Genomic DNA, 122,459 nt, shown 5'->3' on the forward strand with positions numbered 1-122,459 from the left:
CCCTCCTCTCCTCTGCACACACTATCTGTCCATCCAGCCTCCCTGATCCTGCATCTTCCTCTGTGGCAAACAAAGTGGTTGGGAACAGGAAAAATGGGGTAGGCTGTAATTCAACCATAAAGGCAGTGGAATGGTAGATATCTGCATCCTGGAAAAAGAAAAACAGACACCATGAGGAGAAAGAATTAGAGGGATTAAGCGGAAAGGAAGGGATGGGAGCGGGGTAAATTGTGTTGGAGAGAGGGGCGAAGGGGTTGGACTTTATGTCAGTGTTTAGTGAAGAGAAAGCAAGAAACGAGAACACCAGTGACGTCACAGTGGAATAAAGTGCACGGATCAGGAGCATTGTGACCGTGGAGCCTTGAACGTGATCGTCCAGAAAAAACAGACTGTAAGCACAACGTGATGGATGTGGGAGGCAGTGTGGTCATGTGTGTACACAGAGCGTGTACATGAGTGAGCAGTGCAGTGTGGAGCATGTTTCCATACAGATGGAAGTTTGTTTAGAATAGTGTGAGTGTGAGAAGTAAGTATGCAGATGGAGATGCAGATGTGGTGAATAGCACTCTGTGCTCTTCGGGGGTCTCTGGGATAAACTGGCAGTGTCAAGACGCTTTTGCCCTCCACATTTCTTCCACTCTCTCAATGTCAGCCAACACCCCCTACTGCATCTGGACTCACAACCTGCAGTGTGTGTATGTGTGTGTATGTGTGTGAGTGTGTGTGTGAACAGCAGAGGATGCAGTATCCATGACCACATATTGTATCATTATGGTTGATCTGTTTCTCTGAATGTGTATAAATGAATAAGCAAATTTTTCAGGCTCAAAGACCCTCAGGGCCTCAGACAGCCCTTGTTACACTGTCTCAACTGGCAGGTTGTATTATGTTATGAACATGAGTTGTGTTAAATTTCAGCCATATATTAATTTGATTGATTTGCATAACATTTTCTTTGTGTGTCGTGGTATTAAAGGTGCAATGTGTAAGTATTTCCTATTGTTACATAGTCAGCTGTTTACGTACCAGTCGAAGAAACGTTGCAGGTTCAGCATCAAACTTCATTCCTTTACTTGCCAGGAGCTGTCTTCAGCAGTGGAAAGCAACAGCATTGTTAACTTTCAGTTTATTCTTCTTTGCTGCTCAACTACCTCTTCATTCTACACTACAGTGACTCACTATTGCCTCTTGAGGTACAAAGTGGTATAATGAGGTTGGGCGGACCAGGAGTAGCTGGTTAGCATGCTAACTTCAGTAGATACCTTTGCAACACATTGCATAGAGGTCTTTGACATAATGTTATTCCTTCATATTCTGTTTGTAATTCTAGTTAAGTTTCAGATATTTTAAACTAAAATACTTACAAATGGCACCTTTAAAACATCTACTATTTAATTTTTATTTCCCTCATCCCACGCTCTATTGAGTCTGTGTCCTATTTAGCACGGCACTGTCCATTCGTCAGTCTACCAATTTGGTCCAACTTGAAATATCTCAACTACTAGGTGGAGTGCCATGAAATTTTGTACATACATTCACTGTCCCCAGATGATGAATCATTACTTTTTTTGGACCCTGACTTTTTCTGTGTCACTGTGAGGTTGACATTTAAATGTCTTGACAAGTACTGGATGGATCGCCATGACATTTGGTACATATATGTTCATGCTCTACATTCATGCTCCCCTTAGGATGAATTATAGTAACTCAGCTGTGTCAAGTGCAGCTTTGCAGAATGTCAGCATGACTGTAGAGTTTTTTGAATATCTGTGCATATTTCTGCACGTGTCATGTATACATTATTAAGTTACAGAATAAACTCAAACCAAGCCATTACCTAATCATAAGGTCTTGTTCTGTGGTGCGACCCAGCATCAAAATTTTACGAGCTCTGATTTTATATTGTGCTCACATAGTGCATATTCCTAAATAAAATTTTCTTTGATCAAATTACCACAAACACACCACAAACCTGGGGTCAGGTGGTATTCCAGCAAAGGAGTAATTGTTGGTTTCTGGTGCTCTAGGCAAAATATAATTAAGCTGCCATGTGTAGTCGGCTATGTGCTCTGTACTTGATTGATACTTGGAGGCGAAAGGGAGGGTATATACACAATGTACAGAGAGCAGGAGAAGGGGGTCATTAGGTGCCCATTAGCTCAGTCTTGCTGTGAGGTCGCCTACAGAGCAGGTTACTCTGGCCATGTGTGCCTACATGTCTCGATGCAGTGCAGACTTTTAACAGTCAGGAACAGCAGTGAGTAAAGAGAAACTGAGAGTGGAGTAGTGATAACCACCAGATGAGCTGCACCTATTTGTTTACACAGATCTCCCTGAACACCCGAACATCCCTCTGTAAAACCCAAAAGATGGACTGAGTGAGACACTGTTACACAAACTGGAAGAGAAAGATGAAAAGTTGTGGCTGGAAAAAGAAAAAAAAAAAAAAGAAAACACTGACAATGGAGGCCTATCAATTTCACTTTGTAAGTACGAGGAGTCAGACAAAGAGGAAGCCTGAGAAGAAAAACAAACCTTCCATCCAAGTGTTATAGTGAATGGAGGCAACATAAACAGTTTCTAAGCAAAGTAAATCCAAGTTGGAAATCATCTCTAGATGTTTCATCTAACTATGGAAGATGGATTTTAGCCTAAATGTGAACACACACATGAAAATCACACATTCATGCTACCTTAAAGGTGCTGTGTTTTCTATCAAAATGAGCATTTGTTTATGTCATATCAAGAAACCAGTGTTGTTTCCCTGTGGAAAAGACACTGTTCATATCCAAGGTGTGTGCTTGTGTGCTTGTGCATATGTGCACAGATGTATGCGCCGGTGCATGCACTCTCAGGAACACCTTTTTTCCGTGTACCTGCTTATAATGCACAGGTCTGCGTGCAGGAGGGCTCTGACGTCATAGTGTTAATGATGATTATGATGATGGTGTTTATTTATCTGTGGAGATGGAAAAAGGTAGATGGGGGTTGAATGAGTGCAGTGTCAGGGGCTGCAGAGAGCGGGGCGCGAGCCAGGAAGAGCGAAGGAGCCGGGGGGAAGAGGGAGAGCGGGGAAGAGGGGTGAATAGTTCTCTGTGTGGGGAACGAGAGAAAAGAGAGAGCCTCTTGTGGTATGTTTACATGTCAGTGTAGTTCCTCGTCTGATTGATCGGATCTGGGTGCTTGCGTGCCTGCGTGTGTGTGTGTGCTCGTGTCATCGAGTGGGTTTCCACATTGAAATACCAGGCTTCCCCATGCTATAATTTAAGTGTGACCATTATGTCTATTATGTACTAAGTGTCTAGCAATGATATGTTACTGTGTGTAATTTCATTTAGTAACTCATTGGACAGTGTAAGTAATGTCTGGCCTGCGCTAAGACAGGGATGTGTGTTAAAAGACTCGCTCCTGGTTATTCCACCATTGTGATTTATAAAGGCATGAACCTACAAACCAGCTCCATGTGGCAGGCACAGTAAATCTGATCTTGGCTGGATGCTGCATTGGACTGAGAAACACCAGTGGAGGTATATTTCATAAGAGAATGAGGCAAACCTGATGAGCTTAATGGAAATTAAAGGTAACCACAGGTAATAGCTCCACAATTACTCAGTTGTATTTACCCAACTGTGGTTTGCTTGTGTGCTTAATCCATGTTTTCCTGATCTGCACTGACCACTCAATCATCCGCTATAATAAATCTGCTTGATTGGACATATGTGTTGATACGAGGGTGTTATCAGGAAACAAGCCATCACCAGCAGACACCCTCTGCTCTGCTTTGAAGCACGGTTCAAATAATGTGGGAACAATTGCTGTGAGTCCTAAGCGCAGATTTGAGTGTTTCCTGAGTTTAAAGCCTGCTAAGGAGCTGGTTAAACCAGGCTGGTTCTCATTATTCGACAAGCAAAAAGTGTGTGTGTGTGTGGTGGGGGGGGGGGGGGTGGAGGATGGAGGGATCTCAGGAAGAAGGATTGAATGAGGATGGAGGATGGAAAGAGCCAAACAGAACAGCGAGATCACAAAATGGTCAAATTTTTTGTTGTTTTCTTGCCTTCAGGAAAGAATTGTTTGATCACGTAGTGGAAAATCTCTGACATGATAATAGAAGGCAGGAATTAAAGGAAAAATGATGAGGGTGATTAGAAAGGAAGCAGCCAGACACACAACAAACACACACACTGACATACACAAACAAACATGCGTACACAAAAGAGGGTGTTTAGGGAGATGGTGCTCATCTCCTGTTACAGTCAATGAAACATTAAGTGTGTCAGTCGCCATGGTGTATTTGTGAGGTGTCAGGTTAGTGCTCTTCGCAGAGAGGGGCCCTTCTCGTCTGTGGGGATGTTTTTCTGCATGTATGTGTGTGTGCGTGAAGTCATGCGCGTGCACGTGTGTGCACATCTACCTATTTCTGTTTGTTTAATGAAGCTCTCTCGTGTAAAATGAGTCTTAACACCTGATTGGGCTCCTGGGTGTCAACTTGACTAAGGGTGCTAATCTGATAGTCTGAACTTTGTTAGACCATGTCTAGACACACACATGGTAATTTGTTTGTGCTAAGCATAGCGATAACATCATAATCAGCTGTCAGCAGATAAAACACTTCAGCTTCATATCAAAGAAGTCTGGTGGTACCAGTGTGGGGAATATACTGTAGTGTGACTGTGTTTATGGCACTGTTCCCATAGATTCTCAAGGAGCGTGACCCTACAGTTCCCAGGGTGAAGAGACTGAACAGGCTATGGAAACCCAGCAACAGTTTGACCATTCATGCCATTAAAAAAAAAAAGATCACGGCATACCAGTTTTCTGCTCTTTCCCCTCCGGGACAGAGGTGTCACTTCAATTCAAGAGCTTGGGATCTTGGAAACAAACTGTTTTGTGTCCTGCCGAGTGGTAAAAACAGACATTGCATAAGTTGAGGGTCCTGGCAGCCCAACATGGTAGCGCGAGCTCTGTCTCTTCCTCCATCTGCTACTGCTCAGTCTGGGCTTCTGTGTTTATGATGACAAGGCTGTGACAGGGCAGTAATGACACTGAATCAACTGGCCAAATGGGATGGATGACAAGTTTCAGTGACTGACAGTGGATTAGCTGTTCTCTCTCCCACTTTCCTCCCACTGCAATGAGTCCTGTGAGGCAGTGAATATTATCTCTTTGAAGTTTGCCACGTTACACCTTTCGCAAGTAACTGAGGAGTCTTATATTAGGACCCATACATTGCTGTGCTGAAGACTGAGGTGAAGCCCTCACTACAATGTAAACCATCTCTGGGTGGCCCCTGTTCTTCCTAGCTCTTCAGCGGATGTCCTGAGTACAATAGGTCATGCAGCCTGGAGAGTAACACAAACAACCCAACCCAGCTCATAGGGTCATATGTTAGCCATCATGCAGGCAATTAGCCTAACTAATCCTTTAGTTATAAATACAAACCATGTCATTTGTCATCACATTGAAACATTTTCTCAAGACTGAGGACTATAGCAAAGCATGATGTCCAAATAAAACCAAGGGTCTTGATGAACTTTTTATGGAAGCTTATAGCATCAAATGGATGTGAACAAGGGTGTTGAGAGACTAAAAAGAGTTATATTTAGGATGCAGTGAGTTGTTTAGTGGGACAGAGAAGGGATTAGGGCTGAGTTCTGTATTATATTTCCATGGAAAATGAGCTGGTGATGCAGGGAGTTGAAAGGCGTCAGAGCTTGGACTTCATGATTGTCCTGACTCGCTGCCATTTAGTGTCACTCCACGCTTGGTTTCTCTCCAGCGTCTTTAATTCCACCTGCCTCCTGAAAGGACTCTCAAGCCCCCCACCCCCACCCCCCACCCTCCTCCCCTCCCTGGGTTTTTTCCCCCCCTGCGCCTTCTCTCCTTGAGCAAAATCCTGAAAACAGCTTTGGGGGAACACATAAACACATAGCTTGTCTGAGGATTCTTTCCACAATTTGGTGTAATCATTTAATGGTTGATATTTTAGTTCTGACACACAAGGAGAGTGTAGAAGAAATGTTTGTTGGCTTGTAGTTAGATGAAATGAGCCAGCACATCATGCGCTAAGTACCATGCAGAATCGGCGTGACTTTATCCTGCTAAAGTTAGTGTAGAAGCTGAGATTTGTGCTTATCCTGTGAACAGACTAGACTCTTAACACTAGAGCTTTTAACAGACGGCAACATATACTAAGTGCTTGGTAAAATTACAGCATGAGGTCATAGAAAAAACTGAAAATGAGCCCATATGTTGAGCGCAGCCTATCTTGATTTGGGCTCTGTGCATTGTTTTTCTAAGATTAGGCAATAGGATGAGAGGAAGCCATGGATAAGGCCGGTGGAGAAGCTTTGAAGTGGGTAAAGGGAAGGGGCTGGGCAGGTATGTGCACTTGAAGGGCTGCTGAAAGAAACATCAGGTCAGCAGCAGTGAAAGAATGTGAGAAAAAAATTAAGTACTGAACCCTGACCCAGAGAACCAATAACAACAGTGTTTTTCTTGAGGATATGAATGTTGAGAACCATATATTTCAAAAGCTGGGCTGTTTATCAGTTTGGGCAAAATACTGTATGTCATCATACCTGCTTGTGCCTGTTATTCCATCTTCATTCCTTCCTGATTCTCCCAGCTGCTCCATCACGATACCATCAAAAGCAGGATAAAAGAGGGGAATGAAAAGTCGAACTCTGAGCAGTTTTAATATCACTGCTTGAATTTTCAACTGAGAAATCCGCCCTGAGTGATAAAAAACCTAATGACAGTGCATCAGCTGAGAACACTAAAGTCAGAGACACAGGATGCTTACTGTTTCATTCCCTCTGGCTTTACCCAAAGACTGGGTTAACCGGAGCTATTCGAAGATGGCGAGATAAAAGAGAGGATGGAAGCTGGGTCATCACTAAGACTGCCTTTTCATATCTGGCTTTTGCACCGGGTCACATCAGGTATATCACTGATTAACCTGCCCTGATGCCAGATGTGTCCTCGTTGCTAGTTAAAATCACACCATTGTTCCTGTCTGCGGCACTCCCGGCTGATTTCACCAGGATTGAACAAGCCACAAATTCACCGCTGAAGGCACCAGACACATCCATCTGACAGGGGAAAGTCAGCATGCCCACTTCTTTTATTTTCTGCACATTCAATACAACGTTGTCTCAACATAATACGAGCACAGTCTGGCCCAGAACCTCAGACACCCACCTCAGATTTTGCTGGAACAATGGCATTTCTCTCCTAAGACTTTCAAATAGCTTTCAGGAACCAGGCGGCATTTACGAAAAGCAACACAGACAAGGATCCCACCAAGCTATTACAATGAATGGAGAAATATAATCAAAGCTGTGTTTTCTGGTGGATTTGCAGAGATCTGTTTTCATCAAAGCACTTTAGAGATGCTTCAGTGTACAAAAGTGGAGCGAGCAGTGCAGACATTCAAACCGGGGGGGGGGGGGTAAAAATCAGGAAATAACTCCAGATTATGAGACAGCAAAACAGGGAGTTACTCTGGTAAAATGCATTAGCCATTTCTTTTAACAGCTACTCCCAAGTATAAGTTATGGATGATGGAAGAAAGGAATTGGCTTTAGGATAATAAAAAAACATAAAATCTTAATGTCACATTTGTCATTTGGTGAGTTTTAGAGGGATTGCACATGTCTTTTAGTATGACATATTTACTCTCTTGGTAGCATGTGTCTGGCAACAGGTGGGAGATGGCCCCGGCCAGGTCGAGGAGATGATCGCTCACAGTGCGCACAGAGCTGACTCACTGGACGTGGAAGAGATTTATTAGATTAAACTACGTGACTGTCGCTGGGAAATATGCTTTGTTTTGGCAACCGAGAGTACACATTGTTTTTTGAACCGGTGAACACAGGGCTGGAAAGTGGGGGGTTGCAGAGTTGTCACGGTGCCAAGGCGCTCCAATTTCAGGGGAGCAGAGTTGTAATGACATCAGGGCAGTGTAATGCAGGTTGTCATGAGCGCAGCATGCTTGCCTTGATGTAATGTAACTCTGGCAGTACCCCCTGAACTCACAGCAAGGGCACAGCCGGTAAAACATTTAATAGCAGGGGAGATAGAGAGATCAAAAGGCAGAGAGAGCGAGAGAGGCTGAAAACGAGAGAGAACAGGAGAAATATTGGCAAGAATGAGAGACAGGTTTCAGACGGAACAAATAGCACATCAATAGCCAATCAATCATTGCTTTTACCTCTCCTTCCACCCATCCTTTCTTTCCTGTCTACATGTGGCCAAAGCGCTGCAGTGACCCGAAAGTGTTTTTCCCCGACGAGAGACAACATGTCAACGTTCTCAGAAGACTCAGCAAGCAGCCCAAGCCCACTAATTTATCATAAACATAAAACCAAACAGAAATAGCTCACAGGCTCCCCCCGCCTTCACTTTGCCAAGAGGCTTTCAGTCCTGGGAAGGAGGGGGTGGTGGGGTGGGGGAACTGTGTGAGGTAGTTAAGGGAAAGTGAGCAAGACAGACAGGTTCCTATTTAGACACAATGCAATAAAGCACCCCGCATGCATGCTAACCCTCCTTCCCCGTGCAACATTTAACCACACTGGACCACTGACAGGGCAGAATACCAGGGCAGGGCCATGTAAAGGGCTGGCTCGTGTAGCACAGGTGGAATCAGTTTCTCCACATGGAACTAGGAACACGGCTGGAGTAAAAGCATATGCAGATGTGCACACATATAGAAGAAATATTCATACATGTCATCATATAATACCAGTATGCACATGCACTTACACAACCAGCTATCACATGTCTTCTCCTGGGAATAAAATAGAATGCACTGCAGACTTACAAATTTCTTTTACAAGGCACAGGTTAAGCGCTGGACGCACATAAAACAAGCATGTGTGTTTCTTTTCAAATCCTCAACTATGTTTTGACTATGAGCTCAGAGCGGGGAGCCCCTGGTATCTATGGAGGGCTCAGAGTGGTATCAGGGTGGCCGTGTTAGTCAAGTCAGAGAGATTGTCCAACTGCATGACCCAGGTTCAAGCGCCATGTTGGCTTGCACTCTCAGATGAGGTGTCCTTGCGCAAGATAGTGCAACAGCAGAAGTTTAGGGGCTCTGTGCTCTGCAGGTGGACCAGCAATGAGTCCTAAAATGGGAATAGTTGAGCAACACAAAACAGAATCTGGAGAGGCAGGTGTTTTTTAATTAGGATCAGTGGAGGATCTCTTCACTTTTAGCAGCGTGATGATAGGCATGTTATGATCTCACTAGGTGGTATCCCTCTGATGTTAAAACCAACTCTGTAAAAAAAACCCAACATAATATTAAGTAGGCAGTTCCTGATAAACAGGCAGACAGGAGTCAGATGCTTTATTGGCTCCTTTCCTTTTGAAAGATAAGGTGTTGATGAAGTGTTTCAGCAGCTAACTGTGCTGTGAACTCCCTGGTTATCAATCTATTTCAGCTATAGATCATACTGTTCTTCCTCCCACTCCCAACCAAACCCTCACCATCATTCCCACCCTCCCGTTACCCTGGCCGTCCCCCTTTGTCCTCCAGCCACGTCCACTGCGCTCTCCCCTCTGCATTCCTCTGCGCGCCTTATCCACGGGGCTTCGACCTCTTTTCTACATCCATTTCTTCATCCAAGCATACATCATCACTAACCTCTCCCTACCTACCCATTCATAATTCTTCTCTGATTAGGTCTGTCACTGCCGAGGAAGACAGTGGAAATCCCTGTGTAGAGAAAGTCAAGAGGACACACAGAGAGCCCAAAACACACACAGCCAGGCCCAAGTAATGGAGAATTGTTGACCGGTGACGTAGCTTAATGTAGCTAAGCCATAGCTGTGGGGGGAAAAAAGCCCCATTAACAGAGAGCAGAGCTGGCTGACTGGATGCAGCTGTGCTTGGCAGAGCCCGATCAGAAGTGAGCTGATTGATTACGATCACCTGCACTGCACTGCACTGCACTGCTTAAGCAGAGCTGATCAACATGAGAGAGGAGAGTATGTTCGTATGTAGTGGAAATTACCAGTTGGATCTTGGATTACAGTGGACTAATGGTGTGTGTGTCAAAGAGTGACAGACAGAGAAAGAATGAGGGAGAGAGGACTCTGGAAGTGATCAGGGAGCAAGCTTGGGCAGAATTATGGACAATAATAAAAGCAGATTCAGATTAGCATTTATCTTGGAAAAGCGGATGAAAAATATTAAACATGGTGTTTCCAAGAGACATGAGAAGGAGAGGAATGAAGGAGGAGATGCAGGTGGGTGAGGAAGCAGAGCAGAGAAGCAGAGCAGAAAGAAAAGAAATCTAGATCTTAGTGAGTGCTACAAAGCTAACACACTGTCTGTTTGAGTCTACATGATATAGGAAAAGTCTAGCATTTGTTTGACAGTGTAACTATAAAGAAATGACATGAGATAATATCACAGAATGTCCCTTTGTCAACCTGATCTGTCACGTACGTTCACTCTTTGTATTTTAGAAATCAGACCGCAGGAATGTGCAGACATTTTTTTTTTTCCACTTCCATCTAGTAGCATCTGTCAGTACAGACGGTTTGGGATATATGTCTAGAAAAGGTTTGAGATATCAGCCTGTGTGTCAGCTTGCACCCCAATACAATAGAGGTGAGTAAAATTTTGCTTGTGATGCTCACAGAATCAAACAATCAAGAACAAGAAACAAGAAGAAAATGACAGCACCATGTCCTTTTAGGGACAAAAATCCATATTTGTTTACAACATGCTGGTTAATTACAACTTGTTAGAAAATCACAGCATGTGAACAATTTTCATAGGAACTATTTGTATGAAAACTGTTAGCACTGTCAAGAGTGAGTTCTGTTGATTATTTGTAATATCAGAGATACTGGATTACTGCAAGTGATCAAGTAACTGATGAAATTTCCAAATGTTATTTTTCAATGCTGAGCACCACAAGCAAAATTCCACTCATTGACTCAGAGATAGATATCTCTAAAACTGGGCACATGAAATCAAAACTTGTCTGCATGTTGTGAAAACGTTTTTTTGTAATTTAGGTGAACAGATCCTTTAAAGGCAGCTCTTGCAATAAAACATGCACAGCAGGTTGTGACTCCTTCACAGATTTATACAAGAAGTGAATGGTGGACCATAAAGGTCAAGTGGCCTGTGGTTTGTTGCAATATCTCCCTCTCTCCACAAACGTCTGACCATCTGCCTCGTGGCACAGCTCCAGCAGCGGAGGCTCAGAGGGGACAGAGTCGACTCTGGAGGGAGGGAGGAGGGAGGGGGGAAAGAGGGTGTAGCTCCCTCTACAGTGATGTGAGGTACGGTGAGGTAAACAGCCCAAGTGGGATGAGATGATGAGAAAAAGCTGGCCCGAGAGTGAGGAACCTCTTAAAGAAAGCATAACAAAAAAAAGATTGATTCTAAACGAAATAGAGCGAAGATGTTTATGAGCCAGATCTCTGTCTCTATAGAGTGAGTATCTGACCTGAATGGAGAAGGAGTAAAACGCTTAAAGACAGCCAATTGGCAGGGGCCAAGGTACACACGTAGTAATTCCCTGCACATTTCATGCACTGCACTCCGTATGATTGTGTATGATTATTGATTTCCTAGAACAACAACTCAGTCTAAAAAAGGAAGGAGTCTGTTCACAGAGGATTCCTCTGCTCAATATGCAAATGTTGAAACAGGGAACAGTCTGTAACTTTCCCACAGAACCAACACATGATAAATTGGCCAGTGCCATTACAATGGGATGTGCCCCGGTGACCACAGACCCTATTGGAGAAAGAGAAGCCGACTGGGATTATTTGTACAATATACAGTGAGCAGGAGGTCACTGCTGAATGATGTGCAATTATAACATCTGTCTGCTGCTCCGCCCTTCTGCGTCTGCTGGCTCAGACGACCAGGGCACTTTTTCCTCGGTACGTCTGTGTGGTCAGAAAAACTAGGAGAAAAAATAATGAATGGTTTGGTTTTTATCAGGTGAAATTATAATGAACGGTTTGGTTTTTAGGCTAAACAAGGATAATTTCAGCAGAGGGTGAAGCCAGAATCCTTCACGTTTGTCTTAGAAACACATACTCTGAGGCCAAGAGCTTGATTCCTAGAAATCACATGAAAAGAACAAAAATGTTCTTAATGTTCCCAATTATGTCAAACAATACGCTCGCCAGAGATTCTTGCATCCTCAATTTCCCTGCAGCTATTTTTTTATGGTGCAGTCAGTGCAGTAAGAACATGCATTATGTAGTGATCCAGAGTGGTTGGATATACCCTGCATTTTGTCCTTGTCAGCCAGCGTGTGTAACTGAGAACACATGGATGTAGTTGAGCACTTTTTGCTCCAAGTTAGTTATTGGCAGCTCTGGAAAGTGGTGTTGCCACCTGGTGATGAAATTTAAAACAGCAACTTGTCATCCAGTGCTGTAAATAATTCTCTGATGGAGCGTGAAATTGCAAAACAAACGGAAGGATCATTGAGCTTTTTCTTATTTGGAGCAAAATAATCTTTATCCCAAGCAGCAGGCCAGAACAGAGCTGCTTTTTTCTGGAGCAGAAGCAGAGAATCAAGATAAATCTTAAATTATCTTAGCAATAAGAAGTTTCTGTTTTATGGATGTATATACTCAGTTAGCAGTTTATTAGGTATACCTAGCTATACCTAATGCAATGTAATGCAAGAATCTTACAATAGAATCTCCTCTCATAAAAGTTATAATGTTCACTGTTTGTTGGAACTGTTTTAAAGAGATGTTGATTCAACTTAATGATCATCTTGGAAAATGTACTTTGTTGTGCTGTTTTCTATTTATTTACTTTGCTTTGAAACTCATCAGAGAAATATTTCAATCAAAACTTCCGTCCCAAAAGATCAGCTTAAGATAGATTTATTTCATTATTTATAACATTTATGTTATACAGTACATGTGCCCACCTCCAGACATGATAAAACCAGTCTTTTCACATCACGCTTTAAGAGCTCCTGCCTGGTTAGCTTTTAAGACAGCAGGGGTATATATCCTTTGACATGACCCACACTTGAGTGAAAAGATTATTATGGCACAAGCGTAAAGGTTCAGCTTTGACAGCAGCAACTCAATGTACACATTTTGTGATGATACAGTATAAATGAAAAAGCTACATCGCCATTTTAAAGTACAGTCAACATGATATGAATATACAGAACAGTTCAGTATATAATACCCAATCTAACAGAATGACAAGTTAAGGCATTAAATGAACATTGCACATTTTGGTTGACTGTGAAGGCTGTAACATAGTCCTAAGCTATAAAATAAATAATGATCCCCACTGGAATATGTTTTTTGCACAGAGTAGACACTGTATGCTCATCTCAAGATATTTCTGGTGTTTTGGTCGTGTTTCATAACAATTTGTCAGAGCACAGATTATCCTCTGAATGAGCCTGATGAACTCTGGAAACATAATCTATCCTTAATGTAGGCTTTAGGAGTGATAAAGAAATTTTATCAAAAGTAAACGGTTTCAGAAACAGGCCAATGAAGGTCGTTATTATATGGAACACAAGTGTTGATAAAGGGTCGTTTATACAGTGAACTGGTCAGTAAGCCGGGTGGGGGAGAAAAAAAAAGTTGTGATGTCAGTGATAAGACCTAACGCTATGGAAACAGACACGCATGGATATCCTTTTCTCATACTGTACACCTGCCCCACATACAGACACCTGTTCAAACCCACACGTCTGATGAGCGTGTGTGTGTGTGTGTGTGCGTGCGCGCGGGCACATGGTATCCTTGGTGGTGGTTTTTAGATCTCTGATATGAGTTGCCCTTTACTCTGGATGACCCTCATGACGGACTGGACCACCTCCGATGTGGTGCCCTGACCCCCGATATCAGCTGTGTGCAACTGAAAGAGAGAGAGAGAGAGAGAGAGAGAGAGAGAGAAAAAAAAAAAAATATGGATGATGGGCAGACCAGGTTTTTAAATGAGCTCAAGGACTGTAATTACTACCAGTTCCACACAATGTAAAATCAGATACTGTACAATGTAGCACTTTATAAGAGCTTTGTGAAGAGTGAAAGGACACAATGCTGCTTTGTGTCAGTGTATTGTGATGCCCTCTGGGAAGCATGCCAGACCTGCCACCAGAGTCTCTGAGTGTATGTCACACAAGAATGGCCTGTTAGATTTATGGCAAGGAAACAGGTGAGGGGAGGGCACCTATCAGTGATGGAAAACTTACCCTGGTTTCATTCATGGTGGTTAGGACGGCGTTCCGAATCAAACTCGCATAATCGTTAAGCCTGGAGACGTACAGGGGAATTATTTATTGGTATAGCACAGTGAAAACATCACATCTCAGATGAAACCACAGGAAGGAATCTACTGAGAGTATTTTATCTGGAAAAGCTTACTTAAGGTGGTCCAGCATCATGCAGCTGGCTAGCAGCATGGCAGTGGGGTTTGCAATGTTCCTGTCCGCGATACTCTTCCCTGTGTTCCTTGTGGCCTGAGAGAAGCAGCAAAATAGGGCAAGGAAAAGATGAAACTCTCAGTTACAATATATAAAGACAGACATGATTCATGCGTTATTTTATCCTTCAAAAACAGAGTAGACAGAGTGGCCTTCCAACCAGGAATTGCCAAACACTCACCGTTTCAAAGACAGCATAGTCACGACCATAATTGGCTCCGGGCACAAGGCCAGGCCCTCCCACCAGGCCTGCGCACACGTTGCTCACCACGTTCCCGTACAGATTGGGCATCACCATCACATCAAACTGCTGGGGCTTGGACACCAGCTAAAAAAACAGACAAACACAGTGGCAGGTAAATAAATTATATTTAGCCACACTGACAAACGTCTCCTTGAATGCATTAAAATGTTATCGACCATCACCTGCATGGTGGTGTTGTCCACAATCATGCTGTCAAATGTGATGTCTGGGTAACCAGAGGCCACTTCTCTGCAGCACTGCAGGAACAAGCCATCACCAGAGCTTCCTGTTGGGAGCAGAAAGGTCACACTCAACACTTCCAGCGCTAAGAAGCTCATGATATGATGTAAATCTGGAGGCAACTGGAGGTCAGGCAGCTATGGTCGGATGCATTTACCACAGAGTTACTCACATGATGTTGGCCTTGTGCACAGCAGTGACCCTGCGACGACCTTTCTCCCTGGCCAGTTGGAAGGCATAGTCAGCAATCCTGAGGGAATTGTTCCTGGTGATGATCTTAAGGCTCTCCACGACCCCTGATACACTCTAAAAAAAAAAAAAGGCAGTGAGGAGAATAACAAATAAATGACAACTAAAGTTCAAATATTGAACACTGCAAGAAATAAAAGTAGACTAGAAAGACTAGAGTGAATATACACTTCTAAACACTACATCTCTCTTCTTGTGAAGAGAATGTGTCCACACTAGGGCTGAAAAAAAAAAGAAAAAAAGATTTTCCTATTTATTGCGATATTTATTTAAATGATCCAATATTGATCCAAGATCAATCTTTGTATTTGTGCCTTTGCTCAGTAAGCATGTACATCTGTATTAAATGTCATGTGTATGCGGTGGTTACTTGTTATATGTGGTTCAGTCAGGGCTGCAAGTTGTTAAGAGTGTCTGCTTTGTGGATATCAACTTATTTTGAGTTAAAAGTAAACTAAAGGGTAGCTGTCAATATGAGCTGTCTTGAGTCCCAACAGTCTCAGTAAACTATGAGGTGAATAACAACAGTTTATGTGGACCTGCCACAGTTTACACAACTGTCTTGACTCAGGATTGTTTGCTGACTTTGGCTATCTCCTAGCAAATCTAGAGATTGTATTTACAAGATGGTAGAGGAAATAAAATTCTGAAATTGAAATAAAACTTTGTGTTTGTTGAGAAGATATTATCTCTGGCTATGAGATCTGAGGCTGTGGAAGTCGAGTGAATGGTGTGTGGATTCTGCTTTATTCAGTGTGTCGCTGCCAGGGAGCTAACACTTGGTAACAGCTGTCTGCAGATATCAGGCTGACATCTTGTCAACACAACTGTAGTGCAGATTAATTAGTGAGCTGACTTTCGGTTTCTGCCCTGTCTGTACTCAAGTGATAATTAAAGTGGATGTGCTGTACTTAGCTGAAGCATCTGCTACCGACAGTCCATGCATAGCAGGATGGCATTAATTTTTTTTAAATGTGCATAATGATGACACCCTTGTAAGCGGTGCAGGTGTTTCATTATTCTTGCTAATTTGTTTTGCACACAAAGACCTAAAATTTAAAAAAAAAAACAAAACAAAACAAAAACATAGGTAGCATGATTTACTCATTTTTCATTTACCAAGGAAAATAAATTCTTGGTCCACAGTTTGATAACAAGGAAATGTGTTTACAGTTTAGCCTATATAATTTACAATTTTATCTTCAAGGAAACAACAGGGTTGCTCACTTGTTGTGTTAAATGTAAAAGACATTGAAGTTCCCAGGATAAACTCTTAGGAGTGCTTTACAAAAATTCAATCTAGGCTTGTGCATCTTGTGTATCTAATGTCGATTTATTACATTTAACCAATATCAATCTCTTTAACAAGGGCAGTTTTGGTGCCAGTAATGATCAGGTATATCAGTGCAATACTTTATTCTGCCTGATGTTTTTTGCTTGGTAAATTGATGCTGTATTTTCAATAGTGTATAATACTATCAAACCTCCATTTCAGAGAGAACAAGATAAAGGAAAAAAGAGGGCTTCAAAAGGAGGGAATTCAGGCGTGTGTTTCAACAGACAGTAGAATTGATTGTGTTTCTATTCTGTCTGACCTCGTGCTCCAGACTGCTGTATTCTCCCTCTGTGTTCTCCCTGATGATCATGATGTCAATGTTCTTGTGGCGAGTCTGGACTCCAGGGAGGGACTGGCAGTGCATCACATTGGCAAACAGGTCTAAGCTTGTACTGTTCAAACACACATAGAGCAAGAGAGGGAGAAAAAGAGGGGGGAAAAATGGGTCAACTAACCCAACCAAATTAAGGAAGAAACTTGAGCTGTCTGACAAAAGACAGTCTTTATCAAGGGAACTGAATATTTGATTATAGCTCTTACCGAAGGAGATTATTTCTGGATTTGACAGATGGTGGCATGGTATGTTTGGTTTCTATGTTACCTATCAGGAGAGTTAAGCAATTTCACGGTTACATTATAGTGTCATGGTCTTACTATAAACAACATGCTTTGCACAGCTGTGTCCTGCTTCTCATGTTTCCATGCTCTGCTTGTAACACATGAAAAAAAAGGGGTTTGCTTACCTTTGAGGGCAACTCCATTACGGCGGATGGCAGTAATGGCATTATTGATATCATCCTCAGTTTCCACAGCAGAGTTGACGTGCACCACCTCAAAGTCCACCGGCACACAGCTGAACCTGCAGCAGGAAACCACACGATGGGGCAACCCTCACCCGTATGTTGGCAAGACTTTCGAATAAGATTTAGTTTAAGTCTAACCAACCTGAAAACCTCTCTGACATGAGTGAGCAGCTCTGGACCAATTCCATCTCCAGGTATGAGGGTCACAGTGTGTCTGCCTCCATACTTTGCAGGAGGGGGCTGTAAGCATTTTACACATCATTAATTGTATTAACTGTAAAGAACTTAAAGAAAAGCACTAGTGGTTTTACAACTTTAAGTCATAAACTAAAAATTACCTATATACATTCACATGATTGCTGATTTATTACCAAGTGTTTTAGGTCTAACCTACCTCACTTCTAAATTAATGCCAGTACAATATAAAAACCACCTTATGGAGACTTGACACTGACTTGAAATGGTCTCATCCATCACAGTAAGAATTTAGTCACTTTTATTTATCTTTTATATTGCATTTTTACATTCACAATCAAAATCCAGAGGGAAAAACATGGAGAATTTTGTTGTTATTTTGTATTAAACAATAGCTCTCCAGAGAGAGACAGAAGATATAGGAGAGAGATAAAATGGCACTAACAAACAGGAATTGTGATCCTTTATTGATACCCTACATGCCAACAGCCAATAATAACAATAAATGGTCAATATTTTTGTAATTAAACCAATATTACAATGGTACTACTCAGTTGTATATATCCATTATTTGTGATATAGTCTAGAATATCAGGGGGCAATGATAGTCCTGATTTGAGATCCCATGCAATCCAAAGTGATTAACATTTTGACATGTGATTTTCTATGTCCATACAGGTTCTGATGTACAGTACCATGCAAAAGTTTTAGACATTTTTAAATGTTTAGATTCTTATCCATCACTCTGATTTCTGATCACACCTGAGATTATTCTGCAGCATGACAATGACCCCAAACATAAACTTCATGTCCCAAGAAGCTACTTTCAGAGACAAGAAGAACAAAGAGTCCTGTTAAATTAAAAAATTAAAATAGTCTTGGCATTATTTATGAAAGCATCCTCACTATACTGGTAATGCCTAACACTACAAGTGCACAGTGCATGTAATAACATTCTTCATAATTCATAATTCTTCTGGTTATTGTGATAAAATCACCCAGCCCTAGTATAATTAAGGTACTGGAATAATGTTTATTTTGCACTGTATGTAAAGGGATGTGGTTCATTAGATTACAATCTAATGGAGTGATTAGATTACAATGTAATCTAGTGAACCAAAACAGATTGAGCTACTTACAATGTTTTCTCCCTGTTGTTGAAGATGGACACCAAGGAAAGCAGAAGGACAAGAATCAGTTTGACAGCTGAGTAGAAGAACACGTTAAACCCAAATAGTAGCAAATACAGAGGTATCACAACCACTTCTTCCCAAAAAGGCTGGAAAAAACAGATATTTACCACTCCCACGTCAGAATAAAAGACAATAAGTAACCAACCACTTCCAAAGTTTAACCCAAAGGCACGCAGACTATCTGATTCACTCACAGCATGTAAGGTTTTATTCCTGCGACTTGTCAGAGTTGTTCCAAATACCTGAAATGTAAATTAAAGACACAGATTAGAGAGTTTTTGTGAATACATTTTTGGCTAGGTTGATATTAGATTAAAAGGCTCAGGAGCATGGAATCTGACAGCTGGCTATTTCAATTGTGTGAGATCAACCACATGACCTTGCGTTTAGATACAATTGGCGACTTTGATTTGGAGCCACACAACAATGCTCGCAGCTAACATGATAAAAGGCAACATATCTCGTCTTACTTTAACCGTGTTTCCGAGGCGTCCACCCCAGAAAGGAGAAATAATCTTGGACATCGAGAGCACAGCACTGTGGGAAGCCATCTTGATTTGGAGGCAGTGGTCGCGTGCTCAAGGAGGAGGTACTGTGGTCGCGCGATAGTTCAATCTGAGGGAAAAAAAGTTTATTTATTTATTTAGTTGTGGTATTGTAACTTTCGTGACAATGTAAGGGAAGGACATCGTGATTTATTACATATTGGTTCAGCAATTTAAAAAAATGTAGTTAGTCGTGCTACGTTCAAGTTATATCGTTTAAACCGTAATTATTAGCAGCCCAGTAGGTAAAAACCTTTGCGTCTGCTAATAACTTGTGATTCGGGGTCGGAGATGTCAACGATGATCCCTCCGACTAGGTGAAAGGAACTACAGACATATCAACAAATTGTTGAATGCACAATGGCTAAAAAATCTCACCAATGTTAACATCAAAATAAAATCAGTTCATTTAATGGGACCTACATAGTTTGTAGTTTCTGGTATAACCTGGTAACGAACTGCTACAAGACCGTTGCACAACAAAAGAAGCCAAATTAAGTTGTTATCTGGTTAACGAAATGGTGCACGACTAGATGTAACACTAATGGTTGTTTTTGCTAGTCTTCGCATTCTGCCGACAGTTCATGAAGGGGGCATATAACAAATTTTGGTCACGTGGACCTCCTTGCGCAGACTCCGTTTTCACTGACTGGGGGTTGGCAATATATCCGGAAGAAAGATGGGATGGGATTAACCAAATGTAATTTTTCCCCATGCTTGTGGAAAGTGCTGTAAGAACATTTGTGTAAATGGTCGACTGGGCACACTGGAAGCTGATTTATCCCACTGAAGTCTAAATGAGGAAACAGCGCAAGAAATAATCAAAGTCCCGGGTGGCAAGAGCAACAGCTCTTTTTTTTTCTATCGTTCCTAACATCCTCAGAGGTGACAAGTAAAGACGATACTCGGCTGAAGCCTTGACTCAGCAGGTAAGAGCTGTCGTTTCTCATTGCTAACTATATTTGGGTGATTAACACTGTTCTCAAAGGGATTGTCTTGTCTTCGCGATTGTTTGGATTCATGTCATCCACTCAAACGTCATCTCTTCAGAGCCATCTTGCATGGTCACTGTAAGAAAAAAAAGTGCGAGCTTTCTGTTGAAGATGTAAAGATGTTGTTCTAAACTTTGAATGAAATGACGCTAAATTAGTTGTATTCCGTTCTGTATTATCTTATACTTCTACTCATTTCAGAGGGACTTGTTGTACTTTGTATTACATTTGTTGCGGCTTTAAATACTTGTTACTTTGCACATTCAGAATATTAAGACACAATATAATAATCAAATGAACACATTGTTACAGATTAAGCTGCCCAGCAGAATATAGAGTAGTTAAAACTAAAATTAAAGTTATTCTTACACATGAATGCATCAGTAATTATTATCCTATAGGCCATCCTGCGTTATATGGACTTTTAGGTTTAGTACAGTACTAGTTCAGTAAAGTAACTTTTACTGCTAGACTGTGGAATTGCTACTTTAACTTTAGTAAAAGATCTGGGTACTTCTTCCACTGCTGATTAAATGGTATAATTGTTTTAAATAAAAAAAGCTTGAACTTTAATCTTCCTGTATTTTCTTCCTGTATTTCTTAATTTTTTTTGCTCCTATACTTATACTGTACTTGTCCTTTCTATTTTAAGTTCCCTCTTTCAATCTGTTGACATTGTAAAAAAAGCCACTTTGTAAAAATATTACTGCACTTTTTAAAAATGGCTGAAATTCAAACCTATCCTATCAATCCTAATGTGGACACATTTTTTGTTATCTCTTTTTAGGTCTTTAAAACTGTGGATCATGAGATTAACAGGTGAGTTGAAGTTCTTGTTACATTCTAATGAAAACTTGTCAGACCAGTATTAATCCCATCTGTCTTTTGCCTGAACTGGTGTTTCCTGTTTCTCTTGACAGGGCCCCTGAGAGTTGTGGCTGTGCTGCTGTTGGTGGGGCTCACCTGGCTGCTTGCAAACACTTTATTTGGAAAGGAGAGTGGTTCATCTGTGCGCCATTTCTTCAGTGGTGAGAGAAGTAGCTCTGAAACAATGTCTAGACAGAATATTTACTATGAATAATTTATCAAACAAAAATGGCATTCGCTGGTTGTAGCTGTTAAATGTAAGATTGGGATTTTTTATGATTGAATATTGAATTTACAATGTTAGGAAAACAAGCACTCTGAAGACATCTGGGAAACAGTAATGGGCATTTTAATTAGAGATAGACTAACTGATGAAGAAATAATTTTCAGTAGAAACCCAGACGTGAAGTTATGAGTGTTTAAATCTTAATGCATGTTTGACATTTCTGATATAACATTATAAAATTGATTTGAAAATGTACTTTTTTTTTCAGGTGCAAGTGAAGAACCAACCCCTGGTAAGCAGAAGAAACAGTATAACACGACTCTTGATGTGTATCATGTTGATAATGTTGTAGTTCTTGTATACCTCCTTATTACCACCAACTAATGTGTCATATATTTTAACAGAACCTCGCCCTCGAAAATATAAATGTGGGCTTTCGGCTCCCTGTCCCCCGAAACACTTGGCTTTCCGCCTGGTGTCTGGGGCTGCCAACGTCATTCGGTCCCAAAATCTGCCTGGAGGACAAGATGTGAGATTCTAGTGCTTACCAGTCCCTCTCTGTTCGTCCTTGTCTTTGTCTTTCCTGCTGTCTTCTTTGTTTGTTTGTTTTTGTTTTTCTTGTTTTTTTTTCACTCTCTATTCTTTTTTTCCCTCTGTGCTGTCAAAACCAGGCCTCCAAGTCTGTCTGGGGAGCTGAATGCAAGTATTCTTTCAGTCTGTCTGTCCCTCATCTCCTTGGTTTTGTCTGTAGTCTTTTTATATTTCTTGTTGCCTATGCCAGGCAATGTGTGTTTGAGTGTGTAGGGAAATGTGTATGTGCAACATAAGGACGTTTTCTCCTAAAGTGCTGCGGTCTGTGTCTTGCAGGTTAGTGAGCAGTGTGAAGAACAATGTTGGCAGAGGACTTAACATAGCTTTGGTGAATGGTAGGAGTAACATTCTTGACTTCTTCTACAATGTGGTATGAATATTTTAAACTCCTCTTACTTTTGCTGCTGTAACATCTGACTGATGCGTCTTTGCTTCAGGGGTAACAGGAGAGCTCTTGGACACAAAGAACTTTGACATGTGGGCAGGAGGTAATAAAAACCTGACTTCAATGCAGAGTATATATTTCACATCTGGTACATGTGTTTCTACAACAACCAATCCATCAGCCACAGTTTATAGCTTATCTGATGTTCATTCTCAGATGTTTCTGACCTGCTGAAGTTTCTCCGGCCGCTCCATGAGGGGACACTCGTGTTTGTGGCATCCTTTGATGATGCAGCTACAAAGTAAGACTCCGTGATGCATGTCTGTTCCAGTCCAACACCCCTCACGTTTTCTTTTGGAAACACCACAGAGGAATTTTCCTAGATATATTGTTGGTCATGAATATTTCATGTTCTGAAATCTTTTGTAGAAAAAAGTAATTATGTGGCTTTGCTACAGAGAATAGTTTTTTTTTTAAATAGCTAAACCACAGCAGAGCCAATTTCTAGCAGGCTTTATAAACCAACACCCGGTGCCTCTCAGTTCATCTGTTGTTGTCTGTACTGCCAAATTCAACATTACACTGATCAGCCACAACATTAAAACCAGTTACTAGTTTTAATGTTGTGGCTGATTGGTGTATATTCACCACTGTTTTAAGATTAAATGCATAAATTCATTTATTGAAACATCCTGATAAATCTCATGCATAATATAATTATAGCATTGAAGCACAGGAAACAGTTTGTCACAGGTTGGCAGCTATCTGTCAGAAATACTGCATGAGGAGTCACTTGCTTAACAAAATGTTTTTTAAAAATGTGACAGTCGTGTCTGACGTCTAGCACTCTAAAAGAGCAAAAGCTCCAATTAACACTTAAAGAGGTGAGCGGCGCAGTCAGGAATGGTAATTTGAAGACAAAATACCCTGTGGGTGACAGTATGCCCTTATGGTGGCAGGAATCAACATTTTATTTTAAATTTTACATTGAAATGACATCTGGTGGCTGGCTTTGTAGTTGTTGAAAACCTAATGCCCTTAGGTGTAAGAAAATGAACACAATTCTAATTCCCTTCCTGATGTCCTTAAAGCTCTTATGGCTTAAAAACGTATCAGGTTTCTAAAGTGGTTAAACATCAGAGTTAAATCACGAAGTGCCTGTGGTACTGTGATAAAACTCAGGAGGAGCAGACTGAGAAATGGTAATAGCCTGGATTTAATTTCAACATAAACTTTAACAGAGGTGAAGCACTCATGGTTGACCTGTAAGCCTCATGCTTAGAAGAGCAGCCAACCCTCTTAACAAACATTAACCCGCTACCTCATCCTCATTTCCCGGTGGCAGGCTGAACGACGAGTCTCGACGACTATTTGAAGAGCTTGGGAGCACGGCAGTGAAGGAGCTGGCCTTTAGAGACAGCTGGGTGTTTGTTGGAGCCAAGGGCATCGAGAATAAGAGTCCTTTTGAGCAGGTATGTTACAATTACTACTAACGCTGAGCAAATCCCGGGGGTAGAATTGATCTGCTGCTCTCATATGATGCAGATCTGCTTAACACCTAACTGCTTACGGATGTAGTAAAAAGATACATTGCTTGCACTTTCAATGGTAACATGATACTGATTTAATGATGTGCAGCAGAGTAAGGAAAAACTATGCCTATGCACCAATATCACAAGAGAGAGTTTTGTGATATTGGTAATAGTGTACTGTTGATAATATATTGCAATACAGAATAAATCCAGCATAGAGCCATAATAAAGACTGGTCGTACCTCTAATTTTGACAACATGTGATGGGTAGTGAAATGTTATCTGAGCCAGTGTTATCACGTGGAGAGAGTTTTGATGTCCACAAGCTGACACATTCTTGGCTTAGCCTGCAGAATTTTACAAGTCTGTCTGAAAACCTTAATGTTACGATTCGCTTTGGCCTTGTTCAGGCTGCCTGCCCAAATCCATTTTTTGGCAAATCCAGATTAGATTTTAGAAAGTCTGGATCAGATCCAAATCACATTTGGAGGTGGTTTGAAATACAGTTTTATTCATATCTCTACAGATGTGTCTCAGTCTAGATGCTCGGGCTGCTCAAATCGGATTTCAAAGTGACTTTTGAGTGCTAGGGCTGCCCCCTAAAACTTGACTATTCAAAAACATCAGCCGGGAAGCCCCTGATTCGACTCAAAACATGTCAGTCGACGAGTTTTTACACTTTTCTTTTAGCTGCCTCACAGTTCACACACGGAGCACCTCAGGAGCAACAGTGCAACAGGCTGAAAATTTTACAGCCGAGTTTTGTCTTAAAATGGCCTAAACAACAAAACGAACTGGGATGTAGGTAGAGACTTGATGAAAATAGAGGGCAAAGTAACAATGATCAGTACAAGGCAGCACAGAGCATCTCGTTTCTGTTGGCCGACCCATACTCTCAGCTCTGGTGTCAGGTGAGATCTGCCTGCTGAGAGCCGCGTGCTCGTTGCAGGAATGCGCACATCCAAAGCGGAAACTAACGGTGTTACGGCGTGTGAAAACGGACTGACAGTGTCAGCAACCCCGCAGGAGACACGTGGTACAGAAGGACAAAATTGTGTCAAATGTTAAATCCAGAGTCACCATAGCTACATAGTTACTGACGCCTACACACAAAGCCAATCTGATCACTTGCAAATAATATTGCATACACTCCTGCCCTAAAGATCTGATTTGACAAACAAATCTGAGTTGCCTGCAGTTTGTGACTGATTTTTTTTTTCTGCCTTTCAAGCAGCAAACATTTCTGTGGTTGGTGCAATAAAATGCCCATAGGAAAAGGAGAGTCTGATAACTTGGAAAAACATTCTTGCATTCTCATCCACAACACACATTGATAGTTAAATCATCATATTAGACTGATAGATTCTGTGAATTTGAAAACTCAGTACGGTTTTAGTGTAGCAGAAAGTCATTAAATTATTGTTCAGCACTCAGTATGTGAGCAGCTGTTGTGCAGTGAGAACCTGATCCCCATCTGTTTTGTTGAAATCAGTTCTGTTTGCGTACGGTTGTTCCCTCTAGCGTATGAAGAACAGTAAGAGCAGCAACAAGTATGAAGGTTGGCCTGAGTCTCTGGAGATGGATGGCTGTATTCCCCTTCGGCCACCCCTGGAAGGATAACGCTGCCCAGTGCTCCCTCGCCTACAGTACTACACTAACACCTGGAGCAGCAGCAGTGGATCCAAATGACTATTAGAAAGCCAAGGACCTGCTGAATGACTGAAACCATCCAAGATTCGGGCCACAAATAATCTTTTGTTTTCCTTCTCATGGCAGCGGCATGAGCTGACTTCAAAGATTGTCTTGGGACCTGATATATTTAAGATTGCTGGAACCTGTTGTAGAAGGATTGTGTGTTAAGCTTTGTGAGCCACCTTTTGAGCTGAAGTCTTGTGTCAGGTTACGGGAAACTTGAGAGGCCAAATGTTTGATGACCAAAGTGCAACAGCGACTAGTGAATGAATACAGCTGGAGTAGGTCTTCCAAAGCCGTTGTAGGAAATGGATATATTTCCTCTCTTCAAGCCTGCAGGGTGCTTGTAGGGTGTCAATATTATGCGCTTGAGCAACAGGAAAATGACGCTTTGAATATATTTGATATTCAGCAGGAAAAAGACACACCTAACTAGTTTCACACTAAAGGCATTGGGAAACCTAATCCATGTCAATACAAGGAAAACATTTGTTGTATTCTAGTAGTTTGAAGGCGTTCTACTAAGCTCCAGGTCTGTGTGCAGATTTTATATTTAAATCCGTTAATATATTTTCATCCTGTGATTATATATATATAATTCAGTGACATTGTTATGCATAGTGTTGGCTGCCATTGTTTCCTTAGAACTTGATGCGCAGCACTTACTGCTTGCCACGTGTTTACAGATTTCTTTAGACAAATTTGGCCTAGGGTCATTTTCCTTTTGGTAAACCTATTTATTTGAATACTTTATTATATAAACACAGCAGATTAATTGTGGTGTGGGTTCATCATAACACTGCCCATAGGTTTTAATGTCACCTCAGGCCTGCAAGCATCTTTCCACTAGGTGCTTTGTTTAAAAGATTCAACCTAAATCTGTGATTGTGTATGTTGTTTTTTAAAATGTTGAATGTATCCACCTGGTGTCTTGCAAGCCTAATGTGTAGGAAATGTCTGATGCATAAAAGTAAAAAGATTATTTTATGTGTAAGTTTAGAAGTCCATTTTAGCTGCCTTTGTCTGGATTATGTTATATTACCTCTAAGTGTCAAGATTTTCTACAAAGCATCACAGTCTGTGTTGTTATATTGTGACAATGCTGATGAATAAAAAAATGTCCGAATAATTTTTGTGTTTACATTTCCATGGGTCCTGAGTGGTTTTGAGTCAACTGGAGTACTTGAAGAAATTCACCAGAGGGCGACAAAAGTTAGCGTCTCAGCGGGGTTACTCGGTTCATTCTGCTCAAGGCATTTGCTTCACTAAGCATATGCCATGGTGGGGATAAACGCCGCGGTCTGAATGTACAAGATTTCAGGTTTGACAGTGAATTCAGTGACAACACAGAGCCGTGTTTCTGTGAATCGCTACGCTATAACGTAATAATGACAAACACGATCAATTTCATTGTTTCATTGAAATGTGTTATGGGGCATTCAAGAGTTGTTTTAAAAAATCGTGATTTCGAGGTGTGTGTTTACGAATGAGTTAAGTTCTGTGACGTTCAAAGGTGCAGAGACTGGTTTGTTGCCAAGATTATGATCTGGACATGATTATCATAATTTGTGCTGTTATGTAGGTTTACTTTCATATTTAGTTTTTGCTTCCTTTTCTAAAAAAGTAATCTATTTACTTAGCTGCCTTTAAGTCACAAGTGTGGTTTAAGATAAAATGCTCATTATTTATTCCACTCATGGGAATGAATGTGTTACAAAACTTGAACTCTGTGTATATTATGAGTATTGCACTTTTTACAAATACAAACATAAACACAAAAAACAATTAAATATGAATTGAATAAACATCAAAAATCAGCATTAGATAAATATGAAAATAAAACATTACAACATATAAATTAGAAACAGCATTAATCAGAAACACCATGTGCAATTTAATAAAGGTCAGAGTGCAATGACAACCATGCAAAGTGGCTGTGTATAGTAACTGCAGTAAAAGAATGAAATAGTAGAATAGTATCTAGATTAATATAATCCTTTATCTACCAACCTCTAAAATAAAACTATCACAGTAACCTTAAAAATGTTATAGAATCATTTACAGGCTAGTTATTGTCAATTTTGGGAACACAGCTGAACAGTTGCCGTCCTGAAACGGAAGCTTACGAGTAGCATTGAACGCAGCATCGAAGTCAAATAACGAGCCGTCGATATAAACACGTAGCGCCGCCGCCCTCTTGTGGCGGAGCGAGCGAACTGCGAGTTTTGTTCAGGATGATGATGAGCCCTGTGGCAAGTGAGAACGGGCAGGCAGAGCGCCTCAGTACACACGAGAACCTGCTGCTGAAGGCCGTCGGAGTCGTGCGTTGTAAATTATGTACATAAGTTACTGACATTATTCGGGTACACATGAATGGCCAGTCGCACAACTTGGAGCCAACACACCGAGCAGCGAGTGGGGAAATCTGTGAACCAGCGGCAAGCATCGTCTGAACTGGAACACGTACACCAAGTGCTCTCTGCCTGTCTCTCACACACAGACCGAGGCTCGACGGCTCCGGTGGGGATTTTCAAGCCGACAGCACCGCGGCAAGCGTATAAAATGTAAAGAGCTGAACAAACGAACCCGCGACTTTTTTTCTAAAGCTTTTTGTAAATGTATTTTTTCAGTGGGTGTAAAATAATTTTGTAGGCAGAAAAGCCCTTTGTAAAATATCGTGTAATAACGTTTGTAAATAGCAATAGGAATAATAATTAATAAGAAAAAAAATTCAGTTATCAGTGAGATAGCTAGCTGACTAGCTCGTTTTTTTTTTTAAAAAATATATCGCTGGACCGACGAGCTACGATGTTGCATTTGGGTGAGTGATGTTTGTTGTTATTTTCTATTACAGAGCACATAGTCATTTTCGTAAAATTATGCTGTCATGGCAAGACAGTGATCCATAGTGAGACATTATCTTGTTTTTTTATATTGTCCATTGTGTTTAAGTACCACAAGCTTGCTCATTACCTGTTTATCCTCTCCTATGGCAGCCTATTATTCTGAAATAAATTATGCTGTGTAAAAACACTTCAGTCAAGTGCAGACCTGCGGGCAGACTCACTGACAGGCCCTCACACAACAACAGTTCAGCCCATCATTTGAATGATTTGCCTGTGCTCAGGCCACTAAAGGCCACTTAAGGAGGTTTTTGGCGGATTTTGATTTGTGGTGGTGTCAGTCGTCTTAGTCACATATGCTCTTGCCCTGTATGGCGATTGCACTTGGTGTCTTTCACCGTTTGCATGACGTTTAGAAAGTCAGCTGAGACACCAGCCAGCCAATAGCTGTACTTCATGGTGCCTGCACATCCAGGCATGTTGTATATGCTATAGCCTATAAATAACGTACATTAATTGCATTTTGCTTCAGAGCCAGTGAGCAGGGTCTTTGCTTTAAACAATTAGTCCAATATGTAAGAAAATGTCATTTCCACCTGTGTCTCTTAGAAATAACAAATTTGTGCATTAATTGTTGGATTTTTCTGATTGCATATGATATCCATAAATTATGAATAGCAAGCACCCCATCCCCAACTCCTGTATTGATATTTTATAGACATATATCAAAACGGTGCATCTGATAGTCCCACTGAGAGCAATAGTGGAGTACTCAAAACATTAGGGAGGATGCTTCCTCTTTTAAAAAAGGCTGACAGCTGCTAAAGTCCTGAAATAAACACTTTACCGATCTCTGAGCACTCCATCATCCATAAAAGTTTGGACACCATTTGCAGGAATAAAAGAGGCTCAATTGCTGATATGAGCTCTTGGAGTAGTAAGCCACTTTAGTAACATGTAATCCCGATTCATCATTGGCTGATTAAGGAGCCTTTCTCTCACCTGGATTAGAGGAATCCTTTGGTATGGGATGGTTCTGTTCGCTGAGGGGAATAAAAGAGAACAAAAAGGGAGGTTAGATAACACATATTCTCTCTGTCTGTCTGTCTCTCTCTCTCTTTCTCTCTCTCTCTCTCTCTCTCTCTCTCTCTCAGTGAACAGTACTCTGTGTGTGCTACCTACACTCCACTCTCCCATGCTTGACCTGGATTGGACAAAAGTCCTTGTTGTGTTTTCAGCCTTGAGTTTCCCTAATGGGAAGAGAACAATCATTGTGTGTTTTGATTCTAGTGGCCAGCATTTGATATTTTTTATCAGGTTTTTCAAAACGCAGCCCAGACAGAAGACGCACAGGAGAAGCAGCATGTGCTGAACCAACTTGTGCGATCACAGAGCAGGAGAGGGAACAGTCTGGGAGCAGTTTTAATTTCATTATCTTTTCTTGTTCAGTTGCACACACACTGCTCTTGAATGTCTGTGATGAATGATGCTTTTCAGAGCGATCTTCATGATCTATTCATTAAGACATTAGCTTGTGGGTTCAATTTGTAGCGTCCTCTCTTCCCTTTGGCTGTGTATGTTGCACAGTGCTCGTCCTGAACATTGTAGTTAATTGTGATTGTTTCCACTTCCTGTTTTTCAATGCGACAGCAGCACACACAAAGTCAGCCCTTTGAAGGTTTACACCTGCCACTTACAGTAATGTATCCTGTTGTGACTGTATGGCAGAAGTCATGCTTGTTAGACAAGGCCTCACTGAACAAATATTGTCTTTGTTTTTACCCGCCGCTGCGATCAACAGCTGAGCTGCAGAGTTCAGATGCAGACCTGTGATCTTTAGAGTAGCTGCCATTTGAATTTTGGTCAGTAGCTCTCAGAACCTGTGCCACCTCTGCCCTGACTCCCCACATCACTCAGCCTCCATCTCCTCTTTAAATCTCTGTGGGACTGAGCTGGGAAATGACTGGATAGGTTTAGGTGGTTCATTTATAAGGGGTTGTTGTTGCAGGCAGGTATTGGCTTGAATTTGAGTTGGATTTGATCCACACAGTAATACTCATACAACTAAAGTCAACCAGACTTTTGACATTTCTCGCAGTCTCCAGCTGAAAGTGTCTGCTGTACCTTTGCACTCATCTGTGACTCCTTGGTACAACAATGCTCACTCTACAGTCCAGTGATCAACAAAGGGATTATATGCAAACTAGTGTAGCTGGCAGTGCAAGAAGAGACATTGTTAAAAGACTGCAACACACGCATACTCGCACATAATACACTTGTGCTGTCATTTCTTTACACCTGAATTCTAACTGACAATACACCTTCACTTCAAAATCAGGTAGAAATTTGCAGTTTTGTAACATTAGTATTAGGCATAAAGTCATAAAAATGAGTTTTTAATGAAAAACAACAACAACAAAAAATATCAACACAAAAGTGTTGATTTCCCTGAAGTTGTTCAAAGTGAACTGAGTGACCTCGGGGATCGTTCTGTGAGACTATCATCATATATGTAATCGTCACATTATTATTTTTGTACATTGCCCATATTCTTTATACTGTGAACATTTTTACATTCCCCAGTAAACATTTTGCATATTCCATCCTGTTAATTTCTACACATTTCAACACTCTACAGTAATTTTCACTTTTTTACATATTTTAATTGTAAATTTCAATTTTCTATTGCTTCTTGAGTTTTACAGTATTCCTTGTACATGAAAACTTGTTCTGAAAGAAAATGGAGCACATCCTTACAACTGAGAATCTGTCACTAGTGAATGTTTGTTTGCCATTTTTACCTTTAAAAATGCCTGAAATGATGAATCGATTATGAAAATAGATGACAATTTTCTGTCAATTGACCAATCGATTTAATTTTTGGTCCTTAGAGTGCAGGTTGAGTATTTTAACAGGTTTAGTACTTCCCCCTTGACCCTCTGCACCCAGGACATACCAATGGAAACTATTCCTATGCTAATGTAATCACCTCATGTTTTCAGCCTTGTCCAACCACTAAAAGCATTCCTCCTCTTCCTCTCCTCTCTTCTTCCTCTCCTCTCCTCCCTATGCACAACTGTAGCTGCTTTTGTTCAGGCAGAAATTTAGCTATAGTCACTGCTTTCATTCACACAAACACTGGCACATATTTTATCAGGCAAAATCCCCCCTCCCCTCCCTCAGCCCCCTTTTTTTGTCTGTGCCACCCCCCTCTCTTTATCTTTCTCTTGTTCCCTTTCACACACACATTTTTCCCACCCCTTCTACTAGCTGGCCTCTCTCGCGCCATCTCTCCTTCCCCCTCTCTCTCTCTCCCTCTCCCTCTCCCTCTCTCTCTCTCTCTCTCTCTCTCTCTTTTTGAAACTCTGCTGTCCGCTTGCTCCCACCAACTACAATCCCTTCCTGTCCCCCTCACCACTTTTTATTCACTCTTTTCATCTACATGTCCCCCTCAATTGCAAAAAAAACGCCGCTGTCTGTGCGCACGCACACAGAGTCCCCTGGCTCGTCCTTTGTCTGCCTGCCTAATTTTCCAGCGTCAGTTTGGTTTCAGGGGATTAATGTGTGTATCCCCATGAAGTAAGGGATGTAAAAAGTGCAACAGGATTGCAGCGCATTTGACTTCTGTGTGTGTTTGTTTTTGAGGCGAGAGCAAGCATATGTAGGGCTTCCCTCTCCTCATCTTCAAACTTTGAGTACAAATAACAAAAAAATCAAGTGAAAACAAACATGGCCTCTTAGTGTGTTTTCAGGATAGAACAGAAATCACATCCTTGGCAGTTGTGAAGCAACGCTGTCACAATGATTTTCGCTGCACATTTCAGAAATGATTAGGCAGCTGCAGGTGTTCTCCCCGTGTAGGAGCCTCACAGAAGCCTGGAGGGCAGGCAGAGTGCAGCCCATCAGATGTTTGGTTCTCATGTATACTCCAGCACTGATAGAAAAATTAACAGACAGTGTTTCTGACGTGTGAATTTGCCGCATGCTACATGCCAGGTAGTCTTTTTGCTGCTGAAGCGAGATGTCACAGTTTCAGCTGTGGCGTTGCTTTTTTGTTATCTTCAACTTTGGTTTACCACGTTTGCCCACATGGGCAGTTGCTTGGTCATTTGGCTGGTGTCAGGAAATTCCTTTCAGCATTCTTTCATTGAAAGGGGACATGTGGTTTGGGTGCGAGTGAGGGTTTGCTTTTGATGCGTGTGTGTGTGTGTGTATGTGTGTGTGTGTTTTTGTCTGTGTATAAAAGATAGAAAGGGTGCGAGATGGACAGAGAGAGAGAGAGAGAGAGAGAGTGAAACACAAAGTTTGTTCTACCTTGCTGGTGTGTGTCTCATATCTGCATCTGTGTGTGTGTGTTTATGTGTGTGTGTTTGGAAGGGAGACTGGGCGGGTATGAGAGACAACGATGGGGTTGAACGTGTTTGATGTACTGTGATAACTCTGTCCGGTATGTGGCTTTCATGGGAACTCCTTGCCCTGGGGACATGGGCGAATAAGCTCCTGTTTAAAGGGCAACTTCCCTCTCTTTATCGCCTGTTGTTTTTCCCCCTTTATGCTCTCCACATCCTGTTAGCCTTTACCTTTTTAGTCTCACTGTATACTACAGTATATCCCCTCTGGGTCACCCTAATGCAAATAATTGTCCTTTTATCACGGTCATTGTACATGAAATCGAAGATCAGGTACTTGTTCTCTGTTATTAAGGTTACTGTAGTGCTGAAATGAGTAGACAGTTGTTTAATCAGTGTAGTCATCATTTAATGAACCACATTCTCTGCCTCAACCTTCCCTAATGTGAGGATTTGTTGCTCATTTTAAATTGAATATCTTTGAGTCTTCAGCCGCTTGTTCAACCAAAAAAATGTACTAGAGTACATCACCTGGAAGTCAAGGAAATTTTGATGGTTATTTTCTCACTATTTTCTCACATGTATAAACTAATCAAAAAACCACAGCCCTTGCAGTAGGGTGGAACAATATGAGGAAACACAGAATATAATTGGAGACTCTGCTGCACAGGTTCTCTCAAAGTAGCTGCCGTAACTGTAATATCTGAGGTATGCAATGGCAATAAAGTACCTAGATTTGTCAGATATCAGTAGTAAATCCAGTTGCTACTAAGCTAAAACAGACCCATCCATTTGGTTATTTTATTTATAAATGGCTTCTCTTTCCAATTTCCAGAAAGTAACCTATATAACAATGTATATGTATACATCACTTTTGCAATTTGATTATTGTGTCAGGTGTGGAGTGTGTAGGAGGCTGTAGCTTAATGCTAATTACAGCTTGTTTCTATGAGCATGTGTCTGTGTCTCGGGAATGTGGCTGAACTTGAAATCTTTCTTCAGGAGCGTCTTAGCGGTTGGTCTATATCAGCCTATTGTGTTTTTAATTTGACTGACAGCTCCTGGCATTGCCCACGAGAGGCTTGATGTGAGTGTTAATGACGGCATTATAAAAGAGATAATAGCTGCTGCAAGCCACTAGACGAGCCACCAGTGGTCATGGTGGGCTTTGCTCATTAAAACTGAAGAAAAACAGAAAAAAGTCTAGACTCTGTGCTGTAACTTTGACTGAGCACCGACGGGCAGCGAGGAGCACACATAGAGGGCTGACTGACTCTGACTCTGACTCTGACTGAGACTGACTTGTACTCATGTGGTTCTTGTGGATACCTTCATAGCTAAGGGTGCTGTAACCCTAGACAGGGGTGCCTGACAGCAGTGGCCCCTAACAGTCCCACGTGTTCATTTGTAAAATAATATGTGTTGAGTTGGAAACTAATATGCAAAGTGAGTGAACACCCTGACCCCGACTGCACTTTTTACTTTCCATTTACTGCACCATTACACTCCCACGACTGCCACATTCCTTCTGTGCAGCTTTTGTTGTTGATATGCATTAGCAACTTCACTTCCTGGAAATTCAGATCCTTAATCATAAATGGTGACTTTGGGCTTTATTGTATCTGTAATTCCTCTCAGTTACAGGCTCCAGAGTAACTTCAGGCTGGCTGGTGTCTAATGTAACTGATGCAGCCACCAAGAGATTATTGGCTGTCAGAAGGCAGAGGAGATGTGATACCTAGGGACAGATGGAGAGTGATAGAGAAGTGAAGATAAAGATGTCAAAAACATTTCTTGGTAATGTACTCTCACACACCTACACACACACACACACACACACACACACACACACACACACACACACACACACACACACACAAACAACATACCCAAACAATGAACGAGTTACGTTATTGCACAGAGATTGCCATGGCAGAGGAAACCTGCTGCTGTGTTCAGTGTCACCTTCATGCTGGCAGAGGATAGCGCCAAGGGCAAGTTTGAAACTGTCTCCCATCACCCAGCCTCGATGGTTGACTGGACATGCACTATGTAATACTGTTGGTGGATGCCTGTGCTGATGATAATCGTAATCATAGTTGTGTATATTTATGAGTCCTTTGTTGCAGATGTGTGGTGTAGTCACTCCAGCACAGTTCAACAGCCCCTCTGTGTATGAATTATTCACACTCAACCGGCCCATAGTTCATCATCCATATTTAATGGTCGGGATCGCATACTCCTAACTGCAGCTTTCTGTTGACTAATGGAGCTGTTGAACACAACTTAAATCACAAGACGCAGATAAACGTGCACTTGATGGTTGTTGAAGGCATGTGTAATTGTTGACCAGGCTAACTGGATATCCTTTGAAGACTTAAATTTTAGTCCACAACAACGATGAAGCTTTTTATTATTTGGCAGATTAAAGTGTGAGTGCTCTTATGCATGAGTTTTGCAATATTCTTACCATATAATGTTATAACTTGGGCGGTCAGAGTCTATTATACTGAGTCAGAAATAATGTTCTCCAATTCTCAAGTTACTTTTAACCTATGTCTGATATCGGAAATATTTTCACAAAATTTGGAGATCTTCAAAATGTTAATGTAAATGTTAATGTTTGCAACATTTCACTTCATAATGAACTTAATTGCCAATTGCATCAGCAGAAGTTTTACAGGCAATCAACACTTCACATTGTCATGGGAAACACTGTTTTTTTTTTTTTTTTTTTTCAAGAATTAGCAGCAGTTGGTCAGAGCTGTTGCATCAGTAACAACTCTTCCTCTTTGTGACTTGTTTCAGCATTTCATATCTAACCCTGTCCAATTTACATGTACTTTCACACAGACTAACTAGGCTACTCTGACAGTCCTTCACCCGACAAAGCTGCCGTGAGAATTTTTCTCTGAGGTTACCTTTTTGATGTTGGTTCATTTTGTCCCTGTGAAGTATAGGGCACCCTGTGACCTGCTCAGATGATATCTCATCAAACACAAACAGTATCTCACTCGCTCGAGAGCTAAAAATGTCAACAACATGGCAGCAATTGTCTCCTCTGACTGTCTGAATATTAATGCAGTGTTTTGTTTATGTCTTGCAGGGCTTACTTGAAGATATTCACACAACAGCAGTTTGAAAGAAAAACACTGCAGCTTTCCGGACAGACTTGATAAAACTCCCGGTTTTAGTGTGTGTTTGTAAGAGCCGGGAGACGCGTGGTTTTCTTTGATTAGTACTGCACCTGCGTGGGTTCTGAAGAAAATGTAGGATATGGTGAGGAGGAAAGTGAGGACAGAAACTATTCTCCAGCACCTGTGGTCTCATCCTCCTGTGCTACTGTAAAGCTTTTTTTAAAAAAAAAAAAAGGAGAGGAAAAGAACGGAGGAAAAGTGGGAGAGGGTCGCCAGTTTGGCCAAAGAGGGGCATCAGTCATCTGCAGCACTGGAAGAACAATCTGACAGACTAGAAGGGGTGAGTGGGTGACCACAGAAAGAGAGAGAGACGGGGACTGACGGAGGAGCAAAGGTTTGGAGGAGGAGGAGGAGGAGGTCTAGCAGGGGTGGGAAAGGTCATTCCCCATGGCTACTGACCCAGGAGAGCCCACAGGCACCGAGGACTCCTCGGAGAAACCTGATGGACAGAGGGAGGAGGACACGGAGCTGGAGGGCAGGGCCAACCAACAGAGGGAGAGGACACGCAGCACCCCCTCAGACCTCTCCTCCTCCCGGACTGAGGAGAGGAGAGCGACAGGAGGAGAGGATGGAGGAATCCGAGGAGGAGGAGGAGGAGGGGAAGCCACCAAGGAGGGCGAGGAGACCATAGTCAAACCGATTTCAATCTCCGCGCCCTCCTTACCGGCGGACACTGGTCAGAAACGACTGAGGAGGGAGAAGCGCTTCTTCAGGAAGAGTGTTGAGATTTGCGAGGAGGATGATGAGGTGGAGGTGGCCCCCGAGGCGCCCCACAGTGCCCCCCACCTGGAGTTGCGTTCCACGGACTCAGTCTTCACCGGCGGTGCCCAGCAACAAGGGGCTGCTTCGTCCTGCGCTGCCCTGGGCCATGACCCGTCTTGTCCCAGCTCCAGCCAGGAGCCTGGCAAGGACCCTCCATCCTCCACACCCACCCAGAGGGGGAAGGAGAGGGACCGTGAGCAGGAGGAGGAGGCAGAGATGAAGGCTGTGGCCACCTCTCCTGGAGGCAGGTTCCTCAAGTTTGACATTGAACTGGGCAGAGGAGCCTTCAAAACTGTGTATAAAGGCCTGGACACAGAGACTTGGGTGGAGGTGGCTTGGTGTGAACTGCAGGTAAGACAATCTGTTTTATTTTCTTTCACACCATCATTATACATAATTATCAATTCTGCATTAGCTGGCACAAATAGCTGAAATTGAAATAAACCCAAAATAATCAATGCACTTAAAGAATCCAGAATGTGTACACAACACAAGAGGTAAATAAAAATACTTTATATCAGCAAATAATATTTCCAATTAGTGTGCGTCTGAGAGTTTTATGCCCAGTGTTGTGCTTTTGAAGTGAATAGCATTAGATGTGTCCCAGGAGCCCTTCCTCCTGAAATCTGGAAATCTCAGCACGTTGTCTGTTTGCTTTTCATACTGAGAGACTGCGGTTCAGTGGAGACCGGGGTGAAAAGGAGGAGCATCGCTTGTAGTTGAGTGACAGCACAAACTGAATGTAGAAGCTTTGCTTTTTCTAGGACTGTTATGAATAATAGAATCTTAGGCTGTCAGCGCCTCTTCTTGTTGTGATAGGGTATCCTATTAGAAACAGCATTTCTTGCATTGGAGTAAATTATGAGGGTTCATTCATGGTACTAACATATTAATTTTTTTTTATTCTATTAATAACACTGTGTTGTAGTTGTAGTGTTTGGGGCTCCTCATAGCTCCTGAAAATTGTTTCTTTATGGAAATTGATTTTTAAACAAGCTAATTGTGAATTTCCCATGGGGATTAATTAAGTATCTATCTATCTATCTATCTATCTATCTATCTATCTATCTATCTATCTATCTATCTATCATTAATCAAGCACTGAACATATTTCACTAGTTTTAAAATGAGAAGTTATTGTTCTAATTATGGCCATGCTAGTTTAAACATTTGTCTGGGTATAACTGAGGCTACTGTACAATACATGTCCCAGCCCACTCTTTGTGTAATGTAATGAGGTATGTAATGGAAATCGTCATGTGAAAGGGAACCTCTGAATGGGATGCATTTTGTGAGCACAGAGCAAATAGGAACACTGCAGCAAATGTAGGTGTAACAACAGTAAACATTACTGTAACAAACTCTGAGTCATGCGTTGACTTTGCGGTGGGAGGAAAATAATGACATGTGATAAATGTTTTATACCAGAACACGGCATACCATAGCCAGCCGGATTCATTATGCTCAGAAGTAATGGGCAACATTGTTAGATGGTGTGAATTCAACATGTGGTGGGAGACAGACTTGTGGAGGAGAGAAGAAATGCATCCCTCTGACTCTTGGCCCCACAATAGAGAGCTGTGTTATGGTAAGCCATCTGATTTGACTGCTGGCTTTGTGTGAGAAAAGTCAGTCATGTGTTTGGTTTGGAGCTAATTCCAAAACAAGAGCCTTGACTAATCCTTGAGATCAGGCTCTGTCTGTTGGACTAACAAGCAGCAGGCATGCCCCCATCACCTTTTCTGGTTTTGCGCCAACACCTAGTGAATCAGCTTCACATCAGCAGTTGGGCTCTGCTACTTGGTTTATCATACTTCCACAGCTCCTGTTCAGTCCTACTTAAACACTTGATCTGGCCTTTTTCTTCCCTGAGAGATCTGCTCAGCTTCCAAATGTAGTCTGTTTAACCTTCAGTAATAATGTTATCACTAATATGTTTTGCCACTTTTATGACATTCAAAGGCGCCGCACTGTATTTTGCCTTGGCTCAGGAGCGTGAGCAAATCTGAGCTGGTAAAGCATTTTTGAAAATGAAAAGACAGTAGGTCTAAGCTGATTTACGCACCCATATTGAATGTGTGATATCCAGTATTGTCTCCATAAATGCACCGGGTCAAATTAAGTCCCATGGGGAGTCCCTAGTTTTTACTGGTTATTTGTTTGTTAGGCATTAGGACATTAATGGCCACATCAAGCGGAAACACTCACATTGCATATTTTATCGTCTAACTAGATTTTAAATTATGAACAGATAGGAAGATAGCCTTTGAGAGAAAAACAGAATGAGACCCTGACACACAGAGCAGCAGCCAGGAGATGGGAAAAAGGCAGTGTGAGAAAGAAATGAGGGAGGCACAGGAGGTGATGGTCAGTGTGAGAAAGAGAGCGAGAGAGAGAGAGAGAGAGGGAGAAAGAGGGGGAGATGATGAGCCAAACAGAGGATTACCATGGCATCCCTCCCAGGGAGCAGTCGTGTAGCTAATGCTAAGTTACCACATGCAAGGAGACACATGAATACACGCATACATGCACATACACACAGACGGTACACAGTGGCCTGGTCACACGCCTATAGATGGATCCAGTGCCACATTCAGTGCAACGTTCTAGTCGCTCAGGTCACGTGATCTGTACCTTTTAACCCACCTTACTAAAGCTTGTACACAGTTTCAGTGCAAAGTGGCATTAGAATGGACAATAGTGATCAGAATAATAATGATAGTGTGCATGGGGCTTGTTGTGTTAATAATGATAGACATGACATCAGCACTAATTTGTCCTGGATGCAATGATGGATAATTTTTGTGTGGATGTATCTCACTTAAGGATGATAATAAACAATAATTCTTGTTGAATTTAAAAGATTCACAACTGTATTATAGTTTAGTTTTGTAGGTTGACTCAATTCCTCACACTCACACAAATTCACAGTAATTTCCAGTTGGAAGCGCAGGTGCCATTAATCAAACTGCAAGCACGGAAGACAGTCTGTCTATATATCATAAGGCTATAAGACCACGAACAGTCTGTGCAACATTTCTAGTTTGCTATCACTGGATGGGAGAGGATGATAAACAGCCTGTACATGACTAGCCAATACACTATTTGATGCTATTGATGCTATCTCCACTATCCTGAGAGACTGCAGCCTGGGAGCACCTAGCTCCTCTCCTCCTGTGTCCACAAAGAGAGGGAAGCCAGGGGATTAGCTGTCCAAATGCAGCTTGAAAGAGTGGGTAATTAAAGTTCACAGTGCGGACACCATCTCTCTTCTTTCCTCTCCGTGTCCCTGGGAATTCCACACCTTAAAGGGCAGGGCTATATATCTCTCTTGCTAGTGTGTTTGCCATCCATCACCCTAACTGGATGTGTTTGTATGTGACATGTATTACATTTGTGTGCGAGCTGTTGCTCTCTGTCCGTCTGTGTCAACATATGCCACTGTATGCCTCTGCCTATCGCCCTCTCTCTCACTCTCTCTCTCTCTCTTGCTCTCACTCTCCGTCCCTCTCTCCCTCCATCTCTCTCTCTCCCCATCACTTTTTGTCTGTGTGAGTGAGCATGCAGAGTGATCCAGGGAGTTAATTACAGTGGGTGCCTGTCAGGCTGGAACAAAAACCCTGCACAGACAGCATAACTCGGGCGGCAGAAACCAGACTGGTTCAACCCAGTCATCCCAGACTGGCCCAGCTCAGCTCAGCCCAGCCACACTCACAGGACTACAAACACTAGAGCAGTTTTCAGGTCTGAATAACCTCAGTGCCGAAGGCTGCCATGATGATGATGCCGTGTGATTTAACATGTATTGTTATACAGCCTTTTGAGCTTATGTCTGCAGGTAAATATGATCAGGATGTTGCCTGCTGCAAACACAATGCCACATTTCTTAGTAAAACAACATATCATTACTAAGGGCATTTGACAAGTTTTGACTTGGTTAAGAGCTATATTGACATTGTATTTCAGTGTGTAGTGCCTTTGACACAGAATCTTGACCCCTTGTTCACCTATATACAGTTGAGTCCCCCAGTTTGGCAGCTGACATGATAATTTAGCCATTAACAACATTGAGAGATCATCTCTGGTCACTGCCAACTGTTTGCCTCATGTTAGAAATAATATCTTTTTAGAAAACATTGTTATGACTATTTTTCAGTCTTTGTAAAAGTTGTTTTTTTATGTTCATAATTCTTTGGCTCAATGTAACAAACAACAACAGCAAAGCGAGGAGCTGGAGATTATCTGGGTTGCTTCTCATTATGAAATACCAGTTGGGTTAGGTCAGGTAAAGCAAAGACAGACCATTGATGGTTGACTAAAATTAGAAGTGGCCAAATCTAATGGACCGCAGCTGAACTGACGAGACCCGCGTGGAATCGATCCAACCTAACTGACCAGACGCATGTTCAACTAGGGCAGTGGCAGTTGGCAAGAGTCCCTCGGGCTGAATCCTCCCACCACAATGTTCATTACCTAACCGGCAGCAGGGATTCAATTTCTATTGAATGTTTGAGACATTAACCACACAACGCTGGCATTAACTGTATTACTTAATAAAATTTCAATAAAGCAATTATGATCAAACTGTTATGACGTGATTATCATCCATGACAGAGAAGCCCTCTGAAGCTCCTTTTAGGATAAGTAGCACTGATGTTATCTAATAAACCCATTAACACCCTAATGTGTATTTACACTTTTATTGACGTATGGTTTCTTACCATAACTCAGATGTTGTGTATCCTCTAGTTGGCTGGCTACATTATAGCAGTGAAGTTGCCTCTACCTCTGTGCACCATAGCTGTAAAACATACAACATGTGACCTCTTGCTCACAAGGGGTCTCCTAAACAGAAACGGCTAATGTGTTGTATTGGTTAGAGGGATCTATAGAGGTTAGTGAACTTGGCCTACTGGCCTGGGGTTCTAATCCGACATGCAGGCCAGCCCTTTTCCAGCGATCTATCTTGTTAGTCTGAGCTGTTGTAGCTTACAGTAATCTAATCCCAGCCACCCGCCACCTTGGATTTTCAAGTGCTGACATGCTTACTCCCACGCTGCAGGGCAATACATACTACAAACACCCTCATAAATGTACAATTATCCACCTACAGCGAGAATAACGCTCCCTTATTTGTTGATAGTGTGCTAAACCAACCCTATTTATCTCGCTGTAGCTGAGGCACACTCCTCCCACAGACAAGAATGTAACCATCAGAGCCAGTTCATCTTATGTGGTTTGCATGATATCTGATACTCGTGCTTGGTGTTTGCCAGAATAGATGTGTTAGGGCTCACGTGCTTTGGTATTAATGACCAGCCTCTTAGCCCTACCAAATGTGCCTTGTAAGCCATATCCTGTCTATTTCTCCTTGTGTTTTATGAGGCTACTTAACTTGCAGCTTGACCTTCTGCTCTACCAGATGTCTGATCCAAAAAAATCTCACAGTGCATGACCAGGTCTTAGGTCATACTCTGTTTACTGAGTTATAGTACTTAGAGACCTCCTATGGAAGTTCCATGTAACAGTAGCATTACATGACCAAGCTGACTATACAGGTGTGGACAAAATAACAGGAACAAACATATTGCAGTATGGCAGCAGGATATGATTAACCACTTTACCCTACAATAATAATACTACTACATGTGTGAAACTTCTAATGTTCAGTATTTGCTGAAATTATATCAGAGGGTTATTCCTGTATTGGAAGGGTTTCCTGATTTTGCATGGTGATCCAGGTAGCTTGTCCACTGTTTGTTGCCAAAAATAAGAATGAAATCAATCAGTAATAATGCACTCTGATGCAAGAATACCACAAACTACAGCTTCAAAAAATGCCAGAGTTGAATCAGCATCTCTCTGACACAGTCTCAACAAAAATTGAACATAATTATCCTCTGGGATTGCATCATATTTTCTAGTGTTGTTCATTTCAGACTTGACATGTATGTGCATGTGAGCACTAAGTCCGTCACTGGTTGTTTATGATCTTAATGGCAGTTGTCCACCCACCCTGCTGTACACAGTCAGTTATGTACATATAGCGCTGTCATGTGCACAGCCATGGTATTAGTTAGGATAACTATGCCCTAAATGCCCATGATTTAGCCAACTAACTCATCAACAGCTTTTTTGGCATTGACCAACACATGTACACAATTGTCATTAGTTTTTCTTGATACTACAATGTGCTTAAATTCTAGAGTAATTACCTGGTTAGTTTGCAGAAATGGAGAACAATCTGGCTGATCTAGAGGAAGAATGACCAGGCCAGTCACAATAGGGCTGTGTCATGGCCTCCTGAGCTGCCGCTTTGTAATTTCCGTGTATCTGATGGTTGAGAGACTGTTCTGTCCCCTTTTCTCTTGTGGTAGCTATGTCCCATTTTGTTTTGTCAGATCTGTTTTTGTTATTGCCGTTATACCAAAGTTGGACTGATTTGCTGTTGTGTTCAACTTGAGGTTATTACCATCATTTTCATGAGTTTGTTGAATTGTGTTCTAATACATTTATCACACAGGTCAGTTTGAGTGGGGCCTCCTAACAGCAGTAATTATATTGCATTGGATGTGCAATGGAAAGACAGCTGTGAGTTATTAATGGCACACATATTGCTTTTATCTAGAGATGTTTTTGTTGTTGTTGTGCCTCTGATTGTGCAAATATGGGTGTGTATGTGCCTGTGTGTAAGTGGGTATGCAGTAGGGAGTAGGGAGTAGGTTTGTGAGAGTCTGTCTAGACACAATCTCACCAACTGAACTCTCCGTGACCTTTGCTGACCCTGAGGCTGTCTGATGCGAGACTCAGAGGGAGACACAATAGATGCTGAGGAGGCAGCAGACAGGGACACACAGGCAGCAGTCTGTCGCACACCGTGCCAGACAGTGATGCAGAGTGATGCTCTGACTATGGAGTGAGACAGAGGACAGAGGCACCCAAACAGCGGTGGTGCTCCCTGACAATAAAAAGCACAGAAGATAGAAAAAACATGTTGATTGACAGGCTGCATTGAAACCTAGGCATGGACAGACACACCTGTGCACAGACTGTTAAAGGGAATGAAAGTATGAAGGCAAGCAAAGGCTGGGCAACTTATTCTTAGCCATAATAGTGCATCGAGGAGCTGCCTTTTTGTTGATGTTACTTCCCTGTTGAGAGGGGAGGGGTGGAGACATTGCCTCCACCAGTACTTCCAGAAAAGGACACTGAACCAGTATAGACACAGAGAGCAAAAGACCTCTGAAAAGAAGAAACACAGGCACAGCGAGGAGGAGAAGCAGAGGCACAAAAACAAGAGCACCAGCTAGGAAAAAAACATATGATAGTTATAGATAGATGCAGTGACAGAGACACTGCATTACATGAAAATCTGTTTGTTTGCGTCCAACTGTCTGCAGTACACCGCCTCCTTTTGGGGAGCTTCGTGTAAAGCAAAAAGCTTAACATCAATGGAATCGATCAATGGAAAGCCAGTGTTATGATGACTCCTATTTATAGTGAGGTCTGTTCGTGACACGACAATGGCTGCCATCCGACTCCCTCACAGATATTAAGTCAGATGAGCTGTTTGGTTTTTTCTTTAATCATATTTTGCTTTCACTTAAATGCTTGAGGATTACCTGTTGTTAGATACAAACCCCTGGCAATGAGCTCTTCGCGCTTTCTTTTAAAACTTTTCAGAACCATCGAAAAATGCCCTCGAAGAGCAGGTCACAAGGTCAGCAAAGGTCAAAAGACCATAGACCTGAAATGCTTTGTTCTTTGCACACGTGGAAATAGCAGACAAAAACAGTTGCTTGTGACAAGTCTAAAAATACACACTGATTTAGTGGAGCCAGTCAGGATCTCCTCCACTGTGAAGTCCTTTGATTATCAGCACTGTGTTTGATTCTGTAACAACATATCACTGTCACATCACTTGCATATTCATCAATATCATATTCTGTTTCCTAATGACTTTGTATTCAGATAATTTAAAGAGAATTACAAGTATTTTATTGTGTGAGCATAACATAAGTTATTGATGAGAGCATCGTGGGTTTAAGAAGAATGAAAAAATACACTAGAAATACAAGATATAACACTAGAGGTGCGTTTTTTTTACTGCAGAACAGAACACCTTCCTACATAACGTGCGTGAGTCTTAGGTCTTATAAATAACCTATGCACCAGTTTTTAACAGAGGGATTACTGAATGGCTCTCTCTGTTCCTGTGGGAAGCTGCTCGTGCCAGTGAATTGGATTTCTGCCGTGTCCATTCTGTCCGCCATACTGAGGATGTGTGGCAGATGCAGTAGAAATGTGTTTTATAAAGCTAAAGCTTGGGTGTTGTCTCAGCACTGCTGCAACTACATGTTGCTAGTACCATCTAGTGGCAGTGGGTGTTAGTGCACAGTGTCCAGCAGTGTTATGATATTTTGGGGTTCTGAACAGGATCACGTGATCACGTGAATTCTTGTCTGGCAAGAGTTCGCATTCATGTCATGTAACTTGATACATGTACCTCTCACCTCAGGACCGCAAGCTGACCAAGGCGGAGCAGCAGCGCTTCAAGGAGGAGGCCGAGATGCTGAAGGGGCTTCAGCACCCCAACATTGTCCGCTTCTATGATTCCTGGGAGTCTGTTCTCCGTGGGAAGAAGTGCATCGTACTGGTCACTGAACTCATGACTTCAGGAACACTCAAAACGTTAGCACCACCTCTTCATATCTATTTTCCTTCACACATCTTTCACAACAGTGACAGCTCACTGTTATTGCATCATTTGATTTTGTCATGTTATTAGTCATGGTCTCTGATTGATATAAAGTCCTCTAATGCCACCATACCTTTCTGTATTTCTTTGACATACTTTCAAGAGCAAACTTTCATTAATAGTAGTTATGATTACAGCAAAACACGCATCACTTATTGTGATGGGGAAGAAAATTTATTTAAAGAGTCATGACTGATCATGCAATGAGAGGTTTTTATAATATTGTTTTATCGTTTTATTGTATCAGTGGTTGATTACTGTATTCTCTTTGATTCTGACGGCATCTCTCTGCACAGTTACCTTAAGCGCTTCAAGGTGATGAAACCCAAGGTCCTGAGGAGTTGGTGTAGACAAATTTTGAAGGGCCTTCACTTCCTTCACACCAGGACTCCTCCAATTGTCCACCGGGACCTCAAGTGTGACAACATCTTCATAACAGGCCCCACAGGATCAGTCAAGATAGGCGACCTCGGCCTGGCCACCCTGATGAGGACCTCCTTTGCCAAGAGTGTCATAGGTAGGCTACATAAGTAAACCGACTGCTTTCGAGAACAATGCCAGACATGTAGTAACTACATCAGCAAACTCTGTCAGGATCTATAAATATACTTTTCCCTGCTTTCAGCACTGTCCAGATTTTTACTTAGGGCCTTAGTTGCCTGGAGTATAGATAATTATTGACAAAATCATTCTAAAATCCATATGGGTGGCACTTAATGTAAACATAGACCTTGGATGAGATGTCTACTCTGTGAGCCAACTTATGCAGTGCACTGTGAGTACCATTTGGCCCAGTAAAGTTTAATTCAAGGGGCAAGAGCAGGTGCCAGGAAGATTCTTCAGCATTGCAATTGAATTCCAATTCTTCCATTCACTTTGGGGCATTTCTGCTCTGTGAGGAGTACTGTGTGACAGTAAATACATATTGTAAACAATGATGGTGGTTCAGTAGTATGTAGCTGCTCTGCTTGGTATTAATTGTGATCCACTGTCTGGTCTTAACAGGAACACCAGAGTTTATGGCTCCAGAGATGTATGAAGAACACTATGACGAGTCTGTGGATGTTTATGCCTTTGGGATGTGCATGTTGGAGATGGCTACATCTGAGTACCCCTACTCTGAGTGCCAAAATGCAGCTCAGATCTATCGCAAAGTTACAAGCGTGAGTGTCTTTAACTGCATCCGTCTCATACAGTCTCTTTTGTATATTCTTAGGTTTATTTTAATGTGACCCTAACTGGGTGGCTCCATGTTGAAACTGTCAAGTAAAATTCATTTCCTCTTTCTTTTTCTGCAGGGTATAAAACCAGCCAGCTTTGATAAAGTAAATGACCCAGAGATAAAAGAGATCATCGAAGGCTGTATTCGTCAGAACAAGAGCCAGAGGTGAGCAGGTTTTATTTTCATAACATGACATGCTGCACTGTCTCACGAACTATTTCTCACCAGGCAATCATAAAACATCCTGTTTTACCATCCCTTACTCCCTTGACAGACTCTCCATAAGAGACCTTCTGAACCATGCATTCTTTGGAGAGGACACAGGGGTCCGGGTCGAGCTGGCAGAGGAGGACACAGGCACCCAGGACTGTCTGGCTCTCCGGATTTGGGTTGAAGAGCCTAAGAAGCTGAAGGGGAAGCACAAAGACAATGAGGCCATCGAGTTCAGCTATGACCTGGAGAATGATAGCGCTGAGGAGGTGGCTCTAGAGATGGTGAGACACATGAAGAATCCATGCCTGACTAGTAGATGGGGGTTCATGGGTGCCAGGTATAGTGTAGGGTAGACTGGGAAAAGACTTTGATGCTTTAAAGCTTGAAGGAAGGTCAGGCGAAATCCTAAATGACCTAAATGATAAATGACTGAAGGATATCCTTCAGTCATTTATCAGCCATTTCAAGTTAGCTCTTTCTGACCTAGATTCCCTCAGTCTAACTCTAACCATTAATTAATGAACTCCCTTTCTGCTACTCTCCGTTACCTCAGGTGAAGTCAGGTTTCTTCCACGAGAGCGATGCCAAGGTGGTAGGAAAATCCATCCGGGACCGAGTAAATCTCATCAAAAAGTCACGGGAGCGTCGACAGCAGCAGCTTCTCCAGCAGCACCAGGGCTTTGAAGAGAGAAGAGACTCTGCTCTTACCTCCTACACCTTTTCTCATCCATCCTGCTTGTCCTCACTGGGGCCAGTGGCCACCGGACAGACTGGAGGAGGAGCAGGAGGAGGGGCAGGAGGAGGAGGGCAGGAGTCTGAGGAACTGCCTGAGGTGGACCAGCATGTCAGACAGCAGCATATTTTCAGTGGGACAGCCCTTAGTTTGCCAGGTAGAGTATGCACCTTTGTGATATGTTTCATACGCCAGGCGTTTATTAGAAAGGTGCACAGTAAATTAATGGGACATTATTATGAAATAACTGACACAGTGGAAGTTCAAATTAACAGATATTATAAAATACTTAAATATTATGACGTGGATAAGAGAGTACAGTTTGCATGTTTGCATTCCTTCTTGTTTTTTAAACTGTGTTTCACTCAGAAGGTGAGAGCATTGGGTCTGCCAGCTGTGAATCTTATGCAAGTGGACAGAGCCAGGCGTACTCTCAGCAAGGGGAGTCATACACCCACTCCCAGACTGCTCTCCCCCCTACAGCATCTGTACGTCTATATGTCGATTTCACCTCTTTCCTAAATTATACTAAAATGATTAATTAATCTTTGTTTGAAATCATCGTATTGATAAATCACATTGTTCCTTAACTATTTTCTCGCACTACAGGGCACCGGAGCATTGGCTCATCCTCAAATGCTCCCCACTGGCGAGGGTGGAAGCGTTCCGAATGTGCCTCTTGGTCAGAGTGTTAGTATGTCCAGCATGTCCATAGGCCAAAGCGGAGGGGGACCTGTCAGTCAGACATTTCTTCAGCCCAGTTCCATGGTTGCGCAGGTATCACCAAGTGTACCTCAACAATATTTTCAGGTGAAAAGGGTGATAATACTAACTTGTATTAAAATGAAAGCCATATTTGTGCTGGGACCTCAACATTTAACATTACTGTTAATGAAAGTAAAGCTAGGATCCCACTACCCTGTCACATTTTGGGTTCTCTTCCCTCAAATAACTATTTACTCAACCACAAATCATCCTCATAATCCTCTGATTGTGCGCTGTACAGAGTTTCCCACAGGAAATTGCTTAGCAGCGATTGTGAGATATGACAGATTAATAACCTCTGTCATTAAATGTATATAGTAGTCTTGCTGTATGAACTAGTACTCATTTTACCTGAAGGTAAACGTTTTACTTTAATCTTTAAAGTAATTTTTGTTTACTTTTTCTAACATTAGCTGTGGTGGTTTGTATTTCACGCGAGGCACCCTACTTCTGCCATAAAACACTGTGGGAAACCCTGTTGCATTAAGTGTGCTGTTAATTTGTTCCCTTTGCCAAAGCTTATTCTTACCTGTTTTTTCTGCTGTTTTCTTTTCCCTCTTCTTTCAACACCAATCATCATTCTGTCATTATCACTGAGTAGTCACAAACATTCCCATCAGATACATTTCAAACTGCCACTCCCCACGGGTCAATGGCCCCCTCACAGTCATACATACCCCCTGTTTCCCCACAAGCACCCATTAATGTCCTCACTACATCCATGTCAGTTGGTGATCCCGCTGGACTAACGGGGACCATTGTGCCGCTCGCTCAGCAGACCCAACCCCCTGCCACTCCCATGCAGCTCACTGACATCATTCCCCAGGCAGCACCCCAGCAAACACAGCCTGTCATGATCCCTCAGCAGACTATTGTCCAACAACAACAGATAGGGATGGATCCCCAGGCCTCCACCCTTCAGCAGCAGCCACAACAGAAAATGGAGGCCCAGGCCACTGTGCTCGAACAAGTTAGTGCCACTCAACCACCAGCGGAACAGCAGCAACAGAGCCTTTCAGCTACAGTTGTCCAGACGCATCAACATGAGCCTCAACAGCAGATCTATGTACAGCAGCCTGTTCCACTTGTCCAGCCAACTCCTCAGCAGCAGTTGTTACCTACACAAAGAGGTATGGAACAGCGAGCTATGTCATTACCGCAGCCAGGGGAGCAACCTCAGGCTTATAAACAGCATCCAGTAGGGGATCCTCATGAGCAGGCCGCGATGCAATCTCAGCAACTGCAACAACAGCTTCAGCAACAGCAAACTCTGATACAGCAGCAGCAGCAGCAACAAGCTTTACTGCTCGAGCAACATCAGATGTATGTCCAGCAACAGCTTGATCAGCAGCAACAAAAAGCATTGCTTCAACAGCAGCAGCAGCAACAAGCCCAACTACAACAGCATCAGCTGGAGCAGCAGCAGGCACTTTTACACAAGCAATTTCTGGATCAACAGCAGCAGGCTCTTATTCAGCAGCAACAGGAACAGCAGCAGCATCCACAAGGTCTTGTACAACAACAGCAGCAAGCACTTTTACAACAGCAATTAGAACAACAACATCAACAGCCTCCCTCACAGCAACAGCAGCAGAGCCAGTTATATCAACAAATTGGACAACACCAAGCTGGAGCACAAAAAGAACCAGAGAAGCAGCAGCAAAGTGGACAACATCAACAACAAATTGTATTGCAGCAGCAACCCCAGCAGACTCAACAGCAAAAGGAACAACAGTTGCAGCAGCAGGCCTTACTCCGACAAATGGAACAACAACAGCAGCAAGCTCTGATACAGCAGCATTTGCAACAGCAGGCTATTTTACAACAGCAGCAGCTCCAGCAGAAAGCTCAGCTACAGCTACAGCAACAAGAGCAGCAACAAATGCAACTCAAGCAGCAGATAGAACAGCAGCAGCAAGCTCTGTTGCAACAACAATTAGAACAACAGCGTCAACAACAAGTCCTGTTACAGCAACAACAAGCGGAACGATTACAGCAACAGGCTCTGATACAGCAACAGATTCAAGAGCAGCAGCAGCAAGCTGCCATCATTCAGCTTCAGCAAACTGAAAAACAAGAGGCCGTCCCTATTCCACAAAGTAACAGTGAGCAGCAGATTCAGCAGCAGCCAACTGATATACAACATGTGTGTATCCAACAACTGAACACCACTCAGTTTACACCTCATGCCGCTCTCACGCAGCAACAAGTGATAGAGCAACAACAGCAAGCAGTATTGATCCAGCAGCAGAAAGCATTTGTTGGCCAGCCACCGCTCCATACCTCTGTAATGGAACCTCATATCCCAGTCGGAGCTCCAGTCAGCAATGAGGTGATTCAGCACCAAACTCAAACTGTCCCACAGGCCCAGGTACCCATGGCCATTCAGACCACACAGATTCCTCTTCAGACATCTGCTGTTCTCCCAGGTCAAGTCTTTACCCAGCAAGGACAAAATGAGGCTCATCCCCAGAACCAGGGCCCATTTATAGCCCAGTCCACAGCCAAAGCAGCTCAGGCTATGATTGATGCCCAAGTAACTCCTCCAGCAGCAATGATCCAGGGACAGACTCAAGTCATCCAGAATCAACAAATTCCTTTGCAGACTAGTTACCCAGGACCTGTCACTCCCGCACAGAGCCAGGTAACTGCTCAGACGTTAATCCAGACTCAGCCTCTGCACCCAACAATTGCTCAGTCCCAGCAACCACATGGCCAGGGCCCAACTGTTGACATTCAGATGATTGGCCAACAAAGCCAAGCTGCTGTCCAGCCTCCAGCTGCAATTGCTCCTATTCCCAGTCAAATCCAACACGAGTCTCTTGTTCAGCAAAACACTCAAATGCCAGGGCTCATGCATCCCCAGCTCCAGCAGCAAACTCAAGGCCAGCCACCTAGCCAGCTGCATGCTCAGACGGCTGCTGGCCTTTTGACCCCTCAGTATGTCCCTCAGCTTACCCACCAGGCCATGCCATCTGTACAACAGGATATGACTCATATTACACAACAGCAGCAGCAACAGCAGCCAGTGCTGCAGTATCAGCAGATGATTCTGTCTCCTGGCTCAGCTGGTGTCGGAACTAAAACAGACAGTCTCAGCTCTGTAGTTGACCCTGCAAACTTTGTTGCATCTCCTCATCCTGCACAGCAAGCTGGCCAAGCCTATGTTCCAGGCCAAGTTGTCCAGGCCCAGCAGCAGCCCCTAGGAAGCGCTACTGACCCTTCAGTTATTCAGCCCATCTCCCAGCATGCTATGCCTCAGTCTACCGAGCAATACCAGCAACAGCTGCAGAAGCTTTCTCAAGCGCATCAACCGCTAGCTCCACCTCCTCCGCAAGCTCAGTTACTGGCACAGCCCATCACAACTCCCCTCCAGCAACCACCTCCCATAAAGCAAGCTTTGATACCCCTTGATGAGAGTCAGCTGCCCCCACAGAGTCCACCTGCTTCGCATCTGGTGACCCATCCTCCTGCACAGATAGTCTCCAGTAATGTAGCTGAGCCTCAGTCCCAGAGCAGGACCCTCCCCCTCTATAGTCATCTAGGAGCAGGCACCACTCCATCTCCTCAGCACCAGGCCAAGCAGATGCTGCCGGCTCATACACACACACAAACCAGCATCCAGGCCCAAACACACTCCCAAACACAAACACACATTCAGACACAAGCTCATTCCCACACTCAGACACACACCGAGACACCTATTGCTGAACAGCCTGTTCTGCCCAATGCTGTCTTTCCTGCACAACAAATGCCCCTCAGCCCCTCTCATACCTCCTGTCCTCCAACATCACTACCATCTCTCCCATCCCACCATCCTGCTGCTGCCCCTGCTCCAGAGCTGCCTACATCTCCGCCAGTGGCCCAGGTAACCTTACCGGGGCAGGCCGACTTTATCCCCACCTCCCCTCCGCCTGTCACTACTCTACAATCGCTTGATTCTAATGCCCCCAAACTGCCCCAAGCCTCGCTGCAAGACTGTGACCTTTCCCTGCTGGGCATTGCTCAGGTACAGGAAGAATGCAAGTTGCTGTCTTAATTAAGAAATAATTTTACTTTTCTGACATATTGGCAGAATGAATGAGAATACTGCTATCTAATTATTTGAAAAATCTGTGATTGTGTCGTTTGATTCAAACTAACAAGTTTTGATCTTAAAAAATTAGTGCATTCATAATATAATTTACTCATTATTTAATGTCACATTATCCATAGTTACATTACAGTTTTACTTGTACCAAATGTTGCAAATGTTTTTTTTGTGTGTGTGTGTGTATGTGTTTTGCATACTCCTTAATGTGCATATTCATTTTAATCTGCAGGATGGGCCATCTGTACTTTCAAGTACAGAACATCATTCTTCTTCAGGGTATGCCTGATATCATTACTTTCTGATCTTAGCTCCAATTACCAGCAATAGCTGCTGCATGGAAGTTACATTATACTTAAATGTATAGCTAATTGTTAATTAATAAATGCATAACATATACAGCACATGTTTGGTTTTTGGGCAATGCTGTGCTTTTGAGTGATTTACAGACAATGCAGTGATAGTACGTGGTCAGTGTCTCGCTCTGGAACCTGACATTTACATGATGATATGTAACAGTCCCACTACCTTACCACCCACAGGTCTGTTCCTGCTAATGGAGAAGAAACTCTTCAGCTCCTGGCCAATGGGAAGTTAGAGAAATTAAAAACTCAAAGAAGAGCTTCCTGTCAGAGGCCTGAGAAAGTTTCCCATCAGTTTCAACTGAGCATGCTCCAGGTGAAAAAAACTCTTAACTAATAGCCAAATATATTGCTATATCCATGTTTTCCAGTAGATGACAAATGCATAATGTTAACTTGTCTTGTCCTCTGTAGGTGTCCGGCAGCGGGGACAATATGGTGGAGTGCCAGCTGGAGACCCATAGCAACAAGATGGTGACATTTAAATTTGACATTGAAGGAGATGCACCTGAGGACATAGCAGATTACATGGTGAACTGCTCATGTGCTACCATAGTCTGCATCGGTTGCTGGAAAGTATCTTTTCACGTCTTTACAAATGCTTTTTGGTTGCGTTTTGATTGTAGGTGGAGGAGGACTTTGTCCTTGATGTGGAGAAAGAGAAATTTGTCGAGGAGCTTAGAGCAATAGTTAAGAAAGCCCACGAACTTCTTCAAACACATTCACAGGTATTTTAATTTCCATATTTCAATCTATCATTTTCTCTCAATTATTTTTCTGTCTTGGTTGAATGACAATAGTAAAAATTCCATGTTTTATTTATAGACTGGATCAACTGACCAGTTACATGTGAGCACTCCCACTAGCTCAACAAGTGAGTTTTTGGATATATACTTTCTTATGCACAAAAAAGCAACAATATGCAGAAATGCTGTGCATAGTATATCTCGTATCACTTGTTTTGAGTAGTGAGCTATCTTTGTGATTTTTCAGCGGACTCGGTGCCACATTCCTCCCCAGTGGGACGCTGGCGCTTTTTTATCAACCAGACTATTCGCCATAGAGACTCTCTTTCCAGCCAGGGAGCAGTCACGCCACCACCAACTACAGAGACAAGGATACCCCAGTCTCCTAAAACAGAAAAAGGTGAGATCTACCCAAGTCAATTCAGTGCTTATTAATATGACTAAGTTGGCAGCATAACAGAAACTAACCATGTGTTCCTCTCTGTAGCTGTAGAAAGTGAAGGATCCCAGACTCTGGAGTCCTTGACTGGAATGGCCTCTTCCCCCCACCCCACCCTTTCTGCCACCTCCCCTCCAGTCTCCACTATCTCAGCCCCTGCCTCCATGTCCCCCCCAGCCACCGCTGCCCATGCTCCTCACACCACTGCCTCTGAAAGCATCTCTGCACCAGCCTCCACACTTGAAGCCTCTCTCCCTGTCACTGCTTCAGGTGGTGCTGAGCTGCCAGTACTCACCTCAGCTTCTGCTGACCAAATTTCCAGTGCTCCCTCATCCATTGCAATACCTGTTGCTGCTAACCTCCCCACCTTGTCTGCTTCTCCCACTGTTGTGTCTCCCACACCCACCAACGTTCTTCCTGATATCCTCACTTCTCCTGGAACCAGTGCTTGCTCCACTGTTGGCCAAAGTATAGGCGATACAGTGATATCTGCTCCAAGGTCATGTGTGTCTGCTGCAGACCAGTCCTCAACCTCTTTTCATTCCCCTCCTCCTGCTACTGCAGTGGGCTCTTCAGTGGTAAGCCAACTTGGCATGGAGCAGCAGCAGACACCTACCCAGGTGGCTAAACCAGTCCCACAACAACCACAACCACAGCCTCAGCTACAGCCTCAGCTACAGCCTGCATTACAGCAGCAGGTACCAGCAGCTCAGCAGCAACTGCAGGCAATGCAGCTTGAACAACAGGCACAACAGATACAGCAGGCAACACCACAACAACAGCAATCACAACATCAAGTGTACCAAGAACAAATTCAGCTGCAGCAGGAACAAGCTCTACAACAGTCTCTCCAGCAGTTACAACAACAGCAACTCATACAGAAACCAATACCACTTCAACAACAGCTGACTGAGGTGCAGGCGTTGCCTCGGGCAGGTCACACAGAGGTGTTAAAACAGCCTGTGCCTCTGCAGCAGTTTCTGCCACCGGTGCCCCTGCAGCAGACCCAACAACCTCTTCTTCAACAGCAAGCAACTCAGTACACCCCACAGTTGCTGCAACAGCCTCAGTTACAGCAGTTACCAGCAGCAGGTTATGGCTCCTATAGCTGCCGTAGTGCCGCAGCAGCAGGCCCACGTTGATCACCAGCAACAGCAACAGTTAAACCTGCAACAGTCAATACAATTACAGCAACAGCAAATGGCGCAACAGCAGCTACAGCAGCAGCAACATCAGCTGTTTATGGGTGCTGTGGCTTTAAAGCCAGAACAAAGCCAAAAGTTGCCCATGTCAATCAGTCAACAGTTTCTTCAACAACAGGCACAGCTAAATGTTAGCCCTGTACCACAACAGCAGATCCCACAACAAACCCAAATCCCCTCTGAGCTGTCACAACAACATATACAGTCACAGAAACAGCTGCATCAGATTGAGCAGCAACAGGAGGTTGTTAAAGCCATGGACACACCCCAGAAACAGCAGCAGTTTTCACTGCAGAAGCAGTCCTCTTTACAGATGTCAGAGTCAGAGGTGTCCACAGGAGAGACAAGTGTCACAGAGGACACAGGCAGTTACTCTGCTCCTTTTCACCCTTCCTCTGACTCCTCTCTGCCACCTCTCCATCTAGGCACCGCTGAAACCTCCTTACCTACCCTCTCTCTCACAATGACACCATCCCCTGCTCAACCTTCCTCTGTGGCCGAGTCAGACAGTGAAGGCCCCCCCAAAATTGAATTTGTAGACAACCGCATTAAAACTCTGGATGAAAAGCTGAGGAACTTGCTGTATCAGGAGTACAGCAGCGGGGCACCGTCAGCTGGGGGGGCTGCCTCTGGCCCAACATCAGCTGCCTCCACATCAGCCGGAGGAGACGAGTCATCTGAGCCGCAGTCGCTCCACCTCGTGTCTTTCCCCCCACCTGCCTCCTCCTCAGATACCTCCCCCCACTCCTCGTCCTCTACTACCTCCTCCACAACCTCCCGTTCCTCCTCCACCTCCCCTGAGCCAGAGAGAGATGGAGGGCGAGAAGACACCTCCTCTGAGGTGCCCAACTCCACAGAGCTGGGTCCGGTGGAGCAGCAGCCCGGCCCATCCCTACCCTCCACCTCTGCCTCGTCAACCCCGCCTACCTCTCTCCTCCCCGCCAGTCAGGATGACTCTGCTGGGCCCCAGCGCCCACCTGTACCAGGAGAACCAACCATTCTTGTGAGTGAACGCTGTACTGAATTTACATCATATTACTGTTTATATTTCAGTCTGTAAATGTGATTCCACAGTTCTTTTTCAGCTATCTGTGATACATGTTATGTTTAAATGTTTGAGTGTCTCTCCGTTTTGAACGTCTCATCTCCATGCAGCCACTCTTAATTGTCTTAACTGTTCTAGGCTGTACCCCCACAGTCTGACACCAGTACCACTGGAGACGCATCGTGGCCCCCCAATCAGCAACCGATCCCCCTCCGGCATGGACAGCAGCAGCACAATGCAGGAGGTGGATATTTTGGCCTAAACCTGACATGTCCTAGTATCAGAAATCCTGTTAGCAAGAAATCCTGGACTCGCAAATTCAAAAGCTGGGCGTGCAAACTGCGCCACTCCGCCAGCTTGTTCAAGAAGCCCAGAGTCCAGCAAGGTAGCGTCCTCTCAGGGAGCGAGAGAGAGAGAGAGAGAGAGAGAGAGAGAGAGAGAGAGAGAGAGAGAGAGAAAGCGCGCGCATGAGAGAGAGAGAGAATGGGATGTTGGAGCATGGACCTAAATCTAATATCTAGTACCAGCTTTAACATAGTAAAATAACTTTCTTAACCATGAGGAATTAAAAAATGTTAATGTTAATGTATGTTAATGTTAAATAATTCTGTTTTTGCATATTGTTATGTGGCTATAGTCCCCATGTAATGTCAGTGTTGACATCTCTACATACATTGTTGTTTTCTAATTTTAATTTCATTTGTTTATGAATTCCTTTTTTACTAAATTTCATTTTCTTGGCAGCCTTTCTTTTTGCATGGGTTTACTCACCCAGGGGCGAGAACAGTGGAGAGTAGAGGAGGGTGGGAGATTGGCACAGTGTAGGAAGAGGATGGCATCAGAAATCTGATGCCCATCCCAGTGCAGATGAGCTCTGGAGCAAAGCCTGGCTGTGACCGTGCCCAAGACATATCCCTTCATATGACAACCCCCACCCCCCCACCCCAATCCGCAGGCACTGCCAGCAGCAGCCATCTCACCTTCTCACATCCACCTGCTGGCTCAGGGTAGAGAGAGCCATGCAAGTCACGTCATAACACAGATAAGATTGATGCTAAGTTGCTAAGCTATTATGTAATATGTGTATGCTCTCTGTGTCAGCTCATACAATGTAGCATTGCTCCGTGAGACCCTACTATATGCTCTAATTGTAGCAGATTGATTTATGAAGATCACTTTCATCATTATCTGTGTGAAATATCCAGATAATGTTGAAAGCTAAAATTTCTAGGAAATACTGTAAACATTACCCAGGGTTAACAAGTTAGTCAGGTTATGTTGTACATGGGTAGGCTTTTCATATGGCAAAGCTTTGTCACAGTGTTTAAATATTCCAGTCATCTTGCATGTTTTTGTGTTTATATTTGTTATATGTCTAGCAGTAACTTAGATCCTTTGCTACAAGTGCACATGCATGAGCTCGTATGTTATGTTCCACACAAGTGACTAATAATGGATCGTTATCTGTAAGTAACACCCATTTCAGGCTGCATATTTTCATGTTGGTCTTAAATTATGCAGTGATTATCCATGTACACACTTTGCTAATATAGTAATCCCAAAATGTCAAACACATGGAACAATATCACTGTGGATCTCGGATCAGATCCCGGATTTGATATTGGGCTTTGTTGTCTGGTATATGAGTGGGACAATGATGAGTCAGTGAGAATGAGAGAGTGGATGTGTGTGTGGGTGGGTGGGGGTACACTATTGTAAACATCCAACTGCCATTTCATATGTTTCTTTTTTTAATTTAATGACTTCCTATAATTATGTTTTTAATGAAACATGCATTTACCACTCCTTCCCACACGCCCATACATCTTTCTTTTAAGCATGTATCTTCACATCCCAAAAATTGAATTTATTTTTTCAGTTTATTGTTTATAATTTGGACAAATGACTGCCACTGAACTCAGCATATGTTTACACATTTCATAGACCTGAATGCAAGCCACGTAAGTCACAAAGCTGATGATGTATGATATTGGTGGGTGATTTTTTAACACTGTGCCTTTGTGTTCGTGCCCTGTGTCTGTCTGTGTGCATCTATATCTCTCTGTCATGTACATTTTTCTGTGTCTGTTGCTTTTGTGTTTGTCTGCCTTGTCATTCATGTGCTCTTTATACCTGTGTGTCTGTGTTCTCGTCTCTGGGTCCATGTCTCCCCTTTTTGTTTTTCATCCCTTTCTCTATATTAGATGGACGTTCCAGCAGTCAGGCACTTAGAGAGGAGAAAGAGGTGCCACCCGTAAATCCACCTCAGTCACGCAAAGGACGATTTCAGGTAGGAGGGATAGCCCAGATTTTATCTTTGCCTCTCAAAGTCTTCAGACCTTCAGACCAGTGTGAATAAGCAGCAAATGTCTCCCACATCCTCTGCCATCAGGTGACTCCAGTGCCCCAGACTTCTCCCCCAAAGGATGCGCCATCAGGCCATGGTAGCACTCACAGGAAAGTGGGACGCTTCTCTGTAACCCAGACCGAGACTAAGAAAGAGGATGGGCAGACTGACAGCTCCCTGGTGTCTCCTCATTTGGAGAGGGAGAGGAGGAGATCCCGGGCAAAGGAAGGGGAGAAAGATGAAAGTAAGAAGACCCCAGCAGTGGCTCATCTGTCTCGAGGTCATGGACATAGCCACTCACCCCTGGGCAGCAGTGACGATGATGATGAAAGCGAGCTGGAAGATGAAGACCTGAGAAGAGAACTGCACAAACTCCGAGAGAAGTAAGTCAGTTAAGGGAGACACGTTTGTCTCCTCATTTATTATATTTTCTGTTTTGTGTCTCCATTAATTGTTGTTTCCTGCCTACAGAGTATAACAGATATTTTCACTGTTTTGTATCACTTTTATAGGCACATCAAAGAGGTGGTATCCCTTCAGGCCCAGCAGAACAGAGAGCTGCAGGAACTATACAGACAGCTCCGTTCCCTCAAAGACCAGAGGCAGAGTCTGCCTGCCTCCCTTTCCCGAACCCCTCCTCTTCCCACTGCACCTCCTGTCCTCTCTCCTCGCAGGCCCAGGCCAGCCAAAATCAAACTCCGGCCCCGGCCTCACTCTCACATGGATAACAACGGAGTTACGCACTCTGGTAAGGATTTTTTGTCTACTCTCTCTCTCTTTTTTGGCTTGCTGTCTGTGTAACCGTTTCTTGTATCTTTCAACTAGGGATTCAGCAGTCAAGTAGTTTCTCAGGTGGTGAACAGAGTAGACTGCCCCTATACTGCAACCCAGAGCACCGCCCGTCACTGCCTGCTAAAAGAGGTGTGGTTTGCCATAATATCAATAAACTGATATATCAGTATTTATCATATTTAGTAACAATCAATGGTATGATGCCCCCCCCCCCTCATTTTTCCACAGATAACAGTCCTCTGAGAAAAAGCACATTCACTGATGAACTGCACAAACTTGTTGATAATTGGACAAAGGAGACGGTGGGCCCCGCCCCGCCCAAGCCTTCACTCAATCAGATCAAGCAGATTCAACAGGTGCAGGAGTTGGGAGGCTGGAGCCAGGCGACTGAGGTACTGCAGAATTAAGTGAGAAAGTTGATACCATTCGCATGTGTTAATGTTTAATGTAAGGCTACAGCCAGTGCCATGTTAGCTTAGCTTAGCATAAAGAGTGAAAACGGGGGAAACAGCTAGCCTGACTCTGTCCAAAGGAAGCAAAATCTGCCGATACAAGTGAATACAAGGAATAGTCAGACAAAATTGTAACTTTTTTGCAATTGTTTCCACTTATTTCCAGTATTTATTCTTAGCTAAGCTAACTAGCTGCTGGCAATGGTATGTCAGTGGTATCATACTTCTCATTTAATCATCAACAAGAGAGCAAATAAGTGTATTGGACAAATATCAAACTATTGCTTTAATATATGTTCAGAAATACATTTTTTATTTCACAGATTAGGTTGTGCTTTTGTATTATTAATCACTTTCTCATAAAAAGATGGTTGTATCATAAAAGATGATTAAAAGAAAACAGTGTTCAATTCATTTTAATGAAAGAGACTGCAGAAATATTCTGGAACTGAATAACACCAAACCATTATTTTTGTGCTGTAATATTCCCTCAGTTCTCATGACTATATTCCATACAGGTGGCTCCACCAGGTTGGTTTCCAGTGGCACCACTGAACCCCCAGGCATCCCCGACCCCTGCCAGCTTGCCTGTGGCAGCCCCTTCCCATTACACAGGTGGAGGGAGCCTGTCCACCCTGCCCTCTCCAGGACCTCCACCACAAACGCACATGGCTCAGATGCCACAGATGCAGCAAAGTTTACACCTCCATCAGTCTCTCCCCCTCCCGCAGATGACCTTTCAGCAGTCGCCACTCCGCCAGCAGATACCGCAGCCGCGGATGCAAACTCCCATACAGTCTCAGTCGCTACCACAGACACAGCCCATTACCCAGCTGCCCCACTCACCACCTCAAAGCCAACCGCTGCTGCCTTCCCAAATGCCCACATCTCCAGTGTCCACGGCCGCGTCTCTGCTGCCTGGCAGTGGTGCCACTGCAACCACAGATAGCACTGCTGCTACTGGGGGGACATTTTGCTCCTGTTCCTCATCCTCTTCCACCTGTTCCTCCTCTTGCTCTACTGCTGCTCTACCTTCCAGTGCCAAAATTCACCCAACACCCCCCACCTCGACTCTTCCTCTGGGACAGAAATGAAACCAAGGCGAAGTGTGAGGTCAATATGAAGGTGCAAGAGATGGAAACACTAAGTTGATCAGGAAGTAAAGCAGATCCATTCGGAGTGTTAGTTCTGTGTATGCATGAGAGAGCTGTGACTGCGATGAATATGTGGATTCCAGTCTACTTCTGGATGAGATGGAGAGTGAATGTGAGAGATGATAGATTCTAGTATGTACAAGACAGAGGGTAACATGGAACACAGCAGCTAGGGTTTATGAATCATGGTATGTTTGGGTGTTGAGATGTATAAATTCATTAATGTATGAGTGTGTGAATTATGAGTGTGGGTGAGTGTTAATGAATTATCCAAGTACATATCCCTTATGTCCTTTAACACAAATTAATGTTCATGTTTTTGTTTTCAAACCAACTCTCCACAACGGAACTCTCCCTTAGAAGAGACAAGAAGGACAAAATATTTGACAGTGTGTTGACATTTTTTGTTTAATTTGTCAAAGCTTACAGTGGAAGGACTATCAATTTTAAAAGTGCAATTAGCAATGGTCATCTAAATTGATCAGCATGTATTGTATTAATTTGTCTGTAAGGCATAAAATATTTTTGTAGAAGCACATTGATGAAAACCAGATGCATAGGGCATTTTTTCATGATCTTTACATGATCTTTTAAAAGTGTAAGCCTACAGCACAAGGTGTTTCAGTGGGTAATGAAAAAAAAATTAAACAGCATGTTACAGAGTAGAGCACGGTTAAGTTATCTGACTACCATCATTACCACAATACGACCAAATACATTGTTGCAGTGTTGTGCACCTTACAGCATGTGCTTAATTTGTATTATTTTATGTTTGTAACATAGAAGCAGTCTGAATTACCATGAGTGATATGATATGAATTCAGATGATTTCTTAATATGATGGCAAATTGAAATATGCCATATATGTTCAGTGGATACCTGGGTAGACTCAGCCCAAGACTGCATGACCTTATGACTAACTTGACTTGCCTGAGTGCAAACTGCTTGCACTTGCTGTATATTCATGAATCTCACATTTACTGTTTGCAGCCTACTGAGATGATTAATCAGTCATGAGTAAATTTGCTTTCAGTATGACATGCTTCCACATTTGACATTTGTGCTTTCAGTTTGAGCTCTGCATATCAAATTATATCACAGTGTCATGCTGAGGAAAAGGAGGACAAAAAAAAAAGAAAAAAAAAACTGCCAAGTTATTACAGACTGGGGAGACCATATGGGTTATTCCCATATTGCCTTTTAAAATTACTACATTTTTTGTGAGTGTGTGAGTGTATATTTTTTCTGTGTGACAAAAGCTTTGTGATAGTCCCATGGTATATTGCATTATAAACTGCATCCCTGTTTCTTTCATTCAAAGCGGCCTCTCAAATGTCACTGTACCCAACTGAAAATGTTTACTCTGCTTGTGTCATGGGCTTGTTTCCTCAAGAAACAAAAACAAGCGAGAGGTTCGACCATATACCAGTTGTAAGTTTGATGTCCAACGCTGTTGTGGGGTCCTCACTTGCCTATTTGTCAACTTTCTTTGGCGTTGTACAAATTCCTTATTTCAATTGTTAACTATTTAGTCTTCAACCATAGGCTGTCAGTGGGACCGCACCTGTCAGAAGCTGATGTGCTTTATGCACACTGCAAAAGGTTTAATCAAGTCAAAAATGCTCCATTCCTCTATTTCTAAACTCACATCATTTGTAGAGATACGCAGAGTAATATATCTTCAGCAGATATATTACTGTACATTTTCTTTGGCTGTCAGTGCACTTAGCCATACACACATTTGACTATTAATGGTCAGGCGTTAATCATTTTGGCATAATAATTAGCCTGTAGTCAAAGCAGCATTTCTGTTTTAATAATGATAGAGAGATTGCGTGCCACAGAAAACTCAGAAAACAGAAGATTGTACATGTTGTTAAAGACTGCTAAATGTGAGTCAAAGAAATTTTAATCATCAATGGTTAAGGAAGACTAGTTTGTGCTAAAGGGTATGGTTGTTCAAAAACTGCAAATGCATAATCTAGAGTATAACACTGGTTTTCTGTATTTGTTGCTTTTCAAGACAACCCACATTTTCACAGAGATGTAGTTCATTATTAGTGAAGGTGAGATACTGTGCTGTCATGTCTGATACTAACATGTTGACTGCAAGCTACAGCTCAACGATCATGATTCATGATGTGGAGCTGGCTTTGTCCTTGAAGTGTTACCAAAATGTTATCTAAAAGATAAAGATTATTTTTGTATTTTGAAATGGGGTTGTACAAATTGTAAAATTGTGTTCTCATCATTATAAATCAGAGGTTATTTGAAGCTAGAAAACACTGGTTTTCATCCCTGTTTACATGGGACTCCCCTGCCTTGATATACCTCTCTGAGTCCTGACAGACCAGGGTCATTTAAGATTATATTCAGAGAATTCTTGGTCATTTTTGACATCTTATTTCCGTTTTAAACTGTAAAAACCAGGATGATCCATAATAGAATGACATTAGCAACTTCCTGGGCTGCAAGTCAAACCTAATAAACTTCCAAATTAATGCAACAAAAACCTGGGGAGTCCCAAATGGCATGACTGAGAACCAATAATAAAAGAACATTTGGGCAAAAAAACCTAGAAAAATAAGGTATGTTGCTGGTGATTTAGCCTCTGTAAATTGTAACTAATTCAACTGTTGATTTTATTTATGTTTTGTAACTAATCAAAATAAATGATGTCAAACATCAAATTATGACATTGTGTGTGTGTGTGTGTGTGTGTGTGTGTGTGTGTGCGCGTGCGTGCATGTGTGTGTGTGTGTGTGTTTTAATTATGGCAATGAAGGTAAGTGTGATTTGCAGTAGAAGAACTACACATACCAACCTCACTGCTTGGGAGTGCACTCTAAGATGATTACATTTGATTAATCTCATATAATGTATCTCCAGGGGTTTATTTTCTCTTACATGGATTTATTTTCAGGTGTAGTTTAATTTTTTTTTTTTTCTTTTTCTTTTACTTTCAATAGTGAATAAATATATAGCCTTGTTGTTCCAGTCCATGTTCATGTATCTGTTTATTCACAGATAAATAAATAGGGTACTATAAAGCTATTAAATTTAGTTTCTGCAGCTTTTTTAGAAGCTTTATTAGAAACAACCAAATTACAGTTACATAACTTATTAACATATATGGCATCAAAGAGGACACAAAGTGCCAGAGGAAGTAACAATAACATAATACCGAAGAATATGCAAAAAAGATAAATCTAAAATAAAGGGAGCTCTTTACATTAAACAAAAATCAAGTAATATAAAAGAGAAAAAATAATAATAGGCCTATACACAAATGATTTACTAAATAATGTAGGTTTTAAAGATTGTATGGGATTGTGTAAGAAAGAGAGTCTCTACTTTAAGATTATACATAACTGAATTAAAAACATAACTTATGTTGAATTGTTATCAGTATAAATCTAAATAACACGACCTTGCAACATGCTCATTTGAACAGTTTTTGTAGATGTAGAAAAATCAGAAAAATCATACAGTAAAAAAAATAAGTGAACGTCTGTTTCTTTGTTTAGCTCACAAAAAAACCAAGGAATGATTAATAATCAATTTAAACCTTTGCATATCACGATTTACGGAATACGTGCAATGTCGAATTTTAAAATGCAAGTTTGTTTCCGAATTGACGTCCTGCAACATTTTTGTCCTGAATGTAACTCCATACTTGGCTGTCCGCAACTTTATTGTTTTTTCAACAGCAGACAGCGACGAACAACGGTCTGACGCTGCTGCCTTTGAAATGGCGTTGATGCAGATAAATACGCCGTTATTTGTAGTTATTGAGCTCGTTTAAGTCGCTTAGATTTTAGTTTTCGGGTCCAGTCTGAACCTGTGGACCCAGCCTCTATATTTGGGCATTACAGAGTTGATAAACAAAAATGTGGTGAAGGAAATTGTAAATAATTTACGTTGCATAATAAGGCCGCAGCTAACCCCGAGCTTGCGTAGGGATTACAACGGCTTTCGAATGCTTGGCCCAGCCGCAACTACATTTCGGTGAGTTGCTAGTGTTAAATATCGATTTAGCTTGCAAATGATATACTTTGTGTGGCTGAAATTAATCAGTTGTGTCTGGTGAATGTAGCATTTCTTTCAACATTAATAGCTAAATTAATAGCACAAACTCTTTCCGTGTATAAGCTGAAGTTAACATGTTTGCAAATGCTTAGGTTAGCTAAATCGTTAGCTAATGTGGCTAATGTTAGCTTACTTGCTACATACGGTAGCACATTGATAGCAATGCAACGTTGACAGTGCACTGTTGTTTACAAACAGTGAGCCACCGTTACAACCTGCCAGATGCTACTCTAAACAGCTCATTATCACAAGAAAAGTGTTTTTATGTAAAAAGTGAGTGGGAAGGATATACGATGGCTGTTACCTTTCTAAGTTTGTATTTGAAATGGCAGTTTGACTACTTTCAGAGTAATGTTATTCTACCGAAATGTAACATTAAATAACTTCTTCACCTAGATGGTTCACTGAGTTTGTCCCTTATGCTGCAGGAATAGTGATTGTACGTGATATCGGGAGCAGTTTTAGACATTTGTTCACCTTATGTCTTAATGAGCTTTTAAATGCGGTTGCGTTATTAATAGCCAACTATTAACATGTTATATGTTTTTCAACAGGTATACTGGTGAATCCGGGTGGACTGGGAGTGAAGTGATAGACTTGCAGTTCAGTTCAACTGTAACATTGCCCTTCCTACATATCTAATTTAGTCTGTAATTTGTTAAATAGTCCCTTTTATCTGATTTAGATTTTGATATCTTAACATTAATAAAGGTTGATAGTTTTTTCACACACACTCAGTCACACACATACACACACACTCGACATGGCTTCAGTGCCAGTGTACTGTTTATGTCGCCTGCCATACGATGTGACACGCTTCATGATCGAGTGTGACATTTGTCAAGACTGGTTCCATGGAAGGTAGGTCGTTTTCATATTTAAAGTTGTCGATCATACTGGTGTCTATGATGTGGAGATATCTGTTGTCTTAGTTGCATGGTTCTTGTGCGTGCACTCTCTTTTGGACCCATTACAGGTCATTAAGCTGTCCACTCTGCACATGCTCTGTCTGATATAATAGTGTGTCTTTGTTTAGCTGTGTTGGAGTTGAGGAGGACAAAGCAGCTGAGATTGACCTGTATCACTGTCCCAACTGTCAGGTCACCCATGGGCCATCTGTCAGTAAGTATCCATTCCTTAAGTAAACCTTTCCGACATTGTTCTGCTCTTATGGTTTACTTAACAACATAATGAATTTATTTATCTTTTGTTCTCTGTCTTTTGTTTTTCTTAGTGCGCAAACGTCGTGGAGGCAATAAGCAGACTGATGGTGGTGCTACAGGAGGAAGAGATCCAAGTCGGCCTGTTAAGACAGGTAGTCCACAGTTTGTCAGGGAGCTACGGAGCCGCACCTTCCCAAAGTAAGTCTTTCCCACTGTCTTGCAAAGACAAAAGTTTAATGTTTTCAAGTTTAGATAGAAAACTGAATTAAATGATGATCTGGTTATAGTGTGTATCACACATGGATTTAGTAACTACACAAGGTACTTTTTTTGTTGCATTTTTATTGCAGTTGATTGGATTATATTGTACTAGTGTTGATGTTGTATAAATGCTTATCCCATGTATGGTGTCATTTTACTTACCACCCTCTGATAGATACCGCTCTGTGGTTGGCTGGAGAGCCTAAACCTTTCTGGATCGTAATTGTGAAGTCGTGCATTTGTCTCTTTGTGTTTCTTTGATAGTGCGGACGAAGTCTTGCTGAAACCGTCTGGGGCCCAGCTGACAGTGGAGTTTCTTGAAGAGCATTCATTCAGTGTTCCTGTCATGGTGCTGAGACGGGATGGCCTTGGCATGACCCTTCCTCCATCATCATTCAGTGTCACTGATGTAGAGCACTACATTGGTAAAGTTTTGACACATTTAGTACTACAGTTAAATACATAAATACTGTGTTGTTCTTGAAGAATTTTAGGTTGATGTATTGGGGAAATTAAAATTAGTTTTCTTTGGCATGTTGGACATGGTAAATGAGTCATGAACACTTCTCTCAAATTCATTCATTTTGTTCTAACTGCAGGTGCAGACAAAGAGATTGATGTAATTGATGTGTCTCGCCAATGTGACCTGAAGATGCGGTTGGGAGACTTTGTTGAATACTACAACAGCCCCAACAGAGACAGAGTGCTCAATGTTATCAGCCTGGAGTTCTCTGAGACAAGGTACGCATAGATAATCATGTCACTGACAGTTCAATTCATTATTATGATCCTGTGTGTTATTATTTGACCTTAATGTTACTTCTCTACTAAATTCCAATAATGAAAAAAAGAGGATGATATGGATGTGAAGTTTTGAGGACTAAAAAAAAGTGTTGGACTTGTAGGCTCTCAAACTTGGTGGAGACTCCAAAGATTGTGAGGAAACTGTCATGGGTGGAAAACCTCTGGCCTGAAGAGTCTGTATTTGAGCGACCCAATGTGCAGAAGTACTGCCTAATGGGAGTGAAGGATAGCTACACAGACTTCCACATCGACTTTGGAGGCACCTCAGTATGGTACCATGTTCTGAGGGTAAGAGATGTTTTTAAATTCAATCATTTCTTTATTTTCTAAATAAATTGACATTATTTTAAAAGCTTGTTTCTTTATGACTGTTCAGGGCGAGAAAATCTTCTACCTAATTTCCCCCACCCCAGCCAACCTGGCACTTTTTGAGCGATGGAGTTCTTCGTCTAATCAGAATGAGATGTTCTTTGGAGACCAGGTTGATATGTGTTACAAGTGCTCTGTCAAACAAGGAAACACCTTGTTCATTCCAACAGGTAAGCTGAAATGTTTCTTCTGGTTTTGTTAGTTACAGAAAAATGGTTTTAGCAGCAGTGATAGTCAGACAAGTCTGACTCAAATAATGTTTACACTTTTGTCATTTGTTTGTCTCCCAGGGTGGATTCATGCTGTGCTGACACCAGTGGATTGCCTGGCCTTTGGCGGAAACTTCTTGCATAGTCTCAACATTGACATGCAGCTGCGGTTAGTTTCCTCAAGACTGTTCATGTCATCTTATTGAAGCCGTTTCTGACTGAAATGTTGTCTTAATGTGAACCGGACTTTCCCGGTCTACCAAAGCAATACGAAGAGGGGGGTGGAGGATGGAAAATGAAATTGAAACTTATTATTACTTGGTAATTGTTTCAGTGTGTTACATACTTAATACACTGACATACACTTGGCAGATCATTGCTACTTTGTAGACAGTTTGTCTTTCTGGTGTTATCTCCCACAGTCTCTCGTACGTTATATTAATTGTGTTGGAATTAGCCTAATTCTGACACATATGAATTTGTTAAATTAACTTCACATCCCTGAATTACTTATTATTACTTATTATTATTTTTATAGTTATTGGAGTTATTTTAAAATTGCTACTGCTATTCATGTTTTGGCCAAATCTGTACAGAAATAATCTGCAAGTTTGTGGTAGTTATGAGTCATGTCTGATTTTTCCTGCACTGTGTAATCATTTATAGAGCTTATGAAATAGAGAAGAGATTAAGCACAGCAGACCTGTTCAGATTCCCCAACTTTGAGACTGTGTGCTGGTATGTTGGAAAGCACCTTCTTGATACCTTCAGAGGTGAGGAATTTCAATTAATTTCATATTATTCATGTTTTGTCTTTACGTGAACTACTTAGATGATCTGTGCTTATTGTTTGTCATTGTGACATTATTGATATTGTGTTATTCTGTCTCACAGGTTTAAGAGAAAATCGCAGACACCCTGCCACTTACCTGGTTCATGGAGCTAAGGCCCTGAACAATGCCTTCCGCAGCTGGACCCGTAAAGAGGTAGGTAAAATCTTACTTGATTATTTTATCTTTACTCTTTTATATGTCATCCTTTCCTCTCTTCCCTTTTTGCTCCATAATTTAGTTTATTTACCTCAATAACCAGTTGTGACTTTGGCTTTTTAAAATTTAGACTTTTGTATCATTTAAACACTCAAGATATAAGTTGTTAATTAGTGTGCTTTAGAGGTACCCTTAAATGAATTTTGTTACCATTTTCAAAGAGCAACGGTAGCTGTATCCCTTTTTGCTGTCTTTATGCCAAGCCAAGCTAACCAGCTGTTTCCTGTAGCTTCATATTTAAAGAATAGCATCTTATCTTGTATGCCATGATATTAAATGGAAATCATGTTGCGTTCATACAGGCTTTAGCAGAGCATGAAGTTGAGATTCCAGAGACCATCAATACTCAGACACTAGTGAAGGACCTGGCCAAGGAGATTCGTCTGGTTGAGGTAAATAATAGATTCACTGAAAGTTAGTTTGTGTTTTAGCTTTGTTATGTGTGAATGTAGAAATATTTTTTTTCTTCCATTTTCGCCCTTACTGACTTATCTGTACTCTCTCTTTTGATAGGACATCTTCCAACAAAACATTGGCCGCACTGGACCTCCATTTCCTGGTTCTCCGCTTTCTAAAGCTCCCCTGACAACCTCTCAGAATTCAGGACGCCCTCCTGGAAAAAAGAAAGGACCAAAGCCCAAAGAAGTGATTGGGGGTCTTGGGCCCCCAGGAACCAAGAAGAAGAATCAAAAGGGGCTACTTAAGGCAGAAGCAGGCGAACTTGACCTAATTGAGATCCACACCAAACATACACTCAAGAAATTTCAACCTGGCAAGTCCAAAAACAAGAACAAGGTATGGCATTCACAGACATCTGCAGCTACACTAGGAATGCTTATCCAGCAGTTTTTTTTGTTTTAATGTTTCATCCTCATATTTGCCTGTGTTTCTTATCTGCCTTTTCAGTTGGAGTTGCCATTAGAAGAGTTGGAAGGGAAGCTAAATAAAAGCAAACTGAAGCTTGTGCTGACGAATGGAAAAATCCAAGGGTAAGCTTTGCAGCTATTTGGTTTGCTTATTTATCACTTTTGTGATGGTCCTATCACAGGTTGGGGTTTATACCTGCTGTTTCTCTGGTTGTAGTAAGAAGGACGGCAGCAGTAATGGCGCAGGAAGTGCTGGAAACTACAAACATCTTGCCATGGAAGGATCCAGTCTGTCTGACCTGGAGTCCGAGGATGAGCTGCAGATTGACGAGACACCTCCTCCACGACGCAAACCTGCAGGACCTAGCAAGAAAAAGAAGCTAAGCGGTTAGAATTTGACTTTAAGCAATGGTATTATGAATGCTTTAATTAAGATAGTAGCCCTCATATGGACATATGTTTCTTCAGTTTCCTCACTTTACCTAAAATCAATGAGAGTGCTACATCTGTTAAGTATCTAATGTAGCTAAATGTAGTACCTAATGTAGTACCGAATGTAGTATGGTGTGAAAGCTGCCTTCCTACTGTAACCTAACTGTGTCAAATTGTTCCTTCAGGTCTTCCTAGGAAGCTGCCCAGAGCTAAACCGTGCTCTGACCCCAATCGCATCAGGGAGCCAGGAGAAGTAGACTTTGACATTGAGGTGAGATCATTATGGCGACACCATTCAGGCCAATTCTGAATGCCATCTTTAAGCTGCAGTAGTCATTAAATCAGTCCCCAAAATAATTACCTCATATGCCCTTGCAGGATGCAACTGTTCATGATCGTGACTGTATTATGTCTTTGAGTTTAGCTTTGTTATTATGCCGCCTGTACCAAACTTACCAAGTTCTTCTTTCAACTTTAGCATCGTGCAGATCACAGTTTATTTTTATATTCACTTTCTTACCCCCAGCTGAACCAGATTACATTGGCTACTTTATGAGGATAATTTGCAGACAGTGATAAATATTTGTTTCACTGTGATCAAACTAGTTCACAACATTTCACAGTCTACAGGCTTTAATATCATTGATGATATTGCCTTTTCATTTATGACTTCTGGAACTGCAAGGTAATTTGTGTTATTTTGTGATAACTGCTTCCACCTTGCAACAGGTACACAGCATTATAAGGTTTTCATTGTGGCAACATAGGCTCTCCATTCTGTCCAATAGATTACCACTCGAAATGTAACAGGAATCTTAGGGTTTATACGCATCACTTCTAGTATGCATTATCCACCAGAAATGTATAATTACAGCACTAGCTCAAAAGTAACAATAGCATGTTTGTGCATGTGGCTTCAGGAGGATTACACCACAGATGAAGAGGCACTGGCTGCCCACGGAGTGAAGGGTGGCGCAGGGGGCATTCTGGACTTACTGAAGGCCAGCAAGCAAGTGGCAGGCTTGGACTCTGCAGCACTTAGGTTAGATTTCCTTGATGCCAGTGATTCTTCTATTATTTTATTTTCATGATGTTTTCACCTACAGTATATTTGAAACACACCTCCTGATCTTTGGAAACCAGCGACTAGAGCAATAGTTTAAAGTACAGGTGGGAATAAATGTCTCACTTTGTTCCAATAACCTTTGAAACTTGAATAGTTCACATATTTGCAGTAACTGGCTCTGTGCTATGTTTAGGAGGTTATTTTTGAGACGATGAGTGATTGCTCAACTCTGTCCTTTTCTCAGTGAGGAAGCTCCAGCCTCTCCCAGTACTCGTGATGCCATTCAGGGTATGCTCTCCATGGCCAACCCTCCCTCCTCGTCTTCGTCTTCTTCCTCTTCTTCCCCCATATCGATCTCTGGAGGACTGACAGAGGGATTGGGGGTGGTCAAAGAAAAGGGTGGCAGGGCTGTGTGGGTGACTGGAGGGGTCAAAAAGACAGGAAGTTCTGAGAAGAAACCTGTCATCCAGCGGCCTGGGAAACGGCCAATTAAACGGCCAGCCCGTCACCTTAGTGATGAGGAGAGTCCAGATGAGCAAGAGACCCTGGGAACCTGTTTTAAAGACTCAGACTATGGTGAGCAATATACTCAGTGGCTTACATCTGCTGCTTTACAAGCACTTAAGTGAATAGCTTTTATTGATCTTGCCAGTGATTAATTATGTAATCAAATTTTTAAGTTTACCCGTCCTTGGAGTCTGATGAGGAGGACCACGCTAACAAAGCCAAGATGAAGCGCAAAAAAAATTGGGATGACACACCTTGGAGTCCCAAAGGTACCTGGCTTACACATAGACTGATCGGATTTGCTTTTTAGCTTTCTGATGGTTGATCTCATCATTTCCTTTCATTTATAGCCAGGGTGATGCCCACGCTTCCCAAACAAGATCGACCAGCGAGGGAAGGGGCTAGAGTCGCATCTGTAGAAACTGGTCTCGCAGCTGCTGCTGCCAAGCTGGCACAACAAGTGAGTTGGTGGGAAAGAAGCATATTGGTGTGTGTGATGTAGTGTTGTAGTCTGTAATTATGCAATATTGTAGCAAACCGGACAAAAATATAGCAGTCAACAGAAAATAACGACTCCCTACTAACACCCTCAAAAAAACAATAACGGGCAGATGAGCAGGTGATAACCCACTACTGCTTTGTCCTAGATACACACACACAAACACCTCCATAATTTCTATCAATGACTGTGATAGGCATTCATGTCAAATACATTGCTTGCTTCTACTGTGTGCCCAGTGAATAATGTGGAGTGGAACCATCTCCCAATAAAAGATAATAACTCTTGTTTCTTTTTTTGCTAAATTATGATTTAGGAGCAACAAAAGCCTGCTAAAAGGAAGTACACCAAAAAGCAGCGTCCTCCTCCTCCCGTAGTCACCCCTCCCCCTGTTCAGTGTGAGCCAGTCCCACCCTCCCCACCACCTGCCCCAGAGTCTGCAGCAGACTTCAGCCCAGACAGGAGGATGGATTACTACTCTGCTAGTCTGTTGGACCATGAATACACAGCAGGACCAGGACCTTTTGGCCCCGGAGGCCCCAGAGGCAGTGGAGCTATGGCCCCTGGTGTATTCCTCACTTCACGCCGACCTTCCCTGTCTCCGCAGAACAGCAGCTCTCACTCTGGTGCATCCCCTGCAGGTTTAGCCAGTCAAGGCACAACTGGAGTTGGTCAAGGTAAGCATTCACTTAAAACATTGACAGCATGATCACATATCTCTGTGAGAGAATATTTTCTCATGTATTTCCTCTTTCACTCTAATTTAGGGAAACGTCCAAAGAAAGGACTTGCAACTGCAAAACAAAGACTTGGAAAAATTCTGAAAATTCACCGCAACGGCAAACTTCTCTTGTGAGAGATGTTGTAAATGTGGTTGAAGACTTAAATGGGGAATGAAGAAAAAGGAGTTTGTGAAAGTAGGTCTGAAGGAAGTAGAGATAGTCATCTATATTTTGTATTCTAGACAAATTTGTTTACTGTTTTCACCTCTTATATAATCTCACTATATCTTGCCCTACACCAAGTATTCAGCCCAGCTAATTAGCAGCCAGTTTTGGCATGCCACTTATCTGTATCTGCATAAAGGTATTTTCAGAGGCACATCTGTGAGTTTAAACAAATCACTGTAATGTTCTACATAAACAGTTACTGTGGTAAATAACTCTTAATGGTCACATATTTGACATTTGAATAGGAAATTGTGGAAAGCTTTTCAAAATGACAGATTTATTTGAGTGATTTCACTAGCTAGACTAACTAGCGTGACAAACAAAGCCTAATTGTTTCTTTTGTTTTGTATCTTTTGCTATTTTTAGTGGCTGTATTTATGCAAAGACATTGTACTGTCCATTATAATTTTTTAAAAGGGAAAGAAAAACAACACATTTTCTAGTCAGGTAAAATGTAATGTCTGTATAGCCCCCAGTCCCACACAAACAGTGACACATACAGTCATGCAGTTGTAATATTGTATTCAGTTGTTTTTTTTTTTTTACCTCATTTTTACCTCATAAAATCTAGTGTGGTATGATGATTACAGCATGCCAATCTTTACACACAAACAGTTTCGCAAAAATCCAGTGTATGCACATGGTCAGCACCCAGTACGCCACATGTATTAATTTCAGAATTTGGCACTGATGTTTTTATAAGTCATCTTCCTCCATATATTGTAGCTTTACAAATAAAATAGAATGTGCTAATCTCATGCCAAGAGTAACATACAACTCTATTTATTCTGATCATATTTATTTAACAAGGCAATGTTTTGCCATCACTTATCCTGCTTTAATGTAGTATGTTCGTACCACCTCATCCTCTTGGTCCCTTCTTTAATTATTTTCAACCACTTAAAACCTGTATAAAAAAATATTCATGGCTTTGTTATAATTTTTTACAGTTTAAGTTGTCATTGTAAATACTTGTAATATTTGTAATTTATATAGCTACATTGGAAAAGCAGAAAAATATTATGAGTTGAAGAGAATAGTTTCCTGCAGGTTGCCATTATCCATGCCCCAAGTGTTGGCAGCATTCTTGGGCCAGATGTAGAGATGTGTTTTCTTTCCACAGAATGTACTAGTCATAAAATGTTGGCAGAAATGTAGATTTAACTGTGTGAAAACATTGTGAAGGTGCAGGATATGACTTCATTTGTAAATATATGTTGTAATTTAAGTTCTTTTGTAGTTCAAAAACTTTGAAATTTTTCTTAACATAACTTGTACATGATACATTGCTGTATTTGGAAAATATCTGAAATAGTTCTTTTTTTATATTTGTACGCAGTAATTGTCATGCTTAGTTTGTCATGTTGTCTTGTTAGTATAATATTGGAAGTGTTCTGGAAAAAAATGCCCTGTTAAAATTCATCCATTTAGTTTTATATTAATTATTGTTGATATTCACTCCTGTGTTGGTGTGTACTGTGTGTTTTAAACATGATGTGTTTAAATACGACCTGGAAAAGATAAAATATACCATGGGCAAAATTTCTTTTTCCATTGAATTTATTTGAAGAACACTAAATCACCAAAAGTGTGATTTGTGGGCCAAATGAATGGTTTTCTCTTTACTGTGCTTCAGTCTATTGGAGAGCTCAGTTTTCATCACTTTCACCAATTTTCTGTATTGGAAAGTCATCATTAAGACACAAGAAGGAATACTGTGTTGTATTTAACACATCTACACTTAATGATTTCCTCCAATGAAAGTACAATTTGATGCTTTGTGGTAGATACAAAATGGTAGTAAGCCACTCAAGGTAATACTTATGAATGATAACTGGTGACTACAATTCTTCTCAGGGTTTTTATTTTGTTGTTGTATGAATTATTGTACTATTATTTTCGCATCTAAACCATCTAAATATTATTTCCAATGCTCTATTTTAAATACCGTTCAAATTGGGGTTAAATGCATTTGTTATTAAAATGTCCAATCTTTATTTCCTAATTTTTGTCAGTGAGTTTGAATACACTTTCATATTAAACTGAATTAAACTATATTTTTCATAAAGTCTGGAGGATTCTGCTGCGTGCTTTCGTGTGCACATCCAATCACAAGGTTGAGGCTGGAAATACCAGTTCATGGGCTGTATGCCCTGTTCCAGACGAGAAACGCACTAGCATTGTTTTTCTACAACAATTACAAGGGAGTGCCCTGGGTAAACGCAGCAGCAGGTATTCTCGCGAGATCCAAACTGCCCTACCAGTCGCTAGAGCAAGATGGAGAAGCAAATGTAACACGCATTCGAGGTAAGCAGAAAGACTTATTCCAGAGTATTGACATGGGTTTTGGCTAACAAGTGGCATACATTTCTCCTCCTGAACGACTATATCGATGATTCCTGCCTGTCACTGGGATCTAAGACCACAAAACCGGTGTCTTTTTAAGGGTAAAGTACGGATCTTTGCTGTGTAAACCGCCATTTTTAATTTAGCCATGATTCCACTGATAGAGCATTGTGCGGAGCTCTCACTGCTAGCTAGGTAGCTAGCTCGCGCGAAACCCGCAAACATACACGCGCACACATACGCACGCACACACAGTCATGTTGACTGTGTGTGGGTATGTGCGCCTCTGTACAAGTACTAGTCAAAGCGGTATGCTCGTTCAGTGGCTTCTCGCGTTCCTCGAGAATAACCGGCGAAGAGTTAATATATCAGGTTGCTGATGTGACTTTTCGTAATCTGCTAACGTTAGCCGTCAGAGCAGAATTTAAGACGAAGTAACAAACGTTAGCCCTAAACTGCTAGTGAACCTAGCTATCGTCACCTAACTAGCTTTTAACTTTGCTAACGTTAGCGCCGCCGTTGACTTCACCTTAACTGCGCTGGTGGCTGCCTCAATAATTTTACAAACTAGGTGAGCTGATTTTACACGGTTACAACTAACCTAGCTAACTTGAAGTGATAATCGAGTTAGGGAGTGGAGTAATGTTACTGAAACTACGGTCATCATTGTGTTTTCTAATGCAGATGATCAGAGCCCTTCATAACGTCAGTAGCTAATATTAACACTAAAGCTGTGTTGTTGGTTTTGGGTGCATTTATCTAGGGAGGTGGTTTAGATTAAATGTTTTAAGGGGGGTAACATCAGGCTGTCTGATAGGCTTTAAGTTTTTAAAAGTGAGTTGTCATTCCTCTCAATGAAAACAGCTGAAACTGTGTTAACTAAATAAAGAGAAACTGTGGTACCTGTCAGCGTCCCCTTTGGTCCTAGTCATCCTCCCAGTCAGTGTCCATTGTCATGTCATGACAACAGGAGGAGTGGACTAGTTGCAAAGAATGCTGCACACTGTTTTGATTTGTTCTGTAATAAGCCAGTGGCTGTGCAGTGGACACTAAAAGCTGACTTTAACTGCTGAAAAGCAGACCTGTAAAAATTTGGTCTGAGGATATATGAGCATGTACCCCATATTTGGGGCACCTCAATTGATTGTATGTAATCATATACCTGTTATGATCTTTGAACAGTCTGTTATGTACCAGACTATTAAGTGACTTGATTTTGATGGGCTGAAATTCAGAACACAAAGCATGTCCATGCATTAGGCAGAATTTATAACTTGTAATTGATCACATGATGTGCTTTTTTAATAACACACAGATTGGAATTATCACAGTATCTCAATATAGCTGGGTATGCACTGTTACCAGAATTACTTATCCTTTTCACCAACACTAAATATTTTAAGCGTAAATCTGTCAGTAAAAGTGGTTCACTGATGATCAAAATGCTTGAATTTTTTTATCATGTCATGTCTGATTTGATTGTTTTCAATATATTTTCAGATTGTTCAAAGAAACTACAAAGCCAAGGATGACAATGGTGGACCTATTGAACCAAAGCAGTTTCTGGTATGTACTGCTAACCTATTTAGTACACTGACTTTAACTGTTCTGGTGATGGATGCATGGATACATAAGGAATACAGTGATTTCCCATCAATATTTGCTTCCAGAATATATTAATCACCGCTCAGGGTTAGTATGAACCACACATAACAAACAAAAACAACAAAAGGAAATATTTTTCTGCTTTTTTTATGGAGGAGTTGTCAGAGATCCCTTGCAGTGAAGTGAGGTATATCTTAAATATTTTGTTTAGTAACTCAGATTAGTTTATGTTCTTCACATTCCTCAATAATAAAAAGGTCATTTCACCCTCCACAACTGATCTTATTTTCATCTTCCCTGCGGTCTTATCAACCCATCCAGATGGTTTTGGTGAGATTTACTGTGATTTCCATTAATCAGCTGTATTCACCCCAGTACAATGGAACTCAGTGGCAAATGGTTTGTGCTGCGCAAATCTCCTGAACATTATTTTGGAAAAAGTCACCAACTCTTAGAACCTGATTATTATGCATATCAAAATGCACAGAGAGATGTTTGTTGTTTTAAAAAACGTTGGTGTGTGCTAGTTAAGAGATAAAAGATGATTTGTTAAAAGAAGACTGCAAACATTTTTAAAATAATTTGTGAAGAGGTAAAACTCCATAGAATATGTGTTGACAGAGGAACTGTATAAATTCATGAAACTCATTATTTCCCACCACTGAGTTTGATTGAACTAAATTTCCAAATCTCAAAACCAAACCTCAGTAAAGTCACACCAAAATAATATCAAAGAACACATCCTGTGGCACTGGTTAAAAAGACAAGTGCAGTAGGTTCTTGTCCCTGGGTGTGTTCTTTTTTGAGGTTGCTCTGTGTCAGCAGTGAAGAGAAATTGGTGCATTACTCTTGGTAAAGATGGCATATTTGACGTGATTATGACATTGGTTCAGATATTGTAATTGAGAGAACAGCTGGCTTGACATTCCCAGACTGTCAGCAACCCAAAGTGTTACATTTTTTCAGAGGCCTTGGTGCATCACATATGACATACTGCAGAGCGCTGTTCTGGTAATTGTGTCTCAAATTTGGCTGAATTTAATAATAATAATGATAATAATAGCATCATAATGTCAACTACTGTTAGCATTAGATCTTACAATACAATGTAAGGTCAGTGTATGGTCAATCAGATAAAACTGCTTCCTCAATAATAGAAACATGGCAACTCAAAAACACCTTAAGTAGTCAAAGTCCAACATTGTTTTTGTTTTGTAAGGTTGTGTGTATGAGAGAATGAATCAGCACGTGATAGCTGTCTCTTGAGATCGGCAGTTATCAACACTAGTGATATCACTAGCTAGCTTTAATCAGCTGGCATAAAAACTAGGATTTTACATTTCTCTTTGCTTCATTATTAGCATCATTAACCAAATGTGCTCCAGTTTTAGTAAACATGCTTTGACAATGTTGGCTTTACTTTTTGTGCACCTATCAAATATTGCAGCAGTGTTAATGCATTGTGTTTCGATGTTTCACTACAGAAGTATTTTTGGTTCACTGTTACCAGTCATTTGTTTTATTACTTATGGGTTATATATAAAATGCATTCCCCGATAATGAGGTTAATAGTTGTGCGGCTGATAGATTTTGATGAAAATATTTTTAAGGACCATGTTGTTATATTAATCACTATTTTATTGTTTTCGGTCGTAAACTGTGGATGTCATTAGTTGGAGATCTGTGTTGATTTTAATTAAGGACCACATAAAATGTTACTGTTTTTTTTTTCTTCCTCAGAGGGCCAGTTGCCCTATATTAATATGCACTGCATCGATAAACAGTGGCCACTCATTCCAACCGTAACGTTATTCACTTTTTGCACACTACCCAGAGTCATGATGACTCTGCCAACAGCTAGTGCCTGTGTGCTATGGAAACAAGCGCGGATACTCTGAAAAATAATACAACGAACGGATGAACAACTTCTTTACCGAGTCGGTAGTCGGTAATCAATTTTCCCAAACGCAAAGTGAAAACAAAACTCGCAGTGTCACGTTAGACCCGTCCGACAATGATTCAGCGAGTTATTATGCGTTTCTGCTTGCTACTCAACTAACGGTAGCTAGCTTGCTAGCTAGCGCGTGCTACGGCTGTCTAGCTGAGGAATCAGGGTAAGACTCCGAGCCTTAGCAAAGTACCGTTAGCTGGTTCCAGGTATTTGACACACACCAGTCTCACTGTTGCTGGCCACCGAGTTGTGTTTATAGTTTCATTTTTACTTAGAGCGGGGATGGTGCAGAAGTGGGGAGTGCGGGCTTCTTTTGCGGCCTGTGCAGCCCCGATCTAAATTAGTCCGGAGTCAGGTTAGGACAGCATGGCCAATCTGTGAGATCTGGATTGACAGCTGTGGCACAAATGGCTAAAACTGCTTTATTTTTGGTTGGCTGCATTTCAGATGTTTGTCGTTGATTACACACGGGAGTTGTTTGTGACTTGACTGACTTTTTGAAGGTCTGCTGGTATTCAAATGCTTTGAAGTATGTCAGGAGAAGATCGTTTGCTAACGTTACCGGTAGCTTCGTGTTAGCTGGTCAGGGGCTAGCACCAACTCCGCAGCAACATTACCGATCGATTTCCTCAGTACGTTGAGCTTCCCAGCGTATCTTGTTTTGTCTGGTGGGTTACTAGTCTGTCACCAAGCAAACCAGTCTCAGTTGTGACCAGTAACTGCAGTCCTACATGTGTATTGTGACTTGTTAACCTTAGGTAAATAACGCTATGCTGTTAGCAAGGGAGACGTTAGCTTGTTAGCTATGTAGCTATAACTTTAACCTGTCAGCGTCTATTCACTTGAGTTGAGGAAGGGCAAGCAGTGAGGCAGTGATCTGTTTAATTCAGATATTACTTGAATCTCAAGTACATGACACATTAGATAAATGTTTTAGGTCTTTAAATAGGGCCCAACCTAATTGAATTAACTTTGTGTCGTATGTCGCTAGCTAGACTCTAGCTAATGCTTTGACTCGGTCTGCTTTGTGATGTTCAGTCCTGGCTCGATAACCGAAACAAATTTAGTATTGTCACATCTTAAACAACGATTGTGATTAATCATTTGATATCCACCTTAGATTCAATGAGGAAAATATCTATATATGCTTTACTCGCTTATTAGTTGTGCACTAAAATTCAAGATTGATTGCTGATTGTCTGTTTTTTGTCTGTATATCATGTCTGCATTTCCGTACACAATCAGGATGGATGCTGTCTAATTGATTTAAAGCTTTATCCACAGCCCTCTCGTAAACCATACTTTCATGAGATTGTTGCATCTTATATTGTGGTGTGCACTTCAAACAAGAGTTTGTATTGTGGCATGTGGGACACTGTTGCTAGATTAATTTTTACCATAATTTTTTACAGGTAACGTGACTGGAACATGCTGTTAAGTGGGTATTGCCAAATAATTTTTTGTAAGTACATTTCCCATTTAAAGCTGTGTACAGTGCAGAATTATTAGTTATGTATCTCAGTTCCTCATTGGCTGCATTGAGATGTTTAAAGTGCAATATTTGGCTTATTTGCAAATTGTAGATTTAAGTAGTTGTGCATCATAAAAATATAGTTCTGCATCATTTGTTGTTTTTTGATATACGTGGAAATTTCTCAACAGGAGCAACAAACCGAGATTATTGACAATGAAGGTCGACAGAAGCAAGTTAAAGAAAACTCCTACGGAAGCTGTAAGTATGCATAATACTTGACGACTGATCATTCCTAACCTCACTAGTCCCTAATTTCTATAGAGTTGGGATACCCAGGCTGAGCTTTACTATAACCAAATGTGATAAGAGCCCATAATGGGGGCACAGTCCAAGTGATTTTTTTTTATATAATAGGAGAACTTGGTAAAAGGAGTTGCTTACTTTGATGTATTTTAGTGAACTTCTTACCAACAATTTTACTGTCACTGCTTCTTTTACCATTCACCAAAGTTAAGATTATGTCTGTTGCTAACTTTGGTGATATTAAGTCTGTATATCTTGTAGGTGGTTAACAATAAAAGTCATGGTAGTGGTAAACAGTTGTGCAGCAATAAGCTGCGGCAATTTCCCCCCCTACTGTCAGTTTACAGAGGAAATGCAAATTTTGATGTCTTAGCATTTCACAGTTTCACTTAAGTGTGCCATATCGTGCGATTCTGTGTCAGTAGAAAGAGTCATGGGTGGTTCTTGTGCTATGTTTGACTAACCATTTTGTGTTTCTTCTGAACCAACAGCCTGCCGACTGCAGGATACTTATAGAGAAGCTCAAGGCATGCAGTGATGAGCAACTCCTGGTTGAACTGCAGCACATCAAAACCTGGAATATTGGCAAGGTAAGGTCCCTCTCTTCCCTCTCTTTCTTTGGGAACCCAGTCAGTACAGTTTAAATGTGTGACAGGGTTCACACTGCTCAAGATTGTGTGAAATATCATGAAAGTAAGAGGTGTATTCCAAGAATCTGACTTGAAATTTTGCGCTGGGATGTCACTTGGATTATGTCTAGACCAGACCACCTCATTTCAGAACTACTGCTTGCTTGCTTATGGTCTGAAAAAAGTTTGAGGTGATTTAATTGTGGGTCATCAGTACTACATGTTAACTTGTAGTCATTATCATATTGCTGCATTGCAAATAATTATTTAAAGATTTTTTTAGCAAAGATTTTCAGAGATTAGAGTTTTTATTTTTTTTTTTTATTTTAGATTGCAACATTGCCAAAATTAACATAAATACAAATTAATAGCAACAGCATCACTGTGTGATCAGCTATGTTGACATTTGAAATTAGGGATCATAGGGATCACAGAGACAGCTAGAGTCAGCAGGAAGTTTCCTTCCTAACTTAACAACAGCTGTGACTGGGCAGGCAAGAGACACTGATTCCTCTGCGGAGTGTCAGCTCATTAAGCTTTCGTTCAGTCCCCTCCTGCTCAGTACAGCCAAATCTGCAATTTAATTGTTCTCATTTACATGTTTTTCTGTTGTCTCACAATGAAAAAGTGAATTAATTGTGGCTCATCAATACCACATGTTAACCAGTAGTTAATCACTTCTCAAGGTACTATATTGCAAGTCAGTTAAATACCCTGGCATTCAAAATGAGATATCACAGGTTAAGTTCCAGTTTTGAAAACGGTCAATGTGGGGTATAAAATGCAGTTTAAAGTTAGATGAAAAGCTGGAACAGAGAGAAAAAGATTTTTTTTCATTTTAATTCAATTTCACCAGCTTTATTTGGGTTTACTCTTAGACTGCTTACTCACCAGGTTGTCTCAATTGGTTAATGAGTAATTACTATTCCCCTGTTTTTATGAATATGCTTATAATGGCTCTGCTCCACCAAAAGGCCTCAAAAATAAAGAATAAAATTTGCTGCTAACAAGAACAGGTATACAGTGTGTGCAGAGATTACAAAAGTAAATGTTGATGCCATCCTGAACGTAAATGGAAAGCAAGTGGTTAAATGCTTCCCGAATGGTGGTTTCAGTTTTATCTGTACACTGTTGGCACATTTTAATCCCAAATTAAAAAAAATAAAATAATGGCTGCAAGTATTGTACTATGTATAAGCTAAATTTATTATCATTATTGTCTATGAGACTAAGGGTGATGGCATTTCACTTTAGGTTTACTTTATAAAATCACTCATATGCTTGGTTTGGACTTGCTATCACATGTCCCAAAAACCTTCTCATAGTCAGAAAGCACAACCCCTATGTTTTTGGGGAAAAGAAAAAGGTCTGGGATACTTAACATGTATTTGATTGGTCACTGAAAATGATTTTTGTCTATCTTCAACAGTGTGAGCTGTACCATTGGGTGGACCTACTGGACCGCTTTGATGGCATCCTGTGTGATGCAGGCCAGACAGTGGAGAATATGTCATGGCTGCTGGTGTGCGACCGTCCCGACAATGGACAGCTCAAAGCCCTGCTTTTGGCAGTGCTCAACTTCACAGCCCTGCTCATTGAGTATAGCTTCTCTAGGCACCTCTACAGCTCTATAGAGGTAGGCTGGCACTTTCAATCACTATTCTGTCTTTCTGGACTGTGCATATGTCACAGAGGAAAAAGTAAAATAGCGCACTAACTTTAACCTTCTTTTATCTACCTCTCCCATCCCCTTTACAGCACTTAACCACCTTGTTAGCGTCATGTGACATGCAGGTGGTCCTGTCTGTGCTGAACCTGCTCTATGTGTTCAGCAAGCGCTCCAACTACATCACAAGACTGGGATCTGACAAAAGGACGCCTCTGCTGGCCCGTCTGCAACACCTGGCTGAGGTCTAGTGAATGCCATTGTTTTCCTCTTGCCATGATTCCAGCTGTCCCTCAGGAGAAAGAGCTGTATTGTTTAGTCTGTTTGTTCTCTGTTGTAGAGCTGGGGAGGAAAGGAGAATGGCTTTGGTCTGGCTGAGTGCTGCAGGGATCTGCCTATGACTGTAAGAATTTTACAGAGTGATGTTGAGTAACTGTCTGTGTCAACTACCTACAGCTATGGCGCTGTTAGTTTCATGTTTATAAATAAGAACTGTCAAATGAGACTAATTAACCACTATTTATAAACTGTCTTTGCTCACTATGCTGCCCCCCCTTGGTCCATGAGCAGAAGTACCCTCCCAGTGCCACCACATTGCACTTTGAGTTTTATGCTGAACCAGGTCCTGAGGTCAAAGTAGAGAGGAAGGTGAAGACCAAGACATTTATTTATGCAATTATTATGTAATAGAAATTAAATGTACTTGTGGTTCATTGTGTTGATGCCTCAGCTTCTTCCTAAATCTGAACTTTTATTTCTCCAGCAGACAAGTAGTAACACACTACACTATATTCACATCGAGCAGCTTGACAAGGTACAGTCCAATTTGAATTTTGTCATTAACAGTGGAGTAATAATAGCATGGGTTTTTCACCTTTCACATTGTGGCCCGTGTCTCAGATTTCAGAGAGCCCATCTGAAATCATGGAGTCGCTGACAGTGCTGTACAACATCCCTAAAGACAAACAGACCCTGCTGTTCACACACATCCGACTGGCCCATGGTTTCTCAAATCACAAGAAGAGGTTGCAGGCTGTGCAGGCCCGACTGCATGCTATCTCTATACTGGGTGAGTAGAATCTGCCTTTTTATGATAAAGTGACAAATGGTTCCGCTCTGAGTTTTAACTGCTGACCTTCTCTGTTTCTTTGCAGTGTATTCAAACGCACTCCAAGAGTCAGCCAACAGTATTCTGTATAATGGCTTGATAGAGGAGCTGGTGGATGTATTGCAGATTACAGACAAACAGCTTGTGGTATGAAAGTAGTTTGCTTTTTCTGCTTAATCACTGTCATTACACTAAATGCCTAGGCCACGCTAGCAGTAGCACTGTATTTGTCAACTCACATGAGGTGTCTTTTGCAGCTTTGTCAGACCAAGATTGCCTTCGTATGATTTTAATGTGTGTATTCTCCAGTGTCAGTGCAGCAGCATTGCCAAGTCCTGTTTCATTTTCTGTTTTCTGAAATGCTGTATATGTTTTCGTTTCTCAGGATATCAAGGCAGCATCTTTGCGCACTTTAACTTCGATTGTCCATCTGGAGAGAACACCCAAACTTTCCAACATCATTGACTGCACCGGCACTGCCTCCTACCATGGCTTCTTGCCTGTGTTAGTGCGCAACTGTATACAAGCGATGATTGGTGAGAATATGCCTAGAACTTTTGGTGTAACAGTTTATTGTGTGATGCACAAGAAAATATACAATTAAAGGAAGCTTGCTTAGCCATTCATTTCTGTTTCCTAGATCCTCTGATGGAACCCTACCCACACCAGTTTGCCACTGCACTCTTCTCATTCCTCTACCACTTGGCTAGCTATGATGCTGGAGGGGAAGCCCTTGTCTCTTGTGGCATGATGGAAGCCCTCCTGAAGGTATATTCTGATCATAACAATATGTCATCACCAGTTGTAGTTTTCTTTTCAAAAAGTTGAAGTTTGCCATTTTGTTATCTTTTACTTCATAGGTGATCAAGTTCCTGGGCGATGAGCAGGACCAGATCACCTTTGTGACGCGAGCAGTACGGGTCGTGGACCTCATCACCAACCTTGACATGGCTGCCTTTCAGTCCCACAGCGGCCTTTCCATTTTCATCTGCAGGCTAGAGGTTGGTTCTGCACTTGGCATTACTCTATTCCTTACACTGCAGCCTTCAGTTACACAGTCACTGAAACCTCTACCAAACCTCTGGATTCACTCACTCCTCTTCATCACTCCCTCAATCACTTTGTATACATAGCATGAAGTGGACCTGTCAAGGAAAGAGTGCCCTTTTGTCATCAAGCCAAAGATTCAGAGGCCTAGCACAGCTGTGGAGTCCGAGGACATGGACACAGACATGGAGAGTAAGTCACTAAGACCTATAGAAAGTTTTCTTATCTTGAGATATTAATAATTCTAGGTGCTAGGCTGTTCATCAATATTACCAAATTATAAAGAATCTTTCAGCTATTGTGTTAATTTTGCCAACATAATGTATTTTCATAGTGTCAGAAGTTGCCATGGAAAGCAGCCCTGGACCGTCAACATCTTCTGGCTCCAGACCAGAGGGAGACCACCGAGCACAGAGCAGCGCTGCTAACACGCCTCGTGCAGGTACACTGAGCACACACATACAGGAAAAAAACACTTAAGTGTGGGCAGACAGTGAGGCTGTGTCTCTTTCTTTACCAGCCCTCTCTGTGTGCCTGTCATTCAGGGTGCACATGAGAGCTTGCTGCATGCGCTTTCTGGGACAGGGCTCACTTGCCAATCACAACCAAGTTGATTAATGAGTGTTAACATTCTAGACTAATGCTAAAGTAGAGCACAGCAGTGAATATAGGTAATCAACCCCCACTAACCCGACCTGAGCACACCCCCATCCCCTTTCAGTAACATTTTTTTTCTGCCTCCAGGTATGCAGTGTATCCCCCAGAGGGCAGCTCTGTTAAAGTCAATGCTTAATTTCTTGAAGAAAGCCATCCAGGACCCTGCCTTCTCTGATGGTATCCGCCACGGTGAGTCATTGGCATCCTCTCACTTGTTCTGTAGATATTATACTAATCTTGTTTATATATGTTGAATAGATTCATAAATTGTTGATGTACTTGTCATTATGCAAACATTGATTTTTGTTCATGTGTGCATCTGCACCCTCTTTTTTTCTCAAGTTATGGATGGGTCCTTGCCTACCTCACTAAAGCACATCATCAGTAATGCAGAATATTATGGCCCTTCACTCTTCCTCTTAGGTGAGTTCACGGTCATGTGATTTCACATAGACCAGCTGTCATGCCACTGTCAGAGGTGGTATTTTCCCAACTGAATTTTGATTCGTGTCATATCAGTAATTTCATTTTATAATCTTCATGCTTTTGAACCATGATCAAGTAGTCAACAGCTGTGTTATTTCCATGTGTCAGATACCTAGACTGTTTAGTCACCATCTAAATAAAGTAAATAAAAGTATTGGATAGGACTCTTCAAATACCCAATGTTAACTGACTTAGAATGGGATAAGGGCCTAAAAATGTGATTGGGACATCACTAATAAATACATTTTGAAGCAGAAATAATAAATCATATTGTACTTTTTGTATTCAAATGAATTGATAAATTTTGTTTGTAAATGTCTCCCAAATGTCTCTTATTTGATCAATTTTCATTAAATCGATCGCCGTTTGGGATGAAAGTAAATGTCAAGCCCAGCAAAGCTCACAGCTACTAAACTGTATATCAACTGGGAAAGGGAATTGAATGTGATGACATTTCACTGTCTGCTTTATTGCTTTTATGTAAAAATTAGTTGTCATTGTTTTTGATTATGATTTCTTTTTTCTTTTCCCCCTGCTCCTGTCTCTGTCTTTCGGGTTTGTAGCGACAGAGGTTGTGACGGTGTTTGTGTTCCAGGAGCCATCCCTGCTCTCCTCCTTGCAGGATAATGGTCTCACTGATGTCATGCTGCATGCCCTTCTCATCAAAGACGTGAGTTCCAGCACTGTCATTGTGTGCTGCATTTTTTTTTATTTTTTTTTTGCCTGTGTCCTCCATTTTTTTCACTGTCTCTGACAGTACATGACAGGTCAATATTATATTTCATTTTATCTTAATCTCTAGTACAGTCAATAGATTACCCTTGCACTGAGCGCTCCATTCGCTTTGGATATTGGTTGACTGTCAGTGTGAAAGGATTGTCCTGTGTCTGTAGGTCATGGTTCAGACCTGTGCATGTATTGATTACATTGACAAAACTATAAGCTTTAGTTTGAAACCATTATCACCCAGTGGTAACATCCAGACACCTACAGGTGGATCAAACCATGCTTGAACCTCTGCTTGCAGTGCTGTATTATTAATGTCATTAGCTCATCTTTGCCATTTTCACCCCCTTCCATTAAAAAAAAAATGTATTACTTGTTCTTAATTTGTTTCTCTTTCCCAGGTTCCTGCTACCCGTGAGGTGTTGGGTTCTCTCCCCAATGTGTTCAGTGCTCTGTGCCTGAATGCAAGAGGCCTGCACTCCTTCGTTCAGTGCCAGCCGTTTGAGCGCCTCTTCAAAGTGCTCTTGTCCCCCGACTACCTGCCTGCCATGCGACGACGACGCAGCTCTGACCCTTTAGGTGAGCTGGACTGTATGTGCTGTGTCACTAGGATTTTCCTGTATGGAATGTGCTTGAGTAGATGACATTTTCTGTGTTTGGCTACAGGCGACACTGCATCCAACTTGGGCAGTGCTGTGGATGAGCTCATGAGACACCAACCCACTTTGAAGACTGATGCTACTACTGCCATTATTAAGGTAGTGTACCTTTTTAGTTCAAAGCACTCTTTTGAAATGTCACCACATGATTCTGCAAGATAACTAAAGCTAAATTGGTGTTACAGTTACTGGAGGAGATCTGCAACCTAGGTCGAGCCCCTGAATACATCTGCCAGAAACCATCTATCCAGAAAGCAGATGGCACTGTGGCGGTGCCGCCAGCACGCTCCAGCCATGCTGCTGAAGAAGCCTCGAGTGAGGATGAAGAGGAAGAGGAGGCCCTCCATACGTTCAGCCAGCAGCAGGGGGAACCAGAGAGCAACAGACAGTCAGTGCCACTTGAACTGTATGACGCTGAGTTCATAACACAGTAGAATAGAGCAACAACTCTTTACAGACTCTGATATTTTTTCAAGTCAACCAGCAGATTTTCAAATATTTTAGTCATTAGATGTCATTTTGATGATATGTGAATTCTTACAGGGTGGTCGGCACTGAGGAGAGGATACCCATTCCTTTAATGGATTATATTCTGAATGTGGTGAGTGTTGCTTGTTTGACAGATTCAGTACTGTTTTGTGCATGTTGTGAAAAGATTCCAAGCCGTAAAGCAGTGTTCTAATTTATGCTTGTTTGCCCATTGATTTGCACATTTTGTACATGTTTTCCAGATGAAGTTTGTGGAGTCCATACTAAGCAACAACACCACAGACGACCACTGTCAGGAGTTCGTCAACCAGAAGGGGCTGCTACCTCTGGTTTCCATTCTGGGCTTGCCCAACTTGCCCATAGACTTCCCCACCTCTGCTGCCTGCCAAGCTGTGGCTGGTGTCTGCAAGTCCATATTGGTGAGCACAAAAGAAAGATCACTGTTTTTTATATTATTTGGCACCCATTAAAAATAAATGTGATGTTAAGCCAAAACTTGATAATAATTGACTGAAGCTTTTTCCTCCTAAATTCTCCCCCTTAGACTCTGTCACATGAGCCTAAGGTACTCCAGGAAGGCCTGTGCCAACTGGACAGTATCTTGACGTCTCTGGAGCCACTTCACCGACCAATTGAGGTGCCTGGTGGGTCTGTGCTTCTCAGAGAACTGGCTAACGCGGGTCATGTCACCGATGCCACATTATCAGCCCGTGCCACACCACTTCTTCATGCACTTACCGCAGCGCACGCCTACATCCTCATGTTTGTCCATACCTGCAGAGTAGGACAGGTAAATATGGATGTATTTTCTCATACCCCTTCATACTATTGTGATAGCATTAAGTCACTTGATTACACAAAGTTGATCTCTGTTGATCTAATTATGTAAACAATTGGCTGCCCTCAGTTGTGATGTATGGACAGTTGTTGCAAATGAGTGATCAAGTAACCACTTGCAACTGCTGAGAATTGTGTTAATGTGTTTCAAGCTGTGGGAGGACTCTTCAAATTTTAGAATGCTTCAGCAGCTCTGGATGTTTCTGTTCTTTTTCCCAAACAGAGTGAGATCAGAGCCATCTCTGTTAACCAATGGGGCTCCCAGCTCGGCTTGAGTGTTCTCAACAAGCTCAGTCAGCTCTACTGCTCCCTGGTATGGGAGAGCACTGTGCTGCTGTCCCTTTGTACACCCAACAGGTGAACATCTTCTCCTTTACCCCCTTAATTTTAACTGTGTGGTCAGCTGTAACCCTCTTAACTCCTCTTGCCTGTCCCCAACAGTCTGCCACCAGGATGTGAATTTGGCCAGGCTGACATGCAGAAACTGGTGCCCAAAGAGGAGAAGCCATCTGGCAGCACTGCAGCAGCCACAGCCTCTGGCTCCAGAAGAACTGGTAACAACACTATTTAACTTTGTTCTCTGAAAACAGCAGTGTCCTACCATGTCCCTGGAACACCCTCCAACAACTTCAGTCTCTTCTACCTTTATCTAGCAGATTCTGAGGCAGTGACTGTGGATTCATCTGCTGGTGGACTGTTGGAAGGTATGGGTCTAGATGGGGACACCTTGGCTCCCATGGAGACAGATGAACCCACTGCAACAGACCCTAAAGCCAAGTCCAAACTTACACCAGCTATGGCCACCCGCATCAAACAGATCAAACCACTGCTCTCTGGTGAGATAATTTCCATGACACACAATCATTTTTTTTTTATGTCTGAGTTTATTGTCTGACTTACCTTCTTGTGTCTTTTCCAGCTTCTTCCCGCCTGGGTAGGGCTCTGGCTGAGCTCTTTGGCTTGCTGGTGAAGCTGTGTGTGGGCTCTCCAGTGCGCCAGCGCCGCTCCCACCATGCCACAAGCACAGGCACTACCCCCACACCTGCTGCCCGGGCCACTGCCTCTGCTCTTACCAAGCTTCTCACCAAGGGTCTAAGTTGGCAGCCCCCACCCTACACACCCACCCCTCGATTTAGGTGAGAGCAGGCTACCCCTAGCACATTTTGCCATTGTTAGAATGTGCATTGTCCACAGAGGTGACATGACGTATGTTGTTTTTTTCTTTTTGTCTGGCAGGCTGACTTTCTTCATCTGCTCAGTGGGCTTCACATCTCCCATGCTGTTTGATGAGAGAAAGTATCCCTACCACCTCATGCTGCAAAAGTTCTTTTGCTCTGGGGGGCATGATGCCTTATTTGAGTAAGTCCCGCCATATGAGCTGACATATCAAGATCAAAAACTGTATGTTGCTTGCAGATACTCTGTTTGGCAGGTGTTTTATTAGTTGTGCTACTTTTTTACAGGACATTTAACTGGGCCCTGTCAATGGGTGGGAAGGTGCCTGTTTCTGAGGGTCTGGAGCATGCTGATCTACCAGATGGGACAGGGGAGTTCCTGGATGCCTGGTTAATGCTGGTGGAGAAGATGGTGAACCCAAGCACTGTGCTGGACTCACCCCACTCCCTACCGGCTAAAATGCCTGGGGTCACACCCACCATGCCCCAGTTCAGTGCCCTTCGGTTCCTCATAGTCACCCAGAAGGTCAGTATCCACTTGTCCTATTAGTTAACTTGCGAGTTTTATGTTTTCAGTGAGAAATGGGGAAATGGGAGTTGGACACCTTAAAATTCCTCCTCTTTTAAAAAGTAGTTGTTTTCTGTTGTATTTCTGCATTTTAATACCATGAAGAAAACAAACTCCTGTGAACATGGTAAACATGACCCTGCTAAAATGCACATACACCCTCCAGGTGTATGAGCATTTTTCTTTCTAGGGCTTAGAGTTGGAGGATTTTTAATGAATGTCTGTTGTTCTTGTTATTATTTTGACACTGTGTCTCTTTCCTCAAGGCTGCATTCAGCTGCATCCGCAGCCTTTGGAATAGGAAGCCGCTGAAGGTGTACGGAGGCAGGATGGCTGAGTCCATGCTGGCCATCCTCTGCCACATTCTAAGAGGAGAGCCTGTTATCCAGGAGCGCCTGGCCAAGGAGAGAGAGGGGACGGTGCGCCCCGATGATGAGGGAGCTTCCACTGGTTCTTTGGGACCCACTGGGGCCCCTGGGGCATCTACAACAGGTGGAGAGGCACCAGCAGCGGCTGGAACAACTTCTGGAGGGCCAGCAGGAGGATCAGCTGATGATTCAACCAATTCTACTCCTCGTCGTGAGCCACAGGTTAACCAGGCTCAACTCACACAGGTATCTAGAAAACCTGTCAGACACACACAGGCATTTTTCTTCATTGATTTTTGATGTTGGTTTATTTTCATCACCATTAGAGTAAGTAAATCATAATTACCAGGCTTTCATCTTTGGGATACTAGTCCAGGAACAACCAAGGACAAATTGTGTGCCTTTGTTTGATATTTTTTGATTTTGTGGTATTGTTTGCAGTTTGACAGTGTCCCTGCTTACCTGCTGTCATTTGTACTTGCTGCCTTTTCAGCGTGCTCTGCCACCACTGCAGGCAGTTTTAACAGCACAGGTTTACTGGATAATTACATATCTAGGTGGCCAAGCAGGCAAGAAACTAAAGCAGGTGCTGTGTTTACCAGTTTTCCTCCCCCATATCCTGCATGCACTGAATCCTGGGCCAACGTTTGTTTTATAACAGGGGAGATGCAGAGGGAGAGGGAGGCACGCACAGTTTCGCTAGCAGCAGCTCCAGCAGTATCAGAGCCATCAGGGAGAGGGAGAGAAATGGAGAGGAGAAGTGATGAGAGGGAAAGAGTGAAGAATAGTGAGGTTGAAGGGGGATAATAAATTGTATAAGGAAAGGGACAGAGGAATTTGAACCAGATTATTAGATTATTAAGACTTTTTGAGACAAAATATCAGGATTCAGTTACGACGGAAAAGGTTTTGATTGGCTGTCTTTAGAGAGCTGGTGAGTAGAGGCTTCTCAGTTACGATTCAAAACAGAGGGGAAAACCAGGAATAAGTGGAAGAATGTATCCTTGTCCTTCGTAATGACAACAGGGGTCATAAACTTGCCTCATCCTTAATGTCATTTTTCAGGACTTTTTTAATTGCCCTTCATTTATGACACCGTCTCTGTTTACTTCCTTACTACAACTTCCTCCTTTTGTGTGGTGTTTCAGCTGATGGATATGGGTTTCTCAAGAGAACATGCTATGGAGGCCCTACTGAACACCAGCACCATGGAGCAGGCCACAGAATACCTACTTACACACCCTCCTCCACTTCTTGGTGGAGCAGTAAGAGTAAGGCTTCATAAATAGAAATGCGCATACTCCCATTTTTAAAATAAATTTCAGAAGCAAACTCAGGCAGCTGACATTGTTGCTTTTTTCCATCTAGGACCTGACTATGTCTGAAGAGGACCAGATGATGAGGGCCATTGCTATGTCACTTGGGCAGGAGGTCAGCATGGAGCAACGCTCTGATTCTCCTGAGGTGCATTGTCCTCACTGCTCAAATTACATGGAAAAACAGTTCTGCCCTAAACCATCTGTTGCTAAATGAAACCTTGTGATTGAAAAATGGAACATTTAACTGAACAGCTGATTATTTTTGTGTCTTGCTTCAGGAAGCAGCACGTCGGCGTGAGGAGGAGGACAGGAGAGCCAGGGAACGGGCAGAGGAAGAAGAGGCACGCTGTTTGGAACGCTTCATGGAGGCTGAGCCACTGGACCCCCAGGAGCTGCATGCCTTCACTGATTCCATGCTGCCTGGCTGCTTCCATCTTCTGGATGAGCTGCCTGACACAGTCTACAGACTCTGCGATCTGCTGATGACTGCCATTAAGAGAAGTGGTGCAGAGTACAGAGATCTCATCCTTGGCCAGGTTGTCCACCAGGTGAGTTGATAAATGCATGTTTAAATTGCAGTCTGCTCTCTAGAGCCTACTATATATGTTCGGAGTTAAGATCCAGATTTTAGGAAGCTGTTGAAGATGTTGCAGTTCATTCCTGTTTTTATTTTGGCAATTTCCTGTTTGACTAATAACTGCAATTAAGACTGGCCTTAAAACCTTGGCAGAAAACATTTACTCTCATGTTTTTTGAAAGCGTAAATATGAAAGTGACAAGTTGTCAGGTGTAGATTTGTATTCAACTGAATCCAATTTGTCCTTTTAATTACTTTTTAGTATTTTAGAGTAAATGCTTTAAGCAAGTACCTGACATCTTGAGTTCAAATGCAGCTCTCTAAGCCATCATGTGCCTTTGTGTTTTATCATTCATTACAAGTGAATCATCTTTAAACAGTGAGTCTTGACAAAAGAAGCACAACATGTTTGTACCAGCCTGATTGTGTTCATGTTGTGTGTAGGTGTGGGAGGCAGCAGACGTGCTGATCAAGGCGGCTGAGCCCCTGACAACCAGTGACACAAAGACGGTGTCAGAGTGGACCAGACAGATGGCCACACTGCCCCAGGCCTCCAAGCTGGCAACACGAATTCTGCTGCTCACGTTGCTCTTTGAGGTAACAAAAACACACCCATCAAAAATTCTAGGCTTAAAACATTCACTCAGAAATTGAAATCATTTTCTGTCATTGCTCATCTACAAATTTTAAACAATCTTTTTTTGGTTGTTGTTTTGAAAGGAACTGAAGCTGTTGGGTGCCAGAGTGGTGGAGAACAGTGGGATTCTTGATTTGCTGATCAAGCTGCTTGAGGTTGTGCAGCCCTGTCTGCAGGCTGCTAAAGAACAGAAAGACATCCAGACACCAAAGTGAGTTTTGTACAGCCCTCTCTTCACTACCAGATGTTACAGCAGCTTTTAATCATGAGAGGCATAATATGTTTGTCTTGACTTTATATTAATCATACAAAATGATTAATGATTAATACCCTTTTCTTCAGATGGATCACACCAGTGCTTTTGATCATTGACTTCTATGAGAAGATGGCAGTCTCTTCAAAGCGTAGAGAACAAATGAACAAGGTACAAGTCAGCCATATAAAACAAAGCTTACAAAGATTACACAGGTGTTACACTGAAATAGACTTAGTTAGAAATACAGGTATAGACAACCATGTTGTTAGATACAGTAGTAACAACTAGTCACTTTTCTCTCTGTCTACCTTTTAGTATCTGCAACCCAATGGGAATAACTGGCGATGGTTTGATGACCGCTCTGGCCGTTGGTGCAGTTACAGTGCATCAAACAACAGTACCATTGACTCAGCATGGAGGGCTGGGGAGAGCAGTGTCCGTTTCACAGCTGGACGCCGGAGATACACTGTACAGTTTAACACCATGGTGCAGGTATACATAAACATTTAAACATCTCTCTCAACTGCTAGAAAATACTTAAAGAATATTGTGAAAGAAATCTATGAACCTCGTTTCATGGTTGATTGTGTTTTTGAGTTTGCAGGGTTCCATTGATTAAATCCACTCTCTTTGTCAGGTAAATGAGGAGACTGGTAACAGGAGGCCAGTGATGTTAACTGTCCAGAGAGTGCCACGCATGCCCAAGCCTGCCAAGACTGGCAGCATTACTGACTCGGAAAGAGAAGAGGCAGACAGGAGCAAAGCAGAGGAAACCCAGACTGACCTAGACTCTGGGGCAGCAGTGGAGATGAGTGCTCCTAAGGATGATTCCAACCAGCTGAAGGAGACCACCTCTGGCTCCTCTTCAACACTGGAGTCTGATTACTCCCAGGGCTCTGATATTGTTGTACAGGGCTTGACTGAAGACATGACCACCGTTCTTATTCGGGCCTGTGTCAGTATGATCAGTGTTCCTGTGGACCCAGACACCCTCCATGCCACACTGCGTCTCTGTTTGCGCCTGACACGCAATCACCACTATGCTATGATGTTTGCTGAGCTCAAGAGCACACGGATGATTCTGGGGCTGACGCAGAGCTCCGGCTTCAACGGCTTCACTCCACTTGTGACACTGCTGTTCAGACACATCATAGAAGACCCAGCCACACTGCGGCACACCATGGAAAAGGTTGGTTTATTCTCATTCTGCTTAAATGGAGCTCACAGAATATGAAGATATTGTCAGGTAGTTGTTACACCGCTAGTTTGTTTTACTGAATATAGCATTTTCTGGATGATGCTTCTAAGTTGTGTTGATAACAAATGAATTCCTCGAATATGTTACTATAGGTGGTGAGGTCAGCTGTGACCAGTGGAGCAGGCAGTACCACCTCAGGAGTGGTGTCAGGCAGCCTCGGTTCCAGAGAAATCAATTATATTCTTCGTGTCCTGGGCCCCGCCGCCTGCCGCAACCCTGAATGCTTCGCTGAAACCGCCAGCAATTGTGTCCGCATTGCTCTGCCTGCACCACGTGGAGCTGGCACTGGTGAGTGTGCAAACTCTGAGCATGATTTAGCTTTAGTAGGTGTAGTAACTTGATTAGATTTGAAATTCCTAGTACTGTGAATTGGTTTGACAAGTTTATTTAGCTATTCGGTTGTGTCTCAATTTAAAAAAAAAAACAAACAAAAGAACAAAAAAAAACCCCTATAAGTTCATACACTATATACACAGTTCATACACTCTTTTTTTCTACAGCCTCTGACGATGAGTTTGAGAATCTTCGTATTAAGGGGCCCAATGCAGTGCAGCTGGTGAAGACCACTCCTCTGAAACTCTCCCCCTTACCTCCTATCCCTGACACTATCAAGGAGGTTATCTATGACATGCTCAATGCTTTGGCTGCCTACCATGCTCCTGAAGAACGTAAGACATTCTAAAGAGATCCTGATAACTATCTGTTTGAAGGATATATAGGTCATTTTCATGGAATTAGTCATTTGAGCATTGCAGCTAAGTGTGTGCTTTTGTGTGCGGCACAGCTGAACGCCCAGAGGAACGTGCAGCAGCAGTGCCTGGTGGTCAAGACCTGTGCCAGATATTACAGGATGTTGGTGATGACGTTTACCAGCAATACCGACTCACACGACAGGGCAGCGACTTTGACTCCCAGTCTGCATTCCATATCAATGTGAGTCTCGGTGACTTGTAGTCTGGTTTATCTTGTGTAGTGAAATGTGTCATCTCCTCTTTTAATAATAGAGCTGTGTCTCTTTTTCTCAGACTCAAGTGTTTGCTGCTGATGGAGGTGTGGCTGAGTCTTCTCAGTCTGGCACACCACAAGGAGAAGGTGAGACTAAAAGTTTTTTTTTTAATAAATCAGAGAAATGTGAAGTAACTGCACATGTCAGATTCTATGTTATCTCTCCTCTGTTAAGGTAGTTATTTTGTTGTTTCCATTGTCATTTAGGGCAAAGCAGTGTTTGCAATGGTAGAAGTCTATGTCAACAGCGTAGCAGACAAAGTCAGTTAATAGTTTTTATCGTAATTCATCTGTTCAAGCTTACCAGTAAATTAATTAAACAAAGAGATGAAAATGCCCACGTCAGAGTATACTATAGAGCATTTCTCTGATTTGTTTGTTCTTTGGAATGCTAAGCTTTTTGTGCTTTCTGTCCAAAATAAACCACAAAACAGCTAAAATGTGCTTGAGTTCTTATTTTATTTATATAAGACAGTCACTCATTCAAGTGTGTGAGCTGCCCATAATCTGTGTATCCAATCACTGTTTTGCCTCAGCCTCCACACCAGAAGAGATGAGAGAGGAGAAGAAAGAACAGGAGGGAGAGAAGGGCACCAGCTCAGATGAGGGTAAAGCAGCTAAAGTCAAGGCAAGCAAGCCTCTAATGCCCACATCCACCATCCTGAGATTGCTGGCTGAACTGGTGCGCTCCTACGTGGGCATCGCCACTTTAATCGCCTCCTACTGCTACACTGCTGGACAGTCCGAGCTCATTAAGGAGGTGGGTAGTTAGATGAAATCTTGTCAGCCTTTCAAACCTCTGTACTGTCATGCCTTGAATATCATTTTTTCTCTTAACCCATTTTGACCTCCTATTGTAACAGGATTGCAGTGTTCTGGCCTTTGTGCTCGACCACTTACTGCCACACACCCAGAATTCAGAGGACAAGGACACTCCAGCCTTGGCACGTCTCTTCCTAGCCAGCCTGGCAGCTGCCGGCACAGGCACCGATGCCCAAGTGGCCCTAGTCAATGAGGTGAAGGCTGCCCTTAGTCGAGCACTAGCAATGGCAGAAGGCGCAGAAAAACATGCCAGGTAGACAGTATGAAAATATGTAAACAACTTGATATTGATCGATTAATTCATTGATAATTTATATGCATCCACACTCCCATTCTCATTCTTTGACCTGATGCATCTATTTCACAGGCTTCAGGCAGTGATGTGCATCATCAGCACCATCATGGAGTCATGTCCCTCCACATCCAGTTTCTACAGCACAGCAGCAGCCAAGACACAACACAATGGCATGAACAATATCATAAGGCTCTTTCTTAAGAAAGGACTGGTTAATGACTTGGCCCGTGTGCCTCACAGTTTGGATTTGTCCAGGTATATTATTACACAGTATTATTCTTTTTGCAAATTAGATCTTCTCTGTGTTTGTTCATGCATCACCAGTATAACATGACTCCATATTTTTTTTCTTTACACCACTTGGTTTAGTCCCAACATGGCCAACACAGTGAATGCTGCCCTGAAGCCTCTGGAGACTCTGTCTCGCATTGTTAACCAGCCCAGCAGTCTGTTTGGGGGTAAAGGAGGTTCCAGCAAGAACAAGACGGAACATGATACTGTGGGCACTGCCAGGGACAGCAACAGCAACACTCAGGACCAAGGTATTGACATGAGTCAGCTCAGATTTCAAAACACAATCGAGAGATTCCAAATATGTCTGTTGCTGATGTTTGGCATCTGTTCCAGGAGAGTCTGGTGAGGCAGAGCCAGTGGAGGGCAACCACAGGGTGCAGGGAACAGACAGCGACCTGATGGATGGAGAGACAGAGGGAGACACTGTGGTCATTGCTGGTCAGCCAGAGGTCCTCAGCACACAGGCTATGCAGGTGATTGACACACAATACTGGAGTAGCATTTCACAACATTACTTCATCTGCAACCTCTATAATGACTTGCCATAACACAAAAGAGGGTATGACCAAAAGTAGATAATATAGCTCCAAAGTGTTAGACCTATTTCTCCACTCTGTTCTATGGCTTACATTGCATTTGTATGTCATTTCCTGTGCATGCAGGTGGAGAATGAGTTGGTGGATCTGATTGATGAGCTGCTGGAGAGAGATGCTGGCACCGTCAACAGCACAATTATAGGTGAGACACTGATTTAATTTCCTGAGTGAGATAGGTACTGGATACCAAAAAAATCACTAAAATAACAATTAAATTAGTGCCTGCATGTTGGAATTACAGCTCCCTTTAATTTTAGGATTTTTATCTGATCACAGAGTGTGAGTATTCCTTTTAACAAGTGAAGAAACTAACAAGTATATCACTGGTTGTCTGTTCTGTCAATCAGTGGGACGCAGTGGTGAAGATGAATCGCAAGAGGATGTGTTGATGGATGAGGCTCCATCCAACATAAGCCAGGCATCCACTCTTCAGGCCAACCGGGAAGGTAAGACAGTGACACATCAGAACATTATGTGCCCATTATGATAAACAACCAAGTTGTTAAACAAGTTGTAAAGCTGTACAGATTAGGCTCATTGAGACTATATAATTAAAACTTGACTGGCCTGACTGACAGCTTCTCAGTTTATAAGATATTCTTGTAAGGGACCGTGTATTTCTCTCTGCCATCAGACTCCATGAACATCCTGGAACCAGAGGACGAGGAACACACTCAGGAGGAAGATTCTAGTGGCAGCAATGATGATGAAGACAGCCAGGATGAAGAGGAGGAGGAAGAAGAGGAGGAGGAGGAGGATCAGGTATGTAGTAATGAGATGAAGTCATTTAAAAAAGTCTTAATCCTTATCCTTAAGACTCACTGCTGCTACTTTTCTTAAAGGATGATGAAGAAGGAGATGAGGATGATGATGATGAAGGTTCAGAGATGGAATTGGATGAGGACTTCCCTGATATCAATGCTGCACCACACATCCGCTTCGAAAGGTTTGACAGGGATGATGACCTCATCATAGAGTTTGACAACATGTTCTCCAACAATGGTAAGCAGGATGATTTACTAACACTAATTAAGGTCAAATTTACCATTTCTAGGGATTTTCATTATTTTTCATTGTCATTTTTTTTAGAAATTGGTTCCTCTTAATTTTCTACAATGTTCAATCTCCAAACTCCTTTTCATACTGATCCTTGATCCTTGATCCTTGCAAAAATGCATGTTCAGCCTGGTTTTCCAAAGACTGCTTCTAGTGACTCAATAATTGACCATGGCTGACATTTTGACTTGTCATAACAGGGATAGCACAGGGGAAAGAAATTATGTTAATGATTACTCATTTCCAGTAAGTTAGCCATGCACTGTAAATGGAATGCAGTGTTTGTTAATATTAACAGTTACACCAGTACTTTCCCTGCTATGATGTGCCAAAATCTCTGTTGTAAAAAAAAAAAAAAAACTTTATCAGATAGTAGCCCTCCTCCTAAGTGGCTCTACTTGCATCACTCATTAAAGCTTGGGACATTTCAAATTGGTGCATTTACAAACACACACATACAAAAAGAGATGATGCGGAAAGTAATTTTCAGTAATTTATTTTTCATAAACATTACTTGGGGTTGTGCCAGGTGTCCCCCTAATGTCTGCCTACTGTTTTCTGTTATTTTTCCATCAGCTGACATCCCTCCCTCCCCAGGCAACATCCCCAGCTCCCACCCACTGATGGTGCGCCATGCTGACCACGGTTCCCTCACCCTAGGTGTGGCAGGCACCAGCAGCCGCCTAGCACAGGGTATGGGTCGCAGCCAGCGGACACTGCGCCAGCTCACTGCCAACAGTGGACACACCATCCATGTCCACTACCCTGGAAATCGGCAGCCCAACCCGCCACTTATTTTGCAAAGGTGAGAGCATATTTTGTTGCTGGTTGTGTTGAACAACACATCTGTTTACTGATTTATTTATTCTTTATTTGAGTGATGTTGATAATAAAAATGTCTGTTCCTCTTCTGCTTCCTTCCTCAGATTGTTGGGCCCCAGTGCTGCAGCAGATATTTTACAGCTGTCCAGCTCTCTGCCTTTGCAGTCCCGTGGTCGTGCACGCCTTTTGGTTGGAAATGAGGATGTGCATATCATCGCTCGTTCTGATGACGAGTTGTTGGATGACTTTTTCCATGAACAGAGCAGTACAGGGGGACAAGCAGGTGAGAATTACTTTAGGTTGTTGTTAATATAATGGCCTTTTGGTTTACTGCTAGCCCGAATTCTTAACATGTTTGGTCTTTCTGTCTCTCTAGGCACCCTCTCTAGTATTCCCACTGCCTTAACTAGATGGACAGATGAGTGCAAAGTGCTAGATGCTGAGAGCATGCATGACTGTGTAGCAGGTAAGTTGATAGAAGACTGCAAACTCAATGAAGATTAATTTGATGGTTTTATCACATTTTACATGATCCAGTACCTCAATATTAAGTTAAAGTCACAACCAAAGATGAGTTCTGACATCTGTGTTTGCTTTCAGTGGTGAAGGTGCCTATCCTGCAGCATCTGGAGAGTCTGCGAGATGAAGAACTGGAGGAGCGTAGGGAGAAGAGGAGGAGGCAGCTGGCAGAGGAAGAGGAGTCTAAGCAGAATGAGAGGAGGGCCTCTGGGGCAGAACAGGCCAGAGAACAGAGCCTGCAGGTTGCCAAATAATACATTTGTTGGCTGTGTAGGAGTGAGAGCTCTTAAGCATAGCATAACTTTAATCAGTTACTTTCACTTTTTGCTAATGTCATCTGTTTTTGTCCCTAGGGTTCTGGATTGGGGACAGTCAACGGTGCAGAGAACACTGCAGGTACTGACATTTGTATATGTTGGTTTTTTTTTTTGTTTTGTTTAGTTTTTTCCTTGATGTTCAAATTTGCAGACTTCTCAGTGCTGGACACCCAGAGGCAAGCTGCCAGCAAAGCGTGCTGTAGGATGAGGTAGTAGTTTGTATAGTTTTAGGATCACACCAGATCTGGGAGATAACTATACAGTCTACTGTCTTTCTTATGGTAACGCCATACCGGCTCAGCATCTTCATCTGCTGCAAAGGAGATCCACTCTTAGCTTTCAAATGGCTCATATAATAAAACCGAAAATATCTGATCTGCATTGCTGTCTTATGCACGCAATTCCATGTATTTACATTATATCTCAATTGCACAATGTTGCTTTATGTGTATCTTGTATTTCAGTGTTTTTCTGTAGCCGGCTGTGCTGTGGTGAGGTAGTAAGTTGTGTTGTTGTTGGGGATCAGGATTGTGCACCCCATTAAGGAGATAACTATACAACTTACTGCCTTCCTCAGCAGAAGCTATTGCCATCATCAACAATGACCTTCTGTTCTGTTACGTTTTGGCAGCAGTTGTGTATAGGGAAAATGTTTCCTGTAATTGTTAACTATTTTAAGGTGCTATTTAACAAATTAAGCATTGGTATCTGCTCATAAGCTAGTCACTTAGAACAGTTATGCAGTAGTATTTTCAGAACTTGTTTTTTTCTAAACCTTGCAATCTTATGTTAGTTGGTGGAAAAACTAAAGATCAGTACAGTTTAGTTCTTGTCAAGAATGTGTAAAAACTATATCCCTCCCTTCACATAAAATTTCTCTCTGCATCTTGCAGAAGGTGAGCAGGCTCAGGGTGGCACAGTGTCATGTCTGGACCCACCCAGGGTCTCAGAGGGCTTCCTCACTGCTCCCCCATCTGGAGAGGTCACTCCCACCACACCTGCACCTCATGAGCAGGCCCTAGTCTCCCTGGAGACTGCAATCAGTCAGCAGGTCCACCAGCCAATTGCTGACCTGTTGCTGGCTGAGTCGCATGCCAGCTCACTGGCTGCCTTGGCAGGGGCAGGCCTTCCACCCTTGTCGGCAACTGACAGACCAAACAGTGAAGCAGAGGCATCTCAGATGGAAATGTCTCCAGCACCCACAATTGGTGAGAGAGTCGGTGGAGGAGGAGGAGGAGCGTTGGATGAAGGCAGGGAAGGTAGACTAACTTTGAAAACTCTCTTTATACAGACTGGCCAACAGTAAGGACACACGTCTGTAATGTAAATGATGTTGATCCTGGTCGTAGCTAGATCTATCATAAAATTTCCATAGCACTGTGAATTACAAATCAATCACCCAAGGAATTTTGCAACAGTGCATTGAGTGGCATAATTTGTTAATCTTTACCCTCACTGTTTTTTTTCCTGTTCCTTTTTCTCAGCCTCCTTAAGTCCAGACATCGTGGAGACCTCAGAGCCTGCAGTAGTGGGTGTATCACAACTGGAAGGGTCACCCATGGATACCAGCAGTCCTGCGTCTGCCACTCAGGAAGAAGCTGCTCCCAACCCTGCCCAGCCCACCCAGTTGTCTCAGGAGCTTTCTGGTAGTGGGGAGAGTGGGCTGACTGACAGGCAGACAGATGCAGAGACTGGGTGAGTAGGATTCTGAGCACACTCCACAAAAAATTTGGCACTGTGTAAATCAAGCTAAGTATATCATCGCACACATTTCTGCTCACTGATGCTAACTTTTTTTCCTTTTATGTTTACAGCTCCACTTCTGTGTCATCTCCTGGGGAAACAATGCCCAGGAGTGATAGTGCTGATAGTCAGTCTCAGGCTATACAGGAAGAGCCCCTCCCATCCACCAGCAATGAGGAGGAAGACCCACTTGCAGGTAAAATAAATTGCTGCCATTTTTTTCCTGCAGTTGTTAATAATATACAATATTACATCTCATAATATTTGTGATGTTTTTGTCTTGGTAGGCATCAGTCTGCCAGAGGGTGTGGATCCCTCTTTCCTGGCAGCTCTTCCTGAGGACATCCGTCGAGAGGTGCTGCAAAACCAGCTTGGCATCAGACCACCTTCCCGTCCTGCTGCCACCAGCCTGCCTGCCACTACTGCACCTGTACTGGGAGGACCAGGGGTCACAGAGGTCAGCCCTGAGTTCCTGGCAGCCTTGCCACCTGCCATCCAGGAGGAGGTGAGATACTCTTCTCTGAAATTATAAACAATTACAGTAGACCAAATATTTAGCTTTAGATCTACAAACTGGGAAAAAAGAAAGTATGATATGATTTCCAAGCAAATTAGTAAAGAAGTCACATGTAATCAGTGCTTTTAACTAAGCATGTCATTGGTTACCTTAGGTTCTTGCCCAGCAGCGGGCAGAGCAGCAGCGCAGGGATGCCCAGCAGCCTCCACAGGGAGACACTCCTTTGGATCCAGTCACCTTCATCCAGACTCTGCCATCAGAGCTCCGGCGTAGTGTCCTGGAGGACATGGAGGACAGCGTGTTGGCTGTGATGCCCCCGGACATTGCTGCTGAAGCGGCGGCGTTAAGAAGAGAGCAAGAGGCACGCCAGAGGCAACTGATGCATGAGAGACTGTTTGGTCATAGCTCATCTTCAGCCCTGTCAGCCATCTTGCGCTCACCAGCCTTCACCAGCCGGTTGGGGAGCAATCGTGGCGTCCAATACACCCGGCTGGCTGTGCAGAGAGGAGGCACATTTCAGATGGGGGGAGGAACAAACCACAGGTGAGAACACTTTTTTGTTAAATAATAAACATTTATAAAGGTGTTAGGGCTGAATTGTTGGACTGTTCACCACCCACTTTTGACTGGTGATGAACTGAATACATTTTCTCCTTTTATCTCCTCAGACCATCCAGTTCTAGTGTGGACTCCTTGTTGCGTCTACGCGGTCGACTGCTGCTGGACCATGAAGCCTTGTCCTGCTTGCTGGTTCTGCTTTTTGTGGATGAACCGAAGCTTAATACCAGCCGTCTGCACCGTGTGCTCAGGAACCTCTGCTACCACTCTCAGACACGTGGGTGGGTCATTCGCAGCCTGTTGTCCATCCTCCAGCGCAGCAGCGAAAGTGAGGTGTGTGTGGAGACCTCACGTCTAGAAGACTCTCGTGGCAAGAGGAGCACCCAGGCAGGCTGTGGAGGCAAAAGCTCAGCCACGTCCTCCCTCCCCTCTTCATCCTCCTCATCCTCCTTAGAGCTACTGAACAGGGTGGAGTCTCGCAGCTCCAGCCAGCTTTCCTGGCTCTCTGTTTCTATGGACGCAGCCTTGGGCTGCCGGACAAACATTTTCCAGATTCAGCGGGCGTCAGGTAGGAAGCATGCTGACCGTCACTCAGCTGGGGGCTCTGCAGGATCTGGAACTCTGGGAGGAGTGTCAGGTGCTACTGCAGGTGTCACGTGTGCAGGAGGTGGAGGCTCCACTGTCCACATCCACCCACAAGCTGCTCCAGTGGTCTGTCGACACGTGTTGGACACACTTATCCAGCTAGCCAAGGTGAGAGTCCTCCTATTTTCATCTACATATGTCACATGTGTTGTATATCCCCTGCAGTAGAAAAAAGTCATTTAAGTTTTAATTGAAGTCCTTTTCGTTTCTTGTCTGCCCCTACAGGTGTTCCCCAGCCACTTCACCCAGCAGCGCTGTAAAGATCTGTCAACATCGTCTTCTGACCTGGATTCTCGTCTTTGTTCAGGCTCCTCTGGGGGAGGGGGTGGAGGTGGGGGCTCCAGGTCAGGGTCACAGTCTCAAAGTAACCCAAGCTCCAATGCCTCCAACACACAGAACTCCTTGGGCTCCTCTGTCATTACTCCTCAGTCTCTGGGTATCTCCACCGATTTTTGGGACCTCCTGGTGAAGCTGGACAACATGAATGTCAGCCGCAAGGGCAAAGCCTCTATGAAGACAGTGCCTCTGGGGGGCAGTGCAGAGGCTGAGGGGGCCCAGTTTAGCCTGGAAACCTCCCCTCTAGGCCAGCTGATGAACATGCTGTCCCATCCGGTAATCAGACGGAGCTCCTTGCTCACTGAAAAGCTGCTGCGCTTGCTCTCCCTCATATCCATTGCCCTGCCTGACAACAAGGCTACCGAGGTGCCTGCTGGACACCCCACCCCACAGGCTGCCAACCCCAGTACGGCAACCAGCTCAGGAGCCACAGCCCCAGTCACAACACAGGGTGCAGCATCAGTGGGCTCTACCCAGCCCACTGTGACAGGCCCAGGAGCCTCTGTGGGAGCTGGAGCCCAGGGTACATCCTCAGGGACAAGTCTAGCAGTCTCCCAGACATCCTCGACAACAATCTCTATACCCACGTCCACTGGAATAACCTCTACAGGTAGTGTCAATTTATTCCAAAATAAGATGTCATTTCTGTAGGCATTACAGTATATCAGAGATTATAGTAGAAAGTAATGATGTACTCATTTGTGGGTATGTTTTGCCAAAACAGGGAAACAGAGGGGCCCAACTACTAGTACAGAGAGTGACAACAAGATGGCCTCCTCTGGACTCACAGAGAAACAGCTTCAACTCTCTGTTGAGGTATGGAAAAACAAGTTGGAAAAGTGTCACATGGTGTCAGTCATACTGTCATCATGAAATGTGTGTGAATTTCCATGAGTGCACATGGAAAAGTTTAGCTTTGCAACAAACTTTTTTTTTTTCAAGCTATTAGTCTGGATAACTTATGCTGAAGATCACTTGAGGCAAACCAGGTGGCAAACAAAGAGGAGAGATTTAGATTATAATATAAAGAGCAAAGTCAAGAGACAATTGGTTTGTGGCTCTGGGCTTCAGTATTTTCAGTATTGAATATTTTCTAGAAATGAGTTGCCTTAGAAGCCATAAATCTGGGTGAACATCAGATGATAATAAAAATGCCATCTGCATGCTCTATAAATAGTCATAAAATGTTCTTTTAATTAAGGAACCCCTGCTGATCAGAAACATAAGCCAAAAAGCCTAAAACCCCAAATTTCTGGAAGAAAGGTCTGCGCTATGTTCGCCACATAAAGAATGATGTTTACTTTTAGACAGAACAGTGTCCTCTCATAGAAGAGAAACTAAAGAATTAGTGTTTAGAGATATACAGTGAAATTCATTTGAAATGTATCCATTTCTTTTAGTGTGTGATTTTTTTTTCCCAATGAAATCTGCATTTGGATTTATGAGTGGCTGGTATTTCTTCAGTATTAATTGGTACCTGGCCTGTGACATCCATCATTCAAGGACCTCTTACAGCCTGTCTGGTTAGCTATACAAATAGGCAGGGGCCAGTTTAATTGTTTTTTTAAATTTATTTTGTAATTTGAATTATAATACTATTTCTCTTACAACTCCTTTTCTCCTCCTTACAAGGTGTTGACATCTCACTCATGTTCAGAGGAGGGTCTGGAGGATGCAGCTAACATTCTGCTGCAGCTATCTAGAGGAGACGGCGCCACCAGAGACACCGTGCTCAGACTGCTGCTCAGTGGAGCTAGACACCTCGGTTACACTCTTTGCAAACAGATTGGTTAGTGCTGGGCGAATCTACAGATGCCATTTGTCATGCGCCTATTTAAGTAAATACAGTTTTCTCTTTAAACATGTAACTGAACATTTTCTTTCTCTCTCAGGCACACTGCTGGCCGAACTTAGAGAGTACAACTTGGAGCAGCAGAGACGGGCGCAGGCTGATTCGCATTCCCCGGACGCCCCTCCTGAGGATTCCTCTATATCAGCCAGACTCAAGGGCAAGATGACCAGCAGGTTAGACAGTAATGACTCTGGGCTGCCCAGTGGTTGTCAGCATACAGCTCACTATCTCTGGGCTTGCAGCAGGGACTGGTCGACTAATTCTGTTTAATCAGTTATCCTAAGTGACATTACGGTATATAATGATGGAGTCTTTCTTGTACATACAGGCTAATTTCTTGCAACTACAATGTCCTTTACCTGGTATGCATTTGTTGGTTGGGCCACAGGTTCGACGGGTCGGAGAGTGTCGTGATTGTGGCTGCGCAGAAGCGCACACTCGGGGGACGTGAACTGCAGCTTCCCTGTATGAGCTCACTAACTTCCAAGACGTCAACACAGAAGTTTTTCTTGCGAGTGCTGCAGGTCATTATCCAGCTCCGTGAGGATACACGGCGCGCCAACAAGAAAGCCAAACAGACCGGGCGATTAGGTAGGATGATGTTACAATATACACACTGTATGTATTCTTGGTGTATGCATGCAATCTCCCAATGATTTATCAAATAATAAAACCTCTCTCCCTCCTTTATGAATGGCCAGGCTCCACCAGTCTGGGCTCAGCCAGCAGCATTCAGGCTGCGGTGCGTCAGCTGGAGGCTGAAGCTGATGCCATCATCCAGATGGTGAGAGAGGGTCAGCGGGCACGCAGGCTCCAACAGGCCCCCCCACCCACCTCCTCCTCTGCCTCTGCCGCCGTCGCCGCCGCTGCCGGATCCTCAGTGGCGCCCCCCCATGCTCCCACTGGTGCTGCTCCCCCTGCTGGCACGGCTGCTGCTGCCACGGTTAGCATGGGCTGCACTGACAGCAGGCATACTCCTACTCACACATGGCACCCACACTTACTTTAGGAGACCATTTGAAAGATGCAAAAAAACACTGACACTTCATAGTATGACCATCACAGTATAGTTACGTCAACATTACTGTGATGGTCATCTAGATAAATGCTATGAAATGGCTAATAGCTACTGACATGCCTCATGTCTAATTCACCTCTACTGGCTTTGCGCATTTTAGAAATTCATAAGCTAACTCATTACTTGTAAAGCATATCTGTCTTATTTTGGAAAAAAAAACCTATAGTTAACCTTCATATTGTATTGCATCAAATTATATGTAAACAATATAATGGAGTGTGCAGTAAGCCTACAGCCTGCTGCCTCAAGTTGTTAATGCATAGTGACAACGTCTACACTGCTGCCATGATGAGCATTGACAGCTCCAACAGAAGGACAGATGTGCCAGTGATCCACCATCTATATCAATGTCTTTGCATTAACATGTTGTACTGTTGAAATGATCTGTATGTGAATGTGCTGCCTGCTACAAACTGTTTGATATGTTTCACTGATGTTGTTTGCTGGCTGACATGGCTTCATGCTTTTGGCCCTCCCTCTCCCTCCCCTTTCTGTCCCAGTTCTGCTCCTTTCTCAGTGGATCATGGGAATGTCATTTTGCATGGCAATACCAGTCATGATGGACTACTATGAAAAAGAAAACTGTTATGTTAATCACTAATTATTCTTCTCACTGTTGTTCATCCTCTGTCTCTGCCTCTCTGGTCCTTCCTGGTTTGTTTTCTTTAGTCCGAAGTGCAGTCAATGTCAGAAGCCCAAGCAGCCCAGAGAGATGACTCTCCAATGGATGTGGACCAGCCCTCTCCTCTAGAGCAGGACCCTGCACCTCTGGGTATGATTCACTTGCAGATTGTCCAAACTACTAATGACAAATTAAACACCTGCGGAGTCGCTGTGTTTTCTTCAGTAAATGTGCTCCACGTCCAGTGAGCACCCTTCTCTGATGAAATGGGAGCAGCAGTAGTAACTTAAACATTTTTAACATAAATAGACAAATATGGGCTTGTTAATCAACACTGGAGAATTCCTTTTAACAAAAACATTGCTTTGTCAACTAGCAGGCACACTCGATGATAGCTTAACTGATGCAATGGCTCAGTGTATATTTGAAATTTGTTTTTTAGATGAAGAAGGAAACGGCCAGTCAGAGAGTGAGGAGAGACTTCCAGACCTCCCTCTGCTCAGTGAGCAGCTGTTGTTGGATGAACTATGGGACATGCTCGGGGAGTGCCTGAAAGAGCTGGAGGAATCCCATGACCAGCATGCTGTATTGGGTAGGTTGATTCCCTCTGTAGAAATGCATTTGTCTGTACTCTAAGTGATTCCAGTTGTATTTAAGTCTGTTGAAGGAACATCGTTAAGTGATTCGTTCCCCTAATGGTATTCTCTTTGTTTTCTTAGTTCTCCAGCCAGCTGTGGAGGCCTTCTTTCTAGTCCATGCCACGGAGCGAGAGAGCAAACCTCCTGTGAGGGACACCCGGGAGAGCCAGCTTTCTCACATCAAAGACGAGCCTCCACCGCTGTCCCCAGCACCCCTTACACCTGCCACACCTTCATCCCTAGACCCTTTCTTTTCCAGGGAACCATCCTCCATGCACATCTCTTCAAACCTGCCACCAGACACCCAGAAGTTCCTCCGTTTTGCCGGTGAGCCTCAATTTCAACGAGGAGAATGATAAAGCACTCTGATGTTTAGTATAGTGTTTAAACAAGACTCATTCTTCCTCCTTTTTAGAAACTCACCGCACAGTGCTTAACCAGATCCTGCGCCAGTCCACCACTCACTTGGCTGATGGGCCTTTTGCGGTACTGGTTGATTACATACGCATCCTGGACTTTGATGTTAAGAGGAAGTAAGGGGGATTTCGTTACACTCCTATCATACACCGTCTATTAGATAGTTATTGGCTTTTTAAATTACTGACCCTCTTGTCTTTTTCTGGCCATCTCTGCAGGTACTTCCGCCAGGAGTTAGAGCGACTGGACGAAGGCCTGAGGAAGGAGGACATGGCTGTGCATGTGAGGAGAGATCACGTGTTCGAAGACTCCTACAGGGAGCTGCATCGCAAGAGCCCAGAGGACATGAAAAATAGACTGTAAGGCTCCATTGCCCTTCTGTCCACCTGCATGTCGACTAATTGCAGAACCACTCATCCTGAGTCATACTCTGCTCCCTTTCTGTTACAGATACATTGTGTTTGAGGGGGAGGAGGGCCAGGATGCCGGTGGCCTGCTGAGGGAATGGTACATGATCATCTCCCGGGAGATGTTCAACCCCATGTACGCCCTGTTCCGCACTTCGCCAGGCGACCGTGTCACCTATACCATCAACCCCTCATCTCACTGCAACCCCAATCACCTCAGCTACTTCAAGTTTGTGGGTCGTGTGGTGGCCAAGGCAGTCTATGATAACCGGTTACTGGAGTGCTACTTCACCCGCAGCTTCTACAAGCACATCCTGGGCAAGAGTGTCAGGTATTTGAGCTACTGGCAGTCACACTCAAGTGACTTAATTGTTCATTGACATGTTCCAACTACACTAATAATTCCAAAAAACCAAGCCACACTGGTAGCTATACTAAATGTTGTGGCAACCAGAGAGCTTGTTAGCTATATTTTGCATTCTTTGTCTTGAATATATGAATAATATGTCTGTATTTATGTGGTATTCCCAGGTACACGGACATGGAGAGCGAGGACTACCCGTTCTTCCAGGGCTTGGTGTACTTGTTGGAGAATGATGTGTCCACACTAGGCTATGAGCTGACATTCAGCACAGAGGTTGGTGTCTGTTCTCTAAATGTTCCAATTAGCTTCAAGTGGAAAATTGATTCTCATACTGTATCCTCGCTTCAACTGTTGAAATTGGGATTGGGCCTCAAGGGCTTGAATCCCACATGCTTAATGTTCTCATAAAATAAGTGCTGCAAAAATGTAATTGGAAATCTGATGGCGTTAAAATAACTGTTAATGGATGCCATCTGTGACTTTCAGTAAAATATTGAGCTGAAACCATGCAAGACGTACAACACTGAAAGTGTTCATGTGCTCTGTGTGTGTAGGTCCAGGAGTTCGGGGTGTGTGAAGTGAGAGACCTCAAGCCAAATGGAGCCAATATCCTGGTCACAGAGGAAAACAAAAAAGAGTATGTGCACCTGGTATGCCAGATGAAGATGACAGGTGAGACTGAGGCTATTTCACTGAATCTTTAATTTCCCATAGGAAGTGAGGCTGTATCAATGTTCAGTATTTTTCAACAAAAACACTGCAACTGGGTTAATCTACATCTTTTAATCAACAGATGTCATTTTAAATGTTGAAGGCAGATGTTCTCAGTGATTCGCAAAGAAAGCACTAGGTGGCAGCACTTTTAAATGTTTGACTGATCAATATGCAGCAGAGAGCCTGTGGTGTTTCTCTGTATAAGATGGCTGATTTATCATAGGTAGCATCCTCCAGCTGCTGCCCAAATGCATTATTCAGTAATGCATCAAATTTCCAGCTGCTTAATTGAAAAAATAGCCACCACATTAATTGATAAAATAACATTTGTTGCATGCCAAATAAACAGTATTCTCACGGTTACATAAAAGGTCCCAGAGTGAATAGTTCTTTTGTTTGTTTTGTTTTTTTTAGGTGCGATCCGCAAGCAGCTGGCAGCCTTCCTCGAGGGATTCTATGAGATCATCCCCAAGAGGCTGATCTCCATCTTCACTGAGCAGGAGCTAGAGCTGCTCATCTCTGGCCTGCCCACTATTGACATCGATGACCTAAAGGCCAACACCGAATATCACAAGTACCAGTCCAGCTCCATCCAGGTATGCACAAGTTAATATGCAACATTATTATGGAAATCCCAACCCATTTCTGCATGTGTGTGAGACAGCTGAATGTGTTAGAGAGAGATTACAGGACACAGTCACAGGACTCTCCGCATAGATTGTGTTTGCTCGTTTTAGTTCTAGTAAAACTTATGTGGCTGCAATATATGTGGAACTATTTCATGTGAACTACCACATGGCCTCTAGTACAGCACAAACAATGCAGTACACAGTGATGTATGCCACTTGAGAAGAGGAAACGTGTTGTAATGTTAGCATTTTTGCCTATGTCTTGTAGCTTCTAGCCTTAATCAGTCTCAACTGCTTTTCTGATACATTTCTTTTTTATTCTCTTTTTTAACTTTAGATCCAGTGGTTCTGGAGGGCCTTGCGGTCCTTTGACCAGGCAGACCGGGCCAAGTTCCTACAGTTTGTCACCGGCACGTCCAAGGTTCCCCTCCAGGGTTTTGCTGCTCTGGAGGGCATGAACGGCATCCAGAAGTTCCAGATCCACCGTGATCGATCGCTCCACTGACCGCCTGCCATCTGCTCATACCTGGTACACACATAACCATTTTACAAATAAAGTAATAATAAATAATGACAATAAAAATTGTGCAAATTTAACTTTAATTATCTTTTTCTTTCTCCAGCTTTAACCAGCTGGACCTTCCAGCCTATGAGAGCTATGAGAAGCTGAGACATATGCTGCTGTTGGCCATTCAGGAATGCTCAGAGGGATTCGGACTGGCTTAAACTATGAGACTCTTAACAAACTCAGACATGCATACAAATCGTTGATTTAGATTTGCCTACTCCTGACACATTCACACTGATAACCTTTGAACGCACGCACACACGCACACACTATCATAGACATTACTGGATTACTTGTTGAATGGCCTAGACTTACTGGTTTCTATTCCATATAAAACAGATAAAACCAGCAAGTGAAATGGACTGATTGACATTGCGTACAACACAGAGAGCCTCATGTTGACACGATAGTGTCTCCCTTCCCAATTTAATGGCAAATGCAAAAGTGGATTCAGAGGATAAAACATGGACTAATATAAGAGACGTTTTCATTTAGTTTGATTTCTCTGTACAAAAGGTTTGGGAGTTTATTATGTTTAATCTTTTTTGTTCTCTGGCTGTGTAAAAAGAAAAAAGAGAATGTTGTTTGAACAGGATGGTTATAAAACCTTTGGGGAAAAAATGTTGGTGGTTTCTTGTTGCAAATTTGTGACCTCACAAGCCTTGACAACGGGGAACATTTTTATGGGGGGTATATGGACAACTTGAGAAGTTTTGGAGATATTCACAAAAATGCACTTTTCAAAGTTTTGTGGCATTTTTAAGGAAGGATGGTACAAAAAACGAAGAGAAAACCTGAAGGAGATAAAAACATTAACCATAAATTCTAGAGTATTTTTGGCTATTAAATCGCTGACCCAGCCTTGAGCCTTTGAATCAGAGTGGAATAACTACATGAATAAATGCATAAAATTGCGTCCATTGTCTCTTTTAACAGTGTTTTACCATTACCTGCAATGAATTCATTCCATCAAAATCAAATGTGTCAATTCTGTGTGTAATCACACCAAAAGAGTAGTTAATTATTGGACATTGTTTAATAGAAAACATTTTCTATTTGGCAGGTTATCAGTTGAGTCCCCAATGATTCTGTGACAAGTGAAATCAGTCCCACAGTTTACACTCACACTGATCCCAGCAGTGAATCAGACAAACTGTCCCTCATGACAAAATCACTTAACCGCAGTAACATAATGTGTAATGACTGATACCATCCTAAAGCACATTTCTAATGCATTGCCTGAAGTCGCTGGGTTAAAACAATCATTTGGGAGCATAATGGGAGCTCATTGCAGCAGTACTGTCATTTCGCATGCTGACAGTGACCCGGTGTGCCCTCCAGTCTCAAAAAATTGTCTGTACCCTTGATTATGTCACACAGCCCACAGTGTCCCTTTCTTTTTCAGTGCTGATGAACCGAAGATGACAGGGAGCACTGACTTGGATTTCTTTCGTGGTAAAGGCCACAGAGGCTGTTGTTTTGACTGAGGGTTTTGTCACAGGTATCTGCTCATGTTCATGCAACTCACCACAGATGAAAACAGACAGTTTGACGGGTCATAGCAAGAAAAACACAGGTTTCGCTGACAATATTCAAAACAACTGCATTTCACTTAGGTGAGCTATGTCCCAGGATTCTGGTGGTGTCAGTGCCACTGGCTCACTGGGACACTTAAGGGAACCGAACCATCATTTACAATTAGTGTTTTCACCTGTGTTTTTCCTGTTGACAAAAAGCTATTTGTATTGCCTTGATTTTGACCAGTTGAAGACCGAAAATGAAGGTGCAAATCCAATGTTGCATTAGATTTTACTAAATCCATCACTTAATGTCCTTCCTATAAATGGTTGGTAACTTAGAGCTACTTTCAAACTAGTGATTTACCAAGTTGAAAAAGTTGCAAAAATAGCTAGCAGAAGTAGCTAGCTAGTGAATGGAAGTAACATAGTTGTTCAGGAGGAATCAGCTGAACAGCAACATAAGTTACTGCAACTGCCAAAAATAAGTTTTAGGGAACAAATCAAATCACTAACACAACTGCTAATCTTTTGAGAACGTAAGTGTGACTTCTTTCATTTATATATGCGTAAATGGATACATTTGTGTTAGTTTATCTGTTTGCTGCTTAAATCCTCCAGTTGTTAAGTATTTACAAAGTAAGGCAAACTACTGAATACTCCTCTAACATTTCAATAGAAAAGTGTCCACATTCTGAAACACTCCTTTCTGTGTCCCGAGTAGCCACAATACCCAGTTAAATAATACTTCTGTTTGTTCTGCCTCTCTGGGTTTCCTTCCTCGCTCTGCCACTAAAGCCCTTACATGTCTGCAGTTTGCACCTGTCGTTCCCTCTTTTCCTCTCAGTCCCCCCCCCCTGTGTATCCATCTTCTTTTTACCTGCTCTTGCGTGCTGAATTTGTTCCACTTGAGGACCCGCTACAGCACTGGAAATCGAAACCCTGCCACTACTGCCAGTGTTCCTTTGCTGTTCCTCTGACCCACCCCCACTCCTAAACCCCCAACCCCCCCCTGCACACCAGTTGCAGAATAGGGAGCGTCCATGTCTGATTTGGTGTGTGCTGAGGTGTGATAAATGAAATTATAGTGCTGTCAGGCAGGGATTTCAGACCTCACAGTAAGCCCTGGTTTTACAGCACATTGGCCAGCCAGGTTTTTGCCCCCCCCCACCATCTCCTTTCATGTATGAAGCACAAATGCAATTTTCTACCACCCATGCTTGATTTGCATATTCTGTAAGCATCTGTTGCTGTGTGCAGGCTTTGATTAGCAATTAAAGGAGAAAAATAAATTTGTACATCCAGTGAATTTTCCTAGCAAAGGATTTCATGATACATGTCCCCACAAGTGAACCTTTGTAGCACTCAGAGGATTTCAGATTTAATGTATGTTGCAATTGTGACTGAATATCTTTTCCTGTAACTCAAGAAGATGCCAAAATAACCTGTTGCAATGCACAGTGCCGAGACTATGCAGAGTGAACAGGATGTTCCCTGTCATATGTTCTCCATGTCAGTGCACTTTGGTTTCTGGCAAAGTCACTCACTGATGTTTTCCATTTCATGCTCTGGGAACAATTTAGGAGGTGACTTGCAAATATTGAAATTATTTGTGTGTTTGAAGCCAATGATGCCTTCAGTAGTCTGCATGTGAATAACAGTGTGACAAATTCAGAATTTGTCAGACTACGCTACCTCAGCTTTTTTTCCATACTACTATGTGAGCTTGGGAATTACATAAAAGGCAGCAGAAATGAACTTGAGCTCATGTGTGCTACATTAAAAGTAAAACCTTGTTAGTAAACAAAGTGCACTGATGACTGAGCCCTCCTCATCAGTGATAGCGGAGCTTAGGAGGAAATGAAGGCCTGTGGTGTTCATTAATAATGACTGCTTTGTGTATGAGCCAGAAAGCTCTTAGAGTAATACGTTTTACTTCTGCTGCCTTCAGTGTCTGTGGAATAAATCACAATATTACAGTGCTCACAGAGCAAGATGATAAAGCCTTCTTAAGCACAGAGCCCAAACGGGCAAAGGGACAAAATCAGTTCATTAGAGTAATTGGTTTAATGTTTCTAATTAGCTATAGAGAAATTCATACTGAAGGAAATTGATGATAGTGTTCACTCCTTTCTTTGCAGAAACCATCTCCTATTTCTTTCCCAGTTAAGAGTTTCATGACCCTCTGAGTCACTAGGAATCTAGATCACTAGAAAAGGTGAGGCTTGATGAATATTCATAATCAGTAAACACTGGCTTCATTTGCAGCAGAAAGCAGTTAGCAGTATTGCTATTTACAGGGTGTGAGCATCACACTGACAGCCTGTCATTGTTTCTCCCCATTAATTCAGTGTGGTTTATTCATGATAGATGTTCCAAATATAAAGTATCCCAGTGGAAACTTGCTAATGAGACTCATACTGTTGCCATGATTTTGTCCTCGTTCACATTTTTCCCCACTGCTGAGAGTTTCTCGAAGCAAATGTTGTGAACCCTGTGCACTAGACGTATAGATAAAGGAGAGGCTTGACATATCAAGGTGGACAGGAGCAGCCCTCAGTTTTGACAGCAGTGCAACGGGTTAGGGAGGGTGTTATGTGCCATTGTGAATCTGTCTGGTTTTGTCATCACCTCCTGATTAGGCTGCTATCTCTTCTCTCGCCTGGTGAGGACGGGGCCAGGGAGGAGAGCAGCAGAAATTACTGTCTGCTTATTCTCAACAGAAGAGCTGATCCCCTACGCGGTGACGAATCTTTTGCCTTGGTGCTAATATATATATATATATATATATATATAATATATATATATTATATATATATATATATATATATATTTACGCATCTGTGTGCGTTTTTGTCTTTTAGGGAGAAGTCAGCCGTGGAAAAAGTTGGGCTCAGGTGGGTACATGTAGGCTGGCCTTTGGTCACAGACACAAGCAGAGACCGCAAAATTCAGACCCAAACCAGAAGTGACAGTCTGTCTACTGTAAAGGTCATAGTCTTTATTACCTCTGAGCTTCCCACTATCTGTGGTCGCTATCCATTTACCACATTGCCTCTGCAGGCCCCCACCCCACCCTGTCAAGCTCCTTCCTCACCTCCCCTCGGTGGGCACAGCAGTGGGCACCTTGTGGCATTTTAGAGGAGAGAAACCACTGCATGAAATTCAGCCCTGTCATATGACAGATCATGTAATGCGGTCAGCTGCTGAAGGTTATCATTTTGGAGACGTAATACTGTCGAGCCACTGAGAGAGATGTAATATAGCAGGAGGCAATAACTGCAGGGGGGTTTGACAGCACCATCTGAAATAAACAGCTTATTCATCTGTAAATATAGCATGAAGATGTTCACAGTGTGAAGAGATCTCCATCCCGTCTTGGTGACACTTTCATGGCTTCCACATGACACTGTATTAAAAAAAAATGCTAATCATGGGATGATGTAATTCCTACATGGTGCACTGTAATACAAAATACAGGACAGTAAAGGGTCATTACTGTTTTTGAGGGGGAAAAAAGCCTTTGAAGTGAAAGGTAGTAAACACCACAGTCACTGCTTTGCTTGAACAAGAAGGCACTCTGTGCAGCAACAAACTCTATGCAAAACCTTAATTTGAATATCAATGATGAAAATTTGACTATACATAAGCAGCAAATTGTCATTTCCTCCTCTGTCTGACTGCCCTCCTTGATGCTTCAACAACTAACAACAGCTTATCTGTGATAGTGCTCTAACCTTCAGCTTACTGCTGCATATTTGTCTGACTCATAGCTATTTACATGCAGTTAACATGCTTAATGAGATGTGTTCTGGTGAGTGAAGTGCTGGTCATATCTGGCAGCCAGGCCACTCTACGCACGTCAGGAAACTAAATCAGAGTCATTTCCCTTCAATTAGCGAGTGATTAACGCCAGGTCAGAGATGGCTGGCTGACCCTCTGGCCACCTAATGACTTTAAATGGATCAATGGAGCTCAAAACACCGGCCACATCAGCAACCTAGGAACCGTGCAGTCAGACAGGCCCTGTAGGAGCAGAGAGACTTTGAATCTACCTCTGACTGCCCTCTTCTCACTCTTCTTCTATCTTTGGCTCTGTTGCCTGTCACCTCTCTCTTTCTCTCTGTAATATTGTCACATTGACGCTGTTTTTTTTTTCCCCCACATACTTTTTGGCTCACTGCTGCCTTCTTTATCTTTTTCTGTCACTCTCTGTGGCTCCAAGCAGCTCCTCAACACTCTCAACATGCTCTCACTTTTCTGTGCTTTCTTTTAACCCTGTGTTAGCACTCAAGTGCCGTGCCAGGGTTAGACTAGGGCTGCAATAGATGATTGTGAAATTAAAGCAAATAGGTGGAATTCAGCCACCGTTAATTTCATTAAATACGAGGGGGCTTCAAAAAGCTTGTGGAAAAAGTACATAGCTAAAAATCTACTAACATCATAACTTAAACCTGTTTTTTCCAACTGTCCTTTTTCCACAAACCTTTTGAAGCCCCCTTGTATACCTGTGTTTCCTAACTGTAACAGCCTCCTCTGTCCATCAAACAGTTGAAAACCCAGTGATATTTTATTTACAGTATAATATGTTATTTTCACCAAAGACATTTTGAGATATCACAGTAACAAAAGCAGAGGTTTGAATTTTAAAAAATGTCAGTCTGTAAAAAAAAGTTTACTATATAAGACAATTTGAGAAGCAGGAACCTTCAAATGTTTTTTCCTAATAAATGATTAATCACTCATCAGAATACTTTTCAGTTAATTTTCAGTTCCTGTTTCTGCACAAGTCCAGACCTGCCTTCATATTAAAATGGCTGTGACTAACCAGCCTCTTGTCGAGGTTTCTAAATGGGAGCAGGTGCCAAGGCCTCACCAATTCATCCACCAGCCTTACAAACGATGTAAGGTGGAACAGTCTGTGTGGCTGTTGGGAAATTATTTAGGCTGCAAATATACTTTTGCTTCCAGGGGACTGTTGATCTTGAGGGCCTATACACTACATTTTTACAACACTGAGGAGAGGGTATGAGTATTTTAATGTGAACCCTTCCACTTAAAAAGAATAGAAGGCAGCTTTAAATACAGGTTATATATTTTATTTAATAATGCAGAAGCAGAAAGCTACAACAATAAAAATTGATTAAATGTCAAAAACACCACAGTAGAAGAACAAAAAATAAATCTGATAAATATTTGGTCCCTTTCTTAAGCTTGCAGTTGTTGCACTCAACAACCTCCACACAGCTGGATAACACTGGTCTTGGACCAAAGTAAAAAAAAAAAAAAAGCATGTGGAGATGTAAAAATGACTGATGACTGACAATGATGCTGATTTATTTCCTATAATTCCCTTTACCGCCCCCTTTCCCTGAAGGAGACTATGAGACTAACTATGAATTTATGATGTATATATATATTTTTTTTCCTCAGCCATTTGTATCCATTTTCCTTATGTGTTATCCATCTGCTAATTTCCCATTTTGTTATTGTTACAATACGCACAGTACAGATACCTCCTCTTTTTCTTACTCATTCTTTTCTCATGAACATTTCTTAAGATTAAACATCTCAGTACTGTCTTTTTAAAAAAAATCATTCTCTCAGTTAGCTTGTAAGGCCTCTGTTATAGCCAACTGTTATTTACTTACTGCTGCTGTTACATCAGTCTCTGTTTTATCATTTCAGCCTGCTGTGGCTCTTCTCTGTTTTCCCCTTTTCAACCTTTGTCTCCTCAGACTGATTTTCAAGGACCCGAGTGCTCTTAGCTTACTTTGTTTCTCCAGAGATCCTACAGGCCTTTGAGGATATGACAACAATGTCAGTTTCTACAGCTTCTTTTGACACCTGTCTTCATGTTTTTGTGTCCACCACACCTTCCTCTCTGACACTGTAGCCTCTTCTCCTTTTCTGCTTTAATCTGTTTTGCTTTCCAGCTCGCTACTTCTGTCCCTCTCTCTCTGAACCTCCACACCCATACTGCAGCCATTTACTATATTGCCTCCGTCCCCTCGTTTTTAAGCTGATGGAATTGTCTCTCTCTCTCTCTCTCTCACTCACTCTGTCTTTTGCTGACTGCATCTCTTTTTCCTGCAACTCCAGACTTCAGTGGTTCATTCATAGCCTTCCTCTCTCTCTTTCTCTCGCTCCACGCTCTTGTCTTCCTCCTCATATATCATTCCATCTCTCCCGCCAGTCTGCCAGCTGACTCACTTACAGTTGAGTCGGGGGGGAGGAAAATGAGCAGAGAGCTTTTGCAAGGGCAAGTAAGAAGTCTCTCACAGATGAATGGTTTTGAGTGAAGGCCCGACCAGTAGGTATGAAAGAGTGACGGCTGAGGTAAATACCTCCTCGCAGATAAGGCTATACTACAGAGGTCGGGGAGGTGGATTTACTCTCCTGTTTGAGTCTCTCTTATGTCAAACTCTGGCTATGAGCAGGTGAAACGATCAGAAAGACACAGACATTATCTCTATTGACTGGTCTGAGTGAGACTTCCTACAAGCTGAATGCTAATTTTCCTCTGTTGTCCACTTGCAGCCACCATCTGAATATTACAGTGTTTGGTTTTGTTTTAATAGCCTAGTCTGAACAGAAGAGCTAAAATGACTCAGGCAACGGTCATTGACAATTAAATTGACTATTGATTGTAATAACCTCCCGTTGATAAAGTAAAATCCAGTTTTGTTATGTTGTTTCAATTTTAATACTGACTCCTCAGTATTTGTTTCTAAACTGATTACTTCTTCAGTGGAAAAATCCCAAATAAATTTAGCATTGTCATGTCTGTGCCATTCTCTCTCAGCCAGTTTTTGTCTCTCTCCTGGCTTCCATCCAGCTACAGTTTTGACCCTGAACTCTCAGCCTTTCTCCAGACATCCTGCCTCTCCTGAGGATAATGGCGGAGGTTCTCACCTATCTGAGCTGGCCTCATCAATCATTTTTTCCCATGCTGTCTGCTCCTGTAGCAGCTTTTGTCTGTGTGCCTGGCAGATCCTCGGGCACCAGCGGCAGATGGGCACGCTGGCACCCTCAGGTTGGCGAGGCACAAAGAAAAACTACAGCAGCTCAGTGGGAATGGGGTTTTCTGACTGGACATAGTGCTGCCCCAATTACCTGAGCTGTTCTGAGACCTTTATTTTTAGGAACAAGTGTGCAATGAGTGTAAAAGTGTCCCCGTGTTTGTTTCTCATCCCAGGCTTTCTTTGTCTTTCTTTCTCTTTTCCTGTTTCAGGAGCAGATCAAAAATCACCTGTATTCAGTGTCCGTGCATTTTTTTTGGAGGCTTGAGCGCTGACCAGTCCACAGCAGAGTGAGTATCTTGTGATTTAACTCAAATCTATTTATCTACAAACACACACTGAAAAATAATATTGTCCCAAGTGCTCTACAATCAAGTTAAAAATAAAATTAGGTTAAAACTGAATTTTAGCTTTTCTAACAAGTCTACAGTCATTCTAGGATTTCTCTGAGGCTGTATTTAGATACAGTCATGCATTGTGCTAAATGCTAATGTAACACAACACAGCTAACACACTCTCAATGACAATACCGACGTTAAGTAGGTATACCATTATTTTAACCATTTTTGTTGAGCATTTTAGCATGTTCACATTAATTAATTAATTATTATTAATTATTATTAATTATTACCACAGTACTGGACAATTAAAATATTTGCCCTAATGATGGCACGAGAGGAAAAAGTTAATTACCACCAGAGTTACAATTCATCCTGAGGGGACCATGAACATCTGTGCTACATTTCATGGGAATCAATCCAACAGTTGTTGAGACATTTCAAAATCCAAATGTCATGCCAAAGTCAGTAGGCTCTATCCACTGGGGACCATGAAAGTCTTGATCAAAGTGGTCGAATGACCACAGATGAAAATTGTAATCCACAAAGCCACTTTGCTAGCATGGTTGATAAAAATACCAAAATGCATTGTGCATAGAAACAGACACTCAAACCAGTTATGTAGCCTCAATAAAACACTGTAAACTCCAAAGAACCACAGTTGGTAGTTACTGTATTTTGCAGTGTTTGTTTCCTCTTGCTCAGACTCACAAATAAATTTAATAGAATAGAAAGCTCATTATAAACTAATCTAAAAAAAAAAAGGGATTTGAAAATTGTCGACTAATATCTTTATAGTAAGGGGTTAACTGTTCTGTAACTGAGCCCATAGAATTGAGAGGAGTAATTGTTCAGGAAATCTAAAGAGTTTTGGGAATAGGGGCCGAGGAGGTTTAAACAATTAGCAGGTGCCAGTTTATTCAGGGGTGTAAAAGCAAATGAAAGAAGATTCGGATTTTGTATGAGCTGGCGGGCAAACAGGGCCAATTGACTGACACATAAATGAACAGTAATCACGATGCAACGTACAAAAAATAAAAGATCTCTATCATCGTGTGTGCAGGAACATAATCACCCGATGACATTTAACATTTAACAATGGTATTATCTTGTCAACAGCAACAAACACTGCCAGACAATCCCTGGATCACCCAGGCCTTTATTACCGGAAATCAGTGTGTCTCCTCACCCCCCCCCCCCCCCCCGACTTGGATAAGAGACGGCAGTAATTCCTGGCACATTTTTATTCACCAGTGTTATACAACATTCATTCCAGTCATGCCTTTGATTACTCAATAATGAACTGAAGCTCAGTCGATGTCTTAGAGGTGGAGCAAATTAAAGGAGTTTATGAA

The 122,459-nt window shown here is 42.4% G+C and overlaps 5 protein-coding genes across 5 annotated transcripts; 4 read left to right on the plus strand and 1 right to left on the minus strand.

Annotated features, from left to right (window-relative positions):
* Positions 1-12,860: 12,860 nt before the first annotated feature.
* Positions 12,861-19,332, minus strand: idh3g (isocitrate dehydrogenase (NAD(+)) 3 non-catalytic subunit gamma). Its single transcript, XM_018665965.2, has 13 exons — positions 19,178-19,332; positions 18,902-18,949; positions 18,654-18,665; positions 17,462-17,559; positions 17,260-17,375; positions 17,057-17,117; positions 16,776-16,908; positions 15,104-15,237; positions 14,874-14,973; positions 14,629-14,775; positions 14,389-14,483; positions 14,217-14,277; positions 12,861-13,879 (listed from the first exon to the last, which is right to left on the minus strand). Exons 1-13 carry the CDS (start codon positions 19,256-19,258, stop codon positions 13,778-13,780), a joined length of 1,188 nt encoding a protein of 395 aa, XP_018521481.1. The 5' UTR covers positions 19,259-19,332; the 3' UTR covers positions 12,861-13,777.
* A 539-nt stretch (positions 19,333-19,871) lies between these two features.
* On the plus strand, positions 19,872-26,666 carry LOC108876448 (protein FAM3A-like). Its single transcript, XM_018665963.2, is given in 11 exon segments — positions 19,872-20,181; positions 21,032-21,063; positions 21,165-21,272; positions 21,606-21,629; positions 21,742-21,836; positions 21,838-21,866; positions 22,205-22,263; positions 22,366-22,416; positions 22,530-22,614; positions 23,659-23,785; positions 25,367-26,666. Coding segments are annotated over 10 exon segments (690 nt in total). The 5' UTR covers positions 19,872-20,181; positions 21,032-21,050; the 3' UTR covers positions 25,466-26,666.
* Positions 26,667-27,706: 1,040 nt separating this feature from the next.
* Positions 27,707-63,701, plus strand: LOC108876449 (serine/threonine-protein kinase WNK1-like). The gene is given in 26 exon segments (XM_018665964.2): positions 27,707-28,358; positions 35,836-37,039; positions 45,207-45,379; positions 45,743-45,963; positions 46,452-46,609; positions 46,745-46,833; positions 46,943-47,162; positions 47,435-47,771; positions 47,984-48,102; positions 48,224-48,424; positions 48,981-52,388; positions 52,702-52,748; positions 53,012-53,147; positions 53,246-53,362; positions 53,458-53,559; positions 53,657-53,705; positions 53,825-53,977; positions 54,065-55,119; positions 55,121-56,221; positions 56,402-56,648; positions 58,468-58,553; positions 58,656-58,993; positions 59,123-59,358; positions 59,436-59,531; positions 59,631-59,794; positions 60,373-63,701. Coding segments are annotated over 25 exon segments (10,155 nt in total). The 5' UTR covers positions 27,707-28,358; positions 35,836-36,313; the 3' UTR covers positions 60,949-63,701.
* A 999-nt stretch (positions 63,702-64,700) lies between these two features.
* Positions 64,701-75,343, plus strand: phf8 (PHD finger protein 8). Its single transcript, XM_018665876.2, has 22 exons — positions 64,701-65,016; positions 65,652-65,958; positions 66,134-66,219; positions 66,332-66,458; positions 66,786-66,946; positions 67,121-67,262; positions 67,427-67,613; positions 67,702-67,864; positions 67,985-68,072; positions 68,570-68,676; positions 68,798-68,889; positions 69,255-69,344; positions 69,466-69,747; positions 69,859-69,941; positions 70,036-70,205; positions 70,436-70,521; positions 71,171-71,292; positions 71,561-71,892; positions 71,997-72,092; positions 72,174-72,283; positions 72,639-72,999; positions 73,090-75,343. Exons 2-22 carry the CDS (start codon positions 65,861-65,863, stop codon positions 73,176-73,178), a joined length of 3,072 nt encoding a protein of 1,023 aa, XP_018521392.1. The 5' UTR covers positions 64,701-65,016; positions 65,652-65,860; the 3' UTR covers positions 73,179-75,343.
* Positions 75,344-75,479: 136 nt separating this feature from the next.
* huwe1 (HECT, UBA and WWE domain containing E3 ubiquitin protein ligase 1) lies at positions 75,480-113,141 on the plus strand. Its single transcript, XM_018665878.2, is given in 83 exon segments — positions 75,480-75,579; positions 77,119-77,184; positions 80,587-80,636; positions 80,837-80,906; positions 81,443-81,541; positions 83,010-83,216; positions 83,339-83,491; positions 83,587-83,649; positions 83,817-83,894; positions 84,013-84,060; positions 84,147-84,315; positions 84,401-84,501; positions 84,740-84,890; positions 84,995-85,122; positions 85,215-85,355; positions 85,488-85,593; positions 85,736-85,843; positions 86,146-86,247; positions 86,401-86,481; positions 87,108-87,214; positions 87,672-87,849; positions 87,937-88,028; positions 88,115-88,317; positions 88,473-88,530; positions 88,661-88,837; positions 88,963-89,208; positions 89,479-89,612; positions 89,697-89,809; positions 89,912-90,091; positions 90,175-90,391; positions 90,492-90,614; positions 90,719-90,956; positions 91,265-91,612; positions 92,515-92,637; positions 92,735-92,830; positions 92,964-93,233; positions 93,707-93,859; positions 93,983-94,110; positions 94,242-94,323; positions 94,471-94,647; positions 94,793-95,344; positions 95,506-95,701; positions 95,914-96,081; positions 96,198-96,346; positions 96,439-96,505; positions 96,955-97,178; positions 97,282-97,493; positions 97,608-97,790; positions 97,905-98,077; positions 98,163-98,302; positions 98,492-98,567; positions 98,773-98,871; positions 99,060-99,187; positions 99,268-99,427; positions 100,058-100,286; positions 100,408-100,586; positions 100,680-100,769; positions 100,904-101,064; positions 101,176-101,218; positions 102,033-102,398; positions 102,624-102,834; positions 102,954-103,078; positions 103,170-103,387; positions 103,554-103,942; positions 104,068-104,710; positions 104,828-105,548; positions 105,663-105,754; positions 106,571-106,727; positions 106,831-106,963; positions 107,179-107,381; positions 107,492-107,733; positions 108,538-108,640; positions 108,933-109,082; positions 109,210-109,455; positions 109,544-109,661; positions 109,764-109,904; positions 109,996-110,283; positions 110,484-110,589; positions 110,871-110,988; positions 111,445-111,626; positions 111,997-112,149; positions 112,151-112,188; positions 112,283-113,141. Coding segments are annotated over 80 exon segments (13,698 nt in total). The 5' UTR covers positions 75,480-75,579; positions 77,119-77,184; positions 80,587-80,636; positions 80,837-80,861; the 3' UTR covers positions 112,386-113,141.
* Positions 113,142-122,459: the final 9,318 nt, after the last annotated feature.

This window comes from Lates calcarifer, linkage group LG6 (genome assembly GCF_001640805.2).
Source record: "Lates calcarifer isolate ASB-BC8 linkage group LG6, TLL_Latcal_v3, whole genome shotgun sequence".
NCBI lineage: Eukaryota > Metazoa > Chordata > Actinopteri > Centropomidae > Lates > Lates calcarifer.

Coding starts and splice junctions, on each gene's coding strand:
- idh3g (XM_018665965.2), bottom strand. CDS start 19,258: ATGGCTTCCCACAGTGCTGTGCTCTCGATGTCCAAGATTATTTCTCCT. Junction 17,118..17,259: donor TAATGGAGTTGCCCTCAAAG/GTAAGCAAACCC, acceptor CTCTCCTGATAG/GTAACATAGAAACCAAACAT. Junction 15,238..16,775: donor ACAGCAGTCTGGAGCACGAG/GTCAGACAGAAT, acceptor TTTTTTTTTTAG/AGTGTATCAGGGGTCGTGGA.
- phf8 (XM_018665876.2), top strand. CDS start 65,861: ATGGCTTCAGTGCCAGTGTACTGTTTATGTCGCCTGCCATACGATGTG. Junction 68,073..68,569: donor AACATTGACATGCAGCTGCG/GTTAGTTTCCTC, acceptor AATCATTTATAG/AGCTTATGAAATAGAGAAGA. Junction 72,093..72,173: donor CACACCTTGGAGTCCCAAAG/GTACCTGGCTTA, acceptor TTTCATTTATAG/CCAGGGTGATGCCCACGCTT.